We start from the raw sequence: 144179 nt of genomic DNA, 5'->3' as shown, positions 1-144179 counted from the left end.
TTCTGGTTATAGGACAACAGTCCACTATGGACCAAGAAGGGAACTGTGTTGTGTTGTGTATTTTAATGTTGTGATTGGCCAATTAAGCTGTATACTGAGCAAGAAGAAAGTACAGAAGAACCAGATGGTTCTGAGGGAAGAAGCTGACTCTTTTTTCAATTCAATCTTTCAGTCCATTCCTAAAGGGTGTGAAACTATATAACCAGGAAAAGAATGCCAAATAAAAGGGTTACTTCAGTTCTGTCATTTTGAACCACTGCAATTTTCCAGATGACAAATAGGGGCCAAATCTAGAAGCATTATACCAGAACAACATTTGGGCTCAACCCACAGAGTGCTGTTCATGTTTAAACCCAGGTTACAAAATTCACAACAGGATAGAATAAATAAGACTGTGTCTAAGATTAGACTATTTTGTAAGTACTGAAAGTCTTCAAGTCTCCAACCTAAGATTCCCTTATATCCAAGAAGATCATAATATTCAATACTTCTAAGAAAGAAGTTGAAGAACAAAAGAGACCAAAAGCTCAGGCCCAACTCTTCCTAGTCCCTAGAAGCAAGTAGGTTACTTTAACATAAAAACCTGAAGTCATAAAATAGATCATGACAAAGGAAAATATCATCCGGCATAAAATAGGTGACGGGGAAATTGAAGACAGAAGCCCTACAAAAGAAAATAATTCCTAAAATATGTAAAAGCAAATCCTTAAAGTGAAACATAGATTAGGCAGAAACACAACCAAAATTCCTGGGGAGAGATGAATTGATATAGATTAAAAGTTATTTTCCATATATTAAATGAAAGCAGTAGAGGAGGAAAATACAAAAAAATGAGAGCTATAACCCATAGAATTGGAAAAAGCACCAAAGTTACAAAAACTTTTTCAAGTAACAAACTCCTTTAAAATTAGAATGGATTTTTTAAAAAAATCATTAAATATAGGCAAATAGCTGAAACCTATGATAAAAAACTCAGACAACACATTTCGAGACATCAAAGGAGAAAACTTCCTAGATTTCTAATGATCAACAGGCAAAATGGATATAGGTATCTTCTAGGGAAAGAAAAGGAGATAAACCTAAATGAAAATTTCTAGTAGCATAAAGAAAAAAAACCAGAGCTTCCATTTCAAAGAAAAAAATATAGCAAACAACTAGAAGGAAAGCATTAATGTACCAATCAGTCACAATGAAGGTCACCCAACATTTTTCAAATAACTTGTACAGAAATGAAGGACATCTATTAAGATATTCCAACAGACAAAGGACAAAGGTTACAACCAAGAATAATTTATTCAGCAAAACCGAGTATAAGACTACAGGAAAATAAATGGCTCTATAATGAATTAGAATACATGAATTATTTCTGAAGAAAAGATAAGACTTGCAGTGAAACCTTGAAATATATAAATGAGTTGACAAGTTCCACTCTGAATCAGTTCATGACAGAGAGTAAATATTCTCATTCTTCTATCTTATATTTAAGTATGATATAATATCCAATTTCATGAACATATTTTTGTTGAGTTAATTTGCAAATCAGAATGATACATGAGATTCCTTTTATAATATATGTGTGTGAAAATACCTATATTTTGTATTTTACATAATTGTATATTCATGTAATCCAACATGCTATATTAATGTAACATATATGTATATATATATTTAGGTATATATATATATGGATGGATAGATATTCGAACATGTAGAAGAAAATAACATGTAAGAAGTTAGAGACTATGATTTTTAACATCAACTATATATTACAATATATAGTCAGAAAAAAGCTTATAATTTGTGTCATTCTTTGTAATCATCCTATCACTACTGGTATTGTTATTATCAACATAGTTCTGAATTTACAAATTCATTTATGTACATGTTTATAAATTCCATTAAATATTAAATGAAACATGTAACTTTTATAATTAAGATATAGTTCTAAGGATCTTCATTTTTTGTTCATTTTAAGCACTATGCTTTATATAGTGACTAACTCTTATTATAGAAATAGTTATGGTTCATAGGATTTATGGGTAAGTCATACCAGTTTAGCATCATGGGAGTTATAATGTGGGTGGTTCTTATGGCTGCTTTCATAGTTATAACCTTTTTGATCTACACATTTTTTACATGGCCCTTACAAGATTTATAACTGATGCCACTGAGCTATTAACCATTGTGAGTTATATAATTTTATAACCAGTAGAATTCCATCTGCTGCAACTGCCCATGTCCCCTAGAGTGCAAAATATATACTTTTCTCTTTACATAAAGCTATTCTCCACCAATGGAAACAACTTGTAGTATTTTCTTGATGGGAAAAGTTGTTTTAAATAAATTTTAACTCTTTAATCTTTTAGACTGATTAAAGATAAGCTAGAATTGGTAGCCCTGAGAGGGCCATAGTTTATCAAATTGCAATTATAAATGATATCTTCAGAAAAGAATATATTAGGTTTTACCTAAATTGTATTTTTGTGAAAATGGACCATAATTTCTGTGTCATAGATTTTAATTAGAGATATTATCCAACCCTCACTTTATATTTGAGGACAATGATTTGTTTGCTCAAGATTACACAGATAGTGATAGAGTCAAGATTTTGGCCCTCTTCCTTCGACTCTAAAAACAACACCATTTTCACCATAACATACTACTTCCATGCTCTACTTACTATATTAGCTAAGATTGTATCTACTTGGAAAGAAAAAAATAATTGTAAATAAAAGAATACATTCTAAAATTTGATTTTGATTAATACAGCATATTGATTGAACAAATGACAACTATCTCAAATATGACAATAAGGGATTAATGTGAAAAATAAAAGCTATAATTAACATGATCTCTTATTTTACATAGTAGTCTCAAACTCTGTTTTCCGTCAATTCTGCTTTGTTTCCATTCCATGAAACATCATGTTCTCCAAGCATAAATTGATCACATTAAATTTTATCATCATTATCATCACTCAGTTTTTATATTTAATACCTTCTCAACTTCCTCAGTTGATTCTCTGCTGTAATTGGAGGGCAAAATTATGACACTAAACTTCTCTCATAGCTTTCCTTTAAGAGAAGACTGGGATATGAACTTTTCTTAGTAACTCTCCACCATTCAATAATAGGTTTGCTTGGTTTTGACTCCACAGAACAGTTTGCTACCTACACTTTTAAGTTTCATTTTGTGATTTGTCTTCCCCCATTAAACTATAAACTCCTTCAGGGGAGTAATTTCATTTTTTTCTAATCTGTATACCCAGAACTTAGGATATTGTCTGGGTCAAGTGAGTACTTAATATATATGTATAGAATTATTTAATTAAATTGCTCCATCATTCAACAAACCTGCTAATAAAGCCAAAGTATCAATCTTTGCAGATTCCGAGGTTTAATTTTTCTTTTACCCACCATTTAATGAAGAGAACTGACTATTTATTGATCAAAAGTCTACCAAATTCAGTAAAATCTTTTTCATAGGAAGAGATGCATGTCAAGAAATATGTGTCCACCTGAGCAAGTTCTTTGGAGGTAGGAATGGATACAAGGTCTGTGATTACTTTAGTGAACTTCTAGTGAGGGGATATCTTCTACCAATGTAGTTGGGGCACTTATGTGGCTCCTCATAGTCTCTCAAGATTGTCCAAGGCACCAAGATTTTTATTGTCTAGAGTCACAATGTCAAGAGGAATTATTTATTAATTTAAATGCTTATTAAATCCTTTTTCATTTCCCCTAGGAGTACTCTAAAGATTATGCCAAACTTTCTGTTATTGAGATTACATAAATTTATATAATATAATCAAAAAAATTAAAAACAAATTCTACATTTTGCATCTTTTTTCAAATACAAATCATTTAATTTTATTTTAAAGAACATTTATATATCCTGATAAAAAAATAGCTGAGCTTATAAAAACTTTGCCCTTACTCAAGTTTTCCCTAGTTTAATCTCCCCAATAAATGATTAAGAATATGAATTGAAGAATGTCTGGTCAACACATACAATAAAAATATTAGCTCTGATTTTATGCTGTATTACTGCATTTATGTATTTGAAGATTCATTTCACTTTCCTTGACTTCAATTTTCATTTATATGAAAAAAGTTATAGGACTCTAAGGTATCTAAGATTCCCTTTAGATATAAATCTATTAGCCTAAGACTATATGAAGCTTAGAGGGTTCAGATTATTTTTGGAATTTTTGCATCTATAATATCTAGCAAAGTACCGTTCACATGGGTCATTTAATAAATCTAAACATGCTATATTCTTAAAAGATGAATTAATGCGGTTTATTTTCATTTGCAAATCACCTGAAAAGAAGACACCAAATTTCTTTCTAGTTTTATCAAATCCTTTACTTCATTCTACAAAATGTTAAAACCATCAAGAACTTTCATGAAAATGTTTCTATTTATACAGCTAAAATATACCCCCTATACTTGCCCCTCCCTGCCTACTGTCAGTGTTAGGACAGGATTTTACTAGACATGGAAACAGTAGTTATTTTCTTCAGTGCATAATAGAAAATGGTTTTATATGTAAATCACATAAGCAGGATGATGAGACATTTTGCTTTATCTTCAGTTGGCTTGTGAAGAATGGAAAATGGATTCTCGTGTACCTGAACAGCAGAGAAATTAGTTAAGGTTTGTGGATAAATGGAATGTAAAGCATGACATTATCTTCAAAAAGTCTTCAATTCTGAAATTGAATTTCATTAAAATGATATTTATAGCATTTTTTAAATATCAGGTGTTATGTTGGTCCTACTCTTTTCTTCATAATTAAACAAAATACAGTTAAACAACTCAAAAAATTCAAAATAAAATCAAACATCAAAAGAAGCTTCAGAGTTCCCATATCATTGAAGAAATATACTTAGATGTTTAGTTAAAATTAACTATATTTTTTCCTTGAAGAAATAAATCTGGTTATTTTCAAAAATCATATTTTAAGGAAATAAATAAATGTTAGCAAATAGTATATGGCATAATAAAATGCAATAAAAAGTTAAGTGACCTCTGAAGTGATGTGCAACTACAGTTAGTATACCAAGATATATGAAAATTTAAAAAAAGTCTTTTTTTACTTTAAAAGATCATTTTCCTTCATTTAAGTTTTAATTAGAAAAAATATCAAATTGATTTAGATGCTAAGGTATTGTTATAGTTTTTTTCAGTGCAGTTAGTCTGATTGTTGCATAATTGTGGGCTTTCAAAAGATGTATTGGGAGATAAGAATAATAATTCCATTAAATTGATACTATTTCTAATTCCCTAATTTGTAAAATCTCTTTTTGTGAATTATTTTGTATTACTTTGGATATACTGTGAGTCTACTTATCTGTGCATGCCCTAGAATAAATTAGTTCATTGTGGTTAAATATACTTTTAATTATTTGTGTATGTGCGTATGTGTGTGTAAGAGGGAGAAAGACAGACACAGTAAAGCAGAGAGAGAGATATAAACAGTCAGACAGCAAGATAGAGGGAAAGAGATTGAGACAGAAAGTTACAGACTGAGAAAGAGAGAGAAAGAGGGAAAAAGAGAAAGTTGGACATGTATAGATAAAAAGACAAATGAAAACAGAGAGGGAAACAAAGAAGGAAAAGGAAGTAGAGAGGAGAGAGAGAGAGAGAGAGAGAGAGAGAGAGAGAGAGAGAGAGAGAGAGAGAAAATCAGAGGAGATAAATATATCATTATATGACCAAGCACTTTACTAAATAATGTTGGGTATATAAATAAAAATAAATCACTTCAAGTAAATGGCCTATATTACTATGAGTTAAGATAACACATAAAAGAAATCTGGAAAGCAGGAATGTGGGGTATACTATTATGGCAACATTCCTCGTAAACAGCTTCTAATTTCTCTGCCTGCCTGGATCAGAATAAAACAAGATCAATGTTTTTTTTTTGTTTTTGTTTTTGTTTTTGTTTTTGTTTTTTTATGTTATCATTGGTTTTTGAAAGCCCAAGGTGAAACCTGGAATGTATTTAACATATAGGTTGAAAGGAGTTGTAGATAATGACACAATGGGGATATGGAGTGACCTAAAATTTTCCTGGAAGTCCCTAAGAAATTATGTTGAATTCTATTAAAACCAAATTAATATTCAACAAAGCATGTTAGATATAAAAACACCCTTCTTTTTCTTTACCTTTATTCAACCTCTGAGCATTTTCTGAGACTAATGTGGGAGACACAAATTACCAACTAGTGAAGGATGATATAGCATGTTACATAAGGTGAAGAGTGTACTTTTGAATGAAGATTCAAGAAAATGTGTAGGTGTAATCAACCCTTAATGCTAAGGAACATGGAAGTGAAGGAAAAAGAAACCTTTTTCTGCATTTGTATATCATTAGGTTGACAAAGTATTCCTAACACCAACATACCCCTGAGTTCTTACTCAACCAACAAAAAGTGTCTAATATCTAGTTGGTACTTTGTGTGAAGAGAATAATTCTCTTTGAGGAGATTTGTTGATCCTGTACAATTAACATGCCATTTTCAAAAACCTGTAATGAGGCAAATTGTCCATGGGAATAAATACATATGCCATTTTAAAGATTAGCCATACATAGTAACCCTTTGCCACACTGGGTCACAAGATATAAATGTTAAATATTATCATTCTGAGTGCCATAAGATTTCTGTAAGAGGTGTTATTATTTATGCCTGTTTGAACAATGCATTTGGATTTCAATGGAGGTGTTATAGAAGGAAAAAGTATGGAGAAAGTGTTAGTCATGCTTTATAATTCTGAAGTCAATCCAGAAATTTTAATGATATCCCTATTCCAGGAAATCTGGAAGGAACAATAATAAGTGGCCCTTGGAACAGCCTTTACAACTCCCTCAAATGTGTAGGCTGTTCCAAGGGCCACTTATTATTGTTCCTTCCAGACATGTATTTAAGATTAATGATTTATATGACAATTTAATTCTCTGAAGTGTTTTTTTTTTATTTGAGCCCCAGGAAAGCCACATGAAATGAGGTCTATATCTATGAAAGGGTCTGGGAACCTAGAAAGAGGGAATAAATTGAATGTCTACTTTTACCATTTTCCAATGTAATGATAACATTTGCTTCAATTAGGAATGTAGGCAACAGACACTATTCTAAAAAAGGGGTCCACACTCTTCACCATTTTGTAAAAGGAATTCAAGAAAAAAAATACCCTGAGCTATTATTAAACTTACAGGTGAGGTAACTATTATTAAACTTACAGGTGAGATTAGAAATGTACCTTCTACATATGCACTAATTTTTTATGGCACAACTCTTTTGGTGAAAGATAAAAATTAGAAAAAAGTAGAATTCCATTAAGTGGGGAATGGTTAAACAAAATAAAATCCGTGAATGTAATGAAATATTTATGTATTGTAAGCGATGATGTATGATGAATACAGGAAAGAATCAAAATATATGTGTGGGTGTGGATGGAAATTGATGTGGAGTGAAACAAGTCGAACCACCCAGAATAATATACATAATAACTATGATGTAAATGGAAAAAACAAATAAATGCCAAAATATTTTTTTAAATAGGCAGAAGTCCAGGAGTCAGGTGAAGGTGGTGGAATAGAGATACCAGTCAGCAAAGCTTTACAATATTTCCTTCCAAACAACTTCAAAATAATACTTCAAAACAAATTAAGCTGTGTAAGAGCCAATAAAAGCTCAAAGTTACACATTCTTCCAACCATAGGCAACTTAAGGTCTATGAGTTGGAACTAGTAGGTGACCTTAAGCCCACACACTAGACGTGGAAACAAATGTTGGTGAGAAAAATAGCAGCAGTTTAGGGACCTCTCAAGCCAAGATGGTAAGGGAACCTAGAAACTGGTCAGAAATAGATAACAGGAGACTGGATGCAGGGCTATTTGGTGAGGTCCATCATGTATATTGAATGCTTAGTCATAGTCCAAGTAAACAAAAGCCTTGAGAAACAAAATTTATTTTGTTTCCAAGAGATGGGACCTAGAAGAGCAGTATTTGTCGAAATCTCAAGGAAACAGGGGCTTTATCTGAAGGAGAATCAGATTGCAGACCAGGAGTATGGTAATCATTCCTCTTTCCTTATCACACCAACTTGTAGGCACCAAAATTTTCCAAATCTTCAGAACTAGCTCAGAAAATAACTATAAGGAAAACAAATATATAGGAAGCATCAGACAGCTACGATTCCACCCATGCCAGGAACAGAGCCAAATTTTAAAATAAAGTTCAACATTAAGAAAAAATAAGAAAACAATGGAAAAATAAGCAAAGGAAAAACTAACCAGATAATTAAAAATACTATGGTGATAGAGAAGATGAAAACATGAATTCAGAAGATGAAAATGAAAACCTAAACCAAACAAACACAACCAAAAAATATGACAGAGGTACAAGCAAAGCTTCTTAGAAAAATTTGAATTAGTCACAAACACAAATATTCTTGGAAGAGAGAAAAATGCTTTTCAAAAATCAAATAATAGTTGTGGAGGAAAGTGGGTAAATAAATGAAAGAAGAGAAGTAAAAAATGAAAAGGAAATCAACGTCTTCCTAAAAGAGGCACAAATTATCAGAAATACCTTTAAAATACTGACCAAATTAATAGAGGTACTAAAATTTGCTGATGAAAATCATTCATTGAAAAGCATAATTAAACAATCCCCCTTTGGATAAATTACCAAGATATATTAAAAGACAATTTTACCATGAAGAAATCAAAGTATAAGTATATAAAAATGCTCTAAATCAATAAAAATCAGAGAAATACAAACCAAAACAATTCTGAGATATCATTTCACACCCATAAGATTGACTAAACTGGCAAATGTTGGAAGAGATATGAAAAAATGGGTATACTTATATACTGACCAGAATTAAAGGGCTTGGTGGGAGACAATTGGCATATACTCTGTTTGAGTGCTTACTCAAATTGCAACTGAAAATTGCAACAAGAAAGTTAAAGTGTGTTTAGAAAGCCATTAAAAATGGGTACAAGCACTCCCCATTATTCTTTTATATTTGAGAAGTCAACCCAGTGGTGACACACACTTATCACCATTTGAACTTTTTTATGGTCATGCTCCATGGAGTTCATCCTAGAAATCAGCTCACTTATCACAACTTGGAGCTGAATGTCAACTGTATAGGTACATAAAAGCTTTGAAGAAAAGACTGGATGAATTGCACAAGCTTTGACTTCTAACTCAAAGAGTTCCATTAGACTTTAGTTTACATCAGTTTAAACCAGGAGATATGGTCTATATAAGAAACTTTGCAAGAAAGTCAATTTTGGACCCTAAATGGGTCAGGGTTTATCATTTTTTAATCATAAGCCCTACGTGTGTCAAAGTTGAGAACAGAGATCCCTGGTTCCACATCATGCATGTGAAGCCGATAAAATAACATGCTGTAAATGAATAACACCATGAAACACTAATTGATTTAAAGCAACATCAAACAAATACACAAATAGATCCACAGCATGCAGAATGTACAGTTAAGGATGATTGAACTACTTGAAATAAAAAAAAAATAAAAACTGGAAAATTTTTTACAACACAAAATTAAATAACACAATTAACACAATTATACAACAACTACTGTTCCTGTTTAAGAAGGTGAAAAGACAACCATATGGCAAGATGATAGACAACAGGCAAATATATATGTGATACAGATGAAAAAACGAAGCACACAAAAGCTATAAGCTACAGCGATCAACAGCATGGGTGGCATGAAGGAAAGGACAATCACAAGTGAACTATAATCTTTATTAAATACTAAGCAGGAAGAGGACTGGAAAGAAGGAGTAATGTAAGGTTATAATATTGAGTGCACAACTACACAATACACAAATGAGACATCACATGATAGGTTGCACACCAGATCACACATAGCTACACAAGGAGAATTGCGTTTCTCCAGTGTTGGCAGAAGATCCACGCAGTAGAGGTAAGTGTGTGCATGCACCAGCACATATATTAGTACATGGGACATAACACAAAACTGATTTTTCACTTCTAGACATGGACCTCATGTAGATAAAGTAGAATCTCTATAATATGTATGTACATGTATATATATATATGTATCATATGTACAAATTGCATGTGAATATATGTATATAATGGAAGAGTATCCTATGATCTCTAGCATATCAAAAAGATCCATTGTTTCTTTTGATTTGATAGGCAACAATGGAACTTTTGCTTGCACAAAGTTACATTGTGTGTATATAGGCATTGTGTATAGCTGTATTATAATTACTAACACATATATGGTTTAGAATTACTAACAACCTTAGGGAAAGGTAGCTTTAGGGACCTTTGCAATAAAAAGTTAGATTAGGGAAAGTCATTATAGTAATAAAAATAAGTAAAAAATTTCTATATTACATTATATATCGTAATTATATATCATTATGTACATAATTATGAATAACAAGATGACCTTAACATAGTAATAACTTAGAACTTAGAGTATTAACACCATTAATATAGCTTAAGTAATATACTAACATAAAACTTAGAATTAGATGTTTATGTTTATGCATAGACACAGTTTTATAGTTTCTCTATAAGCACTTTGCTTGAAGAGTTTGACCATGTTTAATGCTTAGTTTTATTATAACACAGATAGCGAGTTGAGATACAGTTTAGCCTTTTGCAGGTTTGCATTTGATTGTGTTTCAAAGATATTTTATTGTACTCCTTAGATATAGTATGAAAGCTGTATTTGTTGGAAAGTTATGTTTCGTACTTGTGTTACTTTGTTTCATGTATAGTCATGCTTGTATTATATCCAAACCCAATTTTCCCTTTGTTTACTTCCCTTTCCCTTCTTAGATAATGATAGTAAGAATAAGGCATAGGAATAATTTTCTGTTATTAGAAATAGAGAGCATAGTGTTAAAATTTTAAGGATAGAGAGGATAGTTTGGATGTAGTGTAGAGGAAGGTGATGTGTGCAAAAAAGCATGATGCCTGCAGAATTTCCAGTGGAAATACTAGATACTAGAAAACCAGGGTTACTGTGGGATCCATATTTCTGAGAGGGGATCAAGCTGCATCACAGAATTCCATGGTGCCCCTCAGAACTCTAAAAGAGGGGGGCAGTTAAAGGCAGTTGGAGTCCTGGTATAAAAGTCAGATCACCCTTCTTTCAGAGTCCTGACTTCTTGCTCTTGTCTCTGAGTAGAGGGACAATTTGAGAAGCTCTGGGCTGGGTCATTCAGTCACTGATAGCCAGGGCTGCTTTATGTTGATAGCAACCTCTAAAATAGACATTCAAGTAAGACCACAGCCAACCTTAGTTTAGCTGTTTAGGTTTTAAAAAAAGAATATTTAGGGGCTTAGATTGGAGGTCAGTCATTCAAGATTCATTTCCCTCTTTGGGGGGAGAGGCTGCTTTTTGACATAGCTGATTTAAATAGTTTTCCCTTAACTATCATTCCTAAACCATTTCCCCCCTTCCTATTCCCAGATATCATTAAACTATTATCATCTAGAAACTCTGTCTGGATACAGATAATTTGGGGAAATACTCACATCCTCCATAAGCCAAGTTCCTCTTACTAGTGGCTCTGAAGTTGATCCTACTTCTGAGCCAGTGGGCTGCTCCTAAGACATCAAGCCTCACCTATTTTATCCTGTGGGGAAAAAATACATACAGAGAAAGATATCATCCCAAGGGGTTTAGCCTTTCCCCACTTACCATCTTGGCCCAGAAGTTGTCAAGCCAGAATATCCTCCATTACTAGGCAGTTAACTGAAATCCAACTGCTTAGAGGGTGGGGGAGGTGAAGGAGTACTCCTCCGGCTCCTCCCCATCCCATCAAGTCAAGCCTACCTGTTTCTCCAAAGACCAGGGTTTGGGGAGACTTCATTGCCACTGACCCCTGTCATCTTACAGTTTCCCTAATCTTACAACTGCTGGTGAAGTTCTGACCTGGTCCAACCATTATGGAGGACATTTGGAAATATATCCACAGAGTTATAAAACCATTTATGCCTTTGGACTCAGCAATCCCATTACTTGTCCTATTTCCCAAGTTGATTAGGAAAAAAGAAAAATAACACATGTTCCAAAATATTTATAACATGTCTCTTTGTGGTGGCAAAAAATTGCAAACTGAGGAGATGTCATCTCGAGAGGATGAACTAAAAAAACTAAAAAATGGAAACATGAAAGACATAATCTGCATATATACATCCAAGAGACATATATATATATATATATATATATATATATATGTACATATATATATATATATATCTTGGATGGTTTCTTCTATGGTTCAGGGATAGCAGGAGGGGCTGAGATAAATAATTTATATTAATATAAAAATAAACATTGCAAAGCAAAAAAATCAAAGCTCTACTAGCAAAATGAACAAAAAGAGGCACATAATTTGCTGAAAATAATTCCTTAAAAATTTAAATTTGACAATGGAAAGGTAAGGATTCTATGCAACAAAAAGCATGTAAAATAGAAAAAAAATATGAAATATCTAATCAGAAAAATGACCTAGAAAATATATTAAGCAGATATTTTTAAGAACTATTGAAGTACTTAAAAATTATAATAAAAAGCCTAGAAACATATTTCAAAAAATTATCTGGGAAAAATGCCATGATTTCCTAAAATTAGAAGCTAAATTAAACTTGGAAAGAATCTATCACCATGTTAAAGAAATCCCCAAAATAAAATTCCCAGGAATATGACCACCAGATTTCATAAGACTCAGATAAAGAACATATTACAAGCAACAAAAAAGAAACCAATTAAATATTATGTAGCCACAGTAAGGATTTCACATGATTTAGCAGCTATTATGTTCCTAGGATTACAATCATGAATAACTTACCCTGCAAAACTGAGTAGAATCCTTCAAGGAAATAAATGTGTATACACATATACATATATATATATATACATATATGTGTGTGTATATATATATGCTTAAATTCACATGAATAACTGTTTATATTTATATTTTAATATTTAATATTTTTCCAAATTACTTGCATTTTCATATTCCTTTTTTTCATGATAGCTAGTCTGATGGGTGTGAGATAGTACCTCTGAGTTATTTTATTTTGCATTTCTCTAATCAGTAGTGATTTGTAGAGATTTGCTTTTTTCCCCCTAGACTACATAATTTTCATTTCTTCATCTTAGAATTGCCTTTTATATCCTTTGACCATTTTTTCAATAGGGAAATTCTTTATATTTTTATACATTTGACTCAGGCATCTATATATTTGAGAAATGACACAATTATCAGGGAGACTTACTATGAAGATTTTCCCCCTAGTTTGTGTTGTTGTTTGCATATTAATCTTGGTTGCATTATTTGTGTTTATTTAGAAACATTTTAATTTAGTGTAATGAAATTATCTATTTTACATTTAATATTGCTACTTTTGTCTTATTTTGACCTAAAATTTTCCCTTATTCATAATTCTGACAGACAAATTATTTTGTACTTTCCTAATTTGTTTATGGCAGATTACATACAGGTGAAATTTTAATAATCATCATCTTACATTTTGTAATATGTGTTTTCACCCTCTATTCCACTCCCTTCCCTGCCATGGGAAAACAGTTATTTACATAGATTGACATGTTTTAACATGCAACATATATGTCCATTTTCCCCATGTTGTCAAAGAAACGTATTTCTATTAGAGAAAAACCATGAAGGAAATAAAATGAAGAATATGTTTAAAACTGCATTTAAACTCCAACTTTTCTTTCAGTGGTGGTGGAGAGTCTTTTTTACCATACGTTCCTAGGAATTGTCTTAGACCTTTGCATTGTTGATAATAGTTTAGTCACAATTCATCATCACATACTATTACTATTATTGTGTATAACATTCTCTTGGGTCTGTTGACTTTATGTCACTTTAATCACTTCATATATGTAATTCTAGGTTTTATTGTAATCATTTTCTTCATCATTTTTCTTGGCACAATTATATTCCATTACAGTCATATATAACAATTTGTTCAGACATTCCCCATTTGATAGACATCCCTTAAGTTTTGAAACCATTCCAACTAATAAAATAGCTGCTATAACTATTTTTGTACATGTGTCTTTCCCATTTTCTTTTTTAATGCAAATTAATGAATTTGTTTATTACATTAAAATTCTCAGGTAACATCCTCAGTCTCTCTATTCTCTCACACACTATACATAACATTATTTGACAAAAAAAAACATACTTATAGTTTAAAAAAATTATGTCTTGCTTCTTTTTATTTATCAGTGCTTTCTCTGGAGATGGATATATCACATTATTCTTCAAAAAATATTTCTGTCGAGGTATATAATGTTCTCTTCAGTCTATTCATTTCACTCTTCATGTTTTAATATAAAGCTTTCCACTTTTTATAAAATTAACCTGATTATAATTTGAACAATTATTCCAACATGATTATATTCTACAAGGTTTTTAGCCATTCCCCAATCAATTGGCATCCCCTCAATTTGTAGTTCTTGCAACCAGAAAAAGAGCTACTATAAATATTTTGGAACACATAGGTTATTTTCCTTTCTCTCTAAATCTCCTTGGGAAATAAACAGGAGAGTGGTTTTTCTGAGTTTAAAGATATACATATGGCAGAAGTTAGGTATAGATCAACACCTTAAATAATTTAACAAGGTACAGACAAAATGGAAACATGATTTAGAAAAAGAGGGTGATACAATAAACAAATTAGGAGAATAAAAAACTAGTTTACTTGTCAGACCTATGGATAAGGGAAGAATTTATGTGAAAATAAGAAATAATGAATATATACATTTCACTTGAGATATAAAATAGATAACTTTAACTATGTTAGATTAATGAATTTCTGCACAAATAAAAGCAATACCAGCAAGATTAAAAGCAAGGAGAAAGTTTTTGAAAAATATTTATGACAAATATTCCTAGCAAAATTTTGATTTTTTAAATACATTGAGAACTTAGTCAAATTTCAACAGTAAAAAGGATTTTCCAACTGGCAAATTGTCACAGATATGAACAGGCAACTCTACAATGGAGAAATTTAAACTATCATTAATCATATAAAAAAATGCTCCAAAACACTAGTGACTAAAAAATTCAGTTTAAATGAATTGAGGTACCATCCCACAACCGTCAGACTGGCTAATATGACAAAAAAGGAAAATGATAAATGTTTGAGGGCATGTGAAAAAATCAGGATACTCATACAGTACTGGAAGAGTTGTGAACTGATATAACAATCCTGGAGAATAATCAGGAATCACACCCAAAGGATGATCAAACTATTCAGACCTTTTAACACAGCAATACCATTACTAGTTTTGTATACAAAAGATATTAAAGATAGGGGGAAAGAACCTACTTCTGTAAATATATTTATAACAGCTCTTTGGCAAAGAAATGGAAACTGAAGGGATGTTCCATTAATTGGGGAATGGTTGAACAAATTGTAGTATATGCTTGTAATGGAATACCATTATGCCATAAGAAGGGATAAAAAAGATGATAACAAAAAATCCTGAAAAGACATATAAAAAATGATGAAAATAGGAGTGAAAATAGGAGAATATTGTACATAATAATAATAATGATTCATAATCAATTGTGAATTCTTTAACTATTAACAAGGCAAGGTTCCATGAAAACTACAATATGCTCATGACAATCAATAAATAAATAACTCCACCACCACAGAAAGGACAGATTACCAATACAAATTGAAAAGTACCATTCTGTATTTCCTCCATTAATTTTTCTCTAGTATAAGCAATATATGCTTTGTTTTACAACATGATGAACATTAAAATATATATTATAGAATATATACAACTTATATTACCTGTTTTCTTTGGAATCGGGGAGGTAAGGAAGAGAGAGAAAATGGAATGAAAAATATCAGAAGTGAATATTAAAATTTGTCATGTGATCTATAAAAGTTATAAACATTTTATAATTTTTTGGCAAAATTATAAATTGCTATCCAAAATGATTAGACTAATTCACATATGTGTCCCCAATTTTCCATATATCTTTCTACATTTGGAATTTTATTCTTTTTAACACTTGAATCAATCTCATAGGTGTGAGATGATTTCTCAAAGATTTTTGATTTGCATTTTTTCAGATCAATAATAATTTAGTTACATTTTAGGCATGGTTGCATATACCTTTGATTTCTTCATTCAAAAACTGTGTTCATACTTTTTTGTCATTTGTCAAATGAAAAATGTCTCATATTTTTATGATTTTATAACTTTGACAAACTTTTCTACATATTTTAGAAATGAGACATATTTTAGACATTGTCTTCAAATTTCAACAATTTTCTTCTTTTCTTCTAATCTTGTTTACATTAGATTTATTTGTGTGAAAACTTTTTAATTAAATTTACTTAAAATTATCTTTTGTTGGATGTAGGCAAATCCAAAGAGACAAAAAAAGAAAGATAAAAAGAAAAACCCAGAAAAATTAAAATATCTGATTGGAAAAAGAAATGACCTAGGAAATAAATTCAGCAAAGATAATCTAAGAATTATTGGACTACCTGAAGGCCATGATAAAAAAAAAACTGCTTAGACATCAACTTTCAATAAATTTTAAAGGAGAACTGCCTTTATATTCTAGAACTGGAGGATAAAACAAAGATTGAAAAATCCACTAATCACCTCCTGAGGGGGATCTCAAATGGACAACTCCCAGTAAGATTATACTCCAATTCCAGAACTCCCTGCCTAAGGAAAAAATAACAAAAGAAAAACAAGAGAAATAATTTAAATATCATGTAGCCCTAGTCAAGATAAAATTAGATTCAGTAGCTTTTCTATTAAGGGATCAGAGGGCCTGGAATATGATATTAGAGAGCTAAGGAGTTCAACTGCTAGATTCTTGTATGTTATATTCAGGACAGAGACTCCATTCTGTAGCCCTACAATGTAAAAGAACAAATAAACAGTTCAAGGAGGTCCCATTTCTCAGGGTTTACATTGATTGTGCCCTATTGGTGATAGTATAAACATCCGTAGGTATAACCCACGATCATAGATATAAGAGATTTTAGAACCCTCTATTCTTCCTATGTTCTTTTTACACTTGGGAAAATTTCATTTCAAGGAGTTTTAGTATATTTCAAAAATTTACTAATAAAAGATTGAGTCAGAAATCAAATTTAGGAACTTTTACAAAATCCAAAGCTTTATCCATTGATGTGTGATGATTGATCCTATGTTGCTATGAGGAAATAATTTAAAATTGATGAAGAGCAGGACAATTGTGTATTAGGCCAGAAGTTCTGAAGGTTTATGAAATAGATTCCTCTCTCCTTCTGTTGAAATTGAGATCCTCTGCTATTTGTGGCTGCTCCTCTCTATTCTGCCCTGCTTGTTGTCCTATGGACTCTACCACCAGATATTATTGAGAATTTTCTATCTCTTTCCCCTTCATTTTCAAAGAAATGGAGAATAATTCATTTCTGGATGAACCTAACCTTTGTTCCCATGCTGCTGCCCTCAATTAAATGTTAGGGCATATTTGAGGTACCTTTTTCAAAAACAATGTTATAGCATTCACTACTAAATACAACTATTTCCCTTTTAAAGACTGTTATTATAGTTAGAGATGGCCGCTAAATGCTGCAAAATGGCATTAGTGTACAGAAACTTAGCTTAAGTGAATAAGAAAAATACACCTTCACCTCTTTGCAATTCTGCTTTACTCAAGGAGATTAAAAATTTCTTATCAAACAAATGCTTTATTATTTGCAAAATTTGGAAGTAGTAACTGACAATTGTTTTAATTAAATATCTTGGATGGGGTATGATTGAACTTAAAATTTAAAAAAGACAATTTCATTAAGTAAAACATTTTTACAATTGTATTTTTAAATCTTTTGTGTGTTAATCTCCTTAGGAATTGTCACCATTATCTTCAATGATATTTCAAAATCTTGTTGCATTTAATTACATAACTTTCTATTCAATGTGTCTATGCAGCCTTATACAGTCAAACTCTCTCCATATTCATTTAAGTGAAACTTAGATTTAATCTATGCTCCACCCATACAAAGGTCCTGGGTGATGGGGCAGAGCAATCCTGGGACCCTGCAACTTAAAGAGAATGCAGAGAGCAGAAAAGTTTTAAGAGAGCAATCTGAGATTATACAGCTAGGTGGCCCAGTGGATCAATTGCATCTTCCTGAGTTCATCTGACTTCAAACACTTAGTAGCTGTGTGCCTCTGGGAAAGCCACTTAATCCTATTTATCTCAGTTTCCTCATCCATAAAATGAGCTGGAAAAGGAAATGGCCAATGACCCCAGTTTTATTTTTTGAGAAAACCCAAAATGCTTCACAAAGGGCAAGACACAACTTAAAAAGAAAAAGATTAAACAAAAACAACCTGCATCAGGCACTTTTCTCACCTAAAGTATGTAAGATTATCTTGTAGTTTTAAGGACAGCTAGATATCTCAGGGACAGAATATTGTGTATGGAGTCAGGAAAATCTGAGTTCAAGGATGGTCTCAGACATTTACTAGCTATGTCTGAGCAAGCAATTAACCTAACTTATATATGCTTTATTCCACTGCAGAAGGAAATGTCAAATTACTCCTGAAGCTTTCCTAAAAAAAAACCTCAAGGGCAATAATGGTATACTTTGGTTTACAGCATCATGAAGAGTCAGACATGACAGAATGACTAAACCACAACTACCTGAGGATCAAAGAATGAAATTCTGCTTATAAAAGTCCTTGATTTTCCCCTCTTAGATTGCCTAGTGATATTGTGACATGTAGACATATACCTTGCTATTCACAGTAGGGAAAAATCTATTAGACTTTCCCATTACCATGGGAACAGAAAAGATAGGGAAGGAAAATGTGATTTGCTATGATTGAGAACAATGATGAATGCTTTTCTTTTCATACAGGTCATGCCAGTTTGGAGATCAGTAGAGGTCTTCTGGATTTCTGCTGTACCTCAATAGAAGGTGATATATCATAGAAATCAGATATAATCTCATAAAGAGTCATGCTAGCTCTCATTTTATATTTGTTTAATGTCTTTATAGTTAACATATTAGAGGAAATGAAATGGTTGAGGATTGAGAATACAAAATCTAGATGTGTTTTATACTATTTTGATTTATTTCTACTATTATTATTATTAAAATAACCACATAAGTATAGATGAATACCAATATACCTGAAGTCCTTGTTGTATGTATATGATAATATCACTAAAGGATTTTGAAAGAACATAGTATGGGCAGGACAAAAGGAACTTTTCCCAAAATGAATATGGACTGAATTTTTATTTGTTTAGTTTTTTTTTTTGTTGATAAAACAACAACCTGGAAAGGATTTCCAATCACACAAAGTATAGAAGGAAAGAAATTTAGTATGCTAAAAGTCAGTGTTAGCAGAGGTTGCTTATGGCTGCCTTCTGGTCTGGGTTATGAGGAAAGGCACATTACAGAATTCTGGTCATTTAAGTCAAAGTCCTTGTTAAACATTAAATCTATACCACATATAACTATCTATTTATTTAACTATCTATCTATCTATCTATCTATCTATCTATCTATCTATCTATTGTGAGTATGTGTGTGTGTGTGTTTTCTTAGTCATTCTTTACTTGGATATATTCATTACTGAGTGTACATACAGAGATACATATATATATATATATATAATAGTAATGCTTTATCTTTTTTTAAGAAAAGGCAAATATAAAATTCTTTCCATAATTTACTTATTCAGTGCCATAACAACCAAACTTTTAAAAATATTACTTAAATTTTAAAAATGGTAACAAAATTAATCTTTAAAAATAAATGATCAATAATATAAGGAAATTTGGGGGCAGCTGGATGGCTCAATGGATTGAGAGTCAGGCCCAAAGATGGGAGGTCCTGGGTTCAAATCTAACCTCAGACACTTCCTAGCTGTGTAACCCTGGGCAAGTCACATGATCCCCATTGCTTAACCCTTAGCATTCTTCTGCCTTAGAACCACTATAGGGTATTGTTTCTAAGACAAGGTAAGGGTTTTTAATAAATAAACAAACAAACAAGCAAACAAAGAAATAAATACATAATGTAATATAATATGAGGGAATTAATGAAAAAAGATTTGAAAGAAGGTGGCTTAGCTTTACTAGATTGCAAACTATATTTTAAAGGGGCAACTACAAAAGCAATGTGGTACTGGAAAAGAAGGAGTGGACAACTAATGAAATGGATCAGGCAATCAACACACAATGACAAATGACCACAGTAACTTAGTGTTTGGCAAACCCAAAGATCCATGCTTCTGCAAGAAAAATTCACCATTTCACCAAAAAAAACACTTTTTGGAAAAGTAGAAAAGAGTGTGCAGAAATTAGACATAGACTAACAACCTGTGCCTTATAAGAAGCTAAAGTCAAACTAGATACATGATTTAAAAATGAAGGGCAATACCAGAAACAAATTTTGTGACCACAAAATAGTTTACTTGTCAGTTCTATGGATAACGGAAGAACTTAAATCAAAACAAAACTTGGAGTACATTATGAAATGTAGAATAGATAACTTTGACTACATTAAATTAAAAAATTTCTGCAAGAACAAAAGCAATTAAAACAAGATTAAAAGACAAAAAACAAAGTGGGAAAAATTTTATAACCAATATCTCTGATAAAGATCTAATATCTCAAATATACAGGGAATAGAATCCAAACTATAAAAATAATATAAGATTTGGGTCAGATGGCAATGGATTCTCCCTAGTTCCAGATCAAAGGAAAAGCTGGAAGACTTGACTGGATGGGAGGGGTTAAAGTGAGGGAGTAGAATCTTCCTCCACCCACTCACAGTGAGCTGTTAAAATCAATTACTGATATCTTTCAGACAAGCAAAGGATTCTTTCCACTCCCAGATCAGAGGAAAAACAGGTAAACTACACTGGATGGGAGGGGCAAGAGCCCCTGGAGTTCTCCTTCAACTTCCTCCACACTGTAATCATTTGGAAATCAGTTAACAGAACATTCTCAGAGCTGATTATGTAGGTTATTCAAGTTTGGCAAAATCTGGCCCAATATGGTAAGTGGAGAGGGACTAAACCCCTTGTGATGATATCTTTGTTTGAATTACTCTCTCACAGGATAGAAACATTCTTCTTCACATCAGACCACAGGCTCTAGGTTAGAGGCAGCTTCAGTCACAGCTTGGATGAAATACTTGGCTTGGTGAAAGGAAGGTAGTAAGTATAACCCTAAGTTAACTGGATAGTACCTCTCTCTTACACAAACTAAATGAATTTACTGATTTCAGAGAACAGGAAAATGGAACCAGGTTTGAGGAAAGAAGAGGGAAGGTGAATAATAGAAGACTGTCTACTGCAGGCTAACAATACATCCCCCGCCCCCAGGGAGGGGGGAAGGCGAATGTATATTGAATGGCTGAACTTCTACCTAAGACCCTAAATTACTTTCCTTCTAAAACCTAAACTGCTAAACTGAAAGTAGACTGGGATCTTGCTTAAAGGTCTATCTTTGTGGTAAGCTATCAAAGTAAAGCAGCCCCTGGCTGTCAGTGACTGAATGTTTGAGCTCTAGAAGCTCCACAAAGTGTGTGTATGCCCAGAGCCAAGAGCCAAGAGTCAGGACCCTTGCAAGAGGGGTGACCTGGTTTTTATACCAGGACTCCAACTGCCCTTAACTGCCCCCACCCTTAGAGTTCTGGGGGACACTATGGAATTCTGTGATGTAGCTTGAACCCCTCTCAGAAACATAGATGCTACAGTAAACAACATTTCCCAATTGACAAATGATCGAAGATATGAACAGGAAAATCTTAGATGAATAAAAAACATTAATCATATGAAAAAATGTCCCTCATCCCTATTAATTAGAGAAATGCAAATGAAAAAAACTCTGAGTTATCACTTCATACCCATCAGAGTAGTCAATGTGTCAAAAAAGGAGAGTAATAAATATTGGAAGGGATGTGAAAAAATTGGGCTACAATACTCTCTTGGTGGAGCTGTGGAATGATATAACTATTCTAGAGAGCCATCTTAAACAGTGTTCAAAGAGTTATAAAAATTTATATATCCGTTAACCCTGAAAAACGACTACTAAATCTGTATCCCAAAGAGATTAAAGACCAGTGAAAATAATCTACTTGTACAAAAAATATTTAGAGGAGCTCTTTTTATCATGGCAAAAAAACTGGAAACCAAAGGAGTTTCCATCTTATTCAGAATGGCTCAACAAGTTGTTTTATGTGTTTTATAATACAATATTATTGTGCCATAAGAAATGACAAAGATGGTCATTAAAAAAGGATATAAAAAGATATAAAGTGAAGTGAGCAGAACCAGGAGAATGCTGTACACAGCAATAACAGTAATGCATGATGATCAACTGAGAATGAGTTAACTAACATCCACAAGACAGAGATCTAGAACAAGTAAAAGGCACTCATGATGAAAAAGTATATCTACTGCTATTGAAGGAACAGAGAGAGTCTGAATGCAGATTAAAATGTACCATTCCTCAACTTATTTCATTCATGTATTTTCTCTAGTATAAGCAATATGTGTCTTGTTTCACAATGTGACAAACATGAAAATATGTAACATATTATAACACATTACATCATATTATCTGCCTTCTTGGGGAGAAGTGTGGGTGGGAGAGAGAGCGAGAGAGATCATGGCTTGAAAAATGTCAGAAAACTAATATTAAAATTTGCTTCTTGAGTAATATGTAAAAAGAAAAAGGAAACAATTGTCAAAAATTATTGTTCATGTAATTGAAAGAATGCAATTTAATTTTAAAAGGAAAAGAAAAGGCATATGTGTATATATGTATATATACATATTTATATACATACATTTTTTTGTGAAGGTAATACATCCTTCATTATATTCCACCAAATAGGAGATAACTTTGGAGACATCTGAGTATTGATCATGAGTTTTTGTAAGAGGTTATCTTGCTTTCAGTGATTCATATTTTGAGTATAGTAAATAGCCTGGTAATGGTAGAGTACTCAAATTTCTATATGTATGTACAAATGGAGTGGCAAAAAAATGAGTTGATAGTTATAGGTAATGGCCAATACCCATAATTAGTAGATTTTGGTTGATATACATCTATATATCTATATATACATCTATTTATATATAATATGTTGTAATATTCAAAGAAATAATTATAATAATCACAATGAACTCCACAATGTGCTTCACTAGTTCATAGCTTTGTGATAATTTTTGTATATAAGTGGAATGGATTTTCAGAAATTAGGTTCCAGCATGAACATCAATTTATCAGATACACTTTCTAATACTTTTTTTCCCCACTGAACAATTTTAGATGTAAATAGTTATTTCTTACTCTATCAGGAGTACTATCAGCAAATTCTTTTCAGTCAGTTGTCAGATTAGTACCATTATAGTTTAAACCAGTGATGGGCAAACTTTTCAAAGAGGGGACCAAAGGAAAGGAAATGCTCATCTGTCAGTCTATTTTTAAGGCAACTCTTTTGAAGTTTCATTGTATTGTATCATACTCATTGTATTTGTCAGATTAGGAATAATGTTTGGCAGCCAGATATAACATTTCAGTCCCTCCCCCATCTGGCCCGGGGTTGTAGTTTGCCCATCACTATTTTAAATTATTTCAATTGTTTTTTTTTTCAGGAATAATGAAGATTAGCCACAAGAACATATCTTGAAAGATTAACCAAATTATATCATTAAATTGAGAAAGAAAAGAGAGAATTTAAATTCCTAGTTAAGAAAAAATGACACATTAACAAATGTTACAATGTTCTTCTGTTATTATTGATCAAATAATCAACTTGAGAGGACACACACAAATTCACTAAAAAAAATCCACTCTCAATGAATGCAATTTTGCCAGCACTGTGGTTATTCAAATATAATCTAAATACTCAAGAAAATAATGTATGTGTACATACACATATGTGTGCATATATGTATATAAACTTGGTAAAACTTCATACTTGTGTTTATTTATATATAACACATATATAAGCAGAAATATTAACTTTTTCCAAGTCTTAAGGTCATAAACCAAAATCATATGAAAATAGTCTACCATCTCATCTAAAATGTTATCTTAAACTTACACATTCATATATAAACACATATAAAATATATTTATATATAAATATGTTTTATATCACATATATCTATTTATATGCTTAATCTATTCCCATATAATTTAATATATGTTACAGAAACAAATATAGCCTGATATTTTATAACTTAATAGTTATAATGCACACCTTCTCCCAATGCAAAATGCAATTACTTTCTAAAACTTCAAAATGTACACAAACTTGAAGAATATATATTAGAGGGAAAGTTTTCTATTAAATAATTCACATTTAAAGACAATAAAGGCATTCCAGGAGCCCACTATTTTTTTCTCCATGTCATTCTTGGAATTATTCATTTCAAAAAATTTAATGAAATATTTCATTCAAGAATATTAGTGCCTTGATATAAAAATAAAATCTCTTTTTTAAATTCAAAGTAATATGACAGAAACTGAGCTTATAGTTTATTTGCCAGATGATTCTCCAAATGGTATTTGGCTATTTATGAAAATGAAATCAATCTTCAATGGATAAAATTTTGCCAGCACTGTTTTTATGGAAAAGATAAGATCTAAAGCCATTCAAGGGAAAATATTTAAAATATTTTATGCTTCATTGTCCCCAAAGTGGCAACACTCTTTTGGATGTATATTCTATCCTTGCTTTTTTAAAAAAAGAAAACTAACTTAATGACATTTATGCTTTACTTTTTTGCATGCAATATTTTCAGCTATATGCATTTTCCTTAGATTTAGTTCTGGAATGATCCTAAAAGGCCATAAAATGAAAATCCATAATCTTAACAATGAAGGAAGTGAGTGGTTCATTAACTTGCCCAAGGCATCACATTGCACTGAAAAAAAACACAGATCATATTGTTGGTGTTTCTGATCTTTTTGAAGCAGAAAAAAAATATGCATATATATATACAATTTTATAAACAACTTATGTCTTATTTTTGAGCCCTAATAAATATTCTCTTTGAACAGCAGGAAAAAAAAGTATTGAATAAAATCGACATCATATCTGAAGCATATGCATTTGAGAAGTATTTCATTCAATGAACATCAATAGAGGGACTTTCATCACTGGAACATTCTGGTACTAGTGAAAAGGTGCTACATTTCTCAAAAAACAAATAAATACATTTGAACAGTGTATTTGTCAGAGACCATATTTTCAACCTTCTCTTATCAATCTTCCCTTACCACTTTCTCTATCACCTCAGCAAAGGACCTTCAATTCATACTTTCCTGATAAAATGGGAGACATTAACCAGTTGTCTCCCCCATTTTACATCACAAAATTCCTTGATATAATTACCTCTGCTTAAGGCTCAGATGAAGAGATGGCCCTTCTGTTCACCCAGTTCAGTCCTTTTCCCTATTACTTCCTATATCCTATAACACCTTATCCTCATAATTGTTCTTCTTCCCTCTACCAAAATATTCAATCTCTATCAACTGATTCCTTCCCTATTGCCTTTAAATAATCTCTCACCCTAAAAAGAAAATGTATTTTGATATTCTTATCCCTTTAAGCTTTCCTTTGTCTGTTCTCCATGTCACTGCAAAAGTGGTAACAAAAGCTAACTATACCCACTCTTTCCACGTCTATTTCTTTCTCTCAACACCTGCAGAGCTTAAAACACCACTTGGCACAAAGCAGGTTCTTAATAACTGTTAATTGATTGTTTGATTATAGTTTGCACTTGACTTTCAACCGGATCAGTCAATACAAAATTCTTTCTCCAAAGTTAAAAGTGATTTTTCAAATTATCAAATAACAGTGATCTCTCCCCTACCCCCAGGAATGTACTTGTAAGTGCTTAACAATTCAGTTTTATTATTTTAATTCAGTATTTTGTTTTCTAGGAAAATGTATTGTAATGCACTTTAAAGTTTAGTTTACATTATTAGCAATTTCCTCATTTCTTAAAGAAATCTAGATAATTCATTATTTCAAGGCCTCGTTTTTCTCATTTTTTTGTTTCTTTTGATTGTTTCTGAGGTCTCAATGCTCAAAATGAATATTTAAAAATTTACTCTTTTATGATATTTCTGGTTGGCACCAGCATAATACTATATTTTCCCATCTTTATTTCTGCAGCATTAGAACTCTATTGAATTCCAGATCCTCCAGAACTATCTCCTCTTTGGTCATTTTATTGTTATTATTATTATTATTATTATTATTATTAACACTATTTTCCCTTATTATCCTCTTGAATATCTAACATTTATAAATTCCTAAAGCATCAGGCTAGTCTTGGAATAAATTAACTTCTGGAGCCATTCCACTTTTGATCATTTTATCTTCAAAGTGGATTTGCTTATACCTACTAAATATGATTGTAAAATATATTGTAGAGAGGATTCAATTGCTTCTTAAAGAGTACATGACCTTTTACATTCTTTCCACCTAGAATATTCTCTGATCTTCTTTTCTGGTTCTGGTTACATTTATTTTCATTTTCACCACCAATATTTAATAGGATTATCAAATTTGATTAGTTTCAGAAGTTTTCATTTGTAACTAGTTCTGCATCTTGTTGAACCCCTGATGTAGCAATCCACAGCATTTTTTCAATTTTATATTCATAGATGATATACTCTTTTATTCCAATGTAAAAATATCAATTAAATGTCAGTGAATAAAACTCATTGTTCAATTGTCATTCAAATATACATTTATTTCATTAGGTGCAGTAAGTATACAAAAAAGCAAATTAATTATTTGTAGCTTATATAATTTATTTTTTCCCTCTCATAAGCACAAATGAATTGGCATTCTGAATGACATGAAGGGGACATGCAACCCAGAGGTGTATCTGTAATAGGTATGCAAGGAGGAAAGGAATGTTTATATCAATTTCAAAAAGTTAAAATTATGTATCATTTATAGTCTTACTGGTCTTTAATTAGCTACATTAATTTGTTATTTATCAATCTATCTTATATTTTGCTCACCAAAGAGTCACAAGTTTTGCCATTTATTTTGTAAATTTGTAATGTTTTATTATTTCTAATTTGATACACATATATACAAACAGAGCCAGGCATAGAAATCTTTTAAAAGAGAAAAAGATAAGAGTTATGGCTGGGAATAATTTGTTCATGTGTTCTATAAATTTTTTAACAAGTAGTCTTAAAATAGAGATATATTAGAGGGCATGAAGTAACTATGACAACTTCGACATTTCCCTTTCAGATCAATGATTATTAGATTTAGAATAATGCTAAATTTAAAAAAGAAGTGTTTCTAGCAGACTTGTGCCTAAAACTTTGTCTAGAATATTGTTGTTCTTGTTGTTTCCTATTCTCCAATAATTTGTATGTAGTTTGATAATTAAAAAATAGATTTTATTTCGTTGGATTGATACCAAATGAGTTTAATTTTATTCAACCTGTTATTCTGAACTCGTAACATCTTCCTTGATCCATAATGTTAGACAACTTTTTTTTAATCCCTCTACTTTTCTCTTAACTGAAAATTTGACCTAAATGTCATTCATTTTATTAATGATAACAAAGACTGTTGGCCCAATACATTTTTGCTCAGACACCATATTAGAGACCAAAGAATTATATTCAATATTTGATTAAGGCAATGAGTTTTGAACATGCCTAATTATATGATCTTTTAATTTATTGCTCTTCCATTTGTTTACAATAAATTGTGAGAAAAATTTTAAAGGTCTTGCTTAAAGATAGGAAACAATAAATCTATGGCATTCATATCATCCCTTCCACTAGTTACTCTGCTCAAAAGGAAGTGATATACTTATAATTGATGAAGTCATAAATTAAATTTTGAAGTTCCCAAAATTATAAAATCTTCTGTACATTTACTCCAAAAGAGTTACTTTGCTCTTTATCATTTATTATTATTCTCTAAATGAAAAAGAAATTACAGGTTTGTGAATATTTTCAGTTTGGTCGAGATAGAACATTTTCTTTAGATAGATAGAATAAAATTTGAAAAAAGAAAAAAATACTTCAATGACATCAAGAACTATGTTTTGCTTTGTGTGCTTTTTCTGTTTTCCTTTGCTTGTGACACTGCTTTAAAAAATTTTTATGAAAGAAAAAATATTCCTTAGATTTCTGCTTCTGTTTCAAGTCTATAAATAGGTGTAATGCAAAGATGCTAGAGAAGCTTTTGCTTTTGCTAAGTTCAACTGTAATCAGCCCTGGCAGTTAAGTTTTAGAATTTTCAGAAAGTCAGTTGGAGCCTGAGGCTATAAATAGGGTTGAATTTCCAACTGATGGGCTTTGGCCTTTTGGCTTTGGCTTTGCCTGTTGGCTCTGCTTTTGGCTCTGCCTTGGCCTGTGTTTCTATATTTTGGGGCATCTGGACCTAGCTGATTTCTCTGGACCTCTCCCTGACCTCTCCATATTACATCCCTGCTATTTTTCCGGAATTTCCCTTTGGACCCTGGGAGGAAGGGTGGTTTTTTGGTGATTAGATATTGTGGGTTTAGTTTTCTGTAGGCAAGTAGGTCATCATAAAATCAAGATATCCTTTATTTTATTGATCTAGTAAATACTTTACTTTAAGACAGTCAAATCTTCCTGACTGGGAGAGCAGACTCTCTCAGTCTAACCCCTCCAGTGACCATTCCCCTACCATCAGTTTTCTCCCTAAAGGATGTTACAAAACCCTAAACCCCTCTCTCCTTCTGATTATCCCTGACATTAATAAATCCCCTTTGTTACCTACTCAAATCCTCTGGTGAATCATTGTATTGAAAATTAAGGCAATGGCTAAAGAGGGAAAACTTATTTGATTTTATTTCTTGAGGGAACAGCAGGCATCCATCTTGGCAGGAAGTACCTACCCAAGACTTCCTACAGCCATCAGTTTCTTTGGAAGGGAGGAGCCATTTGACTCCTCCCTCAAGGGATTTTAGAAATTAACAAGAGAAGCCCTCCATCCAGATTTAAAATATTTCTGACTGGCCCAACTCTTTTTGTACCTTAGAGATACATTCCCTGATTGAAGAACCTCAGCCTATTTCCTCTCAGTACTCTCTGTCTCTAGCCTTAGTGAATAAGCCCATCTGAGTTGCCCTCCTGTATACTCCCATCCATTCCCTTACTTTCCTATATACCACCTCATTTATTCCTTCCCTACACTCAGCTATCTCCTTCATTTCTCCTCCAAATCACTGATATTACTTTTATCCCTCCTAATTATCCAAATTGCCTGAGGCCTGCCTAGATTACCCAATTTCTTGATAACATTGGTCAGAAAGAGAATCAAAATGCTTCATTGCTTATGGTTGAAAGAACATAATGCATGGGCCTTCATACTTCCAAAGTGGCATTGGAACAAAATTGCTCAGCAAGGTAGTAAAAAGTTTAAAAATATTTTTGCTACTTTATTCTTTATCAGGAAGGGATCTCTCTTGTTTTAACAAATGGAATACAATTAAAAAGATGAAAAATGTAATTTGCTTCTGACTAATAACTATGTGATGTAGGTTTGTAGTATTTTCATTTATTTAGAAATGATTTCATATTTCTAAACAAAAGATTCCTCCATAACAGACCATTTTAACTCATTAAAAATCAGTTCTGAACAATCTAGAATGCAAGTAAATTAGTTCAACTTTATGGAAAGTTTTGTGTAATGTGTGAGGCAATTGTTTTGTTTGCTAAAAAATACTATGTAACATTACTCTTTGAAAAAATAGTCAAAGAAAGTTTTTACAGATCCAGTGAATACCATAATAATATATGTTAAAATTTTCTATAATTTACGAGGTAGAAGTTCAATTATATTTATTATTATTAATGAGTAAAATCATAACTGTCCCAAAATAAACATTTGTAAGATGGCTTTAAATTCATTATTAAGTTGATCTGTACACTAGAGTATTATAATTTTTTTTTTGGAGGGGGTGGTTTTGAGATTTGAATTTAAATATGGATGGTATGTGAGAGTACATCATCCTATATAATTCTAAAACCTCCACTCAGAATGCTAAATCATCTTCAAAAAAGAAGGGATTTTAAATTAGTGTAAAGACTAAATGGGATAGTGCATTTGGAAATTAGAATGAATGAAAGTTACATTAATGTCATCAATATTATAATAAATATCTTCATATTTACACAGCATTAGGGTTTATAAAGAACTCTTCACAAAAACTGAATAAGGTAGTATTTTATTCTATCTGTTTTATAGATGAAGAAACTGACACATAGAGCAATTAAATTTCTTAGCTGTTGTCACCCAATAAAAGTAAGAACTTACACTTGATTCTATTTCTTATCACATTAATTTCAGTATTCTTATGAAATTCATTTCTATGGCATGTTTTTGTCAAAGCTAAGATTTATAAGTGGACATCTAAGTGACCTAGTGGATAAAAACTACCTTCCTGAGTCCAAATCTGTTCTCAACCTATGTGACTCAGGACAAATCAAGTAACCTTGCTTACATCAGTTTCTTCATCTGTAAAATGAACTGGAGTAGGAAATGGTAAACCACTTTGGTATTTTTATAAGAAAACCCAAAGAGTACAAAGAGTGAGACATGAATGAAAACAAAAACTACAAAAAATGAAAAATGAAATATTTTTTTCTGTCACTAAGATGCTTGAAAGAAAACAATAAGTAGCCCTGAGAAAAAGAATATTCGTTCAATATTAGGGATGAGAGGGATACAGTCAATATGTTCCATCTAATAATATGTTTTCAACTTTGGTTTAAAGCAAAATAAATTATATATAGTTGTATTGTTATAGCCTACATAAATATTATTTGCTAAATAAATATTTGTAAAATAAAATATAGCAACATATATATATAAAGCAATGTTTATATATATACATAAATATATCAATATAACAACTATATTGATAGTGAATGTTTAACAGAATAACTTTTCTTTAGGAATGAGACTCAGTGATCTCTAGAGTGCTCTCATCTAAGAGATTTTTTAATTCTGAAATGTGGTACTAATATCTAGATTTATTTGAATGTATATAAATGTATACATATATCATATATTATATTCCATATCTATGCACACATCTGTAAATAGAATATACATGGATAAATATAAATATTAGTTCCATATATAGATACATATCTATTTATATACACATAGATATTTCATCTATTTATTTATTCATTCATTCATCCATTTATTTATTGATTGATTCATTTTTTTAAACCCTTAACTTCTGTTGTATTGGCTCCTTGGTGGAAGAGTGGTAAGGGTAGGCAATGGGGGCCAAGTGACTTGCCCAGGGTCACACAGCTGGAAAGTGTCTGAGGCTGGATCTGAACCTAGGACCTCCCATCTCTACGCCTGACTCTCAATCCACTGAGCAACCCAGCTGCCCCAGATATTTTATTTATTATTGAACTCAATGATTCTCTGAATTTCCCCTATCAGCTTCAGAATTAATTTCATACAATTTTTCAAATAAAAATTTGAGGTTAAAACTTTCTAAAAATCTCAGTTAAAAGGACAAGAATGTTATATATTATTTCATTCTCTTATACAAGAGTGTTACTTTTAATGACTATGGAATTACCTCTTAATTGTGGATTTCTGTTTTTATTTTGTAACTGGGATAATAACTGCCAACCAAAAACTACACATGTAAGATCATAAGAAATATACAATGCAGAACCTTAATTCCTTTTTGATAGTATTCACTCCTCCTTAGTAACTTCCAACTTAATTTCATATTCATATCATTATTTTTAGGCAAAATACAAATAAATAACCAAAAAATATGGTGTTTCAAATTCTTCATGGTTAAAAAGTAGAGGCTGTAAGTGTGTATGTTTTCATTTTCTTCATCAAATTCCATTTTGGTCTCATATCTTGTTCTCTAGCATCTTTGTTATTCTGGTAAATATTTGTGGAAGAATTTATCTATACATAGTGAAATTCTATTGCATAGTATGGCCCAAAATGAAGCTGCACTTCCCTTGAATTTATCTGACTGAAATATGAAAAAGAAAAAGTTTTTTTTCTTTCATTTCTGATGCTCAACTATAAGCATATTTAAAACATAAAAAAGTGGTATTATTATTTCAATTAAAATAAGAATAAATTAGAAATTTTAGACACTTAAAAGTTTTTAGTAACGTGGGATACTTAACAAAGTACATAAATGCCTCCCTCTACCCAGGTGCACCTGCATGAATAAAGCCAATTTCCTTTTAAATATTTTGCTGTTAAAAAGGAAGGAAATTTAAAATGAAGCCAATAGTCATAAACAAATATACATTTAAATATCTAGACTCTGAAGATGTCCATATTCTATTGTAGATAGCTAAGTATTTAATTGCCCTATCAGGGAAAGAATGAATAAAGAATGAGGAAGAACAAAGCAGTCAGAATATACAATAGACTAAATGAACAATCTGAAGGGGATTTAACCAAGATAAAAGAAAACATATTTCAACCAAATGTTCAATAAAGAAGAAAAATAACAATTCCTGTAAGATCTTTAGGACAAATTGAAGCTTACAGTGTTTGAGATTTAGGACAAGTTTTTTTTTAAATCTAATGTGAATTTTAAGACTTTTTGGAAGTTTCATTTTTGAGTAGAAGATATTAAAATGGAAGATGTATATGTATTATGATGAAAATATTTTGATTCATCTCAGATAAACATACAGGGCTTTCATTTAAGCAAAGCAAAACATTAAATATTTTAAAGTTTACACATCACTAAACTTTATTTTATTTATTCACTTAACACTAATCTTTATGTTAATTCACTCATTGTTTTGCTCTCAGTTAAATTCTCTTTTCTCAAGGTCAGTCATCATGTTTAATAATCATGGTTATTTTCAATTACTCATACTTTGTATTGTCCTACTTGAATTTAAGTTTTCGCTGCTGCTTGAGGTTAATAGTCCAGAATATGGCCAATAAAATTAAACCAATGCATTTTTACAACTTATGTAAAGCAGTAAATGATTTGAAATGGTATGTGCAGGTTACCACTGAAATACACATTTCAGAAGGATCTCCTTCTCAATTAGCAAGATATCAAAACAGTTTAAATAAAGTGTCCAGATATATTCTCCTACAGTAGTTAGACTTACAAAAAAAGAATAGGAGTTCTATATTTTATTATTATTACTAATATTATTATATTAAGGGTATTAAGCTAGTCTCCTTGTATAGATATATTTGTATGATCATGAAAGACTGAATTTTCTTAAAAATTTCAAATAATACAACGTTATAATTGATTTAATGTCAAATTAGATATGAGTATTTAGCTTTCTATTTAGCCAGATATTTAAGACTTTCGTAAGAAGTTGTATATTTATGTTACCTACCTATTACAAGTATACTCACAATCTTAATATCATAGCATCATAAACTTAGAGATGGAACGGACCTTCCCTGAATTCTCTGGTACAATGTCATTATATAGATGGGGAAACTGAGATTTAGAGTAATTAAATAACTTGACCTGTTAAGTTCCCCAATATCATGAATAATAAAGAGTTTGTCTCTAAGTCCATACCTTTTGATTCCAAATATAGCAGAAGTGCCACTGTTGCCCAACATGCTAAGTCAACAGTTTAGTAATCACAAAATAAATGTATGGAGAGTTTATATAATAGAATTAATAGAAAGTCTTTTCCTCAGGTAAATTGTGGTAATAATAAAAACAATACAAAGATGCATTTGGTCAATATGGGGATTATTTTAAATTGATTCAAAATACATGTATGAGAAAATATTTTTTTTTAAAAATCTCTAGTTGCTTGAATGTAATAATCCCAGTTTCAAGAGTTGCCCACTTTGAGAAAAATGAAATAGATCTAGCTTTTAGTGAGATATATCTTTTATTTTTGAGGTTTCCTAAAGAAGATATGAGAATCAAGCACCATTAAAGCCAGACAATGAAGAAATTTCCAAAAATATGTAAAAATATTATTTTACCTAATTTTCCATTTTAAAATATGCATATGTGGAACATACTATTTGCATTTCTACATTATTTATTATTATTAGTTTAAATAATTAACATTTTCAAATATATTAAGCAATTATACCATAATAAATATTAGTGGATATAACTCACAAAATATTTAAGGTCATCAATAATTAACACATGGTATTCTCCATAATTTGAAAAAGTATACATGGTTCCTGAGATTAAAATAAATAAGCACCATTGTCTTGTAATTTGCTAGGGATAATTAGTATTACTGACATATCAGTGATAGGACCTCATGTGTATACTTAGTGTAAGGAGAGAGTGAAAATATTTATTGACAGGAAGAGTTCAAGAAAAGCTTCAGGAGATGAAAGTACCAGAAAAACTTAAAATTAATAATTCAAAGGTAAAGGGTAGTGATAGAGGTCATTCCAACTTAGGTGACTCTATAAGGAAAACCATTAAGTCTAGAGACCAACAGAATAATCTAGAAGAAAGAATATTTGAATTTGATTAGATTTGACAAAACATAGAGTAAAATTATATGAAATATGATTGGAAAGGTAGGATTTAGGAAGGCTTGGGAAATGCTCAACAAACATATGTTCCACCAATATCATATTACCTAACATCTTGAGAATCATAGAAGGATAGAAGAGAGAACATGGATTGCAATATATCTGAAAAGTTATTAAAATTATATTATGTAATGCAGGATTTATGCAAGATCTCTTGCATTTGCAAAATTATCCTAGGCAATCCTGTTAGTTAGGAGAATAGAACTCTGACCCAGCAGGTGCCAGTCCCAGGAGCTGACAGTTTGAGCTGGGACTATAAAAACCCCTGCAGAACCAACCTAGGGGTTCTGATTTCCTTGACCTCACCCAGACACCCAGCTACCCCTGACTTCCCCTTGGGGACCCTGGGAGGTTGAAGGAAGTTTGAAGGGAGGTTAAAGGGAGATTTGGGTTGGGGAAAGTGGGCAGGATTTAGATTAGGGCAGCCTAGCAACAGGGACACCCCTAAACCAATTCATCAACTATATCTGTCTAGCTGGTGGACCAAACAACATCAGGGCAGTGTTAAACTATCTCTGGCTGAGGGCTGGTTCCCTTTGCCTGACCTTACCTTCTAGGTCCATAGCCAACACTTGCCAGTCGCCTCTAGCAACAGCCTCTTGTAATAATTATAAATAATAGAGACTGATATTAAAAGGAGAAGTAATATTTTAATTATGGCCATGTTGGTAAAATGAAAAAGACCACGGACCTGCTAAAATCTATTTCAAATCGCCCGCCATTAGTCATTATCTTCTCCCCCTAGAACACGTCCTCCCTCCTTCTGTACCAAAAGGTAGGTAACCAAAGAGTGAGATCCAGAAGTAACCAAAAAGAGACAGTCTCAAGCCAGACCTCCCAATTTAAGCTACGTTTTTACATTCATTCACGTCAAGACTGGAAACCTGTTGAATCATGGAAAATGTAGTTTCCAAGCCCCCTAAATTTTAAGAATATTTTTCCATGTTTACATGATTCATTTCTTTACCTCCCCTCCTCTCATTTTCTTCCCATAGTCAAAGGGCAATTCCATTGGGTTTTACATAGGTCATTTGTGTCATTTGAAATTATTGTAAGCACTTGAAGTAGTACTACATCTCCCAGGACTCTCTCTGCTACAACTTCCCCTGACACCTTCCACTTCCTTTGTGGGAGGTGTCAGGGAAAGGATAAAAGGAAAAGTTTGGTGTCTTTTCTCTCAACCTTGGAGGCTGGCTGGGCACTCTCTCTACCTTAGAAGCTTTGCTTGCTTTATGCTGGATGCTCTACTCTCTACCCTGAGACCCTGATCTCTCTTAGCACCTTTTCCCTTTCTTCCTACCTCTTAGTTTTCCCTAGACCTTTCCCTTTCTAATTAAAATATAACCTAGCTATTCAAACTCTAAAGTTGCTCTCTGATCATTTATTGGAGGGCTCTAATCAATTTCCCCTCTCGGGGCTGGGGACCACTACCTCTTCCTTTCCCTTTATCTTCTGTTCTTTCTCCCATCCATCCTACCACCCTAAATTCCTCCCTTCACTTTCACCACACACATTGATCAAGACCTATTTCCATATTAATGATATTTTCACTAGAGTGTGATCTTTTAGAGTCTACATCCCCAGTCATGTCCCCATCAACCCATGTGATCAAGCAGTTATTTTTCTTCTGTGATTCTGCCCTCACTGTTTTTTCTCTGGATGTGGATAGTGTCCTTTCTCATAAGTCCCTCAGACTTGTCTTGGATCACTGCATTGCCTTCCTGGTATAAATTCCACCTGATCATAATGAATAACAATCATGATCACTTGCTGGAGTCTTTTTGCTAGTCTTCTATTTAAAATTTTTGCATCAATGTTTATTAAGGATATTGATCTGTAATTTTCTTTCCCTGTTTTTGATCTGCCTGGCTTTGGAATCAGTACCATATTTGTGTCAAAAAAGTAATCAGGTAGAATTCCTTCTTTGCTTATTTTGTCAAATTATTTCTATAGTATTGGGATTAGTTGTTCTTTAAATATTAGATAGAATTCACTTGTGAAACTATCTGGCTTTGGGAATTTTTTCTTAGGAAGTACTCTGATGGCTTGTTCAATTTCTTTTCTTGATATGGGACTATTTATGTATTCTGTTTTTTCATTTCATAAACTAGGTAATTTATATTTTTGTAACTATTCATCCGTATTGTCTAGATTGCTGTATTTATTGCCATAAAATTGGACAAAATGATTTTTAATGATTGCCTTACTTTTCTTTTCATTAGAGGTGAGGTCTCCCTTTTAATTTTTGATACTGTAAATTTGGTTTTCTTCTTTACTTTTTTTATTAGATTAACCAGTACTTTGTCTATTTTATTTGCTTTTTCTTTTTTTTAACATTTATTAACATTTATTTTTTTAGAAAAGTTAACATGGTTAAATGATTCATGTTCTTACTTTCCCCTTCACCCTCTAACTCCCCCCCTTGGTTGATGCAACTTTCCACTGGTTTTAACATGTATCATTGATCAAGACCTATTTGCAAATTGTTGATAGTTGCATTGGTGTGGTAGTTTCCAGTTTGCATCCCCCATCATTGTCCATCTCAACCCATGTGTTCAAGCAGTTGTTTTTCTTCTGTGTTTCCTCTCTTGTAGTTCTTCTTCTGAATGTGGGTAGCATTATTTTCCATAAATCCCTCAGAATTGTCCTGGGTCATTGCATTGCTGCTAGTACAGAAATCCATTACATTCGATTTTACCACAGTGTATTGGTCTCTGTGTACAATGTTCTTGTGGCTCTGCATCAATTTCACGCTGCATCAATTCCTGGAGGACTTTCCAGTTCACATTTTTATTTATTATTTTAGTTTATTATTCCTTTGAGCACAATAGTATTCCATCACCAACATATAACACAATTTGTTCAGCCATTCCCCAATTGAAGGGCATACCCTCCTTTTCCAGTTTTTTGCCACCACAAAAAGTGTGGCTATAAATATCTTTATACAAGTCTGTTTATCTATGATCTCTTTGGGGTACAAACCCAACAATTGTATCCCTGGATCAAAGGGCAGACATTCCTTTATAGCCCTTTGAGCATATTTCCAAATTGCCAGCCAGAATGGTTGGATCAGTTCACAACTCCACCAGCAATGCATTAATGTCCCAATTTGGCCACATTCACTCCTACATTCATTACTCTCCTCTTCTATCAATTTAGGCAATCTGCTAGGTGTGAAGTGACACCTCAGAGATGTTTTGATTTGCATTTCCCTAATTATTAGAGATTTAGAACACTTTCTCATGTGCTTATGGATAGCTTTGATTTCTTTATCTGAAAATTGCTTAATCGTGTCCCTTGCCCATTTATCAATTGGGGAATGGATTGATTTTTAATACAATTGATTTAACTCCTTGTATATTTGAGTAATTAGACCGCTGTCAGAGTTTTTTGTTATAAAGATTTTTTTTCCCAATTTGTTGTTTCCCTTCAGATTTTGGCTTCATTATTTTTCATTGTACAAAAGCTTTTTAGTTTAATATAATCAAAACCATTTATTTTACTTTTGTAATTTTCTCTAACTCCTGCTTGGTTTTAAAATCTTTCCTTTCCCAGAGATCTGACAAATAAACTATTCTGTGGGCACTTAACTTATTTATATTTTACCTCTTTACATTCAAGTCATTCACCCATTCTGAATTTATCTTAGTGTAGGGTGTGAGATTTTGATCTAAACCGAATCTCTCCCATATTGTTTTCTAAATTTCCCTGGAGTTTTTGTCACATAGTGGATTTTTGTCCCAAAAGGTGGGCTCTTTGGGTTTATCATACACTGTCTTGCTGATGTCACTTACCCCAAGTCTATTCCACTGATCCTCCCTTCTGTCTCTTGATGACAGCTGCTTTATAGAATAGTTTAATATCTGGTACTGCTAGGTTCCCTTCCTTCACATTTTTTCCATTATTTCCCATGACATTCTTGATCTTTTTTTTATTCCAAATGAAATTTGTTATAGTTCTTACTAATTCAGTAAAGAAGTTTTTTGGTAGTTTGATAGGTATGTCTCTAAATAGGTAAATTAATTTGGGTAGAATGCCCATTTTTATTATGTTAGCTTGGCCTACCCATGAGCAATCAATGATTTTCCAATTGTTTAGATCCAGCTTTAATTGTTTGGAAAGTGTTTTGTAGTTGTTTTCATATAATTCCTGTGTTTATTTTGGTAGATAGATTCCTAAGTATTTTATATTATCTAGGGTGATTTTAAGTGGTGCTTCTCTTTCTACCTCTTGCTACTGTAATATGTTAAAAATATATAGAAATGCTGATGATTTATGTTCATTTATTTTGTATCCTGCAACTTTGCTAAAGTTGTGGATTATTTCTACAAGTTTCTTAATTGATTCGTTAGGATTTTTTAAGTAGACCATCATATCATCAGCAGAGAGTGATAGCTTAGTCTCCTCATTGCCTATTTTGATACCTTCAATTTCTTTTTTCTCTAATTCCTACTGCTAGTGTTTCTAGCACTAAGTTGAATAATAGAGGTGATAATGGGCATCCTTGTTTCACTCCTGATCTTATTAGGAAGGCTTCTAATTTATCCGCATTGCATATGATGCTTGTTGATGGTTTTAGGTATATACTGTTCATTAATTTTAAGAAAGATCCTTCTATTCCTATACTTTTTAGTGTTTTCAATAGAAATGGATGCTGTATTTTGTCAAAGGCTTTTTCAGCATCTATTGAGATAATCATATGATTTTTGCTTGTTAGACTGTTGATATGGTCAATTATGTGAATGGTTTTCCTAATGTTGAACCATCCTTGCATTCCTGGTATAAATCCCACCTGATCATGGTGGATGATCTTCTTGATTACTTGCTGGAATCTCTTTGCTAGTATTCTATTTAAGGTTTTTGCATCTATGTTCATTAGGGAGATTGGTCTGTTGTTTTCTTTCTCTGTTTTTGATACACCTGGCTTTGGAATCAATACCATATTTGTGTTATTAAAGGAATTTGGTAAGATTTCCTTCTTTGCTTATTATATCAAATAATTTGTATAGTATTGGGATTAGTTGCTGTTTGAATTGTCTGATAGAATTCATGTATGAATCCATCTGACCCTGGTGATTTCTTTCTTAGGGAGTTCTTTGATGGCTTGTTCAATTTCTTTTTCTGATATGGGATTATTTTGGTATTCTACTTCTTCTGCTGTTAATCTTGGCAATTTATATTTTTATAAAGATTCGTTTATATCTCCTTGATTGCTATATTTATTGTCAGATAGTTGGGCAAAATAATTTTTAATGATTGCCTTAATTTCCCCTTCATTACAGGTGAAGTCTCCCTTTTCATCTTTGATATTGTCAATATGATTTTCTTCTTTTTTTATTAGATTGACCAGTACTTTGTAAATTTTATCTGTTTTTTTTCAAAATATCCGCTTCTAGTCTCATTTATTAATGCAATAGTTCTTTTACTTTCATTTTTATTAATTTCTCCCTTGATTTTTAGTATTTCTAATTTAGTTTTCATCTCTGGATTTTTAATTTGCTCGCTTTCTAATTTTTTAAGTTGCATGCCCAATTCATTAATCTCTACCTTCCCTAATTTGTTAATATATGCTTTCAAGGATGTAAATTTCCCTTTGAGTAATGTCTTGGCTGCATCCCACAGAGTCTGGTAGGATGTCTCCTCATTGTCATTCTCTTCAATGACATTATTGATTGTTTCTATGACTTCTTCTTTGACTAGCTGATTTTGGAGAATCATATTATTTAATTTCCAATTAGTTTTTGATTTGCCTGTCCAGGTGCTCTTACTAATTATTATTTTTATTGCATTATGATCTGAGAATATTATGTTTATTATTTCTGCTCTTTTGCATTTGTTTGCAATGTTTCTATGCCCTATTACATGGTCAATCTTTGTGAATGTACCATGTGCAGCTGAAAGGAAGGTATATCCCTTTTTGTCCCTATTTATTTTTCTCCACATATCAATTAAATCTATTTTTTCTAGGACTTCATTCACCTCTCTTACCTCTTTTTTATTTAGTTTTTGGTTTGATTATCTAGATCTGAAAGAGGATTATTTAGATTTCCCACTAGAATGGTTTTACAATCTATTTCCTTCTTGAGCTCTGCCAGTTTCTCCTTTATGAATTGCTATGTAATTTGGTGCATACATATTGAGCACTGTTATTTCCTCATTGTCTATACTGTCTTTTATCAGGATGTAATGACCTTCCCTGATTTTTTAATCCTATCTATTTTTACTTTGGTTTTGTCAGAAATCATAATAGCTACTCCTGCCTTCTTTTTCTCATTTGAAGCAAAAAATATTTTGCTGAAGACCTTTACCTTAAACTTCTGTTTGTCCACCCGCCTCTCATGTGTTGCTTGTAGACAACATATGGTAGGATTTTGGTTTCTAATCCACTCTGCTATTTGCTTCCGATTATGGACAAGTTCTCCCATTCATATTCAGAGTTAAAATTATAAGTTTTGTATTTGCCCACATTTTGGTATCCTCTCCTAGTTCTACCCCTTCTTACACTATTTCCTTTTAAACCAGTGGTTTGCTTTTAAGCCAGTAACCCATGTCACCTACGTTAATTTACTTCTCTTTCTACCCCCTCCCTTATTATTCCTCTCTTTTTATTTTTCAGGCCTATTGAATTCCCTCCCCCTTCTTCTTATCTCAATTTTTTGACCTCCCCACTCCATTGCTCCCCTTGGTTTATCCCTTCTGACTTTCTCAGTAGGGTTAGATAGAGTTTTTATTATTTTTTGTACTTTTTTAAACATTAATTAATATTTGTTTTTAACATGGTTACATGATTCATGCTCCTACTTTCCCATTCAACCCCCTAAATCCCCCCACCAATGGCAAATGCACATTACCACTGGATTTATCATGTATCTTTGATCAAGACCTATTTCCAAATTTTTGATAGTTGCATTGGTGGTAGTTTCGAGTCCACATCCCCAATCATGTCCACCACAACACATGCCTTCAAGCAGTTTTTTTTCTTATATGTTTCCTCTTCTGCAGTTCTTCCTCTGAATTTGGGTACCATTCTTTTCCATGAATCCCCCAGAGCTGTCCTGTGTCATTGCATTGCTGCTAGAAGTCCATTGCATTTGATTTTACCATAGTATATCAGTCTCTGTGTACAGTGTTCTTCTGGCTCTGCTCCTTTTGCTCTGCATCAGTTCCTGGAGGTCTTTCCATTTCACCTGGAACTCCTCCAGTTTATTATTCCTTTGAGCACAATAGTATTCCATCACCCCCATATACCACAGTTTGTTCAGCCATTCCCCAATTGAAGGGCATACCCTCATTTTCCAGTTTTTTGCCACCACAAAAAGCACAGCTATAAATATTTTCAAACAAGTCTGTTCATTTATGATCTCTTTGGGGTACAAACCCACAATGGTATGGCTGGATCAAAGGGCAGGAATTTTTTATAGCCCTTTGAGCATATTTCCAAATTACAAACCAGAATGGTTGGATCAGTTCACAACTCCACCAGCAATGCATTAATGTCCCAGTTTTGCTGCATCGCCTCCAACATTCATTACTCTCCCCTTCTTTCATTTTAGCCAATCTGCTAGGTGTGAGGTGATACCTCAGAGTTGTTTTGATTTGCATTTCTCTAATTATTAGAGATTTAGAATACTTTCTCATGTGCTTATTGATACTTTGATTTCTTTACCTGAAAATTGTCTATTCATGTCTCTTGCCCATTTATCAATTGGGGAATGGCTTGATTTTTTATAAAACTGATTTAACTCCTTGTATATTTGAGTAATTAGACCCCTGTCAGAGTTTTTATATTAAGATTCCTTCCCAATTTGTTGTTTCCCTTCTGATTTTGACTACATTGTTTTTGTTTGTACAAAAGCTTTTTAGTTTAATATAATCAAAACCATTTAATTTATATTTTGTAATTTTCTCTAACTCTTGCTTAGTTTTAAAATCTTTCCTTTCCCAGAGATCTGACAAGTATACTATTCTGTGGACACTTAACTTATTTACAGTTTCCCTCTTTATATTCAAGTCATTCACCCATTCTGAATTTATCTTGGTGTAGGGTGTGAGATGTTGATCTAAACCCGAATCTCTTCCATATTGTTTTCTAAATTTCCCAGGAGTTTTTGTCAAATAGTGGATTCATGTCCCAAAAGTTGTGCTCTTTGGGTTTATCATACACTATCTTGCTGATGTCATTTACCCCAAGTCTATTCCACTGATCCTCCCTTCTGTCTCTTAGCCAGTACCATATTATTTTGATGACAGCTGCTTTATAGTATAGCTTAATATCTGGTAATGCTAGGCTCCCTTCCTTCACATTTTTTTCCATTATTTCCCTTGACATACTTGATCTTTTTTTATTCCAAATGAAATTTGTTATAGTTTATACTAATTCAGTAAAGAAGTTTTTTGGTAGTTTGATAGGTAAGGCACTAAATAGGTAAATTAATTTGGGTAGAATGTTCATTTTCATTACGTTAGCTTGTCCTACCCATGAGCAATCAATGGCTTTCCAATTGCTTAGATGCAGTTTCATTTTTTGGAACATTTTTTGTAGTTGTTTTCATATAATTGCTGTGTTTGTTTTGGTAAATAGATTCCCAAGTATTTTATATTGTCTAGGGTGATTTTAAATGGTGTTCCTCTTTCTACATCTTGCAACTGTAATGTGTTGGAAATGTATAGAAATTTTGATGATTTATGTGCATTTATTTTGTATCCTGCAATTTTGCTAATGTTGTTGATTATTTCTACCATCTTCTTAGTAGATTCTCTAGGATTTTTTAAGTAGACCATTATATCATCTGCAAAGAGTGATAGCTTAGTCTCCTCATTGCCTATTTTGTTACATTCAATTTCTTTTTCTTCTCTAATTCCTACTGCTAGTGTTTCTAGTATTATGTTGAAAAATAGAGGTGATAATGGGCATCCTTGTTTCACTCCTGATCTCAGTGGGAAGGCTTCTAATTTATCCCCATTGCATATAATGCTTGTTGCTGGTTTTAGGTATATACTGCTTATTATTTTTAGGAAAGGTCCTTCTATTCCTATACTTTTCAGTGTTTTCCATAGGAATGGATGCTGTATTTTGTCAAAGGCTTTTTCAGCATCTATTGAGATAATCATGTGATTTTTGTTTGTTAGACTTTTGATATGGTCAATTATGTGGATGGTTTTCCTAATGTTGAACCATCCTTGCATTCCTGGTATAAATCCCATCTGATCATGGTGGATGATCTTCTTAATTACTTGCTGGAATCTCTTTGCTAGTATTCTATTTAAGGTTTTTGCATCTATGTTCATTAGGGAGATTGGTCTATAGTTTTCTTTCTCTGTTTTTGATCTCCCTGGCTTTGGGATCAGGTACCATATTTGTGTCATAAAAGGAATTCAGTAGGACTCCTTCTTTGCTTATCATATCAAATAATTTGTATAGTATTGGCATTAGTTGCTGTTTGAATTGTCTGATAGAATTCATGTATGAATCCATCTGACCCTGGCGATTTTTTCTTAGGGAGTTCTTTGATGGCTTGTTCAATTTCTTTTTCTGATATGGGATTATTTAGGCATTCTATTTCTTCTGCTGTTAATCTTGGCAATTTATATTTTTATAAAGATTCATCTATATCTCCTCGATTGCTATATTTATTGTCAGATAGTTGGGCGAAATAGTTTTTAATGATTGCCTTAATTTCCCCTTCATTACAGGTGAGGTCTCCCTTTTCATCTTTGATACTATCATTTTGGTTTTCTTCTTTCCTTTTTTTAGTAGATTGACTAGTTCTTTGTCTATTTTATCTGTCTTATTTATTAATTCAATCGTTCTTTTTCTTTCAATTTTATTAATTTCTCCCTAGATTTTTAGTATTTCTAATTTAGTTTCCATCTGGGGATATTTAATTTGCTCGCTTTCTAGTTTTTTGAGTTCATGCCCAATTCATTAATCTCTGCCCTCCTTAATTTGTTAATATTTGCACTCAAGGATATAAATTTCCCCCTTAGTACTGCCTTGGCTGCATCCCACAGAGTTTGGTAGGATGTCTCATTATTTTCATTCTCTTCAATGAAATTGTTGATTTTTCTATGATTTCTTCTTTGACTAATTTGTTTTGGAGAATCATATTATTAATTTCCAATTAGTTTTTGATTTGCCTGTCTAGGTGCCCTTATTAATTATTATTTTTATTGCATTATGATCTGAGAATATTATGTTTATTATTTCTGCTCTTTTGCATTTTTTGCAATGTTTCTATGCCCTATTACATGGTCAATCTTTGTGAATGTACCTTGTGCAGCTGAAAAGAAGGTGTATTCCTTTTTGTTCCTATTTATTTTTCTCCATATATCAATTAAATCTAATTTTTCTAGGACTTCATTCACCTCTTTTACCTCTTTCTTATTTATTTTTTGGTTGGATTTATCTAGATCTGAAATAGGAATATTTAGATCTCCTACTAGTAATGTGCAGATGGGTATAGAACTGTGGAAGCAGTGCCCTGAGACTTGTAAAGGAACCTCTGGCAGAGGATCAAGCAAGGGTGTCCACCTGGGGGTTTGACCTTGAGAACAACCAGACCTGAGTCCTCAGGAGCCTAAAGAGTGCAGACAGACCCTGAGCGAGAGGATAAAGCTTAAAAGGGGCTGTGTTAGCAATTGCAACCAAGAATCCAGAAGGCCAGTAGAGAAAGATTAACAACAAGCAGAAGAAATCTTTATCACTCAACAACTTTTACACAGAGAAAATCCAGACAACTGAGCAAACAGAAGAGGAGAACAAACAAGCAATCACATCTGGACCCTTCCAAAATAATGAAAACTCATCACAAGCTCTTGAAGAGTTCTAATCTGAGATGAAGATAAAGTTGGAAAAGATTTGGCTAGAGAAATGGGAAATAGCTCAAAAAGAAATCAGACAAGAAAATAACAATTTAAAAGGTAGAATTTTGCAATTGGAAAGTGAGGCTCAGAAATCAAATGAACTGATAAGCTAATTGAACACTCAAAATGACCAGATTGGAAAGGAAAACCAGTCCCTAAAGTCTAGAATTGAGCAATTAGAAGCTAATGATCTCTCAAGACAGCAAGAACTTCCTTTGCCCTCTTTGTGTATAATAGAATATTCTATTTTTTCTTATTCATTCAAGTTTCTCTTGGTGTACTCTTCTATTTCCCCCGTCTTTCCCATCCCCCTATATCATCTTATACCATTTAGTATTCCAACCTCTCCCTATGAATAATTCTTCCAATTACTATAGTAGTGGCTACTGTAATAGGGAATAGAGTTCACTACAGAGAATTATACATAACATTTCTCCACATAGGAATACAAATAATTAGATCTTATTGAAGCTCTTAAAGAGGCAAATTTAAAAAAAATATAAGTTTTCTTACATTCCCTTCTGTTTATTATTTACCCTTTCATGTTTCTCTTGATTTTTGTGGTTAGATATCCAACTTACCATTTAGTCCTGGTATTTTATGTGCAAATCCTTGGAAATCTTCTATCTTGTTGAATGCCCAAACTTTCCCCTGGAAGTATATGGTTAGTTTTGATGGGTAGGTGATATTTGGTTGTAGACCCAATTCTCTTGCCTTTCTGAATTTCATATTCCAAGACTTGTGGTCCTTTAGTGTGGAGGCTGCCAGGTCCTGTGTGATCCTGATTGTTGCTCCTTGATATCTGAATTGTCTCTTTCTGGCTTCTTGTAAATTTTTTCTTTTAGTTGGAAGCTCTTGAATTTGGGTATTATATTCCTGGGGGGGGTTGTCTTTTCAGAGTCTAGTGTAGAGGGTGATATTTGTATCCTTTCAATGTCTATATTGCCCTCTTGTTGTAGAACTTCAGGGCAATTTTGCTAAATAAATTCTTTTAGTATGGAGTCCAAATTTCTCTTAATTTCTGCTTTTTCAAGAAAACCAATGATTCTCAAATTGTCTCTTCTAGACCTGTTTTCTTGATCTGTTAATTTCTCATTGATATAGTTCATGTTTCCTTCTATTTTATCAGCCTCTTGACTTTGTTTTATTTGTGCTTGCTATCTTGAGAGGTCAATGGCTTCTACTAGTTCAATTCTTGTCTTTAGAGACAGATTTTCTGCTATAAGCTTTTTATTTTCCTTTTCAATTTGGTCTGTCCTGTTTTGCAGCTCTTTGATTTTGGTCGCCAATTTGCTTATCAATACTTTTGATTTGAGGGCCTCTTTTTCAAATTGCCCAATTCTAGCCTTTAGAGAATGGTTTCGGCTATAATCTTTTGGTTTTCTTTTTCAATATGGTCATTTCTTGTCTTTTATTTACTAGCCTCACTTTCCAATTGCAAAGTTCTGCCTTTTAAACTGTTAATTTCTTTCCAGATCTCTTACATCTTTCTCATAATCTCAGATTTGAACTCCTTAAGACCTTGTGACCCATTTTCATTTTTGTGGAAAGTTTGGATATGGTTACTTGTTTGTTCTCCTCTGTTGTTTGCTCTTTTGTCTGGATTTTTTCTGTGTAAAAGTTGTCCAGTGTTAAAGGTTTCTTCTTGATATTTCTCTTCTGGGGTTCCTTAATCTGGCTTGCCATTGTTAGCCAACAGCCCTCTCAGCTTTATCCTCATGCCCAGGGTCTGTCTGCTCTCTTTAATCTCCTGAGGTCTAATTGTTCTCAGGGTCAAACATCCTGATGGTCCCCCTTGCTTGTTCTTCTGCCTGAAGCTCCTTTAACAGTCTCAGGATGCTGCTTCCACAGTCATGCACCCCTCTGCACTTGGTCCCCACTCAAGGTCCACACCTGTGCTCAGGATCCTTGTCCTTGCCTGCTTCAAGGATTTGAGGCCTCTCCTGCTCTCAGGGTCTCTGTTCAAAGTCCACATGTTCTTTAGCCTCTTGGGGTCTTAAGTCTTGCTGTTTTCAGGAACAGGCCCTGGGAATGCCAGGTAGCTGCCAAACACTTAATGGGTGCCCCAAACTTCCTCTAAGTCTTTTGAGCTGGCTTTGGCATTGTAGGTTGTGCGTGTGTGGGAGGGCATTGCTCAGCTCTTGTTTTAGTGAAAGCCCTTTCACCCCTTTATAGCATGGAAATGCCCCAATTTCACGCACCTTCAATGCTGCTCCCTGTAGTGGCGTCCCTTCATTCATCAGGATTTGTTTTTATGTCTTCTTGAGGAGTCCTATATGTGTGGGTCAGGAGAGGTCAGGCAGCTGCTTTTTACTCTGGCACCATCTTAACCCAGAAGTTTTATTTGATTTTTCAAAGTTAGCTTCTATTCTTATTTATTAATTCAATATTTCTTTCATTTTTTGTTTTATTAATTTCTCCTCTAATTTTTAGGATTTCTATTTTAGTTTTTTTCTGGGAATTGGATTTTAATTTGGTCAATTCTTGTTTTTTTTTTAATTTTCGTGCCCATTTCATTCGTCTTTGCTCTCTATAATTTGTTAATATATCCACTCAAGGATATAAATTTCCCCCTGAATACTGCTTTGGCTGCATCCCATAGATTTTGATAGGATGTCTTATGATTGTCATTCTCTTCAATGATATTATTAATTGTTTCTATGATTTGTTCTTTAAAATATTTTGGAGAATCATTTAATTTTCAATTAATTTTTGATTTGCCCTTCCATGAACGCTTACTAATAATTATTTTATTACATCATGATCTGAAAAAAGTTTGCATTAATCATTTTTTCTCTCTTTCACTGGTTTGGCATGTATGTATGCCTTAATACATGGTAAGTCTTTTATGAATGTACCATGTGTTGCTGAAAAAAGGTGTATTCTTTTTGTCCCTATTTATTTTTCTCCACATATCTATTAATTCTAATTTTTCTAAGATTTCATTCATATCTTTTACCTCTTTCTTATTTAGATTTTGGTTTGATTTATCTAGATCTGAGAGAGTAAGGTTCAGGTTTCCCACTAGTATAGTTTTACTATCTATATCCTCCTTAACCTCCACTAGTTTCTCCTTTAGAAATTTGGATGCTATAGCATTTTGCATACATGTTTAGTACTGATATTTACACATTGTCTATACTGCCTTTTATCAGGATGGAATTACCTTCCCTATCTCTTTTTAATCAGATCTATTTTTACTTTGCTTTCACTTTGTCAGATATTATGATTATGGCTCCTGTCTTCCTTTTCTCAGTTGACGCCCAATAGATTTTGCTTTAGACTTTTACCTTTACCTTGTGTGAGTCTATCTGCCTAGTGTCTGTTTCTTATAGATGACATATGATAGGATTTTGGTCTCTAATCCATTCTGCTATTTGCTTCTCTTTTATGAGTGAGTTCAATCAATTCACATTCCAAGTTGTGATAACTACCTGTGTATTCCCAGATATTTTAATTTCCTCTCTTAATCCTGTTAGTTCTTCTTTTGTTATTTCCTTCTACACCAGTGATTTGCTTTTAATCAATCCCCCTAATCCCCAACCTCATTTTACTTTCCTTTCCATCCCCTCCCTTTTTATTCCCCTCCTATTATTTTTAGGGTCTATTAAATTCCCCCTTTCTTTCTCTCCCTTTTTGTACTCCCTGCCCTCCTCCCTCACTTAGTTTTTCCCTCTCAACTTCCCTATAGAGTAAGATAGAGTTCGATACCCCAATGGATCTAGATTCTCTTTCCTCTCAGAATTGATTCCATTGAGAGTAAGGTTTGAATTAACTATTACCACTCTCTTCCTCTCCTTATAAGAGTATTTTCCCCTCCCCCTCTCATTTACCATTTTGTGTGGAATATATTATCCTAATTTTCTTATTCCTTTTAGTTTCTCAGTGTCTTTATTCCCCCTTTTCTTTTTTTTTTGCATATCATCTTAAACCACTTAGTACTCCAGTCTCTACCTAAGAATAATTCTTCTAACTACTATAATAGTGAATACAATTTTTGATAGTTATAACTAACATTTTTCCATATAGGAATATAAACAATTTGATCTTGTTGAAGCCCTGAAAAAAATTCCCCTCTCTTTCTTATTTACATTTTCATGTTTCTTTTGGTTTTTTATTTGGATATCAAATTTTCCATTTAGTTATTGGCTTTTCTTTGCAAATATTTCTTAGTCTTTGTTTCCTTGAATGCCCATACTTTCCCCTGTGAGTATATTGTTAATTTTGTTGGGTAGACGATCCTTGGTTGGAGATACAATTCTCTTGCCTTTCTTAATATCATATTCCATGCCTTGTAGTCATTTCATGTGGAAGCTGCTGTCAGATCCTGTGTAATCCTAATTGGTCCTCCTTGATATCTGAATTATCTCTTTCTCACTTTTTGTAATATTTTCCCTTTAGCTTAGAGGCTCTTCAATTTTGCAATTACATTTTTGTGTGTTGTCTTTTGAGGATTTAATGTAGAATATGATCTATGGACTCTTTCAATGTCTATTTTACTCTCTTGTTGGAGAACATCAGGGCAGATTTCTTGGATAATTTCTTTTAGTATGATGTCAAGTTTTCTGTTTATTTCCAGGTTTTCAGGTAGACCTATGATTCTGAAATTGACTTTTCTAGATCAGTTTTTTAGATCAGTCATTTTCTCATTGAGATATTTCATATTTCCTTCTATTTTGCCATTTATTTGATTGCTTTATTAATTCTTGCTGTCTTATGAGATCATTGGCTTCTACTTGCCCAGTTCTAGTTTTTAATGACTGGTTTTTACCTAAGATCTTTTGATTTACCTTTTTGGTTTGATCTATCCTGTTTTTAATGGCTTCCAGCAGGGCATTTCTGGTGTTGAATTTGCTTATCATTTCATTTGATTTCTTGGTTTCTTTTTTTGGTATTTGTTGTAAGCTACCCTTCTCTGCCCAAACTCTATGTCCAATCTCCATGATTTCTCCGCCTCATGAAGACCCAGGCCCCTCCAGAACCTAGAGATTTCCCTTAAGAGATTTAAATGTGGAGGTCAGGCAAGTCTTTCTACTGAGCTCCAGAGAGGTTTTTGTCCTGAGTCTAGAATCACCACATTTCCTTGGACTGCTGAGGTCCCTAGACTCACCGATCTTCAGGTCAAGTCTGAGGTGACCTCAGCCAACCCCCAACCGAACTAAGATGTTATACTGTACTGGTTCTGACTCTGGAAACATAGGTCGAGTGGGGATGGGGTGATGCATTTGCCCCTTGGTGGGAGTAATTTTACACCCTTTTAGCATGGAAATGCCCAAACTTTGCCTACCTTCCATGTTGCACCCTACAGTGGAGCCCCTTCACTTATCTGGTTTTGGTTTTGTCCTTTTGAGGCACCCTATCTCCATTGGTGGAAACTAGCGGAAGAATCTCACCTCTACTCTGGGGCAATCTTAACCCAGAAGTCCCCAAGAATGTGATTTAAAAGACTACTATAATGGGTTTTCTAACAACTGAATCATTAAAAGAGATAACAAAATAAACAGTTCAAAAATATTTCCCCATTCTGTTGAGGAGGAAAAAGAACTTGGAGGGCTTAATAGGCTTTCAAAGATCATACTATATTAATGACTGACTTTAATTTTTAACTCAGGTTTTCTGACTCAAAACACACAATGAATGTATTACAGTGCCATATTACCTTTTTAGGGAAATTAAATACTATTCTATCAATGAAAAAGTGCTTTACTGAGGTAAAAAGAAGTTATGAAAATGAAATCTTAAATATATGCAAGGCTTGTACTTTGTATTTCGCAGTTATCTGAAAATTAGGTCAGTCTTTAATAGATTTTCATAGATTTACTCACTGTAATATAAAAAATTTCAAATTGATTACTAAATTTTTAACCCTATAAAATCTCTCATGTATCTGTGGACATATTAGTATAATATGACAGATAAGATATTATTCTTGGTACTATAGAAATTAGATAGGAATTATTCATTTCATTAAGTGGATAGGAAGAAATGGAATGAATATTCATTATTTTTGTTGTTTAATTTGATTTACATGAGGTCAATATTTATGAATTCATAAAATTCCATTTTTGGTTAGGTTACTTTCTAAAAGAAATTTCAAATAGTTATCTATGACTATCAGCCCATCTCAGACTCTCTACCTTAATTTGTTTTTTTTTATCTTGGAATACTTTTATTCTGTGAGACAAAGCCAATATAATCTAAGATAATCATTATCCAAATTTATAGACATAAAAGAAAATTCTTATTATGAACACTGAGATGTTTTCTTATAGAATGTAAAATGAAGCCTACATTTAAATTACTCAAGATTGAAAGAAATCATGCAGGGAGGGAAGAATTAAAAATTAAATTTTCTCAATCATACTTTTCCTTTCTTTTCATCACAATCTGAATTGAAATGCCAAATATGTGTGTATATGTATTTGTGAGTATATTTGTGTGTGGTGCTATTTATATAAAATAAATAACCCATTTATATATATATATATATGTGTGTGTGTGTGTGTGTGTGTGTGTGAGAGAGAGAGAGAGAGACAGAGACAGAGACAGAGACAGAGAGACAGAGAGAGAGGGAGATTGAGAAAGAGAGAGAGAAAGAGAAATAACTTGAATTTGCAAATTTGTTTTGAGTTTTTTTTATCAAAATAGACTTGGTGTTGTGAGGGACACTAAGAAATTAACAGTCAAATGTCAAAATATTTTTAATGTCAAAGTAGTCTTAATACTTGTGTCTTCCCAATTCTGATGCAGGCTTAAGATTTCTATCATTAATAATTTGACTACTAACCAAAACTTAGAATATTTTTTTAATATTTAAGTTGCCCTTATCTTTCAGTAGTTTTTCTTTTGTCTATTTTTGTATGGCTATCAGGATATTTGCTTAAGTTCAAAATTAGGAACTAAGTTTAAAACTTATCTATGGGGCAGCTGGGTAGCTCAGTGGAGTGAGAGTCAGGCCTAGAGACAGGAGGTCCTAGGTTCAAACCCGGCCTCAGCCACTTCCCAGCTGTGTGACCCTGGGCAAGTCACTTGACCCCCATTGCCCACCCTTACCAATCTTCCATCTATAAGACAATACACCGAAGTACAAGGGTTTAAAAAAAAACGAAACAAAACAAAAAAACCTTATCTATTCTTTTGTCCCTAACCCTTGCTTATCCAAGAGTAAAACTTCAAATAAACATCAAGAAATTAGGGACCATGTCCTCACAGGAAAACATTACGTTTACTATAAATGTATCATTATTGACAAGGTACTTTTTTTCTCTCATAATAGATTCAGAAAGGGAACCTATAATATGCATGGATGCTTATACTTTTTAGGTGTCTCACTGATCCATTTAGCAATATTATGAAGTCTAATACTACTGTCATTTGTTCCCTACTTTCATTTGAAGGAAATGCTATTTAGAAGTTAATAAAAAGCCACATTTCCCTATCCAAATTAACTTATGCCCCCAAATCCATCTAAACACAAATTAAGAATCACTTGTATTATTCAAAGCATCTTGAACTTGACCTCAGGAAAGCAAGATTTCAATTATAAATCTGATGTTCACTAAAAACGATGATAGAGATACACAGAATATTTAAAAGTAAGGATGAACTAAAGCAGGGGGTTATTCTAAGGATTAAATTTTAATGGTTTGGCTAAAATATATGAACATTATATATAATATTTGTGGTTACCGATTCAAAGTATTATTGTTGAAATTGAAAATGACTTTAATAGCTTTTATTTACAAAAGAAGTAGAAAAAAATGAAAGCAGAGAAATACAAAAGTGTAGAGAAGATATTAGCCTAACTAAATATTGCTCTGGTGCTTGATTAGGCCAGGACTTGTTGAACTTCAACAGGAATTAAACTCTCTCCAGAAGACAGGAAAGGAAAGCCAGTTATCCGCTCACCCACCTTCCCTCAAGAAGCAGGTCAAGGCAATTACTTGAGTTGAAGGCGATTCTAGAGGCCAACTTTCTTTCTTGAGTCAACATTCTTCTTGAAGCTGACTTAACTCTTGAAGTCTAACTCATTCTTGAATCTGACTTCCTTCTTGGAGTCAGCTTCCTTCTCTAGTCTCAGAAATTCAGGTCCTTTAACATAGCTTCTTGTCTAGAAATACCTAGGGGGCAGTGTTTGTGGAAAGCAATTCTCACCTTCTGGAGGGGTGAATACTTATCAAAAGGGTTCATAGATTCCTGGCTGATTGAGTTTCTAGGGGTGTGAATTCTCTAAGTGGTTTTTGAGCTCCTTCACCTAGTTCAAGCTTTTTGTTGATTCAATCAGAAAGTAGACATTAGAGAGTTAATCCTGTTTTCACAATCTACTGAGGTATTAAATAGGGGTACTTAAGTTATTGTTAACCAAAATGTTAGCTCCATCTAGGCAAAGAGAATAAAGGATTCCCTTTCACAAGTGTAAACTCAAAGAAAACAAAGTTTTCCCTTTTACAATACCTAAACATAGTGCAGTATAAATTAAATACTATTATTGAATAAGCCTTATATCAAGACCCTACCTCACATACTTTGACCTTTAGTGTTTATAACTTTTTTGTGGCTAAATATTTTGTTAAAAACAAAAAAGAAAACATCAAGAACCAATGAAACCAGGCCAAGAAAGACCCCTGAAGACACATCATTTTAGATTTTTAGCTAGAATTACTAATCTTCTGAATAAATTTTACATTATTAGTTTCCCAATGAATCAGAATTGCACAGTAGGAAATGGTTGATGTGCAAGAAGCTTTCTGGCCTATACATCATTGATTTCAACAACTTTTTCTTCTCTCCCACAATAAGAAGGTTAGGTTATTATCTTTATCAGTCTTCCTAAAAAGACTTACTTTAGCCAGAGGGCTCCTGGGAAAGCTGAGATTAATTATTTCTGCTGGGAAGAAAGCAATGTTAAGTACAAAAGAACTACAATAGGTTTTATTTTGTGAAGTTTGGAAAGTTATTTTCCTCATGAGCACTGCTTAATTTCTCTAAATTGAATGTGATGATTTTTCAAAAACATAATCACCTAAGTTTGGATAAATCTTCATTTATTCTTTAGAATCAAAGTTTCTGACTCCAAATGCATAGTATTCAGGGACGGTTGGTTGTGTGGTAGTCATTGTGTTTGCTATTTCTTTTTTAATTCTTAGTTTGTTAACATGATTTCAATATTTTCTTTATTTTTCCTATTCATCATTACTATACAGTAGTTTTCTGTAATTTGTTTAGTCAGTCTCCTGTGGATTATCATCTCTGTTATTTCCAGTTCATTGTGGCTACATAAGGTATTGTTATGAGTATTTTGGTGAAACTAGGAACTTATTTTGTGTTTTTGACATCCTACTTGTATATACCTAGCAAGTTAATATTTCAGTCAGATGATTTGTGTAACTTGGTCATTAGCATAATGCCAGTGATTTTCAGAATATTTGGCATAATTCTTAAATCCATCAACAGTGTATTATTGCTTCTGTCTTTCTACATTACTTCCAAAATTAACTATTCAATTTTTTTTTCATTTTCCTCAATTAGCTATATGTGAGATGAAAGCTTGGAGTTGATTTTCATTCTTTCATTTGATTGCAAATAATATGTCATAATTTTGAGAACATTTTACTTATATTCTTTGATACTTAGGCTTTGCAGAATAAACTCCTGATCTTTCATTTTCATTCTAGTTAGGATAGGGCTATTTATATTGCTTGCCCTTGGATAACAAGTGAGAATAAATCAAATCTCAGCAGTTAAAGACACTATTTTTAGTGCAAATTTTCAACACTCTCTGTCTAAATATGTATAGGAAATTTCTTAGAATAAGGTCAGATCCTGGTCACCTTTATAGATGGAAACCAAAAGAAGCCCCATGTTTGTCTTGCCTTTCCACATATAATCTTCCACAAATTCCCTGCCATCTCCATAGGTTAGTACTGTTAATAATTTTATTACTGTATCATATAGTAATATGTATATTACTGTATCATATACTAATATGACATTCTATACTTAGAATGTCAAAGCATACCATACATAGCAGGTGCTCAGTAAATTCATGTTGAAGACAATATTTCCTTTCTTAAAAAAATAAAGTCAAAGAAACTCTGCATCCTTTCTCAGGCTGCCACTACATTATGAAGGCAAGGAGTACATTCTGAAGTCTTCATGCAATTCATCCTATTATCTTTTATTTGACTAATCAAAGTGTTTTATTAACTGCCACTTCAACACATCTATATGAGAATAACAATTGATGTTCTGAGTGATGAATCTCAAGTTTACAAGAGCCTTTCTGAATCACATGAGATTAAACTGTTTGGTCTAATTTTGTTTTACAACTATTTCATTGTAGTCTAGCTTTTGATGATCAGTGATCCATATTGATATTTCATATTAGAATAGGTTTGAGGTTTTTTCTAGCTATGTCCCTTTGAGGAAGGTTACTTTTTTCTACATGTGGTGCTCCATATGAAATAAGGACACTATATGGTTATATCAGGCAACATTTAAGTTTGTTTGGCAGACTTAAAATCCAAAGACATAGGCTATTTTTCCTTAACTTTGGTATGATCAGTATAGAGGGTGAATGGAGAGAATAAGCATTGTATCAGGCTCTGTGCTAAGCATTTTGCAAATATAATCTCAATTTATCCTCACAACAATCCTGGGATATTATTATTCCCATTTTTCAACTGAAGAACCTGAAGAAAACTGAAGTTAAATGACTTACCCAGGGTTACAGAGCCAATAAATGTCTGAGGCCAGAATTAAACTTATGTCTTCTTCATTCCAGGACCAATGCTTTAGTCACTGCCTTCAGCTACAGCAGTATAGTATGGCAGATAGAGGACTAACCTTGGGGTCAGGAAGGTATATGTTCTCATTCGGACTCTGGCACTAAATAGTTGATACTCATCTAGTCCCTTAGTTTCTTTGACTCGGTTTCCTCAGCTAAAGATTGGAATAATATTATCTACCTCCTAGAAATAGTTAGCAAGATCAAATTAAGTCATTTATGTAAAGTATTTCACAAACTATAAAGTGTTTTATACTTCATAATATATAAAATTCCATTTTTCAGGTTTAATCACAGAGCCTGAATACTATCCTAGTTTAAAAGTACTTTACTATTATGCATATCTAAAGCTATACTACACAAGCACTCAATGACAAATATACCTTTCATATTTAGCCAGTAGTCATACTTCATTATACGTAAAAGCATTTAGCAAGATGCCAGTTAGAACAGTAGCTATACAATATCATATTATATTCCAACTCCCCCACCCCATCTCCCAATAACTGAGGGACATTTTTCCACAAGTACAGATATCATCAGTAGGGAGAGTGAAAAATGCATAGAAGACCCTGATAATGACATAGTTGGCCCATGTATTTCATGATTGACGTTAAGAGATCTAGGTACTTTCTTTTCTCTTGTTATCTTTATATTACTTCCCTCATGGGAGGACTATTCCTCCTGCACAGCTATGTTTTCTAGACCTGACTCTAGATTGCCAGAGATCATTTTCTTTTAAATTCATAAATGACTCTTTTAAGAATTCACATTCCTTAGATCTTCTTCTTCAAGGGATTCTCTAGAACACTCCCCACTGAGTGAGGTGCTTTCTGCTGGCTTTGTATGTCTGCTGCAAACATCTTTCTTTGTTGATTAGGAGGTGACACAGTAAATCAATAGAGTTCTGGGTCTGAAATCACTTAGACCTGAGTTCAAATCTGGCATCAGAGACTGTGTATGTCCTTGGGCAAGTAATTTACCCTCTACTTGCCTCAATTTCCTGAAATTCCAAAAGTAATGAGTTGAACCATAAAATCTCTAAAAGTCCTTAATGTTTTGAAGATCTAGTCCTATTACTACTTCATAGATGTGATAGATGCTCTTTCTGAAAGGTCATAACCTCCATTTTCTCCAGCCTTTGCCCACAGTAGCAGTTTTCTTCTTGCTTTTTATAGGCTTGTAGCCTAGAAGATCATAAGAACAGTTCAGTGCTCAAATATTACATATTCTCTATGAATCCCCGGGAAATCAAGAAAGAAGAAGGCTGTGGTAGGGAGAGATAGAGAAATACCAATGGCTGGATATTGGAAACCAGATTATTTGATAACTCTTCTTTGTTTTATGCATCTCAATTCCTTTGAAGAGAAATAACTACAAGTTTGAGAATCACTGGTATAAGTTATATATAACTAGCTGGTATTTAAATTTCATCTTTTCACAGAAAGTCAAACTCTTCAAGGGAAGATACTAGGCCATTAAAAAAAGTATTATCAATATCTAACATGGTTTCTTATAAAGAATTAGCCATTTAATCAATGTTTGCTGAAGTTCCAATTAAAGATTATCTTTCCATAGGGGCATCATAGAGGTATTGAGGTAAATAAGTAATATAGCTTAAGTGACTAGAACACCCAGCTTTTTTCTCTTTCTGATAATTACCATGAGATATTTGGACGACATTCTTTTATTTCATATCCTGCTATACTCATTTAGGATTTCTATGACTTCTCCACTATATCCCCTAGATGACTACCTTGATACCCAACTTCCTTTACAAATTCTTGCGTGACTTCCTTGTTTAAGTTTGCAAGCTTCTTGAGCGCAAAGACCTTTTCTAATTTCTAATTTGTATTCTCAGCACTTAACACAGTGTCTAGCACATAGTTTGGGCTTATATGTGACCACTGGTTATTAACTTTGGCATATAATTTAATCTCCCTGAGACTCATTTTCATTTTCCTTAAAATGAGAATATCAGCATGATCCTCACAAAATTACTTTGAGGATCAAATCAGAAAATTGACAGAAAGCCTTCCCCAAATGTTAAAGTGGAATTTCAAAGTGAATTATTTCTATAAAATATTAACTACCCTTTGAAGAATATTTTGCTTTCTCTTTCCAGAATGAGAGGGGGAAAAATTCATAGTGTGCAGCAGTTACTGTGTGTGTCCCTCAAATGCAAGACCTTATTTTGTCAACAGAAATGTAGAAATTCAGTACTTTTTTTTTCTTGTGCAATTTCTCATTACTTAAACTCTGTTACCTTTCCCAAATGAATGAATTCCATCATTATTGAATTATTTACATAACTAGACAATATAATTTATTTTTGTAATAGGCAAACTGCTTACCAAGGAAATTTTGCTTCATCCTTTCTCCTACTCCACAAATACATAGGCAGAAATAGTGACTGACTACTAAAGACCTCCATTTACCTAGCTCTCTCTACTTAAATATTATTACATTGTAAGGAATAACATCACACAAGTCAATTCAGTTTCATAAAATTATGAAATATTTGAGGTAGAAAGATTCTTCATGGCCACCTAGGCCAAATCAAATCTCAAAAACCCTAATTTGATGTTCTTTCTACTGATATTTTCAATCACTCCCAGGTTTGTATTGTCAGCAATTTTGATAAGAATCCCATCCATTACATAATTTACTTAAGTGATGAAAATTTTTGAATACACAACCAAATGTATGATATATCTTCCTGAGGACTTCTTTCCTGGTTCTCATCAATACAACAGTTATTTAAACAGTTTCAAATTTATATATTTTGATAACTATATTTTGCTATAGTTTCCTTTGAAATCCTATATATTTGACTTTGTGAATTTAAAAATATTGTTTTTTATGTCTTCTTTAAAGATATTCATCAACTTTATCAGATAGTAAAAGGGATCCATGACATAAAAAGGATTAAGAATTCTTATCTCTTTATCTCGTTGGGTAAATATATCAAAAAGAATATGTTGGAATCCTCATATATTTGTGGGTTATAATTTTTTATTTGTTGGTAAAAGATCTAAAACATAACCAAAATAAATACAACAAACAATTTTGGAATATTCTAAAAAATAAATTATATACGGCCATAATTTAGGCAAAAGGAAAACTCATCCCCTGTTCTTGCTTGGTAATAGTCAGCCAGATAGAGTAATTGACTCCCATGATATATCTAAAATTTGTTCAGATCTCAGAAATGTTTTCATTTTTTGGGAACTTCATAATAAAATCAACCAAAAATGAAGTAAACATGTCAATGCTGCTAAAACTTGATACAATAAAAATGTTTAATTTCTCCCCTACTGTGTCCAAGTTGTTGTGACTTATCAAAATATTTTAAAACAGGGTGAATTTGGAGCATATTTATGTTCCATTATGGTGAATTATCTCACTTTCTTGAACTTCATTTCATTATGTAAATGATATGTGAAAAAGGAAATGATGAATTTAATAATAAATTGATTTAAAAGTCAGACTCATAAATATTTGGGTGTCATAGATGCCCTAGTAAACTCTTAAATATTCCCATGCACAGTCTTAAAATAAAGTTGTTTCCCCCACTATTACACAAGAATCTTAAAATAACTTATACCTTTAAATATATAAACCACACATTTCTCTTTTTGAGATTTAATAAAAAAGATTTATTATAAGTTGATGAACCTCTAACAGCATCATCTGCAGCAGGAATCAGAAAATGAGTGGATGAAGTATGTGTAGTGGAAGAAATGGTTAATATAGCAAAGAAAAATTCCCCTCAGTAATGTATTAATAAATAATACAATAGGATCTAAAACAAGACAATATCTAATTGATTGGTAACCATTATATGCAGAGGAAAAAATAAAATAACCTTGCAATAATGCCAGTGTAATATCCATTTTTAATAAATTGCAAGAAATATTTCAATTTTAACTTGGTGAGGTTTTATGTGTGACCAACTCCTTAATTTCCCTAAAGAATTATTATAATAATTATTTCTTTCCTTTAATCATTATGTAATTTTCCTATATTCACTTTATATCTTTAACTACTTTTAAATAGAATGGATTTAATGAGAAATATAAACAAGTATACCATTTTATAGTACTTCAAAAGACCTCAAAATATTCAGAAAAATACCATTTAATCACTGTCAAAAGACATAAATCATTAACCTTTTCCCTAGCTAGAAATCTTTCATATTTGTGAGTGAGATTAACTGCAGTATAGTAAAACAGTTAACCAGAGACCTTATTCTTATTAATAAAAATATATAACTAGTAATTGATATACTGAGTTCTTTATAGTGATTTTGTCCCAAAGAGACACACTTTGTAAGTAAATGCCTTGGGATTGGTACTATATATATAAATAATAAATTACTTATAGATAAAATAGTATGGAAATTGCTAAATAAGACACATTATCATCATCATTATTTTTCATAACTGAAATATAGATTTTCACATGAAAAGAATATGTTTGATCCTAAGGCCAATGTAGTTCAATATACTTATGTATACAATAAATCTTGGTCATTATTTGGATCAGATGTTTTAATTATAAATGTTTTTTACTATAGATAGAAATTAAAATTTTAAGTGCAGAAGAATAAAATAGTATACTTTAGGGAATAGTGGCTTTAAATGAAATAATTATCATAGTTGTTCTTTTTTTAAATGTTTATGGTAATATTAATCTTTTTTTGAAGAGAAAACTTTTTATTTCTTTTCAATACTGGATTTCTAGGCCTTTAAAATGGAAAAAAATAAAATATAGGAATTAAATTAAAGAGAACAGATTGTTATTTTAAGAGCCTATATATTGAAATGAGAGAAGTGCGTCTTGTGGGATAAAAAATAAATAAAATTTTGAAATCAAAGAATCTTGGTTTAAGTATACCTCTGAAACATATTAATTATATGAAATCAAGGCAAATCTCTTAAACTTTGTACAGTAGTCACCATTCTATAATTATGAAACTATAGACAAATTAAATTACTAATACACATAGAGGAACAGATAGGTAACACAATAAATAGAGTGCCAATCCTGGATTAAAGAAGACTCATCTTCCTAATACAAACCTAGACTCAGAGAAATAGTAGTCATTTTTGCCTTAGTTTGCTCATTTGTACAATGAGCTGTAGAAAAAACTGGCAAATCATTTATGTATTTTTGCCAAAAAAAAAAAAATGGAGTCACTAAAGTTCAGACACAATTGAAATGACTGAATAAGCCCTATAGATAGAAGGTTGTTTTTTTTTATATTGGAAGTTCCTGACTATAATATCATAGATACCACAATTTATTTTAAATGTCAATATGGAAAAAATATACAAATACTATATATAGTGTGCACAAGTTTGTAAAATGTTTTATATGCATATGCATGTATTTGTGTGTATATAATGTATGAACATATACATGTATACACATACTTCATATGTACATACATATATGTATTTAAATATACATGTGCATGTATATTATGTTATATATCTATTAGGTAGGGATTAAAATTTAGGGGTTTGACTAAAATATGAGAATTTTTAAGTAATACTGTGGTTGCCAATGGAAAAATATTATAGCTCAAGTCAAAATGACTTTTAATAGCTTTTATTTACAAAGAGGTACAAAGAATGAAAGCACAGAAATGCAAGAAGAGGGTTGAGAAAATATCTAAACTGCCAAACTCAATGTTGCTCTAGTGCAGGGGTTGGCAAGCTTTTTGGCCATGAGAGCCATAAACACCACATTTTGTAAAATGTAATTTCTTGAGAGCCATACAGTGCTCACAGTGTGAGCTCCTGTAACAGTGTGCACTCCTGCAACATATCCTGAAAAAAAAATTGACTTTATTGCTCCTACAGAAAGAGCCATATGTTGCCGATCCCTGCTCTAGTGTCTGGCTCAGACCTGGCATGACTTGTTGACCCTCAACCAGAGGATCCGTTGATATCTTATACAAATGTTCCAGAAACTCAACCTCCTCCAGGAGTAGAAGACCTTTCCATAACTAATCTCTCCAGAAGTCAGGAAGGGAAGTCCAGCTACTCACTTACCCAAGACAAAGTCCGAAGGGGAAAATCCAGGAGCAGTCCAAGAAGCCAAGGTACCAAGTCAAAGCAGACGTCCAAGTCCAAAGCCACATATAAGAGGCAAGTCACCAGTCAAAGCTCCAAGCAGAAGATTCAAGCTGAAGACCCCTTGGACAGGAAGTTCAGGACTTTTTATAATCCTTTTTCTACATCACTTCCTTTCCCTCCCTCCATTTCAAAGGGGCCAAACACAGCTTCCAAATTGCCTAGCACTGCCCATGGAGGCAGTGTCTATGGGATCCACCTCTCATCCTCTGAGCGTATAAACTCTTATCAAAGGATTCACATGTTTCTGATTGATTGAGTTAAAATGGTGGTGTTCTCCAAGTAAGAGACTTGTTAACCCCCTTATTTAATATTAAGTAGAAGTGTTTAAGGTTTTGTTTAATTAACTCAAAATAGAAAAAGAGAATAAAGAATTCTCTTTCATAATTATGATATAATTACAAAATATACATTTACATATACATATGAACCTCACAACTCTGTAAGATTGGTGGTATTGTTATCACTATTTTATAGATAAAGAAATTACAGCTGAAATGGGTTCAAAGACTTGTTTAGAAAATCAAAGCTAGTGGACATCTGAGGAAGAATTAGACTCCAACTTGAATGATTCTCTATAAACTCTAAAATGTTTATGAAATCATATTCTACAACCCTGAATATATATGTCTCTGTGTGCATGTTTCTGTATGTATATGTGCATTTATATGTATATATCAATTTAAATTCATATACTTGATAAACTATTTGGATTCAATATAGAAATTTGTTTCTAAAATAAAATTTGCTTTCATCTCTGATGCTCATTACAAATAGTTTGATTTTAAATGAAGATGGAAAATAGAAGAATAAAGTGAACTTTCATCTACCAAAAGAAAAGATATATAATTAGTTGCCTCAAAACAAAATAAACGTCATCTTGATTTTGTATATAAAAAAGATAATAAAAAGAAGTATAAATAAGGACTTAATCAAAATTTTAGTTGGAGAAGTTCCTAGAAGTTCATTAAACTGAAAACGAAGAAACATAAAATAACTTGAAGCAGCACAAACAGTAATTTTGGGGACTTTATGAAAAGTAAAATACTTCAAACCATGAATCTGCAAGACATAATTTTGTATATGGCATATATTTGCCATTTTGAAATCCTATATAATACACTGAAGGGGAGGGAATTGAATGTAAACAAATCAGAGTTCTCACAGAAATGCAATTTAAAATGAACAGAATTGTTGATGATAAGCAAACATTAAAGATGCAAAAATGCTAAATTTCAGTAACTTATGATTAGAATGATATGGATAAAAACAATTAATAAAATCTGTGTAGTATTTATTGGTATAAACAGCAGTGAGAAAGTGATAGAGTATTTGTTATAAGACAAACTGATATAATAGCTTCCAATAAATGAAAGAAATATAGAACTTTGACAGAATATGAGGAAAATTTAAAGTCCAAGAAAACCATTAGATTAGAATATAGTTTCCCAAGGGATAAAATAGAAAAATATATCACTTTGAAAACTCAAACTTAAAGAAACGTTAGTGAATTATGTTAGCCATGAGAAATTATTTGTTAGAGAGAATAAACAAGTTAGATATGCCCTATAGTTAAATATTAATCTGTAAAATTTATAGTTAATTTTCTTTAATTCATTAAATGTTAAAATTGACAGGTACTTTAAAGACCATCAGCTCCCTCATTTTAACTTTGAACAAAAGGTAATTAGTTAATTGGCTTTTTGAGGTCAGACAAGTAGTTAGAGACTAGAGAACCTGGGACTTCCATCCCCCAGTCCTTCATTTTTTCAATACAATGATCCTTTCTAGATGTACCAATGAGAATTTTTTATCTCATTTTCTCCTAGCTGCTTTTTATATAGAATGCTTTGATTTACATAGCTATATATATATATATATATATGTATATATATATATATATATATATATATAAATCTCAGCTCTTTCTGAAATGTCACTGATTTCATCATTAATGAACCTTTCTTAACCTTTAATGGTAGGACACAGGCATTGATGATAAGGTCCTCTCAGTTGACTGACATTGAAATATTTGCTTCAGGAAAAGGCTACTGAACTAAATGAACTGGAAGAATAAAAATCAAAGGAAACCTAAACAATGATTACATTGTGCCCTGATACAATGTCATGCTGGCAGAAGGTGACTACAATATATATATATATTTATAATCAAATATATACATATATGTAAATATATATATATATATANTAAAGAACGCACGGACTTTAAACACAGACCCTGAGTGCAGGCCTAGCAGTACCAGATATTAAACTATATTATAAATCAGTGGTAATCAAAACAATATGGTACTGGCTAAGAGACAGAAGGGAGAATCAGTGGAATAGACTTGGGGTAAGTGACATCAGCAAGACAGTGTATGATAAACTCAAAGAGCCCACCTTTTGGGACAAAAGTCCACTATTTGACAAAAACTCCTGGGAAATTTGGAAAACAATATGGGAGAGATTCAATTTAAATCAAAATCTCACACCCTACACTAAGATAAATTCAGAATGGGTGAATGACTTGAATGTAAAGAGGTAAAATATAAATAAGTTAAGTGCCCACAGAATAATATACTTGTCAGATCTCTGGGAAAGGAAAGGTTTTAAAACCAAGCAAGAGTTAGAGAAAATTACAAAAGTAAAATAAATGGTTTTGATTATATTAAACTAAAAAGCTTTTGTACAAACAAAAACCATGCAGCCAAAATGAGAAGGGAAACAACAAATTTGGAAAAAAACTTTAAAACAAAAAACTCTGACAGGGGTCTAATTACTCAAATATACAAGGAGTTAAATCAATCTTATAAAACATCAAGCCATTCTCCAATTGATAAATGGGCAAGGGACATGAATAGGCAATTTTCAGATAAAGAAATCAAAGCTATCCATAAGCACATGAGAAAGTGTTCTAAATCTCTAATAATTAGAGAAATGCAAATCAAAACAACTCTGAGGTATCACCTCACACCTAGCAGATTGGTTAAAATGAAAGAAGGGGAGAGTAAAGAATGTTGGAGGGGATGCAGCAAAACTGGGATATTAATGCATTGCTGGTAGAGTTGTGAACTGATCCAACCATTCTGGCTGGCAATTTGGAACTATGCTCAAAGGGCTATAAAAAAATGCCTGCCCTTTGATCCAGCCATACCATTGTTGGGTCTGTACCCCAAAGAGATCATAAATAAACAGACTTGTACAAAAATATTTATAGCTGTGCTTTTTGTGGTGGCAAAGAACTGGAAAAGGAGGGTATGTCCTTCAATTGGGGAATGGCTGAACAAATTATGGTGTATGCTGGTGTTGGATTACTACTGTCCTCTAAAGAATAATAAACTAGAGGAATTCCAGGTGAACTGGAAAGACCTCCAGGAACTGATGCAGAGCGAAAGGAGCAGAGCCAGAAGAACACTATACACAGAGACTGATATACTATGGTAAAATCGAATGCAATGGACTTTTGTACCTGCAGCAATCAATGACACAGGACAGTTCTGAGGGATTTATGGTAAAGAATGCTACCCACATTCAGAGGAAGGACTGCAGGAGAGGAAACATATAAGAAAAACAATTGCTTGAAGGCATGGGTTGCGGTGGACATATCTGAGGATGTAGACTTGAAACTACCACACCAATGCAACTATCAACAATTTAGAAATAGGTCTTGATCAATGACACATGTTAAAACCAGTGGAAATGTGCATTGGCTATGGGGGGGGTGTGGGGGAGTGAAGGGGAAAGTAAGAGCATGAATCATGTAACCATATTAACTTTTCTAAAAAATAAATACTATTAAATGTTTAAAAATAAATAAAGTTCCATGAATTTTAGAGAAATCTGTAGGTAAACATTGCACCATAGGACTGTTAAACCATTACTAAATATTATTGATAAACCTACCTCAAAGCTTTTATTTGTGTGGATTTTATCAATTAATATTTGTCTTGTTAAAAATTTAAAGTATATCAATAATTTTATGAAACTAATCATGACCTAATGGACCTTTTGATATTCTATTCAATTCAGTAAATATTTATTCAGCATTTACTTTGTGTCTGGTATTATGGTAAGTACTGAGGATGCAAATAAGAAAAAGAAAGACATTCCCTCCCCTTAAATGTTTTTAATCTAATAGAAGAAGAGAACATAGCTAATAAAACTGGAAGGCAGAGGAAGAGTGCCAGGCAATGGAGATGCATGCATTGTCTTCCAGAGAGTTTAAACCAAGCAGAGCTTTAAATAGAAGCTGGTTAATTAAATGGAAAGTGCTGATCTGTCCCTTCCAAAAAAGAAAAGTTTAGGGAGGATCTTCCATAAACAGAGGTGAGAGAATGTTGAGGAAAAAAGAAGGTGGTTAGTATTCAAACACTGAGTTAATTGCACAGTGATGAGATTTCAGATTATCAGTTTATACTGGGAGGGGCATTATGTTAAAATGAATTAACACCAACCAAATTGCCAGGTGGAAAGTAAAAACATCTTAGTGGCTTTCAGGGGTACCTGACTAAACATTGAGAACCACTGCCTTTCATTAATGAAATCCCAAATTCATCACTCTGCAGACCAAAAAAAAGTTTTTATATTAAGTGATTAAATTCAAATCCAAGCTCAGATATAGTTTTTATGATGCAGGAAAAGGGACTCAATCTTATTGACTCAGTTTCCACAATTAGAAAAAAGAGATAAAATACCTTCTATCTCTTAGAATTGTTGTGAAGATAACATGATATAATATTTGTAAAATACTTGAGAACTGAGAATAAAATTTATGAAAAAAAGGAATCATGTAAGGAAAATAGCCTTCAAAAAATTGAAAATATTCTTCAGGAACAATGAAATCTGATCTGCTAAATAAAGGATTATATAAATGCTAATTTCTTTCTTTTCTTTATCTTTTATTATTATCATAATTATTAATTACTGTTATTGTTCACATAGTAACCCCTGACTTCAAGGAGCTTACATTTAAAAAGGGAGGCAGGGCAGGACATAAAACATATTTACAGAGAAGTCAATCAATAATTTGAGTGTGGAAGGAACACTACCACCTGAAGCATTTAGAGGAGGTTGCAAAGAACAAGTAGTACTTGCACTGTACACCAAAGATGAGAAGATAATGAAGGAGGGGGTGATTTCACACAGAATGGACCATTTGTATTACTAGGAAGAGAGAGGAAATGTAATGCTAGGTGTTAGAAATAAGTAGAAATCATTTTTGGTGAGAACACAGTACATAGCAAATAGTCTTCAATGAATCTGGAAAGGGAAGATCAAGCCAGATTGTAGATATCCCTGAATGTCTGAATTTTATCGTTCACTAATAAGAAGCTTCTGAAAATCTATGAACAGGGAACTGGCATAAGCAGTCCTGTGACTTTGAATGTTTGGATTTGAAGTGATGTGGCACAGGAGAAATAACATTCAATCAAGATTCAGAGGGCTAGAGATCAAAACCTATCTCTTCTTCTTATATCTACTAATTTTCTTATAATATGTGAACTTAAGTAAATGAATTACCTTTTCTGGATCTGAATTTCCATATCTTAACCAGGTGCAAGGTGAGTTAGAAGGAAGCTCTAAGAAAACTGTAAAATTGCTTTCAACTCTGGAAGACCAATTGGAGAAATAGGGTCATGATCAGGCCTGTTATCTGGATTCCCTACGTGCAAGCGAGGCTGAGACAGTCTTTGTGTTTGGTTCTGGTAACCTGAGCCCTGAAAAGCTCTTGTACCAGCAGGTTGGTTAATCCAAAAACAACTTGACCCTTTCAGGAGGCTATTGGAAGTCATTTAGAGAAAGAGAGTCTGTAATAGATATTTTATCTGAATCCCATTACAAAATCATCGGCAAGTAAAACTGTGTGTATGTTTTTTCCTGCACTGCATGTCAGGACACAGACAGAAAGGGTTATCTAAGGTAAAAATGTGAGACTCCTCTTTTGACTCCTTTTCAGATTCCCACCTTTTCTTAATATTCTCATTGGAAAGCTTTGAGTCCTTAGCAAACCAACAGTTACTGAGTTAACAATTTCTCTTCTTGATAATTAAGAAACCTGAACTCCAAAAATATATATTACTTAGATAATCAAGGCTGGCATCAGACCAAGCTAGACAAGACTTCATCTGACCAGGTGCAATCCTGTAAATAAAGAGTACAGGACTCAATTAGTTAGGATCTCTATTAAATATATTTGTGCTCCCCGAATTAAACTCCTACTAATTGGTGTTTGGAATTTGGCCTTTGTCCCTGGACCTATCTCTCTACTTTTTATACTTTAATGGGTTTTTGTATAATTTGTAACCTATTCATAGCTGTCATTCTTTCTCTGTGCTCTTTGTGTGAAACCAGTATATATTAAACTCAAGACTCTATGGCAAGTTGGAGCAATTATTAGCTAAGCATTTAGTATGACTGTTCTCATTCAATCCAACTCCACTAAACACCACTCAGTACCCCCAGAAATATAGAACTGTTTCTCTGTAGAACTCTAAAGTAGTGAATGGTCCTATGGACAAAATTAGCCAAGGGACATGGGAACAAGTAAGTTTTTTTCCAAATACAACTAAGAGGATTCCAGAGGGTACATGATTGAATGGATTTATAATTAGCAATTAGATGGGGGATTTTTATCTTTACTGATTAAGTTTGTGATAATTCTTCTAATCCAGGAATTCATAGTCTTTTTAAGATCCAATTGCCTACACTTTCCAGAAAAGTTGATTGCCATTTGTACCACTCTATATAAATAATTAGCAATTGAAAGATCCTCTATGTATCTCCCAACAAAATCTTCCAAAAGTTTTATACTTACATGTTGTTAATGGTTAAATTTTGGGGTAGGAGTTGGAACAAAAATCAGGAGAGCAGTTTGGTAAAACATAAAACACTTAGTTTATTTTGAGGAAAATTCAGATAGGAAATAGAAAGTAGGAAAGTGACACAACTCTTATATCTATACCTAAGATCCCAATCCTAAGTAAAATTTCTAAAAAAACACCCTAAATCTACCTGCCTTTGAGGACAATGTCTTCTGCAACACCAAGCCCAGCCTATCTATCTTCTCTGACTATCTAAGACTATACCCACTATCTAACTACCTAAGTTAATCAACAAGCATTAATCAATCAGCATTAATCACTTTTCACCTCCTTAAATCCATTTCTCTTTACTCATTGATAGTTATTTTTCTAACTACAAGTTTGTCTCAGAGACACAGACAGACACTTCTGCTCCCCAGGGAACCCAGAAACAAAAACCCCCTTCTAACTGCCTGCAACTCACCTACCAACTCTCAGCCACACCCTCCTAACTGTCATCAACTGACATCCTGTACAGCAGGGGTGCTCTTCCTCAGAAATCTTTTTGCTCCCTTACCTCTTAAAGAGAAAAAGGGAGAGATTAAGAAAAACTCTCAACAATATGTCCATATTTCTATATGTGTATATGTATATGAGCACATGTGTATATGTAGGCATATGTATGTATATACATGTATATACATATATGTGTATGTATGTATTAGAAATGAGATAGAGAAAAAAGAGACAGAGACTGAAACAGGGGGAATTATCATTTCCTATTTTCAACTTTTTCTTTTTACTATTGTGTCTATAAGAAAGACAGCTATAGAAAGTTAAAAATTTAATAGTAACCTTAAGTTGGAAAAGTAGAAGGGAGGAGATTTGATTCCTAATAAAATTTTCCCCAAAAAGAACAATAAAAAGAAACCAAAGCAAAAATTGACATGAGTAGAGTCAGTACACTGGAGAGTTACTTCTTTCACAAACTCCATGCTAACAAGAACCTTATTAGTTTACCCTACCATTATCTTTTTTTTTAATTAATAAAACTTATCCCCAAATGTCCTATTCCCTGGCTCCCTTCCTGCATCATAGAAGTCATCATTCAGGAGGCAGAAATATATATACAAATTATATATTTCATGTTTCCCGGTTTTGGTTCACTCTGGAGGTAACATTCACAATTTATTCTTCAAATAGTAAATCTGAAGCTATTTATGATGTTCTCTTGTTTCTACTAATTTCATTGCTCATCATTCTATCTAATTCTTACCAATTAAAAAAATAACCTGGGTATCCGACCAGTGGGCACAAGGCAGAAGGGCAGGATTTGGAAGAAAGAATTTGGAGTGTGAGCTCTCTAATCTTGCGGTTGTGGTGCAGAGGCAAGCAGGTGTGAACCAGCTGTTCATTAAGGATGAGTATCCAGTAGATGGTTGTTGCTATGTTCCTTTATGCTGAAGTCTTGGCTGTGTTGTTGCTCTGTAATCCTTTCATTTCTCCTAAAAGATGACTAAAAGATCTTTAAGTCTCACCTGGTGCAGTTGGTGGTGAGCTATGGTAACACCTTCTTTGAGGTCCTCATTGTTATTTTGGTTCTGCTTCTCATTGATGCCCTGTGGGAGATCAGGAAGTATGATGACATGACAGAGAAGGTGAACCTGCAGAATTACCCTGGGGCCACGAAGCACTTCCACTTGAAGTTGTTCTAGGTCTTATAGGTAAATATTTAATTACTGGGTTTAGAGAAAGGGGAGAAGGAGGACTAATTGGAAAGGGGATAACAGATTGGGAACAAACCCCAAATGGGAATCACAGACCACAACTACAGATATAAGTTAGGGACAGTTTGGACTGGTTGTTAACTCCAACTGCCATCCAAGATGGGATACTAAACTATAGGAAATCCTCTAAATAGTTGAACTAGGACAAGGGACTTACAAACTCAAGTTTATTAAAGATTAAAGGGAAATAAATAAAGGGAGAGTTCTGACAACTAGAACTCTATGGACAAAACACAGGAGCTGGGTGAGGGACTACACTACACTACGAAGCTGTCAGCCTGGCTGGCTGAAGGGAATAGACTTTCTCACAAGTTTGGTTCACTGCTGCTTCAATGTTCATCACAGGAAACAGGTTCTCAGCATTATAATACAGGAGGGTAAAACCAAGGAGCTTGACTCAGACTGGGATGTCCAGCACCAGCCTGATCTTTTTGCTCAACTTGCAGGTGTTTCTCTTGTGAGATTGATCCACACTTTTTCCTGGGCTCTTGACTGGGACAGTTAAAAAAGTCACACACTCTAACTGCTCCAGTTCTCTCCCCAGAGTCACTCAGGGAAGACAATATGGCTTCCCTTCCTCCTCATTCCATAATTGGAACTCTCAGTCCTTAGACAGCTTGGGTATTACCTTATGCTAAATATTTTAAATCCTAATTCCCCTACAACACAGGCCACAAGAATTCACCACATTGATGGCTTCTCTCTGCTGCTGTCTTTCTTGCTAAAATTCCTAGTGACCCTTATCTTCCAGTAGGCCACACTGTTGGCCTCCAATGAGGCATTTACAAAACATGCTAAGGATGTCAGTGAAGCTGCCAAGAAATACATAGAAGAGAACGATAAGTTAAAGAAGGGAGCTGGCACCAGGGCTGGCAAATTGGACCTGAAAGATGAGGTGCTGACAAAGAACAAAAACTTGAAGGCCAAGCTCAAGAAGCTGACTCGGGAGCTGGCTGTAAGCAAGTGAAACCTGGAGAAAGCAGAAAATGAGGCGTTGGCCATGCACAAATAGTCAGATGAGTTGACCAAAGAATATGACCTCTGCTGGAGTAGCAGCATGCTTTCAGGCTGCTGTGGATGGTTTTACAAAGGAGAAAGCAGAGTGAGGGGTTGGTTCCCTTCCTCCCTATGTCCCTCCACTTCCATCATTTGGCTTCCATTCCTACCTAAAGCTAGCCACTTTCCTCTGGGTCACTTTGGAAGAGAAGAGGGCAGGGATGTGCTCCCTGCTATATGCAACCTTCATTTATTTGTATTTTTTGAGCACATGCTCTTCCCAAGGCCACATACACCACCCCACTGCTGACAAAACATCTTTGGGCTTTCCCTTTTGACATTCCCACAACTTGAACCACAGAATCAGAATCCTAGCCCCAGCCCTATGCTTCTCTTACCCTGAATCCAAAAGGTCACATCAGCACTGGGGATTGGAGAAGAGAGCTTTTTTGGAGTGTCTAGGGATAATTGGGCCCCTTTGCATGTGGTCCCTCTTGCTGCTCCCTGCCCCCATCACAAGTCTATCTTCATTTCTCCTCCTCTTTCAAAGAACAGAGGGGTTGGCTGTCTGAGGAGAAGGACCCAGACTTCTTGTTTGCTTGGACTGTGGTTCATGGTCTGGTGTGGAAGAGCTCTCTGCTTTTCTCTTGGAATGAGAACTCTTGTGTTCTCTCCAGTATGGGTACTTCTGGGCTTAGTCTGGGGTGGTTCCCTCCTGTGTGCACACAGAGCTGCTCTTGGAGAAATAAACTTTGTTAATCAAAGAAAAAATTAACCTGCTTATCACTTTTTATGATGAAATGGTATTTTATCAGAAGTGTAATAAAGTAATTTAGGGAATAGAATAGAAATTTATGATGAGTCAGAAATGCCTAGTAATGGAGCTTGGCTGTCAGCTTTGAACATTCTGTATTGGAATGCAGTGGGGGGCATGGCTGAGGGGGAGTCAAACTATCAGTGCTGAGGTGAGAGGGGTTTGGAGCAGAAGTCCAGCCAGAATTGATTCCATGAGATTGGGATCTTTGAGATTGGAGAAGCTTGAAGACAACACCTCTCAAGGCAACCCTTGGTGGTGTGAGTGTCAGTTTCTGGTGGACAGTTTGCAGGCATTCTTTCCTATCTGATATCTATTGGATTATTGAATGTGCAAGGAGTTGGTTCCTGTTATCCTGAAGTCATCAAAGGAGTAGCCTGGACCAGTTGTGAGAATCCCAATACCCAGCTCTCCTTCTAGCCTTCAGTCAAGGCTGTCAGCCTGACTGAAGTTAGGTTGACAGAGAAATTCCCTCTTAGAACCCCATTTCTTGTCAGTTAGATATTGCTAGTTATAGATATACCTGTCCAACTCTCCTTACCCTTTTAATATATTAAACTGTTTTATTTTCTTTCCTGTTTGTTTCCTCTTACCTCAAAGAACTCATAGTATATTAGTAGTTAATCTTTGTGTTATTCCCAGGTTTATGACAGAGACTAGTAATCCCAACTGTCATTCCTTTAGTGAAGGGTTATCAGATTTACTCTTTGCCTGATACACTATCCTTCTTTGTGAGTTTGATCTGTGAGTGGCAGTTGCCCAAAACACTTACTGGTTTCTCATAGATTAACTTATATTCATAAATTCTTTTAAAAGAATCATATACCATATGAAGTTTGTTATAGTTTTTCCAAATTCAGTAAAGAAGTTTTTTGGTAGTTTGATAGGTATGGTGCTAAATAGATAAATTAATTTCGGTAAAATGGTCATTTTTATTATGTTAGCTCGTCCTACCCATGAACAATCAATGCCTTTCCAGTTGTTGAGATCCAGTTTTATTTGTTTGGAAAGTGTTTTGTAGTTATTTTTGTATAATTGCTGTGTTTGTTTTGGTAGATAGATTCCTAAGTATTTTATATTGTCTAGGGTGATTTTAAATGGTTTTCTCTTTCTACCTCTTGCTGCTCTAATGTGTTGGAAATATATAGAAATGCTGATGATTTATGTTCATTTATTTTGTATCCTGCAACTTTGCTAAAGTTGTGGATTGTTTCTATAAGCTTCTTAGTTGATTCTCTAGGATTTTTTAAGTAGACCATCATATCATCTGCAAAGAGTGATAGCTTAGTCTCCTCCTTGCCTATTTTGAGACCTTCAGTTTCTTTTTCTTCTCTAATTGCTACTGCTAGTGGTTCTAGTACTATGTTGAATAATAGAGATGATAATGGGCATCCTTGTTTCACTCCTGATCTTATTGGGAAGGCTTCTAATTTATCCCCATTGCATATGATGCTTGTTGATGGTTTTAGGTATATACTACTTATAATTTTTAGGAAAGGTCCTTGTATTCCTATACATTTCAGTGTTTTCAATAGGAATGGAAGCTGTATTTTGTCAAAGGCTTTTTCAGCATCTATTAAGATAATCATGTGATTTTTGTTTGTTAGACTGTTGATATGGTCAATTATGTGGATGGTTTTCCTAATGTTGAACAATCCTTGCATTCCTAGTATAAATCCCACCTGATCATGGTGGATGATCTTCTTAATTACTTGCTGGAGTCTCTTTGCTAATATTCTATTTAAAATTTTTGCATCTCTGTTTATTAGTGAGATTAGTCTATAGTTTTCTTACTCTGTTTTTGATCTCCCTGGCTTTGGAATCAGTACCATATTTGTGTCATAAAAAGAATTTGGTAGGACTCCTTCTTTGCTTCTCATATCAAATAATTTGTATAGTATTGGGATTAGTTGCTCTTTGAATGTCTGATAGAATTCACTTGCGGGGCAGCTGGGTAGCTCAGTGGAGTGAGAGTCAGGCCTAGAGACAGGAGGTCCTAGGTTCAAACCCGGCCTCAACCACTTCCCAGCTGTGTGACCCTGGGCAATTCACTTGACACCCATTGCCCACCCTTACCAATCTTCCACCTATGAGACAATACACCAAAGTACAAGGGTTTAAAAAAAAAAAGAATTCACTTGTCAATCCATCAGGCCCTGGCCATTTTTTCTTAGAGAGTTCTTTGATGGCTTGTTCAATTTCTTTTTCTGATATGGGATTATTTAGGTATTCTATTTCTTCTGCTGTTAATCTAGGTAATTTTTTATTTTTGTAATGATTCATCCATATCTCCTAAATTATTATATTCATTGCCATATAATTGAGAAAAATATTTTTAATGATTGCCTTGATTTCCCCTTCACTGGAGCTGAGGTCTCCCTTTTCATCTTTGATAATGTCAATTTGGTTTTCTTCTTTCCTTTTTTTATTAGATTGACCAGTATGTTGTCTATTTTATCTGTTTTTTCAAAATACCAGCTTCTAGTCTTATTTATTAATTCAATAGTTCTTTTACTTTCAATTTTATTAATTTCTCCCTTGATTTTTAGTATTTCTAATTTAGTTTTCATCTGGGGATTTTTAATTTGCTCACTTTCTAGTTTTTTGAGTTGCATGCCCTCCCTAATTTGTTACTATGTGCACTCAAGGATATAAATTTCCCCGAGTACTGCCTTGTCTGCATCCCACAGAGTTTGGTAGGATGTCTCATCATTGTCATTCTCTTCAATGAAATTGTTGATTGTTTCTATGATTTTTTCTTTGACTAATTGGTTTTAGAGAATCATATTATTTAATTTCCAATTAGTTTTTGATTTGCCTGTCCAGGTGCCATAACTAATTATTATTTTTGTTGCATTATGATCTAAGAAGGTTACATTTATTTTTTCTGCTCTTTTGCATTTGTTTGCAATGTTTCTATGCCCTATTACATGGTCAATCTTTGTGAATGTACCATGTGCAGCAGAAAAGAAGGCGTATTCTTTTTTGTCCCTATTTATTTTTCTCCACATATCAATTATATATAATTTTTCTAGGAATTCATTCACCTCTCTTACCTCTTTCTTATTTATTTTTTGGTTTGATTTATCTAGATCTGAAAGAGGAATATTTACATCTCCCACTATTATGGTTTTACTATCTATTTCCTTCTTTAGTTCTGCCAGTTTTTCCTTTAGGAATTTGGATGCTATGCCACTTGGTGCATACATATTGAGCAGTGTTATTTCCTCATTGTTTATACTGCCTTTAATCAGGATATAATTACCTCCCCTGTCTTTTTTAATAATATCTATATTTACTTTGGCTTTGTCAGAAATCATAATAGCCACTCCTGCCTTCTTTTTCTCATTTGACGCCCAAAAGATTTTGCTCAAGCTCTGAACTTTAAACTTGTGTATGTCCACCCGCCTCATATGTGTTTCTCGTAAACAGTATATGGTAGGATTTTGGTTTCTAATCCACTCTGCTATTTGCTTCCATTTCATGAGCAAGTTCATCCCATTCACATTCAGAGTTATAATTATCAGTTGTGCATTCGCTGACATTTTTGTATCCTCCCCTAGGCCTTCCCCTTCTTCTTACATTATTTCCTTTTAAAGCAGTGGTTTGCTATTAAGCCAGTATCCCTTATTACCTTCCCTTTCTATCCCCTCCCTTATTATTTCCCTCTTTTTATTTTTAAAGACCTAATAAATTCCCTCCCCCTTCTTATCCCCTCCCTTTTTTGACCTCCCACTCCCCTGCTCCACTTGGTTTATCCCTTATGACTTTCTCAGTAGGGTTAGATAGAGTTTTATATCCCAATGGATAATATAGCTACTCTTCCCTCTCTGGGTTGATTACCCTGAGAGTAAGGTTTAAATATTACCTCTTAATGCCCTCTTCCTCTCCTTCTTATAATAGTATTCATCACTTCCCCTTCCCATACCCTCTTTGTGTGTATAGAGTATCCTATTTTTCTTATTCTTTCAAGTTTCTCTTGGTGTCCCCTACTATTCACCCTCCTCTTCCCCACCCCCCATATCATCTTAGACCATTTAGTATTCTCCCCTCTCCCTATGAATTATTCTTCTGATTACTATAAGAGTGAATACTATAAGAGTGAATAGATTTCACTACAGAGAATTATACATTGCATTTCTCCACATAGGAATATAGATAATTAGATCATATTGAAGCCCTTAACAAGGCAAATTTAAAAATTATGAATTTTCTTTTTTTCCCCTTTGTTTCTTATTTACCTTTTCATGTTTCTCTTGATTTTTGTGATTGGATATAAAACTTTCCATTTAGTACTGGTCTTTTCTGGGCAAATACTTGGAAATGTTCAATTTTGTTGAATGTCCAAACTTTCCCCTGGAAGTATATAGTTAGTTTTGATGGGTAGTTGATCAGTGGTTGTAGGACCAGTTCTCTTACCTTTCTGAATATCATATTCCAAGCCTTGTGGTCTTTTAGTGTAGAGGCTGTCAGATCCTGTATGATTCTGATTGGTACTCCAATGAATTTGAATTGTTTATTTCTGGCTTCTTGTAAGATTTTTTCTTTTACTTGGAAGCTCTTCAGTTTGGCTATTATATTCCTGGGAATTGTCTTTTCAGGGTCTAGTGTAGAGGGTGATCTATGGATCCTTTCAATGTCTATATTGCCCTCTTGTTGTAGGACTTCAGGGCAATTTTGCTAAATAATTTCCTTTAGTAGGGAGTCCAAATTTCTATTAATTTCTGCTTTTTCAGGAAGACGAATAATTCTCAAATTGTTTCTTTTAGCCCTGTCAATTTCTCATTGAGATATTTCATGATTCCTTCTATTTTATCAGTTTTTTTTACTTTGTTTTATTTGTTCTTGCTGTCTTGAGAGATCATTAGCTTCTAATTGCTCAATTCTAGCCTTTAGGGACTGGTTTTCAATTATAATCTTTTGGTTTTCCTTTTCAATCTGGTCATTTCTGGTCTTCAGTTGACTTGCCTCACTTTCCAATTGTGAAATTCTGCCTTTTAAACTGTTATTTTCTTGCCAGATCTCTTCCATCTTTCTCATCATCTCAGATTTGAACTCTTCAATAGCTTGGGACCAGTTTTCATTATTTTGGGAAGGTTTGGATGTGATTACTTGTTCCTTCTCCTCTGCTGTTTGCTATGCTTTCTGGACTTTCTCTGTGTAAAAGCTGTCCAGTGTTATAGATTTCTTCTTCATATGGAATAACAAAATGTCAAGAATATCAAGGGAAATAAAGAAAAAAAAGTGAAGGAAGGGGGCCTAGCAGTACCAGATATTAAACTATACTATAAAGCAACAGTCATCAAAACAATATGGTACTGGCTAAGAAACAGAGAGGAGAATCAGTGGAATAGACTTGGGGTAAGTGATGTCAGCAAGACAGTGTATGATAAACCGAAAGAGCCCAACTTTTGGGACATGAATCCACTATTTGACAAAAACTGCTGGGAAATTTGGAAAACAATATGGAAGAGATTAGGTTTAGATCAACATCTCACACCCTACACCAAGATAAATTCAGAATGGGTGAATGACTTGAATATAAAGAGGGAAACTATAAATAAGTTAAGTGAACACAGAATAGTATACTTGACAGATCTCTGGAAATGGAAAGACTTTAAAACTAAGCAAGAGTTAGAGAAAATTACAAAATGTAAATTAAATGGTTTTGATTATATTAAACTAAAAAGCTTTTGTACAAACAAAAACAATGTAGTCAAAATCAGAAGGGAAACAACAAATTGGAAAAAAAATTTTACAATGAAAAACTCTGACAGGGGTCTAATTACTCAAATATACAAGGAGTTAAATCAATTGTATAAAAAATCAAGCCATTCCCCAATTGATAAATTGTCAAGAGATATGAACAGGCCATTTTCAGGTAAGGAAATCAAAAGTATCAATAAGCACATGAGAAAGTGTTCTAAATCTCTAATAATTAGAGAAATGCAAATCAAAACAACTCTGAGGTATCACCTCACACCTAGCAGATTGGCTAAAATGAAAGAAGGGGAGAGTAATGAATGTTGGAGGGGATGCAGCAAAACTGGGACATTAATGCATTGCTGATGGAGTTGTGAACTGATCCAACCATTCTGGCTGGCAATTTGGAACTATGCTCAAAGGGCTATAAAAATGCCTGCCCTTTGATCCAGCCATACCATTTTTGGGTCTGTACCCCAAAGAGATCATAAATAAATAGACTTGTAGAAAAATATTTATAGCTGTGCTTTTTGTGGTGGCAAAAAGCTGGAAAAGGAGGATATGTCCTTCAATTGGGGAATGGCTGAACAAATTATAGTATATGCTGGTGATGGAATACTACTGTCCTCAAAGGAATAATAAACTGGAGGAATTCCAGGTGAACTGGAAAGACCTCCAGGAACTGATGCAGAGAGAAAGGAGCAGAGCCAGAAGAACACTGTACACAGAGACTGATATACTGTGGTAAAATCGAATGCAATGGACTTTTTTACCAGCAGCAATCAATGACACAGGACAGTTCTGAGGGATTTATGGTATGGAATGCTACCCATATTCAGAGGAAGGACTGCAGGAGAGGAAACATATAAGAAAAACAATTGCTTGAATACATGGATTGAGGCAGACTTGATTGGGGATGTAGACTCGAAACTACTACACCAATGCAACAAACAATTTGGAAATAGGTCTTGATCAATGACACATGTTAAAACCAGTGGAAATGTGCATCAGGCATGGTGGGGGAAGTGCAGGGGGTAAAGGGGAATGTAGGAGTATGAATCATGTAACCATGTTAAAAATGAATATTAATAAATGTTGAAAAGAGAATCATATACCACAATGTGTTTAGCCCCTCTACAACTGATGGACATCTCCTCACTTTCTAATTCTTTGTGCTCACAAATAGAGTTGTGATAAAACTTTTGGAACATATAAGTTACTTTTCTTTTCCCCTGATCTCTTTGGGAAATAGAGCAAGCAATGTTATTGCTGAATCTAATAATATACACAGTCAATGTTCTTGTTGTTTTGTTTTTTTCTCTCTGAGTATAATTCCAAATTTTTCCCTAAAATGATTGGATCAGTTCACAGTTCCATTAATATTCTTTTAGTGTTGACATTTTTCCATATCTCTTTTAATATTTTTTGTCAGTTTAGCCAATCTTATTAGTGAGAGATTAAATCTCAGAATTCTTTTGGTTTGTATTTCTCTAATTGGTAGTGATTTAAAGCAAGTTTTCATAAAACTACTTATGGCTCAAATTTGAATATGAATGAGATTAATTCACCCATGAAATAGACATGGATTGCAGAATAAAACAAAAGCAAAAACCAGATAATATGCTGTTTACAAAAAAACAGACTTAAAAATAAGATAGAATATGGACCAAAATTAAAGGGCTAGACAAGAATATAATATTCATCAGCTGATATAAAAAAAACTCGGGATAGTAATGATTATCTCTGATGATTTGGAAGCTAAAATAGATATAATCAAAGATAGATAAAAAGGTAAACTGTATCATTTTTAAAGGTGCCATAGATAATCAAGCATTATAGATAGTAAACATATGTACAAAATGTCATACTATCCAAATTTTTAAAGGACAAAAATGAATGTTACCAATGGAAATAGAATTTTAAAACAATAATAATGGTGGACTTTAATTTTTCCCTCTCAGAACTATAAAAAATTAACCAAAAATAAATAAGAAAGAAGTCAAGGAGATGAGTAGAATCTTAGATAAGTTAAATATGATACATATTTGGAGACAATTGCATGGGAATAGAAAGAATTTTAAATTCTCCTGTTACACATGGTACTTTTACATAAAAGGATCACATATTAGGGCACAAAATATTATAGTTAAATGTAGGTTTAAGAACAAATATGTATGCAGAAAAATAGCTCCAAACCACAGCACCCCAACAGTGGATGCTGCAGAGTAATGTTATATCTAATGGTCTAGCTGGTCTGGCTGGCCTGGAATCCCATCATCACCCTGAGCCTCAACATACAATGCTGCTATGGAGGGAAGAGCTATTGGGATTTATAAGGCAAGTACAGGAAGGAGAAAGGTTCTTTTACTTCTGCTCTTAAACAGACTGGCTCCCTGGACTGGCATTTGATGAGTGACAACCAGCATTCAAGGGATAGGATGGGGTGACATCTAGGACCAGATCTTACCTTAAATTAGTAAGGCTGAAATATCTTCTCTCTTTCTCTTCTCTCACTCTCATTTTATTTATAAATTATTATAAGTCTGGCAAGACCCCTTTTAATGTCTAAATCATAGAAGCAATAAATAATTAAATTGAAAGTAATTATAATATTGAGACACAATACCAAAACCTATAGCATAGAGCAAAATCAATAATTAGAGAGAAATATGTATCTCTGAATATTAATATTAATAAAATAGAGAAATAAAAGATAAATTAACTGAGAATTAAATTTTTAAAAATTAGAAAAAAACAAGTTAAAAATACATAACTAAACACCAAACTAGACATCCTAAAAATAAAGGTGAGATCAATAAAGCTAAATCTATGAAAACTATTGAATTAATTAAATCTAGGACTTAGTTTTATGAAAAAAAATATTTTAAAAAATGAAACATTGGTTAAAATGAGAAAAAATAAAAAACCAAATCATTAATATTAAAGTTGATAAATGTGAACATACCAAAATGAAGATGAAAATAAGGTAATTTTTAATATATATTTAGTTCAGTTATATGAAAGCACATTTAACAGTATGAGATATGAAGTATACTTAGCAAAAAAAAGCCTACTTCTAATATCAGAGGAGAATATAGGATATTTAAATCATCCTTTCTTGGAAAAAAAAATTGGACAGGCTATGAATGAACCACTTAAGAAAAAAAAATTAAAGTATCCAAAGCCAAGATGCTAGAGTAGAAACAGTGAAGCTTAAAACAACCATGAGAACCCTCTCCAACTAATCTTAAAATAAAAGCACAAAATGAAAACAAATGAAAGAACCAACAAGGAGACACAGGGAAGCAACTTTCATTAAGAGTACAAATTGAAAGGTAGGTAGGGAACACATGGGGCACTGAGGTAAGAGGAGAGTAGAGGCAGTAGGAGGCTACAGCAAGGAGTAAGGATAAAGGAAAGAGCAACCCTACCCCCACCCCACATCTACTTCAAGGTTCTGAACCTGGGACCTAGACAAATCCGGATCCTGGACCAATACTTTTCTAACCCAACCCATGCCCCTTAAAGTTCTAAGCAAACCTGCAGTGATGTTCACAATTCCAGCCCATGGATGCCTGTGCTACACAGCCTGATCTGTGTGGTGTGATAATTAGATTAAGTCTACACTGCCCATCTTTATATTTAATCACCAAAGGTGAGAGTACTTCCAATCTTGGGAGGTCCTAACCCATGTGTGCTAGAGTAAGTGACAAATTAGAATCGACTGACCCCCCCCCCCAGGTGGTCTATGAGAATCATCTATTGTGATTGGACACACAGGCTAGGGGAAGGCACTGGAAGTGATGCATAAGTGACCCCTTTAAAAGAGGGAGTTGAATGAGTGAGAGGTCTTCTGGTTTTGTGAAGGGGACCTGAAGGAGCTTTGCTGGTTCATGACTGAGACTGTTCCATGTGGTGAGTTTAAAGACTGAATCTTTCTGAACTTCTATTAAGAAACTACTTTTTATAGACTCTGTGAATGAAGTTTGCTCCAATCACCTCTGGGCCTCAGGCACTTTAACCCTCGACTGAGGGTAAAGATCTACCTGGATTAATTAGTGGGATAGATTCTTATTTCCTTACTTCCCTGCTCTCTTCTCATGTAAATAAACTTCCATAAAACTCAATTTTGATTTGAGATTATTTTTAATTGAGGATTGATAATAGTTCAGTCCTCTAGCAAGCATCTTTTAATATATTGAACCCATAAAACCCCTTTTTCACCCTTACAGTGATACTAGAGTGAGTCTAGGAGCTCTGGGCCAGCTTGCGGTGAGGACAACTATCCATGTTTGGGCAGTTCATAGACCTTGGAATGGTCTCCCCTAATTCTTAGCAGGGGCAATGCCCACGCTGCTGACTTGAGGAAGATTGGCCAACCCTTACCAAAGCACAAAGCAGAGCCCCAGGACAGTGTAGTCTGCTGTGTGCTGTGTGCCTGACCTGATCAATCCTAGAGTGAGATCAAAAGCCTATAACCAAACCTGAGGCCAAAATATGAATTGGACTCAGATTCTGAAAGAGTTTAAAAATGATTTCAAAAATCAATTGAGAGGCAGATGAAAAATTGGGAGGATAAAAGAAAGCAATGAAAGAAGAAATGGGCCAAATGAAAAAGGAGGCTCAAAAGCTGATGGAAGAAAACAGTTGTTTATTAAAAATTAGAATTGAGCAACTAGAAGCTAATGACTCCATGAGACATCAAGACACAAAAAAATAAAATCAAAAGAATGATTAAACAGAAGAAAACATGTAAAATCTCATTGAAGAAAAAAACAAACTGACCTGGAAAATAGATCCTTGAAAGATAACATAAGAATTATTGGACTAGCTGAAAGCCATGGTCAAAAAAAAGCCTGGAAATTATAACACTTGAAATTATCAAAGAAAATTGTCCAGATACTCTTGAAAAAGAGAGTAAAATAAAATTAAAAGAATTCACAGATCATTTACAGAATGAAAAGATCAAATTACAACTCCCAGGAATATAATAGCTAAATTCAGGAGTCCCCAAGTCAAGGAGAAAATACTGCAAGTAGCCAGAAAGGAACAGTTCAAATACCATAGTGCTAAAATTGGGATCACACAGGACTTAGCAGCTTCCACATTAAAGGATTAGAAGATATGAAACATGATATTCAGGAAGGTGAAAGATCTTGGTTTATAAATGAGAGTCACCTATCTAGCAAAACTGAGTATATTCTTTCAGGGGGGAAAAATGGTCATTCAATAAAATAGGAGATTTCTAGAGCATTTCGGAGGAAAGGACCAGACATGAACAGATGTGAAGTCCAAACACAAGGCCCAAGAAAAGGCTAAAAAGATAAATTAGAAAGAGAAAATTGAAGAGATTCAATAAAGTCAAACTATATATATTCTTACATGGAGAGAAAATATTTGGAATTTTAAAATTATTTTTAAAATTGCTTTTAATATAATATATTATAAATTATATATAACATAATAAGAATTTTTAAAATTTCTCATTAGTTGTACAGTGATTATAAGGAATATACTTAGACTGAGGGTGAGAAAGTAAACTGATGAGAAAGTAAACTGATTATGATAACATTCTATGCAAAAAAAATCAAGGAGTGACAAAAAGATTGCACTGAGAGAAAAGTGAAGGGAAAAGTGGAATGGGATAAATTATCTAACCAGTGTGAAAAACTATTACAGTGAAGGGGAGGATGAGTAGTGACAAGCAATGCTTGAACTTTACTTTCATTGTAAATGGCTCAGAGAAGGAATAACAACCATACTCATTGGGGTATAGAATCCTTTCTTACCTTAAGAGAAGTAGGAAGAGAATAAGACAAGGGAAAATAGGTGGAAGTAGGAGGGAAAGAGAATTGGGAAGAGGGAGATTAAAAGAAAACATTATTCAGGAAGAGCAGAGAGAAAGGAAAAGGAGAAGGATAAAAAGGGGAAAATAAGATGGAGGGAAATACACAGTTGGTGATTATAACCAAATGTGAATAGAATGAACTTATTTAAAATGGAAATGGATAGCAGAGTAGATTGAAAAGCAGAATCCTACATCGAAAGTAGAAGAAGCTGGAGTAGCAGTCATGATCTCAGACTATGCTAAAACAAAAATAGATCTGATCAAAAGAGATATGGAAGGAAATTACATCTTGCTAAGAGGTACTATAAACAATGAAGTAATATCAATACTAAACGTATATGCACTATATCATAAGGATTATTTACTCTATTAGGTGGAATTCATACCAGGAATGCAGAGCTAGTTAAACAGGAAAACTATTAGTATTATCTGCTGTATCCATGACCAAAATAACAGAATGAGATAATTAAAGATGTTCTACATAGAGGTATTATTCTTAATAGATTCATGATAACCAACAAATACTGCACCCCCAAAATTCTTATATTTCTAATATTATGTAGTCTTCACTCATTAGGAAATGTTTTTGTCTTTTCTGGATCAGCAATCACTCCTTGTCTGAATACAATATGAACTGTTTAAGTCATTTATTTAATTTCTCTTATTTATTCCAGTTTTAAGCATATAATAAGGAAGTAAAATATTAATTTAGTTGGATTTCATTGTATCAGTTACATGAGGTGGAATTAATTGATGAATAAAAGGTGAATGAATTTAGGAAGTTTGTTTTTAATATAACAGTGTTCCTAAAGAGTGAATTGGAACTCTCTAAGCATTGGTGTATTGAAGTTAACTATTAGTAAGCCTCATTGTGATTCCATTAGATTCTAAAATATTCTCTAGACTAAGCCTATGAATAAGAAAAATGATATTTTTGTTCACTGTTGGCTACAACTGTTATTTTTTAAAATATATAGGTATAAGAATACATAGATTTAGGCAATTCACATCCAATTTGATTGTATAGAATAAATTTGTAAGTATTATCTTGTGACTGGGATTTCAACCTATTCTTGCCGAATCTTCCTCAATTCTCAATATAAATTTTCATGAGATATATTTTATTTGAAATGTTATGGTAGCTACATCAGTGTTAGCTAAGGCTTGTGTAAAGTTCCTGTTCACTATCTCTGCATCCTCAAGATGGGAAAGACTACAATAATCTAACAAATTCATGTAAACATAATAAAGAAATTCAGATTGTTGCCTACTATTTTCTTGCTTTTAAGTATAGTTTGTGGCTGAAACTTTGTTCTCTTTAAAACATATTCTCAGATTCAATTTTGAGAGAGTTTTAATTAATCTTGGCATGAAAAAGAAATATTTTATTCATTGTTTTCAATGTATTTAAAATATGTGAAAGGTAATGGATTGATAGCATTTGAGATTAATAGCTTCTATTAAGTCTTAGAACAGGTAGCAGCCATGCAAGTTTCATCACCTTAAAAACAAGCTTGAATATTATTCAATTTAGTTATTTCCCCAAATCCATTTAACTCCTGTCATGCTGAGCATACAAAATAATGAAATTTGTACTACTAGGCCTATAATTTGAAGTGGATTGAAAACTAATTAACTTTTCAAATGCAGCTCCTGAAACTTCTTTAACAAAATGATTTATTAAAATACTACAGAATAACCAGTTAGGATTAGGATCTACTTTTAACTGGGTCACTTTCAATTTGATTTTAAATAATTAGTTCCTACCAATTGATCTCACCAAAATTGGTTCATTGGAGTATTAGATAGGAAATCAAGTGACAAGTTTTATTTCATTCTTCTTCAAAATTGCTGGTAACCTCTTCCATACATCCTACAAAAGTATAATCTAATTCTCAGAATCATTCATTTTCAAGGGTGAAGAATAAGAGGGACAATGATATAGTTGTTTTTAAAGAGCTAGTTTGGGATCAAGGGATGGAAATTATCAGAATACCTGCCAACCATAATTGTTTTTTAACCTGTTTTTATTTCTCAGCTGGTTGAATAAATTTGAAAACACAAGATAGCATTGAACATTTTGATAATACCTCCTGCTATACTCCAGAATCTGTTATGATTAAGTGCAAAATTTAATTCATATTTAAAGTGCTAGTTATTGAAATAATTAGAAAAATATATCTCTGCATTACTTAAAGGACAATTATATATTGTAGACTGCTCAGGACCTTAATTGATACCTGCAATCCACCAAATAACATCCATATATTATTATTACAACCTAATTAGAGAAAAACTTAGAACAAACCTTTACATTTTCCTTCACTTTGTGGTAAGGTACTGCAAATTTGTGTGCATATATAATGACATATTTTGATTAAATGATTTTAATTTGAAAGAATACTACTAATGCTTTACACGTTTTTAGGGTATAATAGCATAAAAACATAGTAAGGTTTGTGTCAGCAGTGTCAGTGTGTGAATTTTTTAGAAAATTTGGAACTGTTAAACTCCCAAAAAATTGTTATCAAACATCAAATGCATTTTTCTTTTATTAAGGTTTATTTAGAAATAGAAATAATATTCATGATAATCTCAATTACTGCATATTAAATGCTGAATACTGCATATTAAAAATCCAACAGAAAAATCACACCTTGCAGCCCAGTTTGGGTTACTTGTCAAAGGTCAATGTCACATGGACAGAAATGAGCAGAATCAGGATTTAAAGAAAGATTCTTCCAAGAGAACATTATACACAGAAACTGAAACATTGTGGCACAATTAAATGTAATGGATTTCTTTAATAGCAGCAATGCATGAGGAACTTATGAGAAACAATGCTATCCACATCCAGAAAAAGATCTGTGGGAGTAGAAATGCAGAAAAAAAACCTTATGATTGATTATATGATTTGATGGATATATGACTGGGGTTTTGGCTATTATAAATATGAATAATATGGAAATAGATTTTAAACAATGTCATATGTATAACCCAGTGGAATTGCTTGTCAATTTCCAGGAGGAAAGAGGGAAAAGGGGAGAAAAGGATGATGAATCTTGTAACCATGAAAAAAATATTTAAAGGAAGGTTCTTTAACTTCATGTCCAGGGACTCTGTGCTAAGATAGCACTGTTTCTCATGTAAACCACATTTACCACAAAAACTGTTGGTAAGATAACATAGGCAGAAAGACAAATTAATGGATTAGAGAAAGAAGGTGACAAGTTAAGCAAGACACCATAATTATGGGAGTGCAACAAAAGAAAAATATTTTCTTATTGTTCATAGGAATGTCTATTTTCATCTATGGAACATTTAAAATTTAGTCCATTTTACCTAATGTTTGTAGATGACATCACCTTTATCAGAAAATTGAAAACAATCTGCTTTAACTGATTCCCAGAAATAGCAAAACATTTTCATTGAGCTAGTCTTTTTAATTAGAAAATGCACATGCCTTCATGAAGTAGTGACAAGATGCAGAAATGAAAGCAGATAGCAGAATGTGAAAATGTGAATCTGTAATTTTCATTGGTCAGAGCAACAAATACCAGGCATAATATAATTCATGGTAGGGATAGGAAGAAAGGAATGAGACAAGCATTTTAAAAGCAAATACCAAGCAGTGTGCTAAGTACTTTTAAAATATCATCTAATGTGATTATCACATCAACCTTGCAGGTTAGATGCCATTATTATCACTGTTTTAAAAATAAAGATAAAGACTTGCTTAGAGTAATACAACTATTAAGTATCAGAGATCAGATTTCGGAGGTCAAATCATCCCAACTAGAGACCAGTGTCATTTATCTATTATGACTAGACTTATTTCATTGACACATGCAACTCAGAGATGGAAAAATGGGATCCCACAGACATTATAAGTTATTATATGATTCCAGACTCCCTTGATACACATCGAAAATGCTTTCATTTTCTACCTTGGACTAGTATGACTAAGAGGTTTAAGAAGTGATTCCTTTTAAGTTGGCAATCTCTCTCTACTTATCCTTTCTTGTAATTCATCTTTAGCTGGCTAAGGAATAATAATGGTGGGTGAGACCAAAAGATATGTTATTATTCAAGTTGTAAGCATCTCTATGACTTTTCAGTGACTCTGAGAGCCTTTATGTGTCTCCAACTTTTCCCTAAAAATATTCTTCTCCTTCCCCAACCCTCTATAGGCTTGCCAATATTAAATATACAACCAGGTTTAGTAGCTGCTATTTTCTTCATATGAAAGAGACAATGAACAGAAGTGAAGGAGGAACAAAGAGTACAAAGTGATTGGGACAATCCATAATAAAAGTAATGAGTCCTGAGTGCTTCTGTTTGTATCAGATTTCTCTATCTCTTACATCTCAAGGAAATAAATTGAAACAGCTGCTTCCTTCTCTACTTAAATGTCCATTTCACTAAACCTGAACAGTGTAATGCCCATTCATATGAGTATTACTAACTCATATTACACCAGAGCAATTCTATTTCTAAGAGACTTTATAAGGATTATTAAAGGAGTATTTCAAAATGTTCCACTTTAGCTTCAAGGCTGAGGACATATATTCAACGTGATTTACTTCTCTTCGGGCATTTTTTTTCTCAGAAGGTCTGAAAAAAAATACCCTAGAATCTCAGTGCCATATTGTTAATACTAGTGGATTTGGGGAAGCAAATCTCATCTCCAGAGCAACTTAGAGGCAAAGTTACAATTGTGACTACTATTCATAAATTATTTTCAATTTATCAGTGCTGCAAAATTTGAATTTTTTCCCTACATTGTAATATCAACTTTCATTTTTTTCTTTCACTGAGTACTAAAGTAGGAGAAAATTCTTATATATTACTTGAGCCAAAAAACTTTATTTTTATTAGATTTTTATTAAGCTTTTATTAGTGTCAACCAGAAAATCTCCCTTTAGAATACTACAGATGAATCTTCTTTTACTCTGAATTTAGGACACTAGCAAGTCTAAGGTCATAAAGAATGACCACTCAATATCATGTGTTTGACAGATTCAAACAAGGTAGAATAAATGGAAAAGTTTTAAATTAAAAAATAAATTAATAATAAGCTTATACAGAAATTTTGGTGATTTCTTAACAGAATTGAAAGTTTGTGGAAAAATCAACAGAGATCCTAGAGTTTTAACAAAAAATATAATTGATTATGAGGACTATAAGCTAGAAGGCCAAGTGGAGTACATATTTGGAACCCCAAGATGCTAAAGACAGCTGAGGACAGTTAGAACCAGGATATATAAGGGGGGAGTCCCCCAAGCAGAGCACACATTCTGGGTTTAAGGGTAAGAGGGTGGAAGGTGGTGTGAATTAGACATTCCTTAGGCCATAGTTATACCTCTTACCACAAGTTTCCTTGTGCCTTACTCTGCTATTCTGAATATCATCTAATCCAGACTATCCCTCATTGACCTGCTTTCTACAGCTCCTATAAGATCCTCTAAGCAGTTGGCTAAAACTAAATATCATCTCTACAAATGTACAATCAATACCAACTAAAATCCAACTAATGCTTACTCATTTACTTATTTAGTTAGGTACTTGAGCAATAGAGAAGGAAAGGAAAAGAACTGTAAAAGGGGGCTTTGCCCAAGCTTGAGTAAAGCCAGGCCTAAGTCTTAGCTGTTAGTTAATAGAGACCTCCTAACCCTAATCCCTTATAAATTTGTCCTTTTCTTATTTGTTACACCCTGTTATTAAAAGTTATATTCATAGTTTCATCTAGCCTTTGTACATTTCAGTTAAGAAGGCCAACATCAACAGACTTACCCTGAAAGAATCTTCATAATCCTTTTTAAGACTGATAGTTGGTTGTTAAGTTTAGCTGTGTGGGCCCATTTTGATTTTACCATTTTTCCTTGATATTGAACTTCACCTTTAAGCCTGAAACATCTCTTCTTGTGGGAATACTGCTACCCACAACTAAACCATTGAGTTGGGGAAGAAAAATTCAATTCTTTTGGGGAAGATTCTGGCATTTCCCCTCAAATCAGGAGCAACAGGATTTGTGACATCTTGGAGGAGAGAGCTTGCTTCAGTTACTGAGTCTTCCATACCCATCCCCCACTCACAGTCTGTGAACCAGCATTTCTCCCTCCAGACTGTGCTGAGAAGTTATACATTTAATTATTTTAAATAAATGAGTCCCTGTATAAAATGGAAAAATAAGGACCTGGAAAAATAATGAGAAGAAAATTCAGTCTCTATACATCATTTAAAAAAACTTTAACAAAAAAAGTTGAAATAAGAAAATAAGAAAACAATAGAAGGCATCAAAATATTTTCAGGACCCTAAAAATATAATAGAAAGTTTCCCTAAAGGCAAGATGCTGTTTCTTGAACCTGAAGTAAAAATTCAAAATGAAAATTGCTAATATGTCCAGGAAAGTGACTATAAAATTAACAACTATGTATTTTCAACATATTGTTGCCAGAAACTAACTATAGGATCCCAAGGTACTCATTTAACATATTGTTGCCAGAAACTAACTATAGGATCCCAAGGTACTCATTTAAATTTTGTAAGCATCCATTTCACAAACACTGGATACCAGGCAATCATCATTTTCACAGGGCTAGGGTAAATGTTAGGAGCTGTTTAGGAGTACAATATATTCTTATCAAAAGTATCTCCTTTTCATCTACCTATCAGTTTTTCTTATCCCTCTATTGGTTTTCTCTACATTTATTTGTTTTGCAAATTCCAATTAGTACTACTAAGAAATTGAGTAATTACAGTTCTTTAATCACTTTCACATACTAAAGTCAGGGTATAGTCTAGGTGTCAATTTTTCTTTTTCTTTTTGGTCTTGTTATTTCTTTATACACACAAAATTATTGAGAATCTTCCACTCTAAATATGAAAACATTTATTCATATAGGTCACATTCTTTCAATACTATATTAAAAGTGAAAATATTTTAGTATAGTTATGAAAATAATTTTGATCTCAAGTACCCCAAAGTACATACAGTATATAGTCCTTAGACAACTCTTTGAGTACTGTTGTTCTATATAATACCTAATTTCTTTTTCATCTTGTGTTATTATCTATATCCCTGTTAATGAACTATATCTGTGAATCATTCTAATTGATTTCTTATGGGGGAGACAAACGAATCAACATATCTGAATTTTAAGGGAATTAAAGAAATTGTCATACAAAATTGTTCCTGAGGTGTGGTGGTGTTTCTTAGGATAATAAGATAAGTAAGAGTTTTGAAAAGATACTTTATGCCACTAAGACAGAAAAGAGTACTACTATAAAAATAAACAAACAAAAAACAGCTACAAGCAAAGCTACCAAAAAAGAGAGAGAATGGGACAGAAGTCCACCAAGAATACCCCAAAGAGTTAAAATGATTTTCAAAATCAAATAAGAGTGATAAAGGGAAATTAGGTAAAGGAATGATAGAAAATGGGGGAAATATGAAAAATCTCATAACAGACTGGTAAAAGAAACAAAATATATAGAAAAAAATAACATTGTAAAACAACATCAACTGGCCAAATATAAAAAGAAGAATGAAATTTCCATATGAAAAAGACTTCTTTTCTTTTTAAGTAACTTGTTAAAATCAGAATTGTCAACAGGCATGAAACAGGGATGCTCATCATCACCATTAATATTTAGTATTGGACTAGAAATGCTAGCTGTAGCAACAAGAAATATAGAAAGATTGAAGTAATTAGAACAGACAATGAAGAAATAAAACAATCACTATTTGCAGATTAGAAAACAGTGTACCTAGAAAATTCTAGACAATTAACAAAAATAAATTAATGAAACAATTAACAACTTTAACAAACTTACTTGATATAAAATAAACTCACAAAAGCATCAGGATTTCTATATACTGCCAAGAAAGCCAAACAGAAAGGGCAGAAATACCATTTATAGTAACTGAAGACAATAAAAAATACCTGGCAATCTACTTTGTAAAATAAAACCAAGAAACATATGATCACCACTACAAAATACCTTTCACACAAATAAAGTTAGATCTAAATCATTGGGGGTAAAAAATATTAAATGGTCTTGGGTAGGCCAAGCCAACATAAGAAAAATAATAATACCACATAAATTAATTCATTTATTCAGTGCCATACCAGTCAAATAACTAAAAAAATTTCAGAGATAGAAAAAATAATTTAAAAGTTCTTCTGGAAGAGCAAAAAACCTAGAATATCAATGGAATTAATAATAGAAAATACGAAGAAAAGTGGCTTAGCTGTACTAGACCTGAAACTATATTATAAAGTGTCAATCACCAACATAATCTATTACTCGTTAAGAAATATAGTAGAGGAACAGTAGAACTCAAATAGACACTCAATATGTAATATATTACAAATGAACATAGTAACCTAGTATCTGACAAACTTAAAGAACCATGTTTCCAAAAGAACTTACTATTTGACAAAGAATGCCAAGAAAGCTATAAAATAGTATAACATAAATTAGACATAGAGCAACACCTTTCACCATGTATCAAGGTAAAGTAAAAATGGATACATGATTTAGAAATAAATTAAAAATTTTAAAGTAAAAGCTTATGAAGATTAAACTGTTTACATTTCCATGTGGTAAGAAAAACCAAATAATTTCTAAGAATTTTATCCTCATATTCTACTTGCATAGTATGTTTGGGAATTAGTCAATTTTGAGCCAAGTGGTGGTATAATCCTCAGCAGCTCTGTCACCATGAGATTCCTCTCTGACAAATGGCTAAAATATCACCACAAAACGAATACAGGTGTGAAAGAACCAACAAGGAGACAGAGTGAAACAACTTTTTTTTTAAATTTAAACATTTATTAATATTCATTTTAACACGGTTAAATGATTCATGCTCCTACTTTCCCCTTCACCCTCCACACTCCCCCCCGCCATGGCCAACACACATTTCCACTGGTTTTGTCATGTGTCCTTGATCAAGACCTATTTCCTAATTGTTGTTAGTTGCATTGGTGTGGTAGTTTCAAGTCTACATCCCCAATCATGTCCACCAGAACCCAAGCATTCAAGCAGTTGTTTTTCTTATATGTTTCCTCTTATGCAGTCCTTCCTCTGAATGTAGGTAGTGTTCTTTACCATAAATCCCTCAGAACTGTCCTGGGTCACTGCATTGCTGCTGGTACAGAAGTCCATTGCATTCAATTTTACCATATTATATCAGTCTCTGTGTACAGTGTTCTTCTGGCTCTGCTCCTTTCACTCTGCATCAGTTCCTGGAGCTCTTTCCAGTTCACCTGGAACTCCTCCAGTTAATTATTCTTTTCAGCACAATAGTATTCCATCCCCAGCATATACCATAATTTGTTCAGCCATTCTCCAATTGAAGGACATCCCCTCATTTTCCAGTTTTTTGCTACTACAAAAAGCACAGCTATAAATATTTTCGTACAAGTCTGTTTATTTATGATCTCTTTGGGGTACAAACCCAACAATAGTATGGCTGGATCAAAGGGCAGGAATTTTTTTATAGCCCTTTGAGCATGATTCCAAATTGTCAGCCAGAATGCTTGGATCAGTTCACAACTCCACCAGCAATGCATTAATGTCCCAGTTTTGCCACATCCCCTCCAGCATTCATTACTCTCCCCATCTTTCATTTTAGTCAATCTGCTAGGTGTGAGGTGATACCTCAGAGTTGTTTTGATTTGCATTTCTCTAATTATTAGAGATTTAGAAGACTTTCTCATGTGCTTATTGATACTTTTGATTTCTTTACCTGAAAATTGCCTATTCATGTCTCTTGCCCATTTATCAATTGGGGAATGGCTTGATTTTTTTATACAATTAATTTAACTCCTTGTATATTTCAGTAATTAGACCCCTGTCAGAGTTTTTTTGTTATATATTTTCCCCAATTTGTTGTTTCCCTTCTGATTTTGACTACATTGTTTTTGTTTGTACAAACGCTTTTTAGTTTAATATAATCAAAACCATTTAATTTACATTTTGTAATTTTCTCTAACTCTTGCTTGGTTTTAAAGTCTTTCCTTTCCCAGAGATCTGACAAGTATACTATTCTGTGGACACTTAACTTATTCATTCAAGTCATTCACCCATTCTGAATTTATCTTGGTGTAGGGTGTGAAATGTTGATCTAAACCTAATCTCTCCCATAATGTTTTCCAAATTTCCCAGCAGTTTTTGTCAAATAGTGGATTCATGTCCCAAAAGTTGGGCTCTTTGGGTTTATCATACACTGTCTTGCTGATGTCATTTACCCCAAGTCTATTCCACTGATTCTCCTCTCTGTCTCTTAGCCAGTACCATATTGTTTTGATGACTGTTGCTTTATAGTATAGTTTAATATCTGATACTGCTAGGCCCCCTTCCTTCACATTATTTTTTCATTATTTCTCTTGATATTCTTGATCTTTTGTTATTCCAAATGAAATTTGTTGTAGTTTTTTTCTAATTCAGTAAATGGGTAAATTAATTTGGGTAGAATGATCATTTTTATTATGTTAGCTCATCCTACCCATGAACAGTTAATGGCTTTCCAATTGTTGAGGTCCAGTTTTATTTGTTTGGAAAGTGTTTTGTAGTTGTTTTCATATAATAGCTGTGTTTGTTTTGTTAGATTGATTCCCAAGTATTTTATATTGTCTAGGGTGATTTTAAATGGTGTTTCTCTTTCTACCTCTTGCTGTACTAATGTGTTGGAAATGTATAGAAATGCTGATGATTTATGTGCATTTATTTTGTATCCTGCAACTTTGCTAAAGTTGTGGATTATTTCTACCAGCTTCTTAGTTGATTCTCTAGGATTTTTTAAGTAGACCATCATATCATCTGCAAAGAGTGATAGCTTAGTCTCCTCATTGCCTATTTTGATACCTTCAATTTCTTTTTCTTCTCTAATTGCTATTGCTAGTATTTCTAGTACTATGTTGAATAATAGAGGTGATAATGGGCATCCTTGTTTATCTCCTGATCTTATTGGGAAGGCTTCTAATTTATCCCCATTGCATATGATGTTTGTTGATGGTTTTAGGTATATACTGTTTATTATTTTTAGGAAAGGTCCTTCTATTCCTATACTTTTCAGTGTTTTCAATAGGAATGGATGCTGTATTTTGTCAAAGGCTTTTTCAGCATCTGTTAAGATAATCATGTGATTTTTGTTTGTTAGACTGTTGATATGGTCAGTTATGTGGATGGTTTTCCTAATGTTGAACCATGCTTGCATTCCTGGTATAAATCCCACCTGATCATGGTGGATGATCTTCTTAATTACTTGCTGGAGTCTCTTTGCTAATATTCTATTTAAGATTTTTGCATCTATGTTCATTAGGGAGATTGGTCTATAGTTTTCTTTCTCTGTTTTTGATCTCCCCGGCTTTGGAATCAGTACCATATTTGTGTCATAAAAGGAATTTGGTAGGACTCCTTCTTTGCTCATTCTATCAAATATTTTGTATAGTATTGGGATTAGTTGCTCTTTGAATGTCTGATAGAATTCACTTGTGAATCCATCAAGCCCTGGCAATTTTTTTTAGGGAGTTCTTTGATGGCTTGTTCAATTTCTTTTTCTGATATGGGATTATTTAGGTATTCTATTTCTTCTGCTGTTAATCTAGGCAGTTTATATTTTTTATAAATCTTCATCCATATCTACTAAATTGTTATATTCATTGCCATATAATTGGGCGAAATAGTTTTAATGATTGTCTTAATTTCCCCTTCATTAGAGGTGAGGTCCCCCTTTTCATCTTTGATACTGTCAATTTGGTTTTCTTTGTTCCTTTTTTTTATTAGATTGGCCAGTACTTTGTCTATTTTATCTGTTTTTTCAAAATACCAGCTTCTAGTCTTATTTGTTAATTCAATAGTTCTTTTACTTTCAATTTTATTAATTTCTCCCTTGATTTTTAGTATTTGTAATTTAGTTTTCATCTGGGGATTTTTAATTTGAGTTGCATGCCCAATTCATTAATCTCTGCCCTCCTTAATATGTTAGTACATGCACTCAAGGATATAAATTTCCCCCTGAGTACTGCCTTGGCCGTATCCCACAGAGTTTGGTAGGATGTCTCATCATTGTCATTCTCTTCAATGTAACTTCAGGATAAGAAATTTGTTATCTACCCAGGATCCAAACAATGAACCTGTTTGGAGAAGGCATAATGAAGATGCCTGAAGAACCTACACAGCATCGAGAAGATCGAAAATGGACTTTGGGGTGCAGTTGATTGAACTATAGGGAGTTTGCATTTATTTTGAATGTACATTATTATGTTGAAGGGGACTACCCCCAATTGGCTTTTTGTCAATGCATCTAGCCATCCTTGGATCATTGGTTTTGTCTTCTTTTCTTTTTATTCATAATTTCTGTAATTTATAAGTTAGTTATATTTACAAGAGCCTTTGGGGAGATCAGTCTCCCTCTCCTCTCGGGGCGGGGGAATGTGTCATTGAAATTTGGGGGTCCCAACTAATTTCCGGTGAGCCTACTAGCTTTCCATGGAATTTCGGAGTCCTCGAATTACATTTCCCATGAGCCCACAAGCTTCCTGTCGTACGTGATTATATAGAAAGTTATATGATGATGTAGACCCAAAGATAAAAGTAAGGGGCTGGACTTGAAAGCTCTCTTTGCTGGCTTGGTGCCTGATCAACCATGGAGAGTGGAGGTAACAGGATGAGTCTTTTAAACTGACTCTTATCGTAGCAAGTGGCTTCATTTTTCTAATGGCTACCAATAAATCTTTTAAAACCATAATATTTTTAAATCTATCCTTTCATATTCATTTTATTTTTTACACAACAGAGGAGAAATAGACACGGGCCTAAGGGAAAGGGGAGGTAATGATAAAAAAGGGAGAGTACATAAATGAAAGCAATGTTCAGAAGTTAAATAGACATTAGAGAAATGACAGGACAAAAAGGGACAATGAAAAACAGAAGAAAATGGAATGGAGGGAAATGTATCATTAGAAATAATAATTATGAATATAATGGGATAAATTCACCCATAAAATGGAAGTACTCTAAAATTTAATCTAATACTTGCCACATTTCAAAATTATTATCCTATGGGCTTTTGACATTAAAAAAAATATAAGGGTAGAAATGAAAAAGAAAGGAGAGGGAAGAAATAGTAAGTGTCTCTACACTGATACCTAATAACATTTAGGACCCACTAATTGACCCTATCCCTTCAACATAACCCAACTCTGGGAGGACATGGGGACTCCTTATGTTTCCCAATCATTTTTATTCTCAGATTTTTTGTCATAGTTAGGATTAGAGCTATTAGCATTATTTCTCAAGCTGCTGTCTGGTTTGCAGTTTCACTGCTCTGACTGATGGGGGATGGGCCAGTAGAATCAGTTCCCCGCAGTCAGGCTTCTTGAGAACTCCTAAGAGATAAGGGCCCAAGCTCACTGACTCCCCTACAATGAATAATCAGATATCTTTGGATGTTAAGTATAGCTTAAGCTGATATGGTTGCCAATAAGGTAAATATCTTCAATTGTTGAGGGGTTGAATCTTAGGCTAAGATTTGTAAAAGACTTATGAAACCCCTCACAGTAGAGACTCCCCAGCTGCCAAGCTTGACAATATGGAGATCCTTCTGGAGTTGATGGATCAGACCAAAATGACTTCAGTTTCTTCAACAGATAAATTTTAATTAACTAATAAAGATATAGATGGATGATATGGGGATTGAAGGATTGAAGGGGAAGGATTGGGGAATTGGGGAAGTCTAAAACTAAACCTAAATGAGTGAGAATCTGGCAGTTACCCACAGAGGGAAGCCTCTGAAAGAATTCTACACTCAGTTAGTATACCTTCTACCTGTTGACAGATGGGTGAAAGTGTAAACTAAACCAGATGAAGTCAAGTAGTTGATATTTTTTCAATGATTTCTTGTTGAAGTTTTTGCTGATACTAATTGATGGATGATATTCCATAAATTGCAGAGTGCAGACTATGACAGGTGTAGACCTAAGTACTAGACCCAACCGTGTGGATGAGGGTAACACAAATTCTGGTGAAGTTTCTGGAGTTCAAATAGAAAGGTATTTCCCTTTCCAGTCTTACCACCCACCACTCAGAACTGTATTAGTTTGCCTAGGGGCCACCTCCTTTTTATAGGGTTGGTCCAATGGACTTCCAACTGTCTCCTGCTTTTTTGGGGGATTCTAAATTCTGAACCCCATCTTGCTACAGTTTAAGAAGATGGCTACTTGCAAAAGCTATCTACAGAGCTTATTTTAAATATTATTACCAGAAGAAAACAGAAGTCAACAACTTACTATTTTTCTTCTAAATAAATTCATATCATATGTTCTACATATACAACATGATAGTGTGACAATTTTCCTTCAATTACATTGATATATTCCAATAAATTTTAGGAATTACATTTTATGGCATGAATATACATATATAAAATTAAAGAAACAATAAGTAGAAAACAAAAGTAGAAAACATGGTTATAATCTTGGAAAAGCTATTACCTTGGTTGCTGACTTCTTTCCATATTACCATTTAAAAAGTCAATGAATCTAATAATATTGAAATCTCATGCCATGCCACCTATGCTCACCTGAAAGAAATAAGCATATCATTAAAAAAGGTCAAAGTTATTCTTAATACTAATTTGAGGAAAAACAATGTTGGAAAAAATTACTGATACAATGAAGACACTATTATTATTCCTTTCATCATTAATATTGACACCAAAATAATGATACATTTAAATTGCAATTAAAATATATTACAATGATTTTAATATTAATTATCAATAGTTTATTAGGGTCCTATTGTATGATAGGTGCTAGAGATTCAGTGACATCTACTGCCTTTAAGAAATAATTAGTTTCTGTTATCAAGGATGATATATATATATATATATATATATGTATGTACTACTGGAGTAAAACAAAATAGAAATATACATCTAGCAGAGGATATATACTTGAGATGGCTGGCCATCACTTAACCACACATTTTTGTCAATCCATTAACTCAAAAATTTGTTATTTGTAATTTTTATTTTTATGCATGGAATAACACTAAATGAAGTTTTAAATATCTTGATGAAAGTAGGTTGCTAATAGAAATCAACATATAACTATGTCTACATATATATGTGTATATCACATCTATCATATCTATCATACTCTTTATGTTTTGAAAACTATCTACAGGGGTATAAAGAAAATATTCCCAAAAAATGGTTCCTGACATAAGCCCTAAAAAATTCTATGAATTCAGAAAGATGGCAGTAAAAAGCAAGCAAATTTCAGACAACGGGAAAGTCTCTTTAAAAGCAGGATGGTTAGAGATAGAATATATTGTATAAAAATGACAGAAGGTCAGATTTGGCATAAGGAGTAGTAATGAGAATTCAGTTTGGAAAGCTAATTTGAAGCCAGACCATAAAAGACTTTATATGCCAAACTGTGGGGCTTATATTTGATTGTAGACCTATTAGAAGGCAGTCAAACTTATTGAACATGTACAACATGGTCAGATTTGTACTTCAGGCATATGGATTTAATAACTGTATCAATGAGAAATAGAAATGGAAAAGTTGGGATATAGTGAAACCAATTAGGAAAGTATTATAATACTTGGTTGTGAGATGACAAGTGTCTAAACCAGTGATTCCCAAAGTGGGTGCTACCACACCCTGGTGGGTGCTGCAGCAATCCAGGAGGGTGGTGATGGCCACAGGTGCATTTATCTTTCCTATTAATTGCTATTAAAATTTGAAAATATTAATTTCCAGGGGGCTAAGTAATTTTATTTTCTGGAAAGGGGGTGGTAAGCTAAAAAAGTCGGGGGAACCACTGGTCTAAACTATTGTAATGAGTCATTTGAGTGTAGAGAGGGAGAAGAAAAGAGAGAGATTTTTGGAGGTAGTATCAGTAAACTTAGAAACTAATTTTCTATGAGTGAAAAATAGTAAAGATAATAGATGAAAGAAGGGGTAGAATAAGAGAGTAGAAGATTTTTTTTAAATCCTTAACTTCTGTGTATTGGCTCCTTGGTAGAAGAGTGGTAAGGGTGGGCAATGGGGGACAAGTGACTTGCCCAGGGTCACACAGCCGGGAAGTGTCTGAGGCCGGATTTGAACCTAGGACCTCCCATCTCTAGGCCTGACTCTCAATCCACTAAGCTATCCATCTGCCTCCAAGTGAACAGAATTTACTGGCACTCTGGGAAGAAATAGTAAACAGGAAAAAGGGTGCTTTTGAATGGAAAAAATGAAAAAAATATAATTGGAAATTTCACATAAAACTAAAACATATCACATAAAATGACATGGTCTAGATTCAGAAAGATCTCAAACAATTTAAATGAGATAAATCCATTCAGATGGAATTTATGAGGAAAATATAATGATATATTTGGTGTCAAAATATCACTCTATACAGATGATGATAGAAGTATGACTAGGCCATAGTTTATGCAAAACAATAACTGCAAGTATAATTAAAGGTTTTAATTGACTTCCAGGTCAATGTGAATCAATAGTGAGATATGGGAGTCAGAAAATCAATTGTCGTTTCTCAGGTTCCATTAACTAAAATTTAAATATATAAAAGATATTGCTATAGTATGCTCCAGGTATACCACAGTCATGGAATTTTCTTCAGTAATGGGGGCCCCATCATTTATTATATTATATGTATAATAATACAAGTTTATTATCTTCCCACTTTCCCCTACTTTAAGACTGTCAAATTACATTTTTACCTCATTTATTTGTGTACTTTAAGATTAAAAGAATTTATTATTCGGGAACAATCTTTAGCTCTCAAAATGCAGTACTAGCAAAGGAATTATTTTATCCAGTTCTATCAAGCAGAAGAAGTTTCAAATAGATTCCTAGGAATAGATTTCTATCTCAAGCTAATCTAATTAATGTTTTTTTAAGTGCCCAGGATTAGAAGGTTGATCATTGAAGGAAAAAAAACTTTTTGGTCACAACAACTTTTTATCACAACTTAGGAAAAATGTATCCCCAATAAGTCATGATTGAGGGAATGGGTTCTGTCTGTAGGGGGAAATCTGATCTGATGCAGTTCTTTTTTTTTTTTTTGTAAATAAAAAAAATGTATACTGGACCTCAATTAATAATGTAATAATTTGGTTAGAGTTGTGGTATTAGAAGTAATATTATATTTTCCAGTTATAGTTGTATTAGAAGTAGTATTAAATTTCCTCATATTCTATAGGTTATTGATATATCTTACATTACAGTCCAGAAATACTAAAACAGAACAATTGTGTAAGGAACTGAGTGATGAGATAATCCTATTAGCAAATTGTTACTGGGCTAATTTGAAATTTAATTTATTTTTCACATTAATGCAACATAGTGGTCAAAAGCCAAATCTGTTGTGTGATCTAGGCAAGAATTTTTGGTCCATAATATTGGCATTTTATAATTATTTCTACAAAGTTTAAGAAGGCTGAAATCATATTTAAATCATTTATTTTCATTAAAGTTTAAAAATAATAAATGCATTAATTACTTAAGTTGACTGGCAGATTTATGATCCTGGATCCATCTTTTTCTTTTATCTTATTGTTTTTTTCTAACTTTGACATAATTATGGCTTAATTCTTTAATTACATTCTAATTTTAATTAATTTTATCAGCTTATAGTCCACTGTTTGTTAGCATGAGTTATTTTTATTTAGCACCACTCACTAACTAATCCAATTTTCCCTGAGTTTTAACCTAGTATTTTCTGCCTTGTTTAAAATTAAACTAACAATTTGTGTTTGAGATGGAATGCATATCCATTCTTTCAATCATCTGCTATTACTACAAATCTAATTATTAGTATGTTGTATTCATGTTAAACCCCTTTGAAAGTCATTGTTGTAACTAAAAGCTAATTTATCTAACAAAAAAAACCAAAACAAAACAAAAAATAAAACAAGCTTGATGTGATATCAGGTCCTTAATCCTAATCAAATTATTTATAATCACTTGACACAAAATTATTTTCTTGCCTCCCTGGATTTTGTGCACCTCTTTACAAAATCACTGGGCCCCTTATTAACTTAATAGTGCACTGCATTTAAATCAACTCCAAAGGGGTTTAAAGGAATTCTATGGAGACCCTGTGAATGTGCTTGGTGTCATGTATACAAATGATTTTATGAAATGTGTCCTACTTATGAAAGCAATGGAACAGTCATGACAGAAGAACGTTACCCACAGTTTTATGAAAAGATTATCCTACTGGAGACTTAACTTGCACTTGGAGTAAAATATTGTACTTTTCCTATATAACTTGGGTTTATGTCACCTGGACTAAAAGAGATATAAAATATAATATCACATTTAGTATGAGAAAAAAGAATTGGCTATTCTGTTTCACTATTATAAAGCACAGAGATAAAAAAATTAATACAAAAAATGATGCTGCACTGACATGATTGTTATGTGTCAACATTTAATTTGTATTTTCCAATGCTTCACTTAATTTTCCTCATTTTTAGTATTGATATATACTTTAAGCCATTGGATATATTTATGAACTTCTGTTGGACATCATATTTATAATCTTCAATAGTTAACCAAAACATTTGACTACTGTTCATTTTTTTAAGATAGGGATGCAAAAACATAGTTTATATATAAAGTAGTTCAAATGCAACATGTATAAAAAAAGGTAAGAAATCATCTTAACCTGTCATCACTTTGTTTCTTTGAGAATAGTTGTTGAAAAGGACAATGCAGGATTAGTTATCTTTTGAGAAACAATTATAAAGGACAGGAATGATAATGAGCCTTATCAAATCACAAAAGGAAGACTGACACCGAGAAGAAAATTATGTGTGTAATGTGTAAAGCAGCTCATATTAAACCAACCTATGTCAGACCACTTTAAGAGTAATTTTTTATAAAACTAGAAGTAGCAGATGTGAAAATACTGTATCTTCTAGCATTTACACGGTCAACGAATTTCATCAGTGGCAATACTGGAATCGTGATATTTGGATCCTATCAACTAAGTAGCCGACAATGAATCACATTTTCAATCAGTATTTAATAAATATGTGTAATGGATATATTTAGCACAGGACTCAGAACTGGAGATCAAATGCTCATTTTAAACTTTTGGAATCTATGCCCTCAAGGTGTTTATACCCAATGTGCAATATGAGGGAATCCTAATATAGGATATGAAATAGAGTGACATGAATTAACATAATCCTAGAAATGAAAAAAAAACAAATGTAAAAACAAATCTAAAGGGACTTAGGCATCATTTTTTTTCATGATCATTTACAAAGGGAGAAATTTCAAAAGAAAATAGCAGGAATATGCTACTATCAAAATATGTACCTATAAATGATTTTCTATATATTTCGATTTATTTTTCTCTCTATCCATCTATATGTGTGTATTAGTGTGTAGTATTCTTATCTCCACTGAATATGGAAAAGATCAAAATATCCTCAAACTTTTGAGGGATTGACCTAAATTCCTCTGATTAGATTCTACAATAGAACATATGTTCTGTATCACACATCTTATTAATTCAACAAAAATGTAAACTCCTACTGATTCTGTTGGTTATTGGTTACAGAAATAGAAATGGCTATATAAAATGTTACTTTAAAGGCTATCTTCAAACAAGTTGTAGTTCATCTAATTATAATATTTATGAAAGATGAGATTTTTGAGATATTTTTCTACATATTCTGGAGAATCTATAGAACACAAACTCTCTGAGATCATAAATTATTGCACTTTTATCTTTGTGCCTCCAAATGCACAACATAAGAGCTTATATATAATGAGAGCTTCATGATACTTGTTAAACTGAATTAAAGATTCTTCTTAATTTCAATATCATGTGAAACTAAATGACAGAAACATGCACCAATAAAAGTATTCACAAATATTATGTAGGTTGTTAAAATAGAAGAAAGGCATGATATAATACATATAGTATTAATATTGAGGTTCTCCTTTGCACAAATAACATCAATTTGAAATCATCAAGGCTTTTTTATTAAGAATGAAAAATCTCTCACTAGAGCTTTGTGAAGACATCTCTTGAGGAAAAACAAAGTTGTTGTTCTGGTTTGTTTTATTTTCTAATATTAAAACACACATAGGTAGACCAATGAATTAATTTTGCATTATATGGATATTACAGAGATATATGATGAATGGTGATATGAGGAGAAAATTGGATCCAATAACTTTTTTTAAATTACACAATACTTTCAATGATATCACCTCCCCCTTGACATGAGCCTCATATTAAAATATATCTCAACAATATATGTTCTCTTGTCTGTGAATCTCTGATCATAAATTTCTCTTAACTTCTCACACAGAAAACTGAGAAAGCTTAAATTTTATAAGATATTTATAAAATATAAATTCAAATTTAAATTTTTATCTCTTTTCTATTTTCTACCTTTCCTAATCCTTTTTTCACAAAGCTGTTAAGTAGATATTCCTACATATTAAAACTGACCTCAGAAAGCTCCAGTGAACTGATGAAAAGAGTTTATAGATACTTTAACTGCTGAAAAGAGGTAATATATATTCTTTCAAATGAATATGTTATCTCTAGTGTTATGTCCTAATAAGCTTCTTGAGGGAAGGGCATTTTGTTATTGTATACTTAAAATTTCTCACTTTGACTGATACCAGGAAGGCACTAAAAATAATTAGTTATTTGCTAACTCTATCAATCACAAAACAAATCAAATATATGGTCAAATCTTTTACTTGCCAATCTTTTCATAATTTTTGTCCCTTTCTTGATATCTACAAGCTCATATCATACAAGACCTATTTACCAAACAATCTCCACCCCATTTCAAAATAGACATTCTCAGTTGTTGTCCAAAGAGCTCTAGAAGTCTCTAAGACAATTTTGGTGGAGTTTCCAAGGTATATGTGAAAGCAATCTCAGATATGACTTTTAAATACATTTACTAATTAGGGATTATTGTAGAATAATTTAATTGACCATATCTTAAACAGATAATAAAGGCAGATAATTCAATTTTTTAGATCCTGTTGAGTTTTTCAGAATTTATATTGCATTCTTATAGATATAGAGATTTTCTCCTCTTATTCCAGATGACAAAATTCCAATACAAAAATGAATATTTATATGAAATTTGAAGAAACATATTCAGCATTAATATGGCTTGGGACTAGATCACTATATTTTTAGGGAGTAAAATATGTTTTCTCGTGTTTTTATCAGGGTAGTTTAATTTTGATTGATACCTCTTACATTTTATGGGCAGTTTTCATTAGGATGCATTTGACTGAGTTGGTGTTCATCTGTCACCCAATTCTCACCTGTTGTTCCAAAAAGCTGCAGCTTGTACAGTAGTCACACCTGCAAGTAAAATGTCTTGACAGGTGAGCTAAACTAAGTTGAAGGTATCCAACCGGTTTCAAATCTGTTAGTGAATTAGAGTGATATTTATCCCAGATAGGAGAAAAATTCTTCTGGGAGAAGGGAAAGATGAGAACAATTTTTTCCAGTGGCCATGATGGTGGTGAAGAAGGCTCTGTGAAGTGATGGAGCTTGGTTAGACATCAAAGAAAAATTCATTTGGTAAAAAAATCTAAAAATTTGAGGAACATTACATGATAGAAATCTGTCTACACATCTGTGTGCACACATACATATGTGTATATTTTTGCATATACATTGATTTATCTATGAGTATGTATGTATGCAGATGTTTGTCTGTGTGTGTGTGTGTGTGTGTGTGTGTGTGTGTGTGTATTCTGTTGTTATGGAATATTGGGGAAAAAACTGTCATTGCTACCAGAATAATATTGATTCATTTCCTACTTCTAAAATTAATTGTGGGATGAACACGTTTCTTAACACTCTTTGCCTTCAAGTGACTCTGTGATAACAAGTTATGGAGTAGCTGCTAATCTATAGTCTATGAAGGTACATGATCTAAAATAGCAAGGTTTGAGCTTGATAAGTTAAAAGAATATTAGTTTTGCAAATAGAAATTAGTGATGAGTCCCAGAGAATTTTGGAAGAGGGATGGATCATAATGGAAGGGATAATCAATTCTGCTTTGAAGAAATTGAATTTGAGATGCTTACTATGATGTCTGAATTTTTTTTGCTTTTTTGGAGAAGAAGGGCTTCCATTACAAAATTATAATTTGTGTTTAGTTTTCTGTCTTGAAAAAGAAAATATCAAGAATGCTTTACTATAAATATTTGTCTAACTATACTTCTTCTCTACTATATTTGTTAAGTTGATTTCTTAAATCCAATTATACATTTTAATATTATTAATATTTAATTTCATTTTTTAAGTTTGGCCAATTAATCAGGTCTTTTGAAATCTGTTCAAGATTACAGGGCTTAATATCCTTGCAATGACAGAAGAAAGTGTGTTCCTCAGTTCATTGAGTTCAATTGCTGTGGCAGATATGTGGGAGTATATGGACAGGATTGAAACAGGTTGGGAAGGCATGGATTAATTGTGATCTGAATCAGTAGTGGCAAAGAAAATACCTTAAGTTTTTTAGTATTTACATTATTTCAGCATTATATTATTTTACTTGTTCCTAAAATATCCATAAGGAAATTGTTACCAAGATCACTTTAATGGGAATCAGAAGACTGTATACAAATCATAATTCAGCATCTTAATGAGATATATGACTTTTTATAGGTTGCTAAATTTCAGGGACTCTTTCCTCCCACCCCTAAAATAAAGGGGGGAAATATACTTCCAATTGTTCTTCCAATGTTTTGTAATATTAAGGTCTTCATAAAAATTATAACTCTAGCATTAATAATTAATAGGTATAAAAACTTCTTACATGAAGTGACTCATGACAATAACATCCTGGATTTAAGGTAGAGGAGGAAAGTATAATGAAAACCAAGCTGTGATGGATATTTATATATAATGGAATCAGTTTTTTATTTTAAAAATAATCTCTTAATATTCTAGCACTAAGTACCTTTTGTGATAGAGTTTTGAAAATTTATCAAAGGCTATTGTAATTAGTTAATATATTTTTGGTTTTATAAGAAGTTCCTCGTAGAAGTCACCATCAAATTCTAGATCTCATTACTTCTCGCTAAATTGCTACAATAGCATCTTGGCTCATTCCCCTGCCTTCATTTTCTCACTAGTTCAATTTATTGTGCACATCACTGCCAAATTAATCTTTCTAATGTTCAACCATAACCAAATCACTCATGCACCCAAAGACTATACATACTACACGATAAACTGTGAAAAATGTAAACAAATTAGTCTGAAATCTGTCATAGACATTCCAGGAAAGCTCCATCTATGTGAGCTCCTTTAATTTTGCATTTTTGATAATTCCTTCCAAGGCCTGGGTTTGAAATCCATTTATGTATTTTTCTGTGAAAGCAGAAATAGCAAGTATGATCCAAAAGGTAATCTGGAATTGAAAATCTATACTTTAAAAGAAAATGGTTTCTCTTTATGAAAATGCAGTATTTTAGGTAGAACTAAGATTTTAGCTAGGTCTAAAATCAAAGGACTTGAACTTGACTTCTAGCTCTATACTCACTACCAGTGTGACCTTGTGCAAGTCATTTAAATGCTATTGGCATTTGTTTTTAGAAATGTAAAATAATAGGATTAGAATCAATGACCTCTGATGTTCCTTATAACTATATATTTAGCATCCAAATAATAAAATACATTCAAGTTCTTTAGCATGATTGTTGTTTTATGAACAAATAATATATTAAAAAAACAAAGATTTTATTTAATTGGTTAAAACATGAAATCTTCTTAGCTATAATTAACTATTATTCCATATTATTCCAAACATTTTATTTGTTATTATATGCTAATAATTAATATTGTTATATATCAAAGGCTTTACACAAGTGTTAGCTTCATATGAAGACTTTTCTCTAAGCATTTTTTTTCTCTAGGTGAAAATGACTACTCCATTATCATATTACTCATGGACATTTTCATGTACCTCTGCTCTGGAGTTATCATTCTCTCTTATATCATAGTTGTTTATATACTCTTTATTCTTCAAATTATATTGTAACTGCCTTGAAGGCAGGAATTATGTCATATCTTAGTTTATCACATACTCTAAGAACAGTTTCTTCTAACATAAGGTGTATTATTTTTTAATTAATATTTGTTTTTAATCTGTTTACATACTTTATGCCCCTACTTTCCCCTTCACCCGCCAATATCCCCCCACCCATGGCCAATGCACGTTTCCACTGGTTGTAACAAGTGTCCTCGTTCAGGGTCTATTTCCCATTCATGTCCGCTTCAGTCCATGCATTCAAGCAATTGTCTATCTTATATGTTTCCTTTCCTGCAGTCCTTCCTCTGAATGTGGGTAGCATCTTTACCATAAATCCCTCAGAGCTGTCTTGTGTCAAAGACACACATGTGCAGTGCTGCTGGTAAAGGAGCCCATTACATTTGATTTTACCACAGTATATCAGTCTCTGTGTACAATGTTCTTCTGGCTCTGCTCTTTTCACTCTGCATCACTTCCTGGAGGTCTCTCCAATTTGCATGGAATTCCTCCAGTTTATTATTCCTTTTAGCACAATAGTATTCCATCACCCGCATATACCACAATTTGTTCAGCCATTCCCCAATTGAAGAACATATCCTCCTTTTCCAGTTTTTTGCCACTACAAAAAGCACAGCTATAAATATTTTCGTACAAGTCTGTTTATCTATGATCTGTTTGGGTACAAACCCAACAATGGTATGGCTGGATCAAAGGGCAGGCATTCTTTTATAGCCCTTTGGGCATAGTTCCAAATTGCCAGCCAGAATGGCCGGATCATTTCACAACTCCACCAGCAATGCATCAATGTCCTGATTTTGCCACATCCCCTCCAACATTCATTACTCTCCCCTTCTTTCATTTTAGCTAATCTGCTAGGTGTGAGGTGATACCTCAGAGTTGTTTTGATTTGCATTTCTCTAATTATTAGAGATTTAGAACACTTTCTCATGTGTTTATTGATAATTTTGATTTCTTTACCTGAAAATTCCCTATTCATGCCTCTTGCCCATTTATCAATTGGCGAATGGCTTGATTTTTTATACAATTGCTTTAACTCCTTGTATATTTGAGTGATTAGACCCTTGTCAGAGTTTTTCGTTATAAAGATTTTTTCCCAATTTGTTGTTTCTCTTCTGATTTTGACTACATTGTTTTTGTTTGTACAAAAGCTTTTTAGCTTAATATAATCAAAACCATTCAATTTACATTTTGTAATTTTCTCTAACTCTTGCTTGGTTTTAAAATCTTTCCTTTCCCAGAGATCTGACAAGTATACTATTCTGTGTTCACTTAACTTATTTATGGTTACCCTCTTTATATTCAAGTCATTCACCCATTCTGAATTTATCTTGGTGTAGGGTGTGAGGTGTTGATCTAAACCTAATATCTCCCATATTGTTTTCCAAATTTCCCAGCAGTTTTTGTCAAATAGTGGATTCATGTCCCAAAAGTTGGGCTCTTTGGGTTTATCATACACTGTCTTGCTGACATCATTAACCCCAAGTCTATTCCACTGATTCTCCCTTCTATCTCTTAGCCAGTACCATATTGATTTAATGACTGCTGCTTTATAGTATAGTTTGATATCTGGTACTGCTATGTCCCCTTCCTTCACATTTTTTTTCATTATTTCCTTTGATATTCTTGATCTTTTGTTATTCCAAATGAAATTTGTTATAGTTTTTCCTAATTCAGTAAAGAAGTTTTTTGTTAATTTGATAGGTATGGCACTAAATAGGTAAATTAATTTGAGTAGGATATTCATTTTTATTATGTTAGCTCGTCCTACCCACGAACAGTTAATGGCTTTCCAATTGTTGAGGTCCAGTTTTATTTGTTTGGAAAGTGTTTTGTAGTTGTTTTCATATAATTGCTGTGTTTGTTTTGGTAGATAGATTCCTAAGTATTTTATATTGTCTAGGGTGATTTTAAATGGTGTTTCTCTTTCTACCTCTTGCTGTACTAATGTGTTGGAAATGTATAGAAATGCTGATGATTTATGTGCATTTATTTTGTATCCTGCCACTTTGCTAAAGTTGTGGATTATTTCTACCAGCCTCTTAGTTGATTCTCTAAGATTTTTTAAGTATACCATCATATCATCTGCAAAGAGTGATAGCTTAGTCTCCTCATTGCCTATTTTGATACCTTCAATTTCTTTTTCTTCTCTAATTGCTATTGCTAGTGTTTCTAGTACTATGTTGAATAATAGAGGTGATAATGGGCATCCTTGTTTATCACCTGATCTTATTGGGAAGGCTTCTAATTTATCCCCATTGCATATAATGCTTGTTGATGGTTTTAGATATATATTGTTTATTATTTTTAGGAAGGGTCCTTCTATTCCTATACTTTTCAGTGTTTTCAATAGGAATGGATGCTGTATTTTGTCAAAGGCTTTTTCAGCATCTATTGAGATAATCATGTGATTTTTGTTTGTTAGACTGTTGATATGGTCAATTATGTGGATGGTTTTCCTAATGTTGAACCATCCTTGCATTCCTGGTATAAATCCCACCTGATCATGGTGGATGACCTTAATTACTTGCTGGAGTCTCTTTGCTAATATTCTATTTAAGATTTTTGCATCTATGTTCATTAGGGAGATTGGTCTATAGTTTTCTTTCTCTGTTTTTGGTCTACCTGGCTTTGGAATCAGTACCATATTTGTGTCATAAAATGAATTTGGTAGGACTCCTTCTTTGATTATCATATCAAATAATTTGTATAGTATTGTGATTAGTATAAGGTGTATTTAAATATGATTAGTTATTTGGATTCATTTGGAAAAGATTATTTTAATTCTATGAATCTAATTAAAGTGCAATTCCATAGTAAAGGATTTTTTTCAACTGATTTATTCTGTTCTGCCCTCCAATTAGTCTAAATTAGTCAAGTTTTGCCAAGCTATTATATATAATTGATAAAATTGCTGGTTATTCACTTGATTAATACTTCAATATGTGAATGATATATAAACATCATTGATTGATGCATATTTTACATCAGGGTTATAATTCAGTTTTTTTTTCTTTTTAGTTTTCATTCCTAATAAAATGCAATAGTGGCCTCTTTCTCTTGTTTCTCTGTATCTTGTTTTGTATGTTGCTATGGCAACTTTCCTGATTTATAATCTCAATTACAATTCAGCATGAATAAAAGAGTGTCCTTCCCCTAATGAATGATTTTGTAAGATAAAAGAAAATCCACTCTAACAGCACTGGACAGAACAGAAATACTTCCAGTAAATACTCTTGGCATTCTATTCAATTCTGCAAATTCAGTGTCTATGAAAGAAATCAGTCAGTTGTTAGTTCAGCAAGGAAAACATTCAATACTTAAATCAGTCCTATTCAGGATAAATGTCCCACAAACAGTAACGGGAATTGATAGATGTCCCTTTTATATCTATCTTGTATTCTTATTTAAATAAAGCTTAGCCATGACATTTCTTAGGCTAATAAAAAATATGAGATACAACAGTTCCTTTGGGTAAATGAGGAATGACTTGAAGTTCTGAGATTTTCAAAAGATAAAAGGTTAAATCAGTTTATAAACAAAATACAACAGATGTTACAGTTTAATATATCTATAAATGACTTACTGAGTTTATTCACATATATCCCCTCTTATATAATATGTCAAACTCTTTTTTGAGAACATAATCAGGGACAATATTACCTTCAACAATTTTGTCAACCTCTTATTTTTTCTTTCCTCTTTTGAAACAGTAATTATGCTGTTAAGAGTGCATTCTCTTAGCAAAACTTCATTCTTTTCCAAAAATACTAGAATTAGAAGAAAATAGAGCTTTCATCATCATCATCATCATCATCATCATCATCACTGAAACTTCCTTTGAACTTATTTTGTGCCAGACATTGAGCTAAGAACTTTGATTCTTGCAATCCATGGACTTGACTGCCATTTCCCCCCATTTAATGGTTTAGAAAACTGAGTTGGACAGATTAGTTAATTTGCTAAGTCTCATAATTAATAAGATTCTGAACTTCAATTTGTATTCAAAAATAGCACTGAAATGGAATGGTGAACTTCATTTTAACTTTTGTACTACTCTTCTATTTATTTTATATTTTCAATTCTCTGAGCTAGGAATAGGAATGAAGTGATATGCTAAGCTATCTCCAAAGAAAACAAACAAACAAACATATGAGCTGTTATTTTAGCTTCCTTTTCTGTCATTAAAAAAAAAACAACTTTGCAACCCTCCCTCCTCCACTTCTGAGCATGGAAAACAAAGAGAATCATTGTAATCAATATTTATTTCTTGATTGATTTTTAATTTTTTTTGAAAATACTACCAACAAAGCACATCAGAATATTTTTACTTCATATACATGCTTGTTAGGAAACCAAGGACCTAATGAACAGTGAGAAAAAATAACAAAAATTCACTTCATCTTTCATTAATCAAATCAATATCAATTCTTAAATTGGAGTTTAGTTTAAAAGAAAAGATTAAAAGGGCCCAGCTGGGTAGCACGGTGCATTGAAAGAACTAGAGATAGAAGGTCCTGGGTTCAAATCTTACCTCAGACACTTCCTAGTTGTGTGTCTATGGGCAACTCACTTAACCCCCATTGCTTAGCCCTTGCTGCTCTTCTGCCTTAGAACCAATACATAGTATTGATTTTAAGGTAAAAGTAAAGGTTTTTAAAAAAGATTAATGACAAGTATAAAAAGACAGAAAATTTAAAAAAATATTTCTTCTTCATAACTCCAGAAAGAAAATATCTACACATCTTCCAGGTAAAAATGGCAGCAGAATAGAAGCAGCTGCTTAACCTCTCCTAAACCACACATATAGTTCTCCTCAAGAAGACATAAAAACAAACCCTGATGAATGAAGGGATCCAAGAACAGGGTGCAGCATTGAAGGTATGTGGGATCAGGGCATTTCCATGGTATAAGGAGGTGAAATAGCTCTCACCAAAATGCAAGCTGAGTTACCCCTTCCCCACCCACATCACCTACAGTGCCAAAGCCAGCTCACAGGATTTAGAGCAAGTTTGGGACATTCATTAAGTTCTTGACAGCTACTAGGGATCACCAGGGCCTGCTCCTGAGAGCAGCAAGACTTAAGACCACTCTAAACACTGAATGTGAGCACAGGCTTGGACCTTGGGTGGGGACCCAGTATAGAGGGATGCATGACTGTGGAAGCATCACCCTGAGACTGTTAAAGGAGCTTCAGAAAGAGGAGCAAGCAAGGGGACCACCAGGTGGCTTGACCCTGAGAACAACTAGACTTGATACCTCAGGAGGCTAAAGAGTGCAGAACGACCCTGGGCATCAGGATAAACATGAGAAGGCACAGGGCACTGTGATTCAGACCAAAACTGCTCCACAGCTCCATAGGATAGGCAGAAAGCTTGTTTGCCACACCCAGACTTATGATTGAGAAAGAAATAATAATGGCAAGCCAGGCACAAGAACCTCAAAAGAGAAAGATGAAGAAAAAATCTTGAACACTCAACAACATTTACACAGAAAATATCCAGTCAACAAAGCAAACAACAGAGGAGAACAAACAAGTAATCACATCCAAACTTCCCCCCAAAATGAAAATTGGTAACAACTTCATGAAGAGTAAAATCTGAGATCATGAGAAAGTTGGAAGAGATTTGGAGAGAGAAGTGGGAAATGACTCAAAAGGAAATTAACAGGTTAAAAGACAGAAACTCCCAATTGGAAAAAAGCATGCCCCCAAATCAAAAGAATTGATAAGCAAATTGGAAATAAAAATCAAACAGCTGGAAAACAATATAGACCAAATCGAAAAAGAAAATAAAAAGGTTATAGCAGAAAACCAGTCGCTAAAGACCAGAACTGGGCAAGTAGAAGCCAATGATCTCTCAAGACAGCAATAAAAAATAAAACAAAGGAAAAAGACTGATAAAATACAAGGAAACATGAAATATCTCACTGAGAAAATGACATATCAAGAAAACAGATCTGAAATAGAGAATTTGAGAATCATTGGTCTTCCTGAAAAAGCAGAAATTAATAGAAATTTGGACTCCATACTACAACATACTACTTCAACAAGAGGGCAATATAGACATTGAAAGGATCCATAGATCACCCTCTACACTAAACCCTGAAAAGACAACCCCCCAGGAATATAATAGCCAAATTTGAGAGATTGCAAGTAAAATAAATTTTTACAAGAAGACAGAAAGAGACAATTTAGATATTAAGGAGCACCAATCAGGATCAAACAGGATCTGGCAGCCAACATACTAAGGGACCACAAGGCTTGGAATATGATATTCTGAAAATCAAGAGAACTGGGTCTACAACCAAGGATCACCTACCCAACTAAAGTGACTATATACTTCCAGGGGAAGTATGAGCATTCAACAAGATAGAAGATTTCCAAGTATTTGCACAGAAAAGATCGGGACTAAATGGAAAGTTCAATATCCAACCACAAAAACCTAGAGAAACATGAAAAGGTAAATAAGAAACAGAGGAGAAAGAAAGAAAACTCTTATTTTTAAATTTGTCAATTTAAGGGCTTCAATGAGATGAAATTGTTTGTATTCTTATATGGAGAAATGTTATGTATAATTTTCAAAAAATTGTATTCACTATTACAATAATTAGAAAAATTATTCATAGGGAGAGTTTGGAGTACTAAATGGTCTAAGATAATATAGGGGGAAAAAGAGGAGGGGTGAATAGTAAATGGCATCAAGAGAAACTTGAATGAGTAAGTAAAATAGGATGTTCTATACCACAAAAAAGGCCATGGGAAGAGGAGGGGATGAATGATATTATAAGAAAGAGAGGAAGACAGCACTAAAAGGTAATATTTAAACCTTACTCTCAGTGGAATCAACCAGGAGAGGGAAGAGTAGCTATATACATTGGGATATAGAATTCTATCAAACCCTCCCTAGAAAGTCAGAAGGGATAAACCAAGGGGAAATGGGGAGTATGGAGGTCAAAAAAGGGAGGGGAGCAGAGAGGGGAGGGAATTAATTAGGCCTTAAAAATAAAAAGAGGGGAATAATAAGGGACAGGGCAGAAAGGGAAGTAAATCAAGTGAGGGGACAAGGGTTACTGGCTTAAAGCAAACCACTGGTTTAAAAGGAAATAGCATAAGAAGAATGGGTAGAACTAGGAGAAGATACCAAAATGTTGGGGAATACACAATTGATAATTATAACTCTGAATGTGAATGGGATGAAATCGCCCATAAAATGGAAGTAAATAACAAAATGGATTAGAAACCCAAATCCTACCATATGTTGTCTACAAGAAACACATATGAGGTGGATAGACATACACAGGTTTAATATCAAAGGCTGAAGTCAAATCTTTGGGCTTCAACAGAGAAAAAGAAGGCAGGAGTGGAGATAATGATTTCTGACAAAGCCAAAGTAAAAATAGATATGATTAAGAGAGACAGGGAAGGTAATTACATCCTGATAAAAGGCAGTTTAGACAATGAGGAAATAACAGTACTCAACATGTATGCACCAAATGGTATAGCATACAAATTTGGGAAGGAGAAACTGGCAGACTTCAAAAGGAAATAGATAGTAAAACCATACTAGTGGGAGATCTAAATATTCCTATTTCAGATCTAGATAAATCAAACCAAAAAATAAATAAGAAAGAGATAAGAGAGGTGAATGACGTCCTAGAAAAATTAGATCTAATTGATATGTGGAGAAAAATAAATAGGGACAAAAAGGAATACACGTTCCTTTCAGCTGCACATAGTACATTCACAAAACTTGACCATGTAATAAGGCATAGAAACATTGTGAACAAATAAAAAAGAGCAGAAATAGTAATAATAAATGTAACCTTTTCAGATCATAATGCTATAAAACTAATAATTAGTAAGGGCTGTAATGGATAAACAGGGGGTACACTAATGTTGGGGGGTGCTCTGCTTCCCTTGCTGAGTGATGAGGGGTAAAGGGTGATTGTAGCTTATAGGAGAGGAATAAAAGAGATGGCTGAGTTTAGGGAGGAATGGACAAGTCGGTATTAGGATGGTAAGGGTACAGGGTGAGGTGTTCAGGAGAGGCAGCTAACACAGACTAGACACCCAAGCTAGACACAGAGGATACTGGGGATAATAGGCTGAGCTCTTCCAGGCAAGATAGGTACTCCTACAGACACAAGGAATAGGGTCAGTCAGAAGTGGTTTGAATCTGACTTGAGGGCTTTCTTGTCAGTTTCTCAAGTCCTCAAAGGAGGAATCACAAGGCTCTTCCCTGTCAGTGAAACTGAAGGGATTCAGGAGGTAGTGTTGGACAACTACTTCCTCCCAAGATGGATGTCTCCAGTTTCCCTCAGGAAATAAAGAGAATAAATCCTTCCCCTTCAACTCTTGCTTAATTTTTCAACACAATCATTTTTCCAGATGGTTTACTTAGGTAACAAAGAGATTCATTAATGTTCAGGGTTAATCAGGAAGGAGAGAGGGGTTTGAGGTTTCTGACAGCAGCTAGGGAGAAACTCAAGATGGGGGAGGGTCATAGGAATTAGTTAGACTGAGAGAAGGACCTGCTTCTCTCAGCCAGGGAAAATTTGGCTGCTCTTAAAGTAGAGGGAATACTAAAGGGATAGGTTGAATTCAAGGATGTCCTACTTGCCTATTGGGGAAACTAAATCCACAAAGTCTATTCATTATAAACCAAAAGGCACCCTACCTCCCAGAGCCCAAGGAAAACTGGCAGGGAAACAGGGAAATAATATGGAGAAGATCAGGGAGAGGTCCAGAGAAATTAGCTAGAATCAAATTGTCCAGAGACAGAGCACAGGCCAAAGGCAAAACCCAAAGCCAAGCAGAGCTCTAGTTAGTCCTGCTGCTCTGTTCAAGCCTCAGGGACCAACTGACTTCTCTCAGAATTCCTAAGCTTGTAACAGCCAGAAGTTTTCAGTTGGTCCCCTGCAAGAGCAAAAGCCTCGCTCACATCTTTTGCATTACAGGGAACATGGACCGGCAAATCAAAAACTAATTGGAAATTAAATAATTTGATTCTCCAAAGCTAGTTAGTTAAAGAAGAAATAATAGAAAGAATGAATAATTTCATTGAAGAGAATGACAATGATGATACATCCTACCAAACTTTGTGGAATACAGGTAGGGCAGTACACAGGGGGAAAATTATATCCTTGAGTGCATGTATTAACAAATTAGAGAAAGCAAAAATCAATGAACTGGGAATGCAAATTTTAAAAGACTAGAAAGGGAACAAATTAAAAATCCCCAGTTAAAGACCAAATTAGAGATTATAAAAATTAAAGAAATAAATAAAATTGAAAGTAAAAGAACTATTGAATTAATAAATAAGACTAGAAGCTGGCACTTTGAAAAAACAAATAAAATTGACAAAGTACTGGTCAATCTAATTAAAAAAATGAAAGAAGAAAACCAAATCATCAGTATCAAAGATGAAAAGGGAGACCTCACCTCTAATGAAGAGGAAATAAAGGTAATCATTCAAAACTATTTTGCCCAATTATATAGCAATAAATATATCAACATAGGTGAGATGGATGAACATTTATAAAAATATAAATTTCCTAGATTAACAGTAGAAGAAATAGAATACTTAAGTAATCCCTTATCAGAAAAAGATTTTGAATAAGCCATCAAAGAATTCCCTAAGAAAAAGTCCCCACAACCAGATGGATTCACAAGTGAATTCATCAAAACTTCAAAGAACAACTAATTTCAATACTATATAAACTATTTGACATAATAAGCAAAGAAGGACTTCTACCACACTCCTTTTATGATACAAATATGGTACTGATTCCAAAGCCAGGTAGATCAAAAACAGAGAATAAAAATTACAGACCAATCTCCTTAATGAACATATATGCAAAAACCTTGAACAGAACACTAGGAAAAAGACTCCAGCAAGTGATCATGAGGTTATTCATTATGATCAGGTGGGATTTATACCAGGAATGCAAGGATTGTTCAACATCAGAAGAACCATTCACATAATTGACCATATCAACAAGCAAACCAACAAAAACCACATGATTATCTCAATAGATGCTGAAAAAGACTTTGACAAAATACAACATACATTCCTATTGAAAACACTAGAAAGAATAAGAATAGAAGGACCTTTCCTAAAAATAATAAACAGTATATATCTAAAGCCATCAACAAGCATCATATGCAATGGGGATTAATTAGAAGACTTCCCAGTAAGATCAGGTGTGAAATAATGATGCCCATTATCAACTCTATTATTTAACATTGTAATAAAAACACTAGCAGTAGCAATTAGAGAAGAAAAAGAAATTGAAGGCATTAGAATAGGCAATGAAGAGACTAAGCTATCACTCTTTGCAGATGATATGATGGTGTACTGCAGAGAGGAAATATTTAATACTTAAGTGCATTGAAATAAACTTAAAGAGGGAAGAACAGTCACATACATTGGGGCAGATAATTGATTTTCTCCCTATAGTGAAGAAGAAGGGTAACAAAAGGACTGATGGGGAAGAAATTAACATTAAGGAGGGAGAGGGTGAGGGGGTTGTTTAAAAATATCCTAAAGAGGAATAAGAGGGGAATAAGAAGGGAGATGGGAGAAAGGGAAGTTCAGTAAGGGAGGGGATTAAGGGAACTGAATAAAAACAAAACACTGGTATAGAAGGAAATAGTGAAAGAAGAAAGGATAGGACAAGGAGACAGAATCAAAATATCTGGGAATACACAGTTGATAATTATAACTCTAAATATGAATGGGATGAACTCGCTCATAAAATGGAAGCAAATAGCAGAGTGGATTAGAAACCAAAATCCTACCCTATATTGTCTACAAGAAATACACATAAGACAGGCAGACATACATAGAGTAAAAATGAAAGGATGGAACAAAATCTATTGGCCTTCAACTGAGAAAAAGAAGGCAGGGGTTGCCATCATGACAGAACCCAATAAAATAGATCTGGATTAAAGCAATAGCGAAGGTAATTACAACCTAATAAAAGGCAGTATAAACAATAAAGAAATATGAGTACTCAACATGCATACATCAAATGGTATAGCATGCAAATTTCTAAAGGAGAAGCTAATAGAGCTCAAGGATGAAATAGATAGCAAAAGTACATTAGTGGGTTACATTAACCTTCCCCTATCAGATCTAGATAAATCAAACCAAAAATAAATAAGAAAGAGATAAAAGAGGTGAACAAAATCCTAGAAAAATTAGAAAAATAAATAGGATAAATAGGGGAAAAAAGGAATACACCTTCTTGTCAGCAGCACATAGAATATTCACAAAGATAGAACATGTACTAGTGCATAGAAACATGGCAAACAAATGCAAAAGAGCAGAAATTGTAAATGCAAATTTATCAGGTCATGATGTAATAAAAATAGTTATTAGTAAGAATACATGGAGAGGCAAACCAAAAACTAATTGGAAATTAAATAATATGATTCTCCAAATAAGTTAGTGAAAGAACAAATCATAGAAACTATTAATAATTTCATTGAAGACAATAACAATGATGTGACTTCTTATCAAAACCTATGGCATGCAACCAAAGCAGTTCTAAGGGGAAAATTTATATCACTGAGTGCATATATTAACAAATTAGGGAGGGCAGAGAATTATGAATTCGGCATGCAACTTAAAAAACTAGAAAATGAATGAATTAAAATTCCCCAGATGAAAACTAAATTAGAAATACTAAAAATCAAAGGAGAAAGTAATAAAATTGAAAATAAAAAGCTGATATTTTGAAAAAAACAGAGAAAATAGACAAAGTACCAGTCATTTAATAAAAAAAGGAAAGAAGAAACCCAAATTAGCAGTATCAAAGATGAAAAGGGAGACCTCACCTCTAATGAACAGGAAATCATGGCAATCATCAAAAACTATTTTGCCCAATTCTATGGCAATAAATATAGCAATCTGGGTAATATGGATGAATATTTAATAAAATATAAATTTTTTACATCAGTGATTCCCAAAATGGGTGCTACCACCCCCTGGTGGGTAACACAGTGATCCATGGGAGTGGTGATGGCCACATGTGCATTTATCTTTCCTATTAATTGCTATTAAATTTTAAAAAAAATAATATCCAGGGGGTAAAGAAATATTTTTTTCTGGAAAGGGAGAGGTAGGCCAGAAAAGTTTGGGAACCACTGGTCTAGATTTATAGCAGAAGAAACAGAATACTTAAGTAATCCCATATCAGAAAAAGAAATTGAACAAGCAATCAAAGAATTCCCTAAGAAAAAATCACCGGGGCCTGATGGATTCACAAGTGAATTCTATCAAAGATTCAAAGAACAACAAATCCCAATACTATACAAAATATTTGATACAATGAGCTAAGAAGGAGTCCTACCAAATTCCTTTTATGACACAAATATGGTGCTGATTCCAAAGCCAGGGAGATCAAAACAGAGGAAGAAAACTACAGACCAATCTCCCTAATGAACATAAATGCAAAAATCTTAAATAGAATACTGGGGAAAAGACTCCAGCAAGTGATCAAGAGCATTATACACCATGATCAGGTGGGATTTATACCAGGAAGGCAAGGGTGGTTCAACATTAGGAAAACTCTCCACATAATTGACTATTTCAACAAGCTAACAAACAAAAATCACACAATTATCTCAATAGATGCTGAAAAAGCTCTTGACAAAATAAAACAACCGTTCCTATTGAAAACAATAGAAAGTATAGGAATAGAAGGACCTTTCCTAAAAATAATAAACAGTATATATCTAAAACCATCAACAAGCATCATATGCAATGGGGATAATGAGAAGCCTTCCCAATAAGATCAGGCATAAAACAAGGATGCCCATTATCATCTCTATTATTTAATATTGTACTAGAAACACTAGCAGTAGCCATTAGAGAAGAAAAAGAAATTGAAGGCATTAGAATAGGCAATGAGGAGACTAAGATCTCACTCTTTGCAGATGATATAATGGTGTACTTAAAAAATCCTAGAGAATCAACTAAAAAGCTAATAGAAATAATCAACAACTTTAGAAAAATTGCAGGATACAAATTAAATGCACATAAATCATCAGCATTTCTATATATTTCCAACACATCACAGCAGCAAAAGGTAGAAAGAGAAAAACCATTTAAAACCACCCTAGACAATATAAAATATTTATGATTCAACCTACCAAAACAAACACAGGAATTATACAAATACAACTACAAAGTATTTTCCAAACAATTAAAACTAGATCTAATCAATTGGAAAAACATTGATTGCTCATGGGTAGGACTAACTAAGATAATAAAAATGACCATTTTACCCAAATTAATTTGCCTATTTAGTGACATACCTATGAAACTGCCAAAATTTTTTTTTACTGAATTAGAAAAAACTATAACAGAGTTCATTTGGAAGAAAAAAAGATCAAGAATATCCAGGGAAATAATGAAAAAATGAAGGTGATTTAGCAGTACCAGATATTAAACTATAGTATAAAGAAGCAGTCATCAAAACAATATGGTAATGGCTAAGAGACAAAAGGGAGCTAAGTGGAGTAGGCTTAGGGTAAGTGATGTCAGAAAGACAATCTATGATAAAACCAAAGAACCCAACTTTTGGTACAAAAATCCAGTATTTGAAAAAAACTGTTTGGAAAATTGGGAAACAATATGGGAAAGATTGGGCCTATATCAACATCTCACACCCTACACCAAGACAACATCGAAATGAGTGAATGACTTGAATATAAAGAAGGAAACTATAAGTTAATTACATGAACACAGAATAGTATAGTTATCAGATCTCTGGAAAAGAAAGATTTTAAAACCAAGGAAGAGTTAGAGAAAATTACAAAATGTAAAATAAATAATTTTGATCATATTAAATTAAAAAGGTTTTGTACAGACTAAGACAATGCAATCAAAATCAGAAGGGAAACAACAAACTGGGAAAAAATCTTTATAACAAAAAAATTTGACTGAGGTCTAATTACTCAAACATAAAAGGAGCTAAATCAGTTGTATAAAAATTCAAGCCATTCCCCAATTGATAATTGGGCAAGGGACATGAATAGGCAATTTTCAGATAAAGAAATCAAAGCTATCAATAAGCGTATGAGAAAGGGTCCTAAATCTCTAATATTTAGAGAAATGTAAATCAAAACAACTCTGAGGTACCACCTCACACCTCACACATTTTTGGCTAAAATGACAGCCGGATAGAGTAATAAATGTTGGAGGGTATGTGGCAAAATTGGGACATCGATGCCTTGCTGGTGGAGTTGTGAACTGATCCAACCATTCTGGATGGCAATTTGGAACTATGCCTAAAGAGGTCTCAAAGACTGCCTGCCCTTTGATCCAGCCATAGCATCATTGGGTTTGTACATCAAAGAGATCATAGGTAAAAAGACTTGTACAAAAGTATTTACAGCCACGTTCTTTGTGGTGGTAAAAAACTGGAAAACGAGAGTATGACCTTCAATTGGAGAAAGACTGAATAAATTGTGGTATATGCTGGTGATGGAATACTACTCTGCTCAAAGGAATAATAAAGTGGAGGAAATCCATGTGAACTGGAAGACCTCCAGGTATTGATGCAGAGTGAAAGGAGGAGAGCCAGAAGAACATTGTACACAGAGACTGATACAGTGTGGTAAAATTGAATGTAATGGACTTCTGTACTAGCAGTAATGCAATGACCCAGGGCAATCTAGAGGGACTTATGCAAAAAAACCACTACCCAAATTCAGAGGAAAAACTACAGAAGTGGAAAAAGAGAAAAAAAACAACCTCTTGAACACATGAGTTGATGTGGACATGATGGGGGATGTAGCCTTGAAACAGCCACACCAATGCAACTATCAATGATAAGTAAATAAGTCTTGATTGATGACACATGTTAAAACCAGGGGAAATGTGTGATGATATGGAAGGGTTTGATGGGGTTGAAGGGGAAAGTAAGAACATGAATCATGGAACCATGGAAATTTTTTTTAAATGAAATAATTTTAAAAAATTACAAGGAATGCTCAATTCCCCTACATGACTATACAATATGATTTCAATCCTATTCAAACTATATGACCTCAAACAGGTTCAGACCAAGTTGCAAATATCTTTCACAAAACATGGCACCCTGAGTTTAGCATAATACTTCAGAATTTATTTGAAAAAAATGGAGGCTAATGATATTTTTGCTTCCTCACGTCTGTTCATTATACCTCTCTTTGAAGTATCCTAGATTAAAGAAGGAAGAAATTCTATAGGTAGATTAGTTCAGCCATTCCATATCACATATAAGAAGCTTTAAACTGAAAGTGACATGTCCAAAGTCTTAGTGGTAGTAAGGGGCAAATTGAAAATTGAAATCATATTCTTCTGATTTAGCACTATAGGATTTAGCTCTACTGACTGCATCATAACACTATTTATGTACTTTGAGATTACACTTCAATAAAAGCTATAGATAATCTTTTCAGATAAATGGCTGCTTATTTCTTACCAATCTTATAAATTTTACTTTTTAATTCTTATGTAATATTTTATATCTATCATTGTTAAATTTCACAACAATCCACTGATAAAAACTGTTGAAAGTTCCTTTTTGAAACCTAAGCCTGTCATTCATTGTTTGAACCCCTCTTCCCATTATTTTGACTTCTCACCTTTGAGTATATAAGAGTTAAAATTGGATTTGGTCAAATTAAAAGTTATAAAAATTGTGGTCACCACTTACAATAATTAAAAATTAAACTATGAGTATGTTAGTAGCTTTATTACAGAAAAAGTAGAGATAGTAAACAGAGGGAAACATAGGAAGGCATTAGAAAATATTGCCTAGCTAAATACCCAAAGTCTGGACCCGCAAGCCTCTTCAACCCATGAAAGTCACTGAAGCTTAACTCCAGTGCAGAATGAAATCCAACACATAGAGAACAATGCAGCATAATCCCTCCAATGCAGAAGTGCCTGTTCAGCTCTCTGGTCTTCCCTTTTATAACCTTTTTCAAAACATTACTTTCTATCTCTCTGGTTTCTCCTTCCTTTCACTGTGGGCTGGTCTATCACATCTCAGGAATCAATCATAATTTCTTAATTTGCCTAGCACTGCACAAGAGGGCAGTGCTTATGGGATCCACTTCCAGTCTTTAAGTATATGAACTTACTTTTCTAGTAAGTTTCTCCAAGTGTTGGACTAAGTGTGAAAGGAAGGGTATTCGAAGTTTTAGACTGATTAAGTTAAAATAAACAAAGGAGCATAATTCCATTCACACAAGTATAATAAGCAAGCAAAAATGCCTTTGTCCATATTATTGATTTTTAGTAAAGGTAAATGACATGAGAAGGACAAGTCCTTGATCTAATTATTTAGGATCTACCTGCATCTTGGCATAGCATGAAAATGATTACATTTTGGGTACAATTATTACAGCAATGTTGAATCCAGAGCCATAATATCATCCAGTATTCATCTCTCCTTTTCACTACAGTATCTAGAGAAAGCACATCATTAAAAATGTTTAATAACCATCTCTGTGTGTCTGTGTGTGAGAGATACTTCATGATGATAAATGTTAATTCTAATTAATAGAATATATGCATATTTGTTCCTTTCCAGGTTACACTACTAAATCTCTGGACTTTGTTTTGGTCAAGGAATGGTTTCATGCTAAAAGATACCTCTAACCCTCTGATTTCTTTTGATTATTTTTGAGTTTCCCTTGGAAATTCCATTTTGATGACATTCTCAGGGCAGTCATAGTATTTACTCTCCTGCCTTCAATATAGATTCTCTGTCTTATCTACCAGATAATATCATGGAAGCCTTACTCCCTTCCCCTTTTCTTCTCACTTTCCCCACTATTTTAAATTTTGTTTTATTTATTTTATAATATTTAGAATTAAAGCTCCATAAAGACAAGGGTTATCTTTATTTATTGGTTCTATTTGGCACAATGCCCAACACAAAGTGCTTGATAAATATTTGTTGGAGGATGCCTTAATGTTTAGTCATTGTATAATAACAAACAAGTTACATGGGATATTCAGCAAAATGTTGAAGTCTAATGTCATTCTCCTGTCTTTCTTCATCTCTCTTTGGCTTCTAAAAGTTTAGCTTGTTATATATTGTCATTCTAGTCTAATGATTTTACATCTGCAAATGCCATGATTTTCTCAGGATTTAACTGTCTTCTGTGAGACAGGAATCAAGAAAGGACATTATAACTAATTTTACCAGAAAAGAACAAATTTTACCCAGTCACTAAAAGGGGAAAAAAGACAAAAACAAACAAGATAAATGAGCATTTAAAAAAAAATAAACATTAAAAAATTTGAAAATATTTTTGTAGTAGTATCATGAAGTAGATCTGAAGGAGGCTTCAGATAGTATCAAGTAAAACTGCCTTATTTTGAAGGTGAAGAAACTGAATCCTGGAGAGAATAAACAACTTCTTCAAGATCAAATAACAATTTTCCTTTGGAAGAAGTATTTGAAAAAAAGTTTTTCTGACTTCAGTATCTGGCTTTATTCCATTGAATTAAAAATGCCTTCAAGTGTAATAAAAAATTACCAGAGGTATTTATTAAGATTTTGTTACATCATTATCTTTTATGATTTTAATATGATCATTATTAATTTACAAAATATAACTCTAGTCCTTGTGATCATTCTCAGTAATTAGATGGTAGTAATGATCTCATGGCTTTACTTGACTTAGTTGATCTTTCCTTTGTAGCCTTTTTCGTATTTACTCACTTATACTTCAATTGATGTTTTCATAAATTATTTCTTAGATCTTTTTTTTTCTTGGTGATGGAATAAAAATTATATCAGGAAAGACATTTAAGAAATTTGATCTAATTATAATAGAAAAGTATTTGACAGGTGAGAATCAGTGGGTGGTTTAATTTTCATCCGTAATTTATCCATTTGTAGTAAAATATAGCACAATCCAAGATGATCTCCAATTAACAATTTAACACATTTGTAGTATGAGTCCTAGGAAAGGTTGAATAAAAAATGAGTCACAACTGTGTAGATGGAATTAATGCAATAATTACTATAATATTCACGTGAGTTACATGTACATCTTTTGAGGGTAAGGATGATTTTCATTTTGACCTCAAATGCTAATACATAGCACAATATCTGTATCTTTTCAGAAGCAATTAAATTCTTGTTGCATTTAATTAACATGAATGCAATTCAATTTTTTGAAAGAAAAATAACATTCAACATTTTTGAACATGATTTCAAAACTATGTATAAAATTTCTTAAAAGATAAGAAAATAGCTTACAATTTAAAATTTAAAAATATTCCTATTCTTAGAAAGGAATATTATTTGAGTTTTGACCTCATTTTTAATTGAATAAAAATAAATTCTTAAAAAAATCCTGGGAAATGATAATAAATTTTAAAAGTATGAATGTTTATTTTCTATGTTACACATTGACAAAATACTGTTTGAGTAAATAACTTTGTAATTAGAAGGGAATGAGCATTTTATATTGCCCATTATGCATCAATAGAACAAGATGATTTAATGAATGTTAAGAGATTTAGCCAGGGATCACAGTATTATTTAGTGTAGGAAGTCAAATTTAAACTTGGGTCTTTGTGAGTCCAGACCCAGTCTCTAGCCATTAAGCTACCACCTTCCCTATAAGAAGGAATACATGAGAAAATGTAGTACTTATTGGCACTTATAAATATTTTCACAATTGCATGAAAGGCCTTCTCTACCCAATGTAACATTATTTTCTCAGCCTGTAATCATGTTACATAGTATTCAGAATCAAAGTGTTTGAGGAATGTTGGTGAGTGGAGAAATTAGTAATGTGTATTAATCCGCTCAAATTGTTTATGCTCCTCCTGGTCAAGTTAAAGATGCTGGAGACTGAAGACGCTGGAGAAGTCATTAAGTCTAAATATCTCATTTACAAGATGAGGAAACTAGACCCTAGAGAGATCAAGAAACTTATTCAAATATGTTATACTGTTTAATCATCAAGTCACGATTAAGAATAAAAAATTCTCATTTCCCATTCTAAAGTACTAACATTGCAAAATAATTTTCATATGTTCTTCTTTGTAGAAAACTACATTCTTCTTGGTTTTACAGATAAGAGGACAAGCACAGGAACATATTTTGAAGCCCTATTCTAATGCCAAAAGCTAGGAAATGGCAAGAAAAATGATAAAATAATTTTCTATCCTTTTCTTCCCTCCCGTATTCCCCATTAATGTACTAAGTCAATACTAATCTTGAAAAATGTTACACTATTTAATATGAATAAAATTTCAGATCCAATTCAAATATTATTCATTACCAGGTAGCTATGTCTTTTATAGTCTTATAATTATGAAAATATGTTTTATTTGTCAAAGTAATTAGCAATTTAAAGCCTAATCATCATTTTACTCATTTAATTTTTTCATAAAAATAATTATATTAGAGGGACAGAGACAAGATGGCAGCTTAATAGCAGTGAAACCTGAAACCAAGGGAACAAATTTTATCTAAACCAATTGTTAAAAAGTTCCTCAAAATGAGAGGATTAAAAAAAATACATTAAGGAGTGATGAGGCTCTGCTGCTGAACACAACTTGAAAGGTATTCAAAAAGAGTTGATTTTCGCAGGACAAGGGAGAACCAGGAAGCAAAACTGCACACAGAGGAGTACTGATCAAATGCCCTTCACTTATTGGGCTGGATACCAGGATTGAGCATATGTTAACTTTAAAATCCTGGGAAGTAGGCTACACCAACAAAAAGAGCACCTTTGACCCATCTCTTGAAGTCTCAGGCCTTGACACCAGCCTGCAGTGATGTCTGGAAGTCAATATTACTGGGCTCTTTCAATACTGTTCTGCTGCAGTCAAGACCTACTCCCAGGGGAAGTTATTTCACCATGCCAATCCCTACAAGCCAGGAGAGGAGACAGAATAAGCATACAGCTATAGAATTCCCAGTACACAGTCAAAGAAAGACTGGAAAAATGAACAAACAGCAAAATAAATATTTAACCCTCAAAAATTTCTATGGGATCACCCAGTAAAGTACACAATCAACAGAGAATGGTGAGATTCAAGCAACTACATGCAAAACTTAAAAAAATTATCTCAAGCTCTAGAAGAACTCAAAAAGAAATTCAAAAATGAAATAAGACAGGGTAAAGAAAAGTGGGGAAAAAAGAAAATAACAGTTTAAAAAGAAAAATTGTTCAAATGGAAAAAGAGGCACAAAATTCCAATAGAGAAGAGTTTCATAAAAAACAAAATTGACATGCTGTGAAAAGAAGCAAAAAAAAAAATCCAATGAAGAAGATAATGTCATGTAAACTAAAATGGACCAAATAGAAATGGGGGATCAAAAGGTGATGGAACAATTTCAGTTTTAAAAAATTAGAATTGGGCAAATAGAAGCTAATGACTTCAAGTCATCAAGAAACAGTAATACAGAATCAAAAGAAAGAGCAAGTAGAAGACAATATGAAACATCTCACTGAAAGAACAATTGACCTGAAAAACAGATGCAGGAGAGACAATATAAGAATTATTAGACTACCTGAAAACAATGACAAAAAAAAAAGACTAGACATCATATTACACAACATTATCTAAGAAATAGCCAAGTTCCAGAGAACCCAGGTCAAAAAGAAAATACTGTAAGCAGCTAGAAAAACAAACTAGCAGACAAAAAACAAACCAAAAAACTGAATTACATTATTATGGAGAGTTAGGATTACACCGGATTTGGAACTTCCACATTGAAGAACCAGAAGGGTTGGAATATGATATTCTGGAAGGTAAGGGAACTTGGTTTATAACCAAAAATCACCTACCCATCAATACTGACTACATTCTTTCAGGGGAAGATATGGTCATTTAATAAAATATTAGGTTTCTGAGCATTCCTGAAGAGAATACCAGAGTTTAAGAGAAAATCCGATGTCCAAATTAAAAAAAAATCCTTATAAGTATAAAAAGGTAAATAAGAAAGAGAAAAAAAGAGCTTCAATAAGGTCAAATTGATTGTGTTATTGGTAATTCTTAAAATTTTTTTGTCATTATCATAGTAGTTATAAAAAGTATACATAGACAGAGAGTGTGACAGTAAGCAATTTAAGATTTTATATAAAAATAAATATAAAATAAATCTAGGGTGAAAAATGGGTGTAATAAGCATGAAGATAGGATTAATTTTCCCTTTGTCTACTCTTAAATTAATCAACAAAAGTGAATACATTACACTTAACCCTAAAGTAAGGGAAGTCCACAAACTACTTACTACAGGAGTTTACACCTCCAAAAGTGTAGACACCCCTGCTTAATGAGTATGTGGGGGAGGTCCTCAACCCACATGTTAAACTGGGTGACAACTGAGAAACAACTGACTGCCCTTGGGCAGTCCAAAGCAAAGTTATATAATGTAATTTGTTTCCATAAAGTAGGGGATGGCACAGGAAGAGATGAAAGGAAGCATCTTTAAAATATGTCTGAAACTTCCTTTGAATCAGTTTTTTGACTTATTTTGAGTCTTTGGAGGCTGATGGAGGATCAATTTCTTTAGCATGGACCTGGGACCCTAGCTTTTGGTAAGACTGCTCTAGGACCTTCTCCCCTTGGACTTTGGATTGGTGAGTGGAAAAAGTTGACTTTCCTTTCCTGACTTCTGGAGAGATTAGTTTCCAGAAAGGCCTTCCTTGTCCTGGGGGAAGCCTTGTGGTTATTCACCACTGGGTCCTCCAGATAAATGACCTTCCAGCTGAGGGCCCTCCATTGGAGGGCTAATTAGCCCAGCCTGAGTTGAGCCAGACATCAGAGGAACGTTTATAGTGATTAGCTAGACTACTTATTCTATCTTCTTTCACATTTCTCTACCTTACTCTTTCCCTCTTTTTTGTAAATAAAGCTGCTTATAATTTCAGCAACCACATTCTCTCATATTTTAGTTAAACCATTAATTTTAACCCTTATAAAAGTAGATTGAATTAATATAAATGGGAATAGAGAAGTAAAATGGAATAATTATATCACATAAATTGCCATTGGGGAAGGGGAATGATATTACAGTGGAGGAGAGGATGAAGGTTGAAATGTGTAATACTTAAACCTTACTCTCATTGGAAGTTGCTCATAGAGGGATGAACAGACAGGTTAATTAGTGTATAGAATGCTATCTTACCCTTTAGAGAAGTAGAAAGTTTGGATTTTAAAATTAATGTCCAATAATTAAATATTATATGTTTATAAAGTTTTATTAGTAATAAACAAAGAAAACTAACTAAAAAGTTAAACTAAAAAAAAAACAACAACTAACCAGCTCACTCCAAAGAGTAAAAGAGGAAGAGAGAGGACTTACAGCCAACTATAAAACAATAACATGACCATGGAAAAGTGGAGGTGCAGGAGAGATTAAAGGGAATTTGGGGAAATATTAAGGGACTTATGGGACATGCAGTCCAAGGTTAAAAATATTACACTTATACAAAAGGAAATAATGAAGGGGGTCATTGGAAGGTGAGTAATATAAGGGAGAGAGATCTATGTGGGGTGATTAAAAGACCTTATAAAGAAGTAGGAGGGGAATAAGAAGGGTGACAGTGGGAAGGAAATAACATAAGGAAGGGGAAAGAGGGAGCTAAAAGGAAACAATGGTATTGAGGAAAAGAGTGAAAGGAAAAAGGGGAGTATTAAATGTGGAAATCAAGATAGGTGACACATATAGATGGTAAACATACCTGTGAATGTAAATGGAATCAATTGACCCATGAAATAGGAGATAGCAAAGAAGATTAAAAACCAGAACCCTGTAATATGCTATAAAGAAGGTATGCATTTGAGGAAGGTAGACACACAAAGAGTAAAGGTAAGAGGCTGGAGCAGAATATTTTGGGCTTCAAATGAAATGAAAAAAGGACAATTGTGAACTCAGACTAAGCTAAAGAAAAAATAGATCTGATTAAAGGAGATAAGGAAGATAATTATATCTTGATGAAAGGGAGTATTCACAATGAAGAAATTCTGATACTTAACATATATGCACTAAATGATATAACATCTAAATTTTTAAAGAAGAACCTAAAGGAACTTAAGCACAAAATAGAAACATTTTATAATTGGGGACCTTAAGCTTTCCCTATCATAAGCAGATAAATCTAACCACAAATAAGTATGAATGCAGTATAGGAAATGAATGAAATTTTAGAAAGGTTAGATTTAATAGAAATCTGGAGAAAATTTAATATACTTTCTTTTCAGTAGCAAATACATCTACAAAGATTGACCACGTTCTAGGGATCAAGAACTTCCCAACAAAATGCAGAAAAGCAGAAATAATAATGGCCAATTTTAAAAATCATAATGCAATACAAATTATAATCAAGAATTAGTGGAGAAGCATATTAAAATTAATTTGAAACTAAATAATCTCATTCTTCAAAGCAGGTGGGTCAAAAAACAAATCATAGAAGCAATCATTGATTTCACTGAAGGGAATGACAATGAGAAGACAAGATAAAAAAATCATGGGATACACCCAAAGCAGCACTCAGGGAAAAATTTATATCCCTGAGTGCTTATGTCAATATATATAGAATCAGATCAATGAATTCTGCTTGCAACTATAAAAAGTTAGAAACAGAACAATAACTCCCCAATTAAAGACTAAGTTGGAAATCCCCAAAATCAAGGAGAAATTAATAAAATTGAAAGTAAAAGAACTGTTAAACAAATAAATGAGACTAAGAGGCAATTCTATGGAAAAAAATAAAATAAAATACTGGTTAATTTGATTTAAAAAGAAATAGAATCAAATTACCAGTATCAAAAATGAAAAAGCTGATTTTACCTCCAATGAAGAGAAAATTAAAGCAATTATTAGGAGTTATTTTGCCTAGTTATATGACAAATTTTATAATCTACATAAAATGGATGAGAATCTACAAAAACATAAATTGCCTAGGTTAATAAAAGAGGAAATAGAATATTTAAATAATCCCATTTCATAAAAATAAATTGAAGAAGCTATCAGGGAACTCTCTAAGAAAAAAATCCCTAGGATCAGATGGATTCACAAATGAATTCCATCAAAAATTTAAAGAACTGATCCTAATACTATAAAACTGTGTGATAAAATAAGGGAAAAAGGAGTTTTATCAAATTCCTTTTATGACACAAATATGGTACTGATTCCAAAGCCAGGAAAACAGAAATAGAAAGCTACAGACCAATCTCATTAGGGAACATAGATGGAAAAAATCTTAAATAGAATACTAGCAAAAAAGATTCCAGCAAGTCATCGTGAGGATTATTCACTATAACAAGGTTGGATTTATAACAGGAATACAAGGATGGTTTTAATATTAAGAAAAACATCCATATAATTGACCAAATCAATAACCAAATCAAACAAAATCACATGGGCAGTTTTCAAATGAAGAAATTAAAGTATCAATAATCATAAAAAAATGTTCTCAATCCCTCTTGATTAGAGGAATACAATTTAAAGCAATTTTGAGGTACCACCTTACAACAATTAGATAGGCTAATGTCAGAGTAAATGAAAATAATAAATGTGACTAAATTGGGATACTAATGCATTGCTGGTGGATTTGTGAATTGGTTCACCATTCTGGAGGGAATTTTGGAATTATGACCAAAAATCTATGAACTAATATATACCTCTTGATCCAGTCATATCACTGCTTTTTCTGTATCCCAAAGAACTGAAAAAATGGGAAAGGACTTGTTTGTACAAAAAATATTTATAGCTCTACTTTTTGTGGTGGCAAAGAATTGGAAACTAAAGGGGTGTCCCCCAACTGGGGAATGACTGAACAAATTGTGGTATATGATGGTGAATGAATACTATTGTTATGTAAAGAATGATGAACAGGATGATTTCAGAAAGAATCAAAATGTCCTATGTAAACTGATGGAAAGTGAAATAAATAGAAACAGGAAAACATTATGCACAGTAACTGAAATATTGTGGAACTATCAAATATGACAGACTTTGCTACTAACAGCTATATTATAACCCAAGAGAATTCTGAAGGACTTATGAAAAAGAATGCTATCCACCTCTACAGAAACAATTATTAGAGTAGAAATACAGATGAAAACATATGATTTCAGATTTTAGTTTTATGAGGTTATTCACTTACAATAATGAAAAATAAAGAAACATGATTTGGGTGATAATGCATGTATAACCCAAATTGAATTGCTTGTCAACTCTAGGATGGAGGAGGGAAGAAGTGGGGAGGAAATATAAATCATATAACTCATGGAAAACATATGTGGAATTTCATTAAAATAAAATAAAGATAAAACATTAAAATTCTACTAAATATGAGAACATATTTCATGAGAGATTAAAGATTGTACTTTCTCTTTTGTTATTGTGTAATATTCATGCTCATTATCATATGAAATAGACCTTAAATAAAAATATTTTGTATATAACAGGTATGGATGAAATAATTGGAGATATGTATGTTTATACATATACAAGTAATAAATTATTAGTTGACAATATACAAAGGAATATTGAACATCAATGGAACATAGCATGTATGAATAGGCATATCATGAAATAAAGTTGGGAAAAAAGATTGTTGTCACACTGTATCTAAAATGTTTGCATGTTATTCTTTAGGAACAGAACAGGTAGTATTTCATGGATTTTAAGGACCATCATTATAGGTGGCATAATAGAACACCAGGTCCTGGAATAGGGAAACTGGATTCAAATCTGGATTCATATACTTAGAAGTTCTTGATGTTGGCAAAATCATTTCATCAATTTTTCTATGTTTCTTTAACTGTAAAAGGAAGATAATAATAGCACCTACTTCCCCACATTATTGTAAGGATCAAATGAGAAAATAATTTCATAACGTTTAGCATGGGATCAGTCACATAGTAAATACTATATAAAGTTAGTGTTGATGATGATGATGATGATGAAAGGATCAGTCATGGGAAAAATGGGATAGATACTAAAAGCAAGAATTCTTGTATTTTTCCTCATGAAATTTTCCCTGCTAAATTTTGTGAGATTAGAGAGTAAGTCTTTCATGGCTTTTAAAAATGTACTTGTTGACCAGGGTAGTGAGCAGAATTTGGACTTCTTTAAAACACCTTTCTTTCAATCAAGATCAATCACATTAAATCAGTCACTTCTAATTTTCTATTTGAAAATTTTCTATTTCTATAGTTGTAGGCTGTGACCCTAATCGAGGATATTAAGTAAAATAGTTGCGTGATATTGTGTATAAAAAGACATCAATTATAAAAATTAAAAACCTAAAAGCAATGGTCATATGGATTTTTGAGACTAACCCCTTGCCCCACAATCACTCACAAACTTTTATAACTCTGAGATGCCTCTCTTCAGGCATGATGTTTAATGACAACTGTTTTTTGATATCTGTTTTACTTAAGACTCCATGAATAAGTTGAGTTTTCTGTTTTCATTCTATGAATATTAAAACACAAAACTCTGCCAGCAATACGTTGGTAGAGAATGCAGGCATTTGAAGTGGGTAAAAAAAACACACAGGGGTTCCTGGGGGGGAAAGGGATAATGAAGGAGTGAAGGGTGATTGCTTGATGCAGTTACACACTAGAAATCTCACCTAACACACAAATACAGGACTTGGGAATGGATCATGACAGTTTGGAAGCAACTGTCCCTTCAGACCAACTCAGTCATGATTTTCCTAATAAATGAAAATAAGCCTTTGGGTTGTGGAATGAAACAGGAGGAAGTTATAAAAACACAATTCAATAGCTAATTTAAGGGTAAAAGATGTGGGGAAAGGTCACACCACTCTAAATAACTATAGACAGACTACACATAACACCTATGGGATCAATTCAGGGTTAAATGGTTATGTGACAAAGAGTACTGGTGGCCAGAGGGAGGAATTTGCATCTTAAAAGTCACAGAGGAGGTGACAGGGGCCATAGGAGAGTACAGTGACCTGTCCTTCAAAAATGGCAGAGTGTATTTGTTCATATTTCATAGTTCAAACCCATCTGTCAGGATATTTAGAAAATAAGATTTCCAGAGAATAAGTACTGAATTGAACACAGGGTTTGGAATGAATTGAACCATATTTGCTGGATTTAATTTAAGCATGCCTTAGGAAAGAAAGGAACTAATCAGCTTGAGGGTGGGGGAAATGCAGAGAAATTATTCCATGATGAAAAGGTAGTTGATGAAAAGACTGCTAAATAAAAAGGCAGCCAATTACTTAGTAATCAAATGTGAGGATCAAGAAAAGTAAATAATTCAAATAATTAACTTCTATATGAAAGTCATAATAATAATAATAATAATAATAATAATAATGACTTAGCAGACACATTATCGCTTTTGTAGAGAGAGTTCCTAGCAAGAAAAGTATCTTTAAAAGTAAATTCATTCTAACTCCTCTATAATATAAACTTAGAGATTTTTGTTGGAAATTAACATGTGAAATGACTTTGCAGCTACTTAATAAGTGCCAAAATCAAGTCTTTGCCACTTCAAGGCTAATTCTACCCACTATAATATCTTGCTTCTTGAAGTCATTACTCTTGTTAATTAACAAGCTAATTTTTGTCAAATTTTCTAAAAATCTTCAATTTCTTTTTGATTTGTGCATTCTTTGCCAAGTTGTTGAAGTCTCTGTTCCCCTTCTCAGAATCATATATTTAAATCCAAAAATTCATAGAATTATGGAGGAAATTAGTTATACTGAAAAAGATATAAAATGTATGTGCGTGTATAATACTTAAATACAATTTTTTAAAACATGGCTAAACAAATGTATATGTACATATATTGAGACTAATTGATAATTTCAAAATTATCTAGTACAATGCACACATTTTGATATGAAAACTGAGAATCCACAAATTTTAGTGATTGATCTGATGTTACAGTTAGTAAGTGTCAGATCTAGGATTTGAACCTAGATTCTTTACTTCCAGATTCAGATCTCTGTGGGTCTGTTTGTGTGTATGTTGTACCTGTGCTCACAGCTTCAAACTAATAAAATGAGGATGTTGAACTGGATGACTTTGAAATTATCAATCAGTTCTCAATCTACGTTCACATCTATCTCCATATCTATCTATATATCAGCATTTACATATGTACATACACATATACATACATAAAAGCATATATATATACGTATATATATATATATACACATATACAAGTATATACATATTGTTATGAGAGTTTTTCTTGATTTCTCCCTTTTTATATTTAAGAGGCAAGGGAGCAATAAGATTCCTGATCAGAGCCTCCCTGTTGTGCAAACTGTCAGTGTCAGAAGGGTGTGGCTGAGTGTTAGTCAGTTACAGCTGGCAGTTAGAAAAGGGCTTTTGTCTATGGATCCCCTAGGGAGAGGAGTGTGTGACTCCCTCTCTCTGGGACTGTGAGGAGACTGAGAAATGGATTTAAGGCCTTAATAGCCTTATTGATTATTGATTATCTTGGATAGATAGTTAGATAGATAGTCGGTATATTATTAGATAGTCAGAATAAAAAACTTAGGCTGGAGCCTGGCTCTGGCAGAAGCAACTGCCCATGAAGGCAGATAGATTTAGAGTATTAAAAAATTTTAGTAAGGATTGGAATCTTAGGTATAGTTGTAAGCTATTATAAGATCACTCTCACTTTCCTCCTTTCTATTTTCTATCTGTACTTCTCTAATAATAAACTAAGCATTTTGTCTTTAAGAAATTGATCTCCTGACTTTGTTCAAACTCCTACCCCCCCAAATTTAACCCTTCACAAAATACAAGCATATACAAATGAATGTATATGTATAGCTATAGGCAAATATGTTTATATTTACAAATACTGATATACATCATCCATCTATTCATATATATATGCATATATATGTATATGTATACATATATATGCACATAAGAGTCTGCACAAAATTTAAAACTCATGAGCTCTTGGATAAGAATTCTTGTATTAGACCTGATCCTCTTAATACAAATTTTCTCCAAATATGACAATGAAAAGTTCATCAGTGACCAAAGACTTGCAAGGTTCAAAAAGTAAGATATCATTGAGGATGAAAGAGTTAATTCACAATGTAACTTGATCATAATTAAAATAATAAGTATTATTCATTAGAGAAGTTTCATAGATGAAACAAATGCACTTTGTGAGGGGTTGAAGACAAATGAAAAATTGATAAAAGGATGATTGAAAAGGTAGTAAATAAATGACAGGTGAGTGGGGTTTTGCTTACCCCAGTCAGGGTTAATGATCCTTTCAAGGACAGAAGCAAGATGTCAGCTCTCTCTCTTAGGCCAGTTGAAATCACTCTGACTGCACTTATAGATAACAGATTTATTAAATTAAAGGTTGTTTGGGAAAGGGTAAGGAATGTGGGCTGAGGATTTCCCTAATCTTAAAGAAATCCTATTCCCATCCATTGACTTTTTGCAAAGTCACTTCTTTCCTCAGCCAAGCTGAGGCTACTATGTTCTACTCTCTCTGCATCAATTTCCCTCTAATCTAACTAAATCTAAGCTAAAACTACAATAAATCATCTTAGATCAAGTTGTAGATGAAAATGGAGTCAGATGCCAGGTTTCACCCTGTCCACCATGGTGTGAAACCAGTCTACCAAGGCAAACTATGCTTAGTTCAGGTCAAAATGCTAGAAAATCCTTCTTCATACTTCTTCAGGTGTTGTGTTCCAGTCACAGAGCAAATAAATATTCAGGAACTACTTGTTTTCTCTCAGGAGCAAATGGAAAAGTTCACCAGGAGGCCAGAACTGGGTGATTTCTTCCTCAAATTCTAAATCCAACTCCTAGATGGCAGTTATTCTCCTCAGAATTCCAATTCAGGGTTCTGAGCACTTCCCCTTTACTTCTTGTTTCTTCAGCAAAAAGCTCCCTTCTTTCCATCTCCCCTGGTTCAATATTTTCTTCTTACATTCCCACTTAACATTGGTGACAAATATTTTTCATGCATTCCTTAGGGAGTTAGAGTTCCTGAATTTCCTATTACTTTGTATGCTTCCTAAAGTCATATAATCGAGTGTAAAGCAATTAATAGGACTGTCATCATATAACTCATAACTTACAGAGAAGCTCCCTGAAGCTCATTCTTAGGTATTTGGCATTCCCCATAGCATTATAGTTCATGGGAATCTTGGATAAAAGGAGAAATTCATTTTCCCCACCTTTCTCCTCTAAGAAAAAGTGACTTGTATATCAAATGGAAGCCTATCTTCTTGCAAAGAGCTCCTTTTATTCCTTTGATATATTCTTTTTCTTTTCCCTCCAGCATTGAGAGATTCCATTAGAAGGCAGTAAGTAATACCTCTCAAAATATAACATATTACCCAGCATATTCAAAATAAAAGGAGACACTATTTAGACCTTAATGTATCATTTCAAATCAAGTTGGAAATGTTTTAGTTGGTAGAGAAGAACATCTGGGTATGAAAACGAAGAAGCAATGTTCCAATCCTAGTTCTGTTGCTTACACCCTTTGCAATATGAGGCCTGTCACCTAAATCTGTTAAGTCTCAGTTTCCACATAAATAAAATGAGGGGCATGTACTAGATAACCATGAAATTATTATCAATTTCTCAACCTACACATCTATAACTCAGAAATAATTAATTTCTCATTCAACTTTACATAATAGGCAACTGTTAAAAAGGAAAAAAAAACTGTTCACAAATCTGAGCACGATAGGCTTTATTGTAAGTGCTACAAGTTACAAAAGTCAGGATCTATAGAAGCACCTAGTTTAGTCTGAGACTTTGAGTTCTCATCTCCTCCAAATTTTACAAATATAGGCAATGACTTAGCAGCAGTTATGAACAGGGAAAGGCATTTGTAATGAATGTATGTTCTGAACAGTGTTTCTCAATAGATTCCACTAATAGGGATTATTATCAGAGTATCCTCCCTTTTCCTCTTCTCTTCCTTAGGTGACTTGGTTATGAAATGGCAAGGCAAATAACTTAATTTCTCCATGTCCCAACTCACAGTGTGTGGCAAGATAAAGAGAAGTTTACAGGAACTTTCATCATTACAGAGGCTTTAAATAATATTCCTGTTCCTATTATATCTTAATTCAATCATGCAATTGCCATTTATTCAACAATTATCGAGGAATCTTTAGAAGTGATTAAAGCCTACTTAATTAAATTTCTTCTTAAACAACTATCTTTCTTTAAAAGTTTATCAGATTAAGGTAATAATATAAAATTTAAAATTAAAAAATCCTACTATAGCCTGATGAAAATCATGAAGAATAGACATTAAATTTTCTGTGTTGATTGACTATCAAACTGTGAGAGACACATGGGCCTGAGAGATTCCCCAAGTCCTCAACTTTTGCAGAGACTTAAGGTTGTTTTATTTTTTCTTTTAATTCTGAGTCTTCGAAAATAATACTTTTTGAGTAACCATGTCAGAATTTGGTCTATATCAATAATGATGATTTAAGTTAATATGTAAATAGTACTTTAAATCAATTAGTTATAACATCCCTGATTTGCATTTATACATATATATACATATATATAAATGACATTTAGGTTTAAATTGTAATGAATATTTCTCTTGCTAATTACTACCTTTCTACGATATATGTATATTCATGTATAAATATATGATTTTTTTATAAAAGAAGTGTAAGGCTACATAAAAATGTTCAAAACAACTTTCCTTTTAGCTATAATTTTTCAACTATTTAAATGCCTACTAATTTATGAATATTTACATTTTCATCTGTTATGAACAAATAATTTATTATTTAAAATTAGCAATGTTGTGCACATTTCCTCTTATACTTGTTATATGATACTAGTAAGAATATTAGGCAGAATAGGGAAATTTCAGGTAGTATAAAATTTAAGGACTCCTTACTTTTCCCCAAGAAAAAAAAACATGAAAAATATTTTCCATCCACATACCCCTTGCCACCTTGCACAGACAAAATAGAGATGTTTCAGTTATGAAATTTATCCCTTATGGTTCATTTAATCCTACCTATGGACTCTCAGAGATTTACTGACCTTTCTGAAAATCATTACTTTGCTGAAAATATTCAGCCTAACAGGATAGCACATTTTGCACAGGTTATGATTGGAAAAACACAGAACATAAAACCTAGCCATTTATTGTCAGGAAAACTGCAACAATTTTTTTTCAATAGTGCTGTCTTTCCTCTGTGTCTCTCCTATCTCCCTTGTTCTCAGGACAGAACTCTGTTGCTCTTCAGTGAACATTAGTACCTGCTGTGCCAACCCAGTCTTCTTTCCCTGAAGTCTTACATTATGATTGTATGGGTTACAGCAGCTTTCTCCATTTCTAAATGAGAATGGATGTTTCCTTATTTTCTCCTTCCACTGACTCTCTGAATACACTTCTTCTCTTTTATTGTAACTCTTCTCATATATCTCCAAACAGTGTCAGCCCTTTGAAAAAACATGGTCTCTTATAGAGACAACATGGAAGTGCAGGTTTCTCTCTTAGGATCTAAATGCTGCCTTCAACTTAATGACCCCCTTCCTGCTATCAATTTACATGTTGTTCAGGGTTGGCAGTCTTTGTAAAGGAGAGAGTGGAGGAGAAAATTTCTTATGTGATTCTTCTTAGTATCCTTATACTTCTACATTTGAAAGAAATATGAAGTTACCCTGTTCCATCCCTGACTTCATGAGTTAAAGAACTTCAGGCAAAACCTAATACATTCTTTGTCTATGGCAAAGAAACTCCCATTTCTTCCTCTTTTAATCTTGGAACTATGAAACTGATAATTACCCTACCTGAGGAGTATAACCCCACCTGCTATAACTTCCAATAATTTCTTCACCATCTATCTTTCCTCAGCACTTCTTAAGCTGCTATCTTTCGCTGCCCTGCAATTTCATTTGCCTTCAAATAATATTTTATTTTTACCAAACTTCCTTTCATGACAGACCTTTTTCTTCAAATGGTACTTTATTTTAGAGTACATAGTGAACTGGATTTTCATAAACTCCCAGAAGACATTCCATTTCATCCTGTCAAGGAATGAAGGGCTGTTCTATCATGATACAATGAGATATGATAAAGAGTGAATATCATTCTTTCTTACATATACTTGCACTCTTTTCCTCCATAACTATTAATGAAGTCCTCTCTTATTGAGTAACATCTGTACTTAACACAAATGTTAGAGACAGTTATACACAAATCATTCTACATTCTTCCTCAATGACTATATCAGTTTTCCCTCTCTACTATAATCTCTAACTTTAATCTTATATTACTTTAAATATGTTCTCCTTACACAGTGACTGACCACCAAAATCATCATCTTCCTCAGTTTCTCTTATCTTAACTTTCACTTTATTTTAGACATTTAATAGGGTTACTCACATTCTTGGACAAAACATTCCCCTAAGTTCCACTTCAAAGATAAAGATTGACATATTTCTATGAATTATTTCATATCCTTCCATTTCCCCTGTTTCTTACTTTCATGCTCACTATATTTCCATGCTCTTTACCACTCAGTATTCTCTTAGTGATGTCAAACCTTTAGACATAGAGTGCCAGGCCCAACCCTTGCCCCTTCCCCCTAGAGACCAAGTGCCATGTCCCATTCCCTCAGAGATTGAATATTGTCCCTGCCCCTCCACATCATCCCTCACACCCTCCCATACGCCAGACAGTGGAGCTGGACAGAGGGGTGGGTGATGAGAAGCACATGTGGAGAGGGGAGGAGAGAGATCCTAACATTCCATTCCCCTCCAGCTCTGTTCCCCTCCAATTATGTGCCACATTATGACCTATGCTCCCCTCAAACCTAACTATTCTCCAACCTCACCATGGGAATCACTCTCACCACAGACTCAACAGGCTTCCTACTGCACCACACCTTCATGCAGCCTGTGAGCACTCGCTGCCCACCCCCAGCACCTTACCCCAGACAGGGGAGGTTGGCAGTTCTCCCATTGGGCTGGTAGGCAGAGAAAAGGATAAAGTTAGGAATGTTCTCAGATGCATTTTTTCTAGCCTCTGATGAAAAATATGGGCCTTGTCTTCAATGCCAAATGCTTTTCTTGTGATCTTGATCACATCCCTTCTCATTTTTAGCAGTTTTTTTTCATTTCACTATTCCAGATTTTAAAATGGAAATAATGATAGTAATTACTTCACAGGATCAGTTCTTAGCACAGTGCTTGGCACATAGAAGGCAATAGATTAATCCTTATTTCTTTATTTTTTATAACAAAGACCAATGAAAACGGCATCTGTATAAGATTGGTCCCTCCTGATTTTCTTCTTACCTCCCCAGACACTTCTCAGGTTAATTTGCTAGTAAATTTTTCATGTCCTAGCACCTATTCAGTCTTTTCCCCAATTCTTTGTCCTAGGTATCAAAAAGACATTATCATTATGAAGGTTCCATCTTTCAGCATGTATGCTCTTTCTCATATATCCTTTATTTTAGGGATATAATTAGCAAGCATATATTTACCTCTTTCTTGCTTCACCTGATAGTAACAATCTGATAGACATTGGCTGAATTTACCAGTTTCTATTTCTTCCAAGGAATCTACCCAAATATTCATACATGCATTGGATGTAATTTATTCAAGACAAACCTTTAACATATTTTTTACTTTATCAAGATTATACATTTAATAAACACAAATTCAGTAAGAAAAATGTAACATATGAATAACCCAGGAGGGCAGATGAATGAAAGACAAACAAAAATTGATGTCAATGATAACCAGAGGAACAATACAAACACACAAGAAGAGTGAATTTAAGGAAAAAAATGAAATTTATTTTGGATATATTGATTTCAAGATTACTATGGTATCACCAGTTAAAAATATCAAAACATAAGGGGCGATGTAGGACCAAAATCAGAAGTTATACTAAGGTTGGTCTTATAGTTCTGAGAGTCATAACCCTTTAGGTAAAATTTTATTGACAGAAAATGACCAGATCATTATGTAATAATAATATATATGTATATAAATGAATATATGTATATATATGCATGTGCATGTAAATGTATACATATATAGAGACAGAGACAGACACAAAAAACATACTAAGACATACATACACACTGAGAATATTCATTAATAAAGACATTGCTAAAAATAGAATATGAGAAAATGGCCTGTCAATAGTGACGAATATCCATTAAAAATTTCATGTGCTCTAATAGAATCCTTGTGAGGTCAAGATAAAACCTTAGGGAATTTCACATGAATGAACTTAAAAATTCATTAGAATAATAGTGTGAACAAGCATGTTACAAAATCAGAGTAAAAGGACCAGAGTTTTAATCCTGGCTATATCATTCACTGTTTCTGTGATTGCAGTTAACTCACTTTTTCTCTAAGATCTTTTATAACTTGATATATGGTCCTTCGATACTTGAAATGATTTGTCTGTTTTCCTAGTTCTTAAAATTTTAATGAGAAAGGACTAAATCTCACAGTCCTTATAGGAAATTCATTTATATTTTAGCAATGCCTTCCTATAGACCATGTCTTTATTCACACTAAAAGTGAATCCTAAAAATTGAATCTTTAAATGCTTTGGTATTCAAGTCCAGAAAGTATCTGGGGACTAATGAGTCCTAGAATACACTAATAATCAATATACAGTTGCTTACCTGGTTGAAAATGCCTTATT

At 33.1% G+C, this 144179-nt stretch overlaps 1 pseudogene; it reads left to right on the top strand.

Moving 5' to 3' along the window:
- The first annotated feature begins 70669 nt into the window (after positions 1–70669).
- Positions 70670–73506, top strand: LOC123252912 (annotated as a pseudogene).
- The last annotated feature ends 70673 nt before the right edge of the window (positions 73507–144179 follow it).

Source organism: Gracilinanus agilis, chromosome 1 (genome assembly GCF_016433145.1).
Source record: "Gracilinanus agilis isolate LMUSP501 chromosome 1, AgileGrace, whole genome shotgun sequence".
Taxonomy (NCBI): Eukaryota; Metazoa; Chordata; class Mammalia; order Didelphimorphia; family Didelphidae; genus Gracilinanus; species Gracilinanus agilis.
This window is presented reverse-complemented; position numbering and strand designations above follow the sequence as displayed.